Raw genomic sequence first — 144,179 nt, 5'->3', positions numbered from 1 at the left:
CTGCATAATGCTGTAGTGTGATATACAAGTTAGGTAGGAATTCTAATCCGAGATGTGGCAACTGTGTATGTCTGTGTATTTGTCTGTGTAGGGATCAATGATTTTTAGGCTAGTCACACTCACTACAATTAAGATGCCCTACTTAGGCAAGCCTGCTGATGTCATTCACTTTGAAATACACCTTTGGGAAAGGAGTAGCCCCATAATCTCTGTTGCTCATGCTATAAATGCATAATGCTGTAGAGTGATAAACTAGTTAGGTAGGAGCTCTATTCCCAGACATGGCAACTGTGTGTGTTTGTGTTTGTCTTTGTAGAGAGCAATGCTTTTTAGGCCAGTCACACCCACTACAATTCAAATGCCCTACTTTGCATAGCCCGCTGTCATTCACTTTGAAATACACCTTTGGGGAAGGACTAATCCAGTAATCTCTGTGGCGTGTCCTGTAACTGTGTAATGCTGTAGTGTGATAAACTAGTTAGGTAGGAGTTCTAGTCCCAGACATGGCAACTGTGTGTGTGTGTGTGTGTGTGTGTGTGTGTGTGTGTGTGTGTGTGTGTGTGTGTGTGTGTTTGTCTGTGTAGGTAGCAATGCTTTGTAGGCTAGTCATACCCACTACAATTCAAATTCCTTACTTTGGCAAGCCTGCTGATGTTATTCACTTTGAAAACACCTTTGGGGAAGGAGTAGCCCAGTAATCTCTGGGGTGTGTCCTATAACTGTGTAATGCTTTAGTTTAATAAACTAGTTAGGTAGGAGTTCTATTCCCAGACATGGCAAGTCTGGATGTTTGTGTGTTTGTCTGTGTAGGAAACAATGCTTTTGAGGCCATTCACAGTCAATACAATCTCTAGTGGCCTTCTTTGGCAAGCCTGCTGATGTCATTCCCAGTGAAATACACCTTTGGGGAAGGAGTAGTCCAGTAATCATTGTGGTGCATCTTATAACAGCATAATGCTGTAGTGTGATATAGTAGTTTGGTAGGGGTTCTATTCCCAGACATGGCAAGTGTGGATGTTTGTCTGTGTAGAGAGCAATGCTTTTGAGGCCATTCATAGCATACCACCCAACTGTCCTGAATTACTCAGTTTTTACCAAGTTTTTGGGTCCAAATAATGGGGTGCCATGATTCCTGAGTGGCACCCCTTCATTTCTGATTTTTTCTTTCTTTTTTTTTTTTTTCGCTTTTTTTTTTTTTTTCGTGCTGTGAGCTGAAGTCATCGCTCACACGATGATGTCAGCTCATCAGGGCTACCAGCCTGTGGGAATCAAGCTCACGGCTTATTTCCGAGTGGTTCAAATGGTTTGCAAGCAGGAAGGATTTATTTTATGGTGAAATGCTTTGAGAGCAGGGAAGGATTTATTTTATGGTGAAACGGTCGAACGGCATGGATTTATTTTATTTAGAAGGCTCCAAGGAATCACTCTAGTGGAACAGAATTATTTTATTTAGGCTGGACAAACGGCAAGGAATGGTAAGGATTTATCGTTCGAACTGCAATGGATTACATCTTCTACTACGTGTAGTATTATGGTCAAAATCAAAGGGTGTGCATGTGATACTTGATCGTATTTGGAATTGTAGCTTGTTCAGTGCAATCTTTTTTATCATTTGCTTGTAGGATTTAACTGCTGAGTTTATAGACTATAGTTGCAACAACAGCAGTGGTTTATAGAAAAGCATTTGTTGAAAAATAACTTGGCAATATTTCCAGCACTTGCTGCATTAGGATTTCTAGATTACAGGATTGCTTGTAGAGTAACATTTTGTTCTCTTACAGATAATTGCAGCTATATGCATGCTATGTGTACTTTCACGTGAATGCATTTTAGAATACTCTACTTTTTTTGGTTTTACAAACCATAATATATGAGTACCTACACGAATGCTCAAAATATACACCTGGGCACAACTTCTTAAGAGCTAAAATTGCTCTTATAAAAAACATCTTATGGTGCAGGATACTCTAGCTGAAAACGATGTTCATACTTTTTTCAAGTATAGGGAGGTGGAACGGTAAAGCAACAGCATGAGACAGTAAGTACAAAATGGAAATTTCTGGTTACACTCCTGCTTTCCCCTTGAACACAATGACGCTTTATATGTTACAAGATGACCAAAGAGGTTTTTATTTTTTAGATTGTTGAGTCCTTCATAGTTTTATCAAGACTTTATCATGGAAAATATTTACTTATTTATTTTATATTTTGGTATTATATGGTAGACATGCTTGGCAAAGTAAGTAGCTAAAATAAAAGTATTGTGGGAGGGGTGTAATAGCCAAAAATGCCTCATTGCTATGCAGTAGCTGGTTTGAGATGTATATTTAAAAGATTACCATATTTCATAAATGTCCGGGAAACTAAGCTCCACATTTCTACATAAGGATCTGAAGCATAAAGTAACATAGCTACTGATGTACCAAAACAGGTAATAATCACTGTCCTGTTAAAAAGGTGTGGCCACAACACTGATACGCCCAAAACCTGCATATCAGAAAGACTGATATGTACAAATGTGTGTGATGGCATACTTATTTTACACGTATAATTTCTGAAATGTTCACTTGCAGAACATAATTAAACTTCGTCAAACATAATTTGTGAGAGCTTTCTGTGAAACAATCATTGCTTTTGTTTCCTTTCTGTATTTGAATGATTGCCTTCCCAGTTATCAATCACTCGTATATAAGTACAATTACAGTTATAGATTTGTCCCTGATTCTGCTGAGATTTTGTGTGTGTGTGTGAATGCCCCCCATTTTAATACACCTGGTAGTTAGAGGTACTCAGGCTCAAACCCTGTACCATGGATACAGGATAAAAAGCACCTAAAGTCCCTAGCCACCACCATTCTGAGCTTTATCCAGGTTTTTATGCTAAGAGTTGAGAGCTATGGTGAGAAGTGAAAATTTAATTTGTATTCCCCCATTATTGGCTTTGTTTGTCCAGGTCTTTTTTGCTAAGAGGTTGAGAGCTATGGCAGAAGTGAGAGCTGAATTTGTATTCCCCCATTATTGGCTTTGTCCAGGTTTTTTGTGCTAAGAGGTTGAGAGCTATGTTAAGAAGTGAGAAATAAATTCACTAAATGATAGCCATTAAGTTTCAGTTTTTCTATTTTTCAGGAAGCTGCTGATTTGGTATAGTGGTATACCACTGACTGTAGTGCATAGGGTCCTAGGTTCAAACTTGCCAGTGAAAAGCATGGTAGTAACACAACATTTTATTCTAGCAACTTTACAAAATTGTGCAATGTTTAAAATGTGTCCCTGGTTTTTGACCTTTTGTCCACCCCGAAAAAAAAATGAAATTGAAAACAAGTGCGAGACACTGTGCAAGATGCCTATGGCTTATACTACTGTCATTGTATTTATAGTGTGGGTGTGGATGTAGACTTTTATGATGGAAATGTTCTGAATTGGGCAGTTTTGTCATTATTGGTTCATGTGCTTTGCTTCATTGCCTACAGAACAGCCTTCTGGAAAAATATTCAAACAATAAATTTAAAATGCGCACTGTCTAACAAGTCTGTTGTATTGCACAAGGAATATAATTTAATAAAGTCAGGAAGGTGTATCAAAGAAAAAAAAACACATGTATGTTTCTTGTTTTGTGTGGCCAATGATTTGAAAACAACGCAAAGGTAATCTTTATCCACCACTGGCCAGATGCATTTTCTTTGGATACGGTGTGAGTTTCGATGCTATTTCAATGAATGTGAGTTTCAAGGGCAGAGAAGTTTTACTGCCAAGCCTATTTTCATTGTGAGACAGTATTGCTTTGTTTACCAGATGTCTATTAGTGTTTCTGTATTGTTGTGCTGTAAAATGTAAAAATAAAATCCAAATAATCATTGTAGAAGTAAAGCAGTATGCACACATTAGTGTTTATGGTAAATGGGGTGAAATAACAAGGTAATGGGACATAGGGATGGCTGCAGGGGGACTCTGGTTATCTGCAGGCTGGGCAGTGTGTGCAGCCTTTTGTTTTTTGTGTTACTCACAGAACACCTATCTAAGAACTGCAGAAGCATAGTGTGAGGATTGCAGTCAGTATATGGTGACAGCCATGAGAGTTACTGACTTCATATCCCTCATAGGACATATGTCACAACAAACCCTGGTACCACAGTAAATGTATGAGGTTATCACAGAAACATGCCAATATTGGGCCAGTGTTTGTAGCTCCAGCCACAAGTTTGTAAACTTTTGTACATATGTCATGCAGTAAGAGGTGCATATGCTCTGTACACCATTATTTACTGACATCATACCTGATAACAAGACAGATATCAGACTGCTAGACATGTTATGTATAGAGGGGTTGTTTCTGAGGATATAACTTGGGAATTCTGCGGTTGTGTGTACAGTACTGGGGTCTGTGTACTTATGATGACTGTCAACAGTATGTGTATTGTGCATACATCAGTGGCCAGCATAGAGTACACCAAGCACTATTATGTGATAATTATGACATAAACACTTTATTCAGACCAGTTTCGGCTAACCAGCCTTCTTCAGTGAAAAAGCATTTTACAAATATTCCATTACATTTCAATATATACACTCCCACAACCAATAACAAACGTGGTCCAACCCAAATACTAGAAATAAATTAAATATTAATGAGACATTGTGAATCAAAAAAATGATATAAATAATAAATATAAATATAAGAATTACACAAAATACCAAAAAAACTTATATACAAAGGTTTATAAACATACTGTATATAAATATAATATATATATAATGAATATATAAAAAAGCAATGATCTGTGGTATACATCATAAATGGTCATTAAGTCCAAGAGAAAATAATGCTCCTAAATTGATAATCCAATATTTCTCTTTTTGATTTAAAATGGTATGCCAACCTTGCTGATTATTCCTATCACCAATGATTCTATTACCATGATTCTAAATTCGGCACTAGGATGTTTGATGGTATGTCTATATAGGGCATTAGTCTCCCTTTTGTTATGGACATCAGTTCTATGTTCTGACATCCGTATTCTCAATGATTGGGACGTTTGGCCCACTTAAAAGGCAGAACATTTACATGTGGCCAGATATATAATCCAGATACTAGCACAATTACCAAACACCTTTAAATCATACACCTGACTGGTGTTAGCACTGGTAAATTGTTTAAGTTTACTCACGAATTGACATGACCGACAATGTCCACAAGGAAACATTCCCAATAACTGATCCCCCAACATTGTCAATTATTTGTACACCGCTCCTCCACTCTCTTTATGTTTAAAGTGTGAAAAATGCTTTTTCACTGAAGAATGCTGGTTAGCCAAAACCGGTCTGAATAAAGTATTTATGTCATAATTATCATATAATAGTGCTTGGTGTACTCTATGCTGGCCACTGGTGTTTTTACTGTGTATGGTTTGGCCGTGCATTCTCCGTATGTGCAGAGCGTCAGTTTTTTTCATATTGTACATACATACCTTGGGCTGTGCACAGACTGTGGTAGATGCCATTGTTCTTCAACCTGTTCTAGCTGATGTTACATGCTGCTCCAAAGTATGGTACCCAATTGGCTCACATGTCTATAGGGCCAGACACACGTGTCCTATACCACAGGCAGGCATTGGACCACATTGTCATGACCCAGTGTATGTAGGGTTAGTGTATGAGTGGCACATATGAGGATGGTGTTAATCAGACAGTCCATATAGTGTCATATTAAGCTTGCATACCATATATGGCTGTGGCTGTGTTCACATTGGTTGTGGGTATGCACTTTCTCACAGGTGTCTTTTACTCTGTGCTGTCACATGCGTGTAGAGCCTGCTATAATTGCAGGTACATGTGTATTCCCCCATACAAAATGTAGTCCAGTGTTGTGGCAGTCTGCCTATAGTTTACACTGTGCTTTGTGACATGCCTAGCAGCCTAGTGTAATTGCCCAGTGTGCTGTTATGTCCAGTTATTTGTAAGACATACTGTTGCCAGGCCACCATAACTGTTGTGTATTTCTGACAAAGCAGTGGGATTCTGTACAGATGTGTGAAACTAACTACTGGGTAGTATGGGGTCATGTGACCTCTGCACCACCAGATATTATGTGTCAGGACAGACTGGCGTGTGTGAATGCATAAACGGTGTGGGCATATGTAGTCTAGTATTTACGTGATATACCCATGCACATGGCTAATAACATCCACATTATGAGGCGTGGTCCACATGTCTCGCATGAAAGGGATTTGTGTACACCTCTGGACTGACCACAGAGTGCCAGACTGTCCACATATATTGGTCATATCTCTGCTGTAGTCCACAGGATCATTACTGTGCTAGGAGTGGTACTGTACTATGATGTCCTTAGGATGTCTGTCAGTAGCCAATGGTGCACATGCCAAAAGCAGATGTGACCTCCCACACACTGTTAAGACAACCCCTGTTACAGTAGCAACAGTCTACATATATACCTGCAATACATACATGACATCCCCTTGCACTAAGAGTTTGGGACTATTGGTGCTGAGGTAGGACTCCACTCCATGTTCTGAACATATGGCAAACATATATGTGTATATAGATATACATACATATATATATATATATATATATATATGATATGTGTGTATATATATTATATGTGTGTATATATATATATATATATATATATATATATATATATATATATATACTGTGATGGCTTAGTGGTTTACTACTGTGACTATAGTGTACAGGGTCCTGAGTTAAGGTGCTTATCTTAGAAACACAACATGCAGGGTTTGATTCTCACAGTGGGTAACTGGCTAGGCTTAAAATGGCCACCGAGGACAGTTAGCCTAGTACTAATCTAGATATATATATATATATATATATATATATATATATATATATGTGTATGTGTGTGTGTGTGTGTGTGTATACATATATCTATACAGATATATACACATATACATATCTGCATACATATATGGATATATATATATATATATATATATATATATATATATATATATATATATATATATATATACACACACACACACACACACATATATATATATATATATATATATATATATATATATATATATATATATAAACACTCAAATATATACATATATTCAGCAATATATGTCTACACATATAAAGATATATAGATACATGTGCACATATAGTTATGGATATCTACATAAACAGATATATCTGATTAGGTAGTAATGTCTTTCGGCTTTTCCCAGTTAGGGGTCGCTACAGCAGAACTCTGGTCCGCTAATGATTAGCAGTGGATTGTTATGGTGCCGAGTTGCCAGCCTGACCTTCAAAGAAGGCACACCCATTCATGCACGCACCTACCTGCATGTCTTTATATGTCATTCAACCACGGGGAGGACATGCAGACTCCACACAGAAGACGCTCTAGCCGAGAATCGAATGGGAGAACCTCTTGCTGTGAGGTGACAATGCTAACCGCTGCACCACCCCGGCCATACATATATCTGATTTGATATGTATGCACATATAGTATATGTAGATATTTATAACTATATGTGCATATATATGTGATTAGATATGTATGCACATATAGGTATAGATATCTACATATATATCAACAAAATAGGTATATCTGTAAACATAGGATGTGCATACACACACACACACACACACACACACACACACACACACATATATATATAATTTTTTTTTTTTATATACAAAGAGATCAACAAATGGCAATATATATGATGCACTATACAGATGTGTAGATATACATATGTATGAATATATATGTGTATGTACATGTAGACATATATCAACATATGTATATGTATATATTCATATTCCTGTCATGTGTAAACATCATGGTTATGTATACCTTCCCGGATGTATCTCACTGTATCTATCTGATATGTGTATATTTAGATACAACAACATATGTGATGCAACAGTAATATCATTAACAAGTACTACACAATTGTGGAAGTCAAAGCAATTGTTCAATACCATTCAATATGTGTAGTAACAGATATATTGGAAAACAGCTGTCTTTACAGCTGTCATGACGTAGTGGTTAACTGTTGTGACTATAGTGTACATGGGTTCACTACTTGCAAGGGTTGTTTGTTTTGTTGCTGGGCAGAACAAGGGCTGCTGGATACATAGTAGTTAAGGCAGTTGTGAGCAGCTTTAAGCACATTTGCGCAGTTTTGTGCAAAGCTAAGCAATGCTAAGCTGTGGTTAAATGTACGGGCGGCTTCACAGTGTAGGCTTCGCTTACCAATGCACAAATCTGCTTAGCTGTTAAATTGCAGCAATGCAGACACCTGCTAAGCATGGTTCAGCCCTGGTAACCAGTGCTCACATCCCAGTCTGATAACATAGCAGGGTAATAACATCTGTAATAAGTGTATGTAGTGCCATGTACAATACATGTGTCTATGTGCTGTCATTACAGTACAAGGGTGTGAGAGTCATGTCTGGGACACACAAGTATATAGGACCTGTACAGCACTGTTATCCATGTGAATGTGTTACATGCAGGGGTAGTAACCAGGTAACGTGCTGTCACACTGGCATGCAGTGTATCATGGAGGTACTACTGTTGACAGTGCTTTCCCAGGCAAGAGTAGAGTGCTAAATGTAGAACTGACAACAAGCACACCTGCAGACATAGCTGGACTCTGCGGCCTCACTGTCATGTTCCTGGTGTGTAAGCTGTGTCACAGTATATATCCCCTACTGGATAATGATCTGACATGTGGAATGTAACTGTAGACTACCGTCTGTACAGCACATGTCAGTGAAGGCTTCCAACATGTAGTAATGGCATACATATTGTTGTCAAACATCTATCTGTTGACACATTCATCCTACTGCATAGCTATTTGCCAAGCTGATGTCTGTCAGTTCCTGTACAGATGTACAGATGGCGGGTATCCAGCTTGGATATGTACAGGCAACCTATGCTTGACTGACACTGACAATGACATGTCTGCCCAGCTGTGTTATAACTGGTACATATAGGAGACAACACCCTGTACGCACCTCATGCCATGGGTACCTCCATTACACTACCACAGTCAACAGAATGTGCTTGGGTACAGGACTCCATCACAGACACTAACCATGTGTTGTAATACATGTTGCATACATGTCAACTGGATCACCTCAGTAGCCATTTGCAGGAGGCACCTAGAGAATTGGCTGAAGCATGTCACTCTCACCCTGAGGATCACCACAGTGGTGTCTGTCGATAGATTGCCTGCTGGCACATGGCAGGTGGCATGATACAACTGCACACGCATCCCCTACACTACCCATCTCTCCTTGGACAATAGCCGAGTACACACCTATGACCACCTGCAGTGATGCATCCCAGTACTGACACATGTATACATGCGCATTACTGAGAATAGCAGTGTCTGTGTGTTAGTACACCTGTAGTTAGGAATACCATGAGGGCCTTCACAACCACTGCAACACCCATTGCCATAGTAAGATGTGGCTGCTGCTGTATCAGACATTACATGCACCCTGTTACGCTCGTCTTTTTAACCGCTACATAAGCCTTGCAGTACCAGCACAACAGTGTTGTACAAATGGGTGGATAGGCATGTGATACCCATTGAGTTCTGTCAAGTGTGTGTATGTGTGCATGTCTGTATATCTGTAGGGTACAGCATTCCGAGGCAACATACTCATATTATAATATGCATTGTCACACAGTAGTACGGATAGTGTTGTTGCTGCCCATAGGTGAGGCATGACAATGCAACACCCTACTATGCCTGGGGCATGTGCATTAGATGCATATCCCTGTAGTACCACTGTTGGGGTATACAATGGGTTGTGTCACAATCATGGGCAATGTGTGATGGTGGGTATGTCAGAGTGTCATCATGCGTTCCAGTGAGTAAAATATCCACTGCGGAATGTGGGTGCTGTGTACACTGTCATTACACCATGGTACATCCAGTATATGTCCCATGTACCACTGTATGGTGACCACTGTCACCATCAACCATAAAAGTAACTGATACCACAATCCAGCCCAGTTATGCATGTGTTGTGTGCAGCCTACCTGTAACACATTGGACACACTGACAAGTTAGTTAGCACCAATAGGCCCAGGTCTCTCGGATGTGTGTATGCCTGTTATGTGTCTGTTAATGTGTATATGATGGTATGTCACACTATGTATTGTCCATATACAACCATTACATCCCCATTACCATATTGTACATGTCTTGGGATGTTCTGCATGTAACATGTAACCTGGAACACACCTCAACCTAAACGCTGTGTGGTGTGTGCAATGAAAGCCACACAGTTCAGTAGCACTACATACCTAGGTAGGGGTCTAGTCCCAGTGTTGCTAAGTAAGAGTGTGCATGTATGTGAATGGATCTACATCAGGTTGCTGATTATAAATGTCCCAGCAGGTAACCTGTCCATGTGGCACAGGCAATAACTGTTATACAAACCTGTGACATGTGTTCAACTGTACCCAGGATATGTCACAGCCATGGTGTCACCACAGTGCCATACCCCTTGTGGAATATGACTGCATACCATCCTCCCGCTGACAAATGTACACCTACGACACAAATGGATAACATTATGGAGACCACAATCACCCAGTGTTACTAACAGCTATAACGCATCATTGTTGGACAGCTACACTACCTACATTTATGCATTAAACATTACTCCTGACAACATGTATATTGATACACTGTAGTACAGTCATCATGTGCATCAGAACCATATTAGACTGTCCCTGCATCAATGTTATGGATGACAGAGATGTAGCACAGGTATCATCATATGCACAGGGTGTGTTGTTGGTTTGCCAGAAACTGAGGGTGGGCCATACGTTTGACACCATGTGTGTGGGTGAGGTGTGTAATTAGTTGAAATGGGTGTGGTGATGTGGTGTGTGTAGGTATTGGGTTGCCCTAGGTGTGTTCATATAGTGTGTGGGTATGCATGCACACAGTTCTGCCATGTTGCTGCCCTATACAGGTGTTTCTTGGACAGCTGCAGACCATACCTGGCAGGGTGTGCAGTTCACCACCTCCGGCCATGGACACACGGACTGTGCCTGCCAGGGGTTGCATGGGCACGTCCAGATACAGGATTCGATGTGCTACTCTCCCCTGATGATGACATCTGTCCGCTGGAACCAGGTCCCTCCTGGGACTGGCAAGTGCCATGTGCACGTGGCCTGTTGTGGTGTGCTGTGGAAAGCACCACCCCTGCAGTGTTGGGGCTGGTACTGCCACTACTGGAGCACCTTGGTATCCTAGCACATCCACGTTGACCGTCAGCTGTTGGTGTTGCTGGCCTACATCCATGCGACCGTCGCCGCACTCCCACCACATGTTCAACCACAGACAAACCACAGTCGATGAGGCCTACCATCTCACCCAAGCATCTATCCATGACCTCTGTATAATCACAGAGGGCACAAGACAGTTCATGGAAGTTGTTGCTTGCAGATGTGAGAGTAGCCCTTTGCAGCCTCAGGCCATGTCTGGTGTACAGTTCCATATGTGCCTGCGCCCCCATGACAGCATGAAACATGCGCCTAGTGGTACCATTTGTGGTGCTTTTGCCAGTGGCATGATGACCAGTGGCCCTACCACGAGCACCCTGGTGCATCTGCCTATGTGGTGCCCTGTTGAACATCTGGCTATGCCTGCGGTGACCAGACACAGTAGGCATAGATACCATACTCTCCTGTGCACTACCACCAACCGCCAACTGTCCCTCTGCTATGGCCACTGGTGATGGGGTATGTATAGGCACTGTAACTGTGTGAGGGTTTGGGGTGGCTAAGAGGGGGATGTCAAATGATGGGGCAGTTTTGGCCTTGACAACCCCGCCTGTGCCTCAACAGTACTATCATCATCTTCAGTGTCTGTATGGAAACCAACATCAAATCGCATGCAGGAGGGACCCTGACCCACCTCGCCACCTGTGGGGGAAAACTAGAAATGCACTTTAAGACCTGTACAGCATTGCATAAGAGTATACACACACACACACACACACACACACACACACACACACACACACACACATTCCACCTTAATACTTACCTGTCCCTGATTTTACAGACAGTCCCAAGTTTATTCACATAAGTTCCCCATCCTGCATCACATTTGGTAACATACACTCATTAATACCACTCATTAACGTATCATTCCTCTAAATGCCTAGACAAGTGATCACAACATAAGACCTGTTAATCCATTACCTCCTTGACCTGCGTGGAGTTGGTTTTACATGGCCTCACTGCTGTCATCCAGCGTTCACTCTGTGTATGTCCAGACATCATGAGCATGGCCCCTATATGTTAGGGGCTACTATGTACACTCCATAATGTCACGCACTGGAGTGTCATGTGTATGTATTGCTCAGTACATGCCAGATCTGCTGCTCAATCAATCTATTATATGGACAACAGCAATATATGGATACACTCCCTGGTTTTGTCTAGTAATTCCCCAATGCATCTGTAGTGCTGTATACATGGGTAGTCATTCACCTCTCTGCTGATTGCAATATTAAGGGTATATCTGGTGTCTACTTTCCCTCCCAATGCATGTTACATGCTACAGACCTTATTATACCATCAGCTGTCCTGTGATTACATATCAGACAAGTATTCCTGGTGTCTCATGTTTCAGTCCATGTCCATGTACTGCACAATCCCAAAAGGAAGTACTGCCATATGAACAAACCCACAGTCACACATATGTATACATGGACACCTACACAAACACACACACATGCACACACACACCCTACATGCATCAACCCCCTCCACTCCACCAGACTGCACTTACAGACAAAATAACCCCCCACACACATACAGACATACACACACGCACACACACACACACACACACACACACACACACACACACACACACACACACACACAGGTGAGGTTGCACAAAGATAGTGCACACAGTCCTCTCATTACCCATCTGTCAACATGCATAACATAAGGTACTCAACAGCATGCAGTGCAGCTACAGTCAATCCATGCTAGCAACAGTATACATATGTGAGATGCATGGGCTGTGTTAGTAGGTGATGCCCCTTCTCCTGGAAAACACTGCACCCATGTAGACAGTATTACTGTGCACTTGTTCTGAAACCTGCTATGTACAGTGCACCAAACCTCACAGGTGTACAAACCATTGCTGAATGTGTATTACTGTGTCAGTTATGTCTGCTCTAATGCTCACAGCTCCTATGTTTTTCAGCGACACATACCTGGATGATATGTGGACAGATGTCATTTGTGAATGCCTGATATCTGGTTTACAGATCTCAACATCAGCGGTGCATGTATGACCAATCCATTACTATTACACTGGCAACCGTCAGACCATACCATGGCTATGAGGAGTGTACACACCCTTATTGATATGACGCACTCTTCCTTGATCTGCCATGGGACCACATCACCACATATATTAACAGTACATGAGCCTGATATGTGACATATGTCCTGTACATTCACATGCAGTGTCTAAGAAATGTGTTAGGTGTACAGATGCTGACCGTGATGCATACACTCCTTGGGTGCATATGTGTGCATGCCCTAATCATGATGGTTTGTTGCACCTATTGTTATGTGTACTACAGCAGTCACTATTCCTGGCAGGGTTATGCTAGCATGGGCCATCTGTATTTGCCAGTATATGGTCAGTCTGCCCTACACATGTCCCCCAACTCTGCATGATTGCAAGGTCTACTCATGTGCACATACATTGGTGTTCACACACTGCCGTCACTATAGCTGTGGGGGTAGGGTTACATCTGCCACTATTCCTGAACCTGACTGTGTGCAGATACAGCCATTCATAGCATCCTTAGGAAACCTGCTGCAGTGCACTGGTGTGTCATGCTGACACACCCTCCCCACCTTCAGCCTTTTTGCAGATGCTTGACAAGTATGGCCTACACATGTGTCAGTTTGCAGTGTCCCATACACTGAACACCAAGTATTACAGCCTAGTCTCACCTAATATTGTGGATGACAGTATTATGTTATGCCATAGTGTAGATCTGTAACAGTTGCCATTGTAATACTGGTATATACACTGTGTTGTTGCATGTGTTCACACATGTCCCTACTGTAGGCCATTTGTCCCACTATTATGTTCAGCCCTGTGGACAGATTTTGCAATGACAGGATATTAGTTATCTTGCAGGTGTCTGACATATTCTTCAGATACCCCATCATGGTCACCACTGTGATGCAGTGCATTTAACAGCATATTATGTTATGCCATTGTGTAGATCTGTAACAGTTGCCATTGTAATACTGGTATATACACTGTGTTGTTGCATGTGTTCACACATGTCCCTACTGTAGGCCATGTGTCCCACTATTATGTTCAGCCCTGTGGACAGATTTTGCAATGACAGGATATTAGTTATCTTGCAGGTGTCTGACATACCCTTCAGATACCCCATCATGGTCACCACTGTGATGCAGTGCATTTAACAGCAACAATATGTGAACATGTACGGCATGCATTACGGGTAGGTGCATTAGATGTGTGCATGGAATATACCATAGCCATTACATGCCCAGTGTATTGGCAAGCATCAATATAAACCATACTCACCAGCTACAGGCTGCTGCATTGGTGGTATACCAGAGGGACCTACATAAGAGTGTGAGAGATGCGATGTCAGTGGCCACAGCTGTGGCATTGCTACAGGGTGGGTGCAGCATTACAGGACATCAACAGTACAACTCCACAATACTACCGCTTATGCACTTCTGTTTAGTACTACTACACAGCAACAGACTATATATATGACATCTCACATATGCATGATCTACCTGTACAGATGCATACACAACAGTGGTCTACTGATGTGCCCTGTGGCCTTACCTGTATGCTCCTCAGCCATTGTGTGGGTAGCACCCACCTCCACAATGGTCTCTGCCAGTTGTTGGGTGTGCAGGCGGGCAGGTGCCATGAGGCTAGCGAGGAGCTCATAAATAACGTGTCGGGGAAGGATGGCATGGCCCCCCCTGTTGTGCTGTGATCCCCCTGGACTGCAGTAGCATGCTGAAGGGCATTGCAAAGCAGGTCAGAACAATGATGCTGGACCTGCTCATAACTGCGGTTATGCAGGCCGACATCATTGACCCCGTGGACTAGATCGTTCCACAGGGCAGTCAGCTCCTGCTGCTCATAGGCGGCCTTGCTGAACAGAAGCGGATGGTGTTGTATTAGGTGGTTCAACACAACCCCATTTTCCGCCGCTGAATATGGGACTAGACGGCCATGGGACATCTTACCTGAAAGACATAAAGATGGAAACAGGTCTGAGCAACTTATACAGCAAGGTTACCATAGTTCTTAATACACATCTCTGTCACACCACACCCCCCACCATATCAGCGACAACAAACTGTTCGCACAGCTTACCTACCATTGGGACATATATTGTATTATACCACACTTTGTGCTATGTGTTTGTAACCATGTTCCCTATGTGGACACTATCATTGCTGGCCTGTTACGGACTATTTCACCTGCATGCCATTGTCAGGGCCACTATGGTTTCATATATATGCATGTGGTATGCTCACTATGTGATTGCTGCACATCTGTCATTTTGTGTTTTTGGAGATATCTATGCATGCTGCTGGACATGTTCCGGGATTGTGTGGACTATTACTACCCACATATGTTCTATAACAGTGACACTATAGCATGTTTACAGAATAGTTGCCAGCAAAACCACCTCTCCCACCTCATCTGGCCATGTTACCAGGCCACATCACACATGGGACCCACCCTGGGTCCTCCTTATCTACTGGTCCAGCACTACCTTTAGGTGGAACCACCTCAGGGGATGGTGTCCCCCCCCCGGGGCACACACAGACATGATCCTGTCACCCAAGGTCAGGTCCAGGGTCTGTTCCATAGGGGGCTCCACAGACACTTGTGGGATGTGCTACAGCACCTGGAGGCACCCATTACATATTCACAGGGTCCACATGCTCCTCCTGCTCAGCTTCCAGGCCAGGAACCTTCAGGGCTGTGGACTGCTGTTATGAGTAGCAATGGGTGGGGGTCTTGTTCCCATTGCTTCCATATGGGGGCTCATAGGGCTTCCACATCGCAGACCACACACACCATCCAGCGTGTTTACCCACCAAATGTGTCATATACCACCCCTGTAGGCTGTCCTCTATATCTACCAACCTGAACCACTTCCACAAATATACCTGCTATCCTTCCCCATATTCCCATTCCCTACTTCACAGACAAGGGCAATGTGGTCCCAACAAGGGGTTCACATGTAACATACCCATCCATGTTGCACACACTTACAGCTGTATATATCTGTGTGTATTGCTATGTGTGCTGTTCCCTTACACATAGCATGCAGCACTGTGGTATAGGGGACATGTATTTACATACATATATGTGTGTGTGTGTTTGTATATATGTAGACATACGTATACATATATATATATATATATATATATATATATGTATATATATATATATATATATATGTATCTATATAGGTCTACCTGATAACACTGACACACCAAAACACCAACGAAATAACCAACACCACAAAACCGAAAGTTCAAAAACATGAAACTTCACATGCCTGACAAACCACAATTCGGACAATCAACAAAACAAATAACTTTTCCGAAAAACACACACACACAACACAAGAACACCAACAACCTTACAAACCTACACTAAACCCTACATACACAACTATCAATGCACTAACCTTAACCCAAATCCTAACCCTAAGCTCCATCACTATCGCACACTTACCTTACCCGCACCCTAACCCTAACTCACTTAATCCGCCCCTAACCCTTAAGTCTGTCACTATTGCACACTTACCTTACCTGCACCCTAACCCTAACTCACTTAATCTGCCCCTAACCCTGAAGTCTGCTACTATCACACACTTACCTTACCTGCACCCTGACCCTAATGTCCGAGCCCTATTTCCCACTTACCTTAACATGTCGGTGTTCTCAGCATCTGGATTTCCAACTTTTGGTCTTCTCCATTGTCAGTTTCTGGTGTCGATTATCTCATTGTCGTTCTTCTCAGCTTTCAGCATTATCAGGTAGACCCATATATATATATATATATATATATATATATATATATATATATACATATATATATATATATATATATATATATATATATATATATATATATAATATATACACATATGCCTACATATGCGTATCTGTATATCTGTAGACATATGTTTAGACATAAATATATATATATATATATATATATATATATATATGTATATGTGTGTACATATATACGGACCTATATATGGGATACATTCGGACATCAAGTCCACAATCTCTAACTCTCCTTCCTGCACAGCTGCACTGTTCTGCCTTGCTGCAACACAGACAGGTGCCACATATGGACACAGCCTAACATTAGGGGGGTATATTTTGGGCCAGATTGCAGGTAAGCCTATTACATACCTATGGCATTTCAGCATGCTACAATTCATGTTAACCTGAGTGTCCTGCAAGTGGTGGGCTCTTTAACCCACGTGTCCATCATTATGGTATTACTTCCACCACAAGGTATTGGCTACAGTAATATACATCCTTTCCATTACACAACACACACTAGGTTAGCTTACATCTTGTCAGTCGGTGTTGCTCTGCACAATTGACGGGTATGGCCCTCTACCCATAGGGACAGACTCTCATGTCCATAGCAGTTGTTCAGCTGAATATCATTACAGCAGCAACACCTGATGGCACATGTATATCATTCTACATCATCTACCCCAGTATTATGGACCAAGTACTGCAGTCAGTTACATGCATATATACATCACATACCTGTACTGGGAATGAGGTCTGTTGTGGATGGTGTCCTTGTAGGAGTTTTTTTTTCTCCTTGGCTATGGTCTTAGTCTGCTTCCTTTGTTTCTGTTTTTGGTTTGGATTTGGTTCTGGTTTTGGTTGTGGATCTGCTTTCTCTCTCTCTCTCTCTCTCTCTCTCTCTCTGTCTCCTGTAAATGGATTGAGCTGCTTGGAATAGATTGCAGCATGGGTTTTGTAGGCAATGCACATGATCAGGTGATGGTCTCTGAACCAATCAGTGTCCTCCACTTGCTACCTGCATGCAGCATGCTGTGTAGTACTTCTAGTTACCACTGTCATGGCAAGCCACTACTATAAATCCCTGCATCATGTGGGTGTGGTCCCTTTACCTTTCCTGTATGGTGGCCATCCTTACTGTGTGTGGGCAGCAGTGTTACAGACAGCAGGTAGCAATACCTCTTACAAGAGAACTTGCACACTCAGGCCAGCTGCATATTTGTATGAGGTTCCAGTACTACAGACAGAGTGTGAGTAGTGTTGTTGTATGCATTGTATAGCACCAGTGTTACAGGGTTTGTGTGTACATACTAGTTTAACATGGACTGCAGTCTGTCTGCATAGCTCTCAACTGTGTGTCTAGCCAATTGATGGCCAGAGGTGTGTCTGTTACATTTTGTCTGTCCACCACACAGGTCTTGTGTCAGATATATCACTGGCAGTGTGAGTGTTGAGTGCTATCAGTACATGGATACATACATTTGTGTTTCTGACTTGATATTTCTGACTAAGGGTATGTTGCAGACTATCTTGTAACAGCAACTTGCTTAGTGTATGACAACACTATTTCACATATGGGCTTGTGTTCTGGCCTCTGGCCTCCACCTACATACCAGGCTTTGTCCATAAGACATGCTGTCAGGGGTTATGTAGTGGCCTGTGAGTATGTCATGCTGCCATTCCTGCCATCATTCCACTGCTGTTGTGGCCCCCGCACATATTTTGGGGTTGGTTCCATATATGTGTGGGCTTTATCTGCACAATACATGTGTTCCCTTGTGCAGTCCAGAGGTCAGTGTGTGTAACAGTGGTATATGGCCCTGTATGTCAGTCTATGGGGGGATGCACCATAACTAACCTAGGCTGTTACAACATGTGAGGAATATCAGGGGTAAGCTGCCTTAAGGTATATGGATGTACATTACCATACAATTCACCTTGGGTAAATGCAGGCCTACTGCTTCCTGCCATACAGACTGTTCTGTTTGTCAGTGTGATTGTGATGGTTTCAGTTATGCCTTGTTATGTAACAGATACATCCCATTGTGTCAACTGAAGTCTTTACCCCCTAGGGATTGTGTATAGCCTGTAGATAGAGGCTGCTGGACTATACATCTGCATTACTTATTGTTGATTGATTGTTATCCTGTGGCCAAGTCTGTCTTTACTGTTGTACTACTTGAAGACCTTAACCTGGACAGCAACATATGTTATGCTTTCTGGAATACTGCATTCATTGATCTGTTTGAGAGTTGCATTAGTCTGTATATATGTATTTCATAGTCTAAGCAGCTATATGGCATGGCATATACAACTACAATAGTACACAAATAAAGCTTTCTCATGTATGCAAACCAGTCTTCTTCTTTCGGCTGCTCCCGTTAGGGGTCGCCACAGCAGATCAACTATTTCCATTTCTTCCTGTCTGCTGCATCTTGCTCTGTCACACCAACCACCTGCATGTCCACTCTCACCACATCCATAAACCTTATCTTAGGCCTTCCTCTTTTCCTGTTACCTGGCAGCTTCATCCTTAGCATCTTTTTCCCAATATACTCTGCATCCCTCCTCAGCACATGTCCAAACCAACATAATCTTGCCTCTCTGGCTTTGTCTCCAGGCCTTCCAACCTGGGCTGACCCTCTAATATACTTATTCCTAATCCTGTCCATCCTTGTCACACCCAGTGCAAATCTTAACATCTTCATCTCTGCCACATCAAGCACTGACTCCTGCCTTTTTGTCAGTGCCACTGTCTCCAACCCATATAACATAGCTGGTCTCACTACCCTCTTGTAGACCTTCCCTTTCACTCTTACTGGTACTCATCTGTCACAAATCACTCCTGACACTCTTCTCCACCCACGCCATCCTGCCTGTACTCTGTTCTTCACCTCTCTTCCACACTCACCATTACTCTGAACTGTTGATCCCAAGTATTTAAACTCATCCACCTTCACCACCTCTACTCCCTGCATCCTCACCATTCATCTATCCTCCCTCTCATTCAAACATATATATTCTGTCTTAGTCCTGCTGACCTTCATTCCTCTTCTCTCTAGAGCATATCTCCACCTCTCCAGGGTCTCCTCCACCTGTTCCCTACTCTCACTACAGATCACAATGTCATCTGCAAACATCATAGTCCATGGGGACTGCTGTCTGATCTTGTCTGTCAACCTGTCCATCACCATTGCAAATAAGAAAGGGCTCAGAGCTGATCCTTGATGTAATCCCACCTCCACCTTAAACACATCCATTATTCCCACCGCAGACCTCACCGCTGTCACACTACCCTCGTACATATCCTGGACCACTCTTATATACTTCTCTGACACTCCCGAAGTCCTAATACAATACCACAACACCTCTCTAGGCACCCTGTCATATGCTTTCTCTAAATCCACAAGGACACAATGCAACTCCTTCTGACCTTCTCTGTACGTCTCCATCAACACTCTCAGAGCAAACATCACATCTGTAGTGCTCTTTCTTGGCATGAAACCATACTGCTGATCACTAATCATGTATGCAAACCTGTGTGTTGTGTTATATCCTTTGACCTCTCTGTGGATATATGTTTTAGGCAAGAATTGTCTTTTGTATGGGTGACTCATACAGTCTCCATTTGGTAAGGTGGCAACTGTAGGCATACTGGCTGTTCCGTATGGTGTGCACTCTCTAAATATGTATCTTCCTATACATATCTCTGTGTTTGTATGTGTAGTTACATATATATCTATATCTATATATATATATCTATATATATATATATATATATATATATATATATATATATATATATATAAATACATATCTACATATATGTGTGTATGTATATGAATGTATGTTAGGAATGTTTATTGCTTCCACTTTGTACATTCCCTATGGTAGCCAGACTGTACTGCATGATATGTTATTGATAACAGCCTGACATCATACAGGTGGGATGGATTATTGTTAACATCTTGTGATCATGTTGTGTTGGGTCCTGGTTAGGGGACTTGCAACATTTGGTACTGTATTGCAGAGCAGACCTGTTTGGCTTGGGGGGGTAATATCAATACGTACAAGACATATGTAGCTTGGGCCCCTCACCCCCATTAATGATGCCTGTGGTCATATATGTATTTATGTTCTCTTTTATATCTATAGATATATATCTGTATATACGTATATATAGGGTCTATATTAGGAAAGCGAAAAGACGTTTACATGAATACGTAAACATCAAACCGTATAGCGCAAAGTGGACTTATAGCAAACGTCGAAAACTGCGAAAATGGAAATATCGAATTTCCATGGTTGGCCCGTCTGTGGATTAGCTGCATAAGGTTAGTGCTGGATAGTTACGGAGTTTAGGATAGGGTGCGGGTTAAGGTAAGTGCTTATATAAGTAATGTATGTTAGATTTAGTGTAGGGTTAGAGGTAGGGTTTTGTTAAATGTATATATGTAGGTTATTTATTTTGTGTATATTTTCGTAGGGGAAGTGTGCCGTAGTTACGAACCTTAAGGTTAGGGAGGGGTAAAGGATAGTGCATAGATAGTTTTTGTCTGTGGGGTTTAGTAGTGTTGGAGGTAGGGTTTTGTTAAATGTATGTATGTGGATTATTTGTTTTGTTTGGGTGTATGTCTGTAGGGGACGTGTGCGGTAGTTACGGACCTTAGGGTTAGGGAGGGGTTAAGGATAGTGCATAGTTAGTTGTGTAAGGTTAGAAGTAGGGTTTGGTTAGTGTATGTATGTGGTTTATTTATTTTATTTTGGTAGGTTGCACATAGCTAGTGGTGGGGTTGGCTGACTATGACAGTTCGATTTTTTTTTTTGCTGTTTAGGGCGTTCGGGATTTTCACAGTTCACGGTATAGGGATCAATGTTTTGGTATTCGCGCATAGGGTTTTTCACTTTCGTAATATAGATGCATATATATATATATATATATATATATATATATATATATATATATATATATATTGCTCTATATATAGAGACATATATCTATGGGTCTACTTCATGTGATCGACAGCTCATATGATCGACACTCATTTCACCGACACCAAAACACCGAAAGCTCAAAACACCAAAAATTCATTTGATCAAAACTCATAACATCGACACATGAAATTCAAAGCATTATGCCCTTTCCCCACTGTAGTGCGACCCTGGAGTTAGAATAAATAGTTGGGGTGTGTGGGGGGAACAGCCCCCCACATTGGGGGGAGTGGGGGGCAGACCCCCCAACATACGTCATAAATTGTAAACATACACATGGATACTTATAACAGATATGACAATATTTATCTAAATAATGTGGGGGGCTCCGCCCCCACACCGCCCCTAACTATTTAATCTAACCCCAGGGTAGTGCTACAGTGGGGAAAGGGCATAATGCTTTGAATTTCATGTGGCAATGTTATGAATTTCAATCAAATGAGTTTTCGGTGTTTTGAGCTTTAGGTGTTTTGGTCTCTCTGAATAGTTTGTCAGTCATATGAGCTGTCGATCATATGAAGTAGTCCCATATATATAAATGTATGCATATGTGTGTGTGTGTGTGTGTGTGTGTGTGTGTGTGTATATATATATATATATATATATATATATATATATATATATATATATATATATATATATATATATAAATGTGTGTGTAGATATCTCTTTAGATATAAATACACACACACACACACACACACACACACACACACACACACACACACACACACACACACACATACATCTACATGTTTAAATACATTCCCTGTACTGTTGAATGCCTGTGCTGGATGATATGTTTGTAAAAACATCTAGGTTATGTATATCTGACATGGCTTATGGGTAAATCACTTTGGCTATGGTGTGTAGGGTCCTAGATTCGAGCCTTGCAGAGGTTGTTTATTTTGTTGCTGGGCAGAACAAGGGCCGTTGGATACAGAGTGATTAAGGCACTTTTAAGCAGTTGAAAGCAGGTTTGCGCAGAGGTAAGCACTGCTAACTTCTGGTTACAATTTCTTATACTCAGTCAGCTTCTAAATTGCTTAACCTGTCTAGGCATTGCTTACCCTTATGCAAACAGGCTTAAACCCACTTACTGCTGCTTAAAAGTGCTTACTCCTGCTTACCCCTGCACTACTTTCTTTAAAAGAAATGAAAAAGGGTTGATAGGAAAGTGGTGTAAAAGGGGCACAAAGAGGGAAAGACAGTAGGGAAAATAGCTAGGGATATGCAGGAAGGGTGTAGGGAAGGTCCATAGCTGCCCATTTCTTCTACAACAACAGCTGTGTATATGCACTGAATTTGGAGATAGAGTTGGACACTCATACCCCAGATAGAAGAGTGAGGACAACAATAATATGATATTAAGCCAATTAGACCAGATTGCATGTGTCCAGTGGACACTTGTGTGACATGGATAGCTATGTATGGGGTGATTTTTTTTTTTGCGAACAGATTGCCCTTTTTTTTCAGGTGAGAGTGGGATGTTGGGGAGGGATAGTAGCTATATTTGGGGAGGTAGGTTGGGTAGATTAACAGACAAGACAAACAAGATGCATACAGGGGTGGTATATGACACATGTGGGGGGGTGTTGGGAAATCGGAAGCCCATGAGCCCCCTAGTGAAAACAGTGGGACTGAGATCCCCACCCATGGGCAGTCACCACTGCTCCTTCACAGCCCCGAAGGTGGCTGTGCTGGGGGCTGAGTAGGAGAGCCAGGCCGACCCTCTAGTCATGATACATGGCCCTCAAGCTGGCGTAGCAGATCTACAACCTCCCTGCAGAGCTCGCTGCGCACCATGACCTAGACCTAGCGATGAGTGACAGGTTCCTATCCATGCCCGCTCCCCAGGGGGGCAAGCCCCATCCCTTGAGGTGGTTCCACCCAAAGGTGGTGCAGGACCAATGGACAAGGAGGTCCCGGGTTGGGCCCCAGACATACTGGTGCCTGGTGCCACGGTCAGCTGATGTGGGACAGGTGGGTCCTCCTGGACCCGCCTTTCCATATGTGCTATGGTGTTTAAGTTTTATCAGCATATGTGGGTTAGCAATAGTCAACACATTCTAGGATTAGGTATAACAGCATGCATAGATATTCTCATTAACCCAAACACCAGATATGGGACAGTTGCATAGCAAGCAGAACACATGCATATATGGTACCACAATGGTCATTACAACAGCATGCAGGTACATTGATGGCAGCATGCCACCAATGTGGGAGTATTTCAACATAGCACATGCATAAAAATAGATTTAAATAATTATCAAGCAATAGGACATATGTCCCATCAGTAGAGTTAAGTCAGCACATACTGAGTTGTGTATTTAGTTTATTGTTGCAGATATGGTTGGGGGGAGAAAGATGTCAATTAATAACTAGTATATTCTGGTAGTTTGCATTACTTTCCTAGTCAGTGCTGTGATCTGTACCTTATAAGTATTAGTACACTACCCTATTGCCTTAGTTTGGACAGTGGTATGACTGTCGACAACTATATACATGAACTGGTTTTACCTGCAGTATACACCTCTTACCTGATATTCCTGTGGAGGTATTGTTTGTTAACACTACCTAACTGTTTCTACACATACTTCCAGATTCCAGGTTGATGTTATGCACATACATGCCCATCTCTTTTTGCACACACTATGGGCATGTGTTCACCACATGCAGGTGAACCGGGACATATTTCTACTATTGCCCTCTTAAACCTTTAGTTACTTGTACAATGACAAGTTTGTTTTATTTGACATTTTCCAAATATGTACAGGTCTGACAGTCAGTTATATGACATGACATACTGCCTACATGTCAGAAAATGGCACACTGATATGGCAGGGGGCAGGATAACAGCCAGCAGATATGGGCCAAATAACTGGACATTCTGGACATTTCTGTACACTCGTGGGGTATGATTCTGCATACAGCTTACTACCACTCCCAGGATTCGAACCATGGCTGCGTCTGCTAAAAATAAGACACTGTCCATCACAGTTGAATGTGCTATATAGGTATTACTGTGTATCTCTTGTCTGATTTCTGTCTATAATTCCCCTGTGGTTTTACATGCTGACCTTGTAATTGCAACATTCTTATACAGGATTTCCTAGACAGTTGTATTATGTAGTACAGTGTGGGTGACAGTGATGAGTAATACCTTATTATTCTGAGCAACTGCAACACTAACAATGCCATACAATACCAGAGTAAGCAGTGCCAGTACAGGATATCAATCTTTTATTTATAGGCACAGTGTTCATATCTGACAGACCTGTGGGAGCAATGTTTGTTAGCATTACCTGCATGTTGCCACACAAATTACCAGTTTCCACATTAGTATTATGCATATACATTAGTAATCACAAAAAAAGCACCAGAATTCAGGAAAAGTGACACGAACAGTTTAATTCACTAACGCTGAAACTTCACAACACGTTTTTGTCCTTGACTTCATCAGATACCAACACTCTTGGTGCACTCATCTTAAATACATTAACTAATTAATGATAGCCAATGACAAACAAATTGATTAATTAGAATTAGTTAAAAACACATACACATATATATATATATATATATACACACACAGATTATACTTCGTAAAACCACCATAAAAATCATACCCTATAATAAAAAACATGCACAAAACTTGAATGTTTGTAAATATAAATGTAAATATGTATATAAAAATGAACCTTAATTAAAACTATGACATTATGTTCTAAAATTTTTGTAAAGACAATATTTGTTTAAAATAATATAAAAATCCTATAGTTTAGCAGATCTCAGTTTTAAAACTGGCTTGAGTGAAATCATGTCATTGAGACCTGGTTTTCTATTTGCTTCTAAAACAATTTGCCAAAATAGTTCTCTGTATTCCACCAGTGTTTCCCAATTCCCTCCTCTAGGGTCAACCGGCACACATTCTAACACAAAAAATCTAAATATAGCTAGTTTACATGTAATAGTATGCTTGTATAATGCATTGTTTTCTTTTTTAGTCCTGATGTCATATGTGTTCATAGATTCTTTGCTTTAACATTCTCTCACTCTTCCCTATGTAAAATGAATCACACTTTGTGCAGGTAGCTAAATATATTATACCCTTGGTGTTACAGTTAACATATGTTCCTAGAGTTAATGTCCTTTGTCTAATAGGTAAGTCTAATGTTTGTCCAACATTAAGATGTTTACAATAACTGCAACTTCCACATTTAAATAAACCTACTTTTTTCCTAGTAGCTTTCCCAAACAATTTTTCAGTTGTACCTCTCTCCAAAATATTCTTAATGTTAGTACCCCTCCTATAGGTGAATTTCAGTTCCTTATCAAAAATACAGTGCAAGTCAGATAGTCTAGCAAAGTTGTTCCATTCCCTATTAACAATTCTTTTTAGTAGTCCTGACTGACCATCATAGGTTATTGTGATACCAGATTCAAAATCCACACCATTGTTTAGGTTGTTTGAATCTTGTCTATCAAATACTCCTCTTATACCTAAAATAGGTGCAAATTTTCCTCCTCTTTCCCTAGTAACTTCACTGCATATTTGATCAAAAAGTTCACTCGGGTAACCCCTATTTAAAAATAACCTTTTCAAAAATCCACATTCATTAAAATAAGTAGTGTCTTCGTGTCACTTTTCCTGGATTCTGGTGCTTTTTTTGTGATTACTAGTGAACGTTGGGGCACCTGCCTTCTTCTGTGGTTATTATGCATATACATCTCACTCTGTTACTGTAAACACTCTGGTCACAGCTTGACAACATGGGGGTGGAGATGGGATATACTTGGCTACTTACTCTCATAATATTTTGGAGGGTTGCTAGAGTGACAGGTTTGTTGTTATAGATGTCTGACAATCAGTTTTATGTCTTGTTTGCTGCCTAAACATCTGGGATCATCCCACTAGTTTGCCAGCGGGACAGGGTGACAGGCAGCAGTTATGGGTCGATCTACTGGACATTCTGGACATTTCTGTACCCTTGTGGGGTATGATTCTGCATACAGCCTACTACCATTCCCAGGATTCGAACCATGGCTGTGTGTGCAAAAAATACATCAGTTCACATCACAGATGAGTGTGCTATTTGGATTTTGTTGTCTGTCTTTTTACTGTTTTCTGTCTAAGTCTCACTCAGTTGTAGTATTTGACCTCTTGGGATTACAACAATCATATGCAGACATTCCTATATAATTTACTTATGTAGCACAGTGTGGGTAACAGTGCTTACTACAACAGTACTATTAAGTGATTGCAACTCTATATTACCATATGATATCAAAGTGAACACATGCAGTCCAGCAGTTAGACCTTAAATGTCAGGCTACTATGCTTTTATTTACATACAACCTATATGAGACTCTTCCTGCTCTATTCTCTAGTGTATGCAGTACATGCCTTAAACAACACAGGTTTTATACAGGCAATTAACTTATACTACTTTTAAATTTATTTCCTCACAAGACATCTGCAACAGCTGGAAAGGCTGCAGAAATACCTCAGTAAAAGAATCACAGGCCTAAAGCAGATGCCATATACTAACCGTCTAAAAAACCTCCAGCTATACTCTGTGGCATATCATCTACTCAGAGGCGATCTCTGCTTAAAATACAAGGCCATGTCAAACCCTAAGCTGTTGGACATGTTCCACTTAAAGAAATCCCAATCCCTCAGAGCCACACACTCCAGGGATCGAAACCTTGTCATCACAATGAACAAAACATGCTGGAGGGATAGGTTCCTGACCCAGAGACTCTCCATACTGTGGAATAGACTACCCATACATGTCAAGCAGAGCGCCTCCTTGACCCTCTTCAAAAGGAACCTTGATGATTGGATGGGAGATAGGAAATTCAACCCGGGGATCATCTCAGTCACCCTGCCAGACAGGGGTCCAGGGAATTAAATATTGTGGGAAGAAATATCCAGGGAATTGTTGTGGCTAGGCTTGTATAGGCCCTAGGGCCAATAGCCTAGTACCAACCTATGAACCTATGAACCTATGACAGTACATGCAAGAGTATTACTAACCTGCCTTGTGTCACAACAACTCCAATCTACAGCCATGGGCCTCTTGGTTCATAGCCCACTCACTTGCCTCTGTGAAAGACATAAGAGGAATATTTAGCCATACCTATCCATAATTTACATGAGTTGGCAATTATTAAACAGGTAGTGGACTGATACTTACACACGGCTGGGACTTCCCCTGTCCTCCTAGCCTCTTGGATCCACTGATCCAAGAGATCCCCCTTTTGCTGCTTCAGGTAGGCATAGTGATGCCTGACCTGCTCACCAGTTTGGGGTATGCCAGTGGCACTGGTGAGATCATGGGCGAGACGGCCACAGGCTTCCACTTTGTATTTGAACCCTGGTACTGGTCCTGCAGCAATGGTCTTTCACAAGGGGTCCTGCCATGACTCTGGACTCCTTGATGCCCCAGCGCTGTGCCCGAAAGAGCTCACCCTCTCCCATTCCAGACATAGTGCCTACAAAGGGAAGCTACAACTGGTTATGAGATGTATTCCTGCCTGTTGGGTTTAAATAGGGCCGTTTTCCCACACTTTGCCATGATTGGATGGTTTTCAAAAGGCTAAGCTATGGGCAAACCTGCTTACCTAAGGTTAGCATTGCTTAAAGGGGTATACCAATGGGCAGACTGAGTTAGTTGGCCTGCACATTGCTTACACCTACTAAGCTGGGCTGTGCAATGCTTAACATTGCTTAATATTTAAGTTGCATTATATTTGCATTGTGGCATTGATTTATTACTCATTACATGTTATATATGTGTTTGGTATCCCTGATTCATGTGTACGTACACTGTATGGGGTCCTTGTGTTTATTAGGGGATTTCAACACTAGCGAGAACTGTGAGTATGATGTAACGGACTTGAAGAAGGAGCTACATAGACTAGAAAATGATTTGCGTAAGTTGAAAATACTTCAGGCTCAAAGGTTCCACCTAGAAGCCTGTCTTAAGTTGCATATTGTCCCTTGTGGGTTACGGGTGCTTAATATGCCTATATATGGCACCGTTTACAATGAGCTTTTATTACAATGGCAACTTACAGACTAGCAGGAATTATATGAAACTGTTAATTAATTTCTTTACACCAGGGGAAGAAGCTCTTATAACTGGCATTAACAATCTACAAGGAACTTTGTATGGCATCTACCCACACCATATTTTAGATATAAAACTTGAAGCTGTTTTGGAAACTGTTGCTGCGTATGAACAGCAGCTATTAAATTATAAAAGAAAGAAAATGCAAAGCGACACACAAGATTTCTCGGCCGGCAGGGTCTTTGCCTGGCCGAGAGAATGGACTTATGGTGATTCTAGTAGCAATAATTCTAAACCTCAGTCTGTTCAAAGAACTGACAGTGATAGAACTTTAAAACCTCATGTAACTAAATAAGTTGTAGCTGTGCCTTTAAATCCGATCATTTTGGTCGACACTAACAATGATGGAACGGCTTTTGAGATGCAGGACACCCCCCTCCTGCACAGCCATTGAAGGAAGTGAACCACTCTGCTGTTACAGAGATGAATGGTACTAGAGGGGCACGCAGAAAAGATACAGAGTCTACTGTTTCCCCTGATGGAAGTAATGGCAAAACTAATAACTTTGTGATGAACAAGACAATTCTAACAGTGCCTTACCCTATTCGAGCTAATTCTTTTTGAGAGCAGTCATGGAGCAGAGACTGCAGAAAACGCAAAGCATCTGTAGAAGAGGAGAAGTCCCTAACAATAAAAAAGATGTGGCAACAGAATGGGCCACACTGATTTGGAACATATCAAGTCGAGTATTAGAATTTGAAGCCAACGTTCTGCAGAAAGGTATGTCTTTTATACCAGCCAACAGAATGACTGTTACAGAGAACATAATTGAACTTAAAAATTATACTCGTAACATTATGTTGAAGGTTCATTTTGCTGGAATGGACAATAGTATAGATGCTGCTAGTAAATTTAAAAAGCCTAGTAGCTTTATTCCTATAAATAACTTGGCTAAAGAGACTTTTGAGAAGGCATGTATTAAAGAAATATATGAGTTGTATAATAGCGGCAATTCAAACAAGAAATATTTTTCTCATTTAAACATAAAAGAAAGGGAAGCATTGGAAGTCCAATGTCATGATGATTCTAGTTCAATTAGACTGGCCGACAAAGGTGGCCCATTGGTTATAATGGTTATAATGGACTCTGAATTTTACACACAAACTGTGAATGAAATGTTAAATGACGGAGTTTTATGAACAGGCAAGTGTTAATAGAGTCAGTATATGTGAAAGATGCATTTATAACTCTTTATTTGAATGCCTGCAGAATGGATTAATTAGTATGGAATTATTCAAGTACTTTATTGTAGAGAAACTGACAGTACCTGTTATATAAGGACTGCCTAAGGTTCACAAACATGCCACGTTACCCCCTATGAGGCCCATTGTGGCAGGGAGAGGGTGGTGCACTGAGCCATTGTCTGTTTTTGTGGAACAATGTTTAAAGGCTGTTTTATCAAAGAATAGGTTTATATTGAGAGACATCAAACAATTCCTAGGAGACTTGTATGAGTTTGTTGGCAATGTTAATCTTAACAGACAATGGTTAATGATTACCCTAGATATACAATCCCTTTTTACTATGATCCCCAATAGAACAGTGATTGAATTATTTAGACAATACCTGTTGAAAGATATTTATTGATTTCTTAGCCATGCTGATGGAACTCATTCTGGAAAATAATTTATTTGTGTTTGGTGACACTGTCTATAGACAAATGGATGGCATAGCTATGGGCACACCATGTGCCAATAGCTACTCCAACATTGTCATGGCAGCTTGGGAAGAACAGTTTGTGGTTACTGAGATGCAGGGCCGACTTGGCTTTTATCAAAGGTTTGTGGACAACCTATTTATGCTGTGGGATGGTGACAGTAATTCTTTCAACCCCTTTTTTGCTAAATTAGGTAACAGCACACAATTTTTGAAATTTACTATGAAGAGTTCCTTTTCCACAATTGACTTCTTGGATGTCAGAATTATACAGAAAATGAATAATCACTACTGAGATATATATATAGAAAGGAATGTTACAGAAATTCTTATTTGCACAAAGTATGCACCCCAAGCACATTTTTAGAAATGTGATCAGAGGGCAAGGAGTGAGAACCTCCAGGTTAATAACTAATGATATGAAATTTGATAGAGAGTTTATGGATATGAAAGATAGATTTATGGAGAGAGGCTATAGTGAGACTGAAATATCCCAAGCGATAATGGATATTAATAACAGAACAGAAGTAGATATCACTCCATACTTCTCTAAACAGGAACCCTCTTCCATAGTACCCAAGTATAGAAACAACACTTTGAGAATACCCATAACATATTCTAGTAATACACAGTTGTTACAAAGGATTTTTGATATGAACTGGAATATTTTATGTCCAGATGATAAGGTAAAAGGAATTGTGGGGGGAAGACCTAGTTATGCTATAAGAATAAGAAGTGTTTGTAAAGAATATTATGTGGGTCACGACTTAGTCGTGAACCAATGAGCTCAGAAGATGGAGTGGAATTTGGTACACACCCGTGTGGGAAGTGTAGGTTCTGTGACTTTCTTGACAGTACAGGGAGGTTTACAGACCCTGATACAGGGCGGGTATATACGTTCAGCTTGACAGCACATTGTAACACTATTAATTTAGTGTACTTAGCCACCTGTGTATTGTGTGGCTGTTTCTATGTAGGGATGACGACACATAGATTAAGTGATCATATCAGAGAACATCTCTATGACATCCCTAGGCAAATAGACACCAATGCCCTGATGAAGCATACCATGAATTGTGGCAATCAGCATCACTTTAAGTTTTTAGTGATAGATATGGTTAAATCCAGTATCAGAGGGGGTGGCATTAAGAATAAAGTTGAAGTCAAGGAACATGAATGGATAATTAGGCTGCAAGCCAATGTTGGTAAGGCTATTAATGATAAAATTAGCATTAAACCAGTACTAATGGATAGAGGCATTAGATAACAGTGGCTAGACAATTATGATTTTTTTAGATAATATATGCTTTTATAATATGTATATGCATTTTTAGATAGGCCCAGGTACTAGGTAAATGTTTTTGATATCTTCTTTGATATGTATTCATTATTTTTGTAGCCTATATGCACTACTAGATGAATGGATTATGTGTAAGATGCTTTCCATGCAGTTTTACATTTTGGGTCACTTAGTGTCAATGAATTTGGCTATGTGCCTTTAAGCTAATTAGTTTGTTAATTGATTGATTACTCAGCTTGAAGGTATATAAACTGCACATTATGATGTATGTTTTGTTTGATGAAGTAGCCTTGAGCTACGAAAATGCTCACTTTGGATTAAAACTTTTATGTGTTTTTAGTAGCCATGGTCTGGAGCCTCCTTTGTTGCTTCTGCATTGTATTTCTAATTTTGGAGGAACAGTCTGCCTGCACCACTTTATTAGTATTTGCTTAATTTCAACACTTTATTACAATGACACCTCACATCTGGGCTTAATGCAGTGCTCCAGTTCACATATCTATGTCCTGTAGTTGGTTATACAATATAAAACTGTATATAGATTCCTTTCACATGTTCAGTTTGTATTTCTTATGGTGAGGATCTGTTTGGTGATACCTCCGTCTTATGTACTGCTGTGATGGCTTACTGGTTAACTACTGTAACTATAATGTACAGGACCCTTGGTTCAAGACCTGCAAAGGCTGTTTATTTTGTTCCTGGGCAGAACAGCGACTGATGCATACAGAGTGATTAAGGTACTTTTAAGTAATTGTAAGCAGGTTTGCAATAAGGTAAGCAATGCTAAGCTCTGGTTAAGTATGCTTACAGTGAGTTAGCTTCAATATTGCTTAACCTGTGTGTGCATTGCTTACCCCCCATGCAAACAGGCTTAAACCCACTTACTACTGCTTAAATATGCTTACTCCTGTTTACTACTGCGTAACTATGCTTACTCTTGCTTACTAGTGCTTACACCTGCTTACCACCGCACTAATTTAGACAGTGATGTCTAATGGTTTTTGGGCAGGTGGTGGATTTGGCAACTGTATGGATATATCATTCATTACACGTTACCTTCCATTTGTATCCCTGATTCCTGTGTACCTATACTGTATGGGGCACTTGTGATTATGTGTGGTCTTTGCAACATTATGACAATGACACCTCACATCTGCATTTAATGCAGTACTCCAGTTCACTAATATATGTTATGTCGCAGGTTATTCAACAAAATAAATTCATCATAAAGTGATTTGACATGGAAAATGGATTGTACTGGAGTGGGACTCGGACCGGGAATGACTGTTCGTAAGAAGAATGCTTTGCCCACTACACTATTACTGTAGTTTCATTTGCATATATCTTACTTTTTATCCTCTTGTGCCATTTAAGCTGCATTAACCGTAGCTAAGCAATGGGCAAACCTGTGCACCTACGGTTAAATTTGATTTGTTTCATAACATGTAACTATTGCTCTTGTACACTTGGGGGGATGTTGCTGGGGGTATGCGAACACCTATGATCGGTCTCACTCATTCTTACTCCTATACTGCTGTTCTTGATTACAGGGGCATGTATATTCTGAGAGCTCTGCTCCCAGGCACACCCCCTGCACTTGTCCACGCTCCATGTCCGTTCAGGAGCTTAGGCAGTGCACCTTCATTATTATGCATGGTGCGCTGCCATCCTGCTCCTAAATGGTGCTTCTGTGCAGGGCTAAGCTAGTCCTGCATGAAGGATAGTGAATCCAGGAGCATGTCCATTATTATAAATGACCTTGAGGAAATTTGTTGCAATATTAATATGGGAATTGAATTCATTGATCCTGTAGCATTATCTGTCCAGGCTATAAAAATATCACCAAGAAAGTGTGTATACATAGCCCAAGATGCTTTGAAATGGCTACTAAATACATATCTTTCTTCCCACATTGTCATAACTATCTTAGCATATAATGACCCACATGCCGATCCCATAACGACACCTTTGTTTTGATAGAAATAATGCCTTTCAAAGTACACATAATTATTATAGAAAACAATTTCCATTAAAGTACACAGTGTATTATTTTTCTCTTGTGGGCTGTGCAAAAATTCTGTTAAATATTAAAAAAAAAACAATCTAAGCCAATATTATGGGATATACAGCTAAACAGATCTTGTATGTCTATTGTAATAAATATAATATCAAAACTTGGCATAAGCTGATTAATTGTCTTCAAAAATTCCCATGAATCCCTGCAGATGTGATGAACATTATATACTTCTCTATTGAGATACTTATCAATATACTGACCTATAAAACTAGTTTTTGAGGTGCCGGCATTCACAATGGGACAGAAAGAGGGACAATCAACATTCTTTTGGGTTTTCGGCACATGAAGTACCATGGGAATTTTTGGCTTCTTCACTGACAAATATTTATTTTCATCAGGGTCAATCTCACCTTGCATAAGCATAAAAGAGGTCCCGCAAAATACTGAGTGACACTTCTCATCCAGCGTATGGTTGGTTTGCTAAACTTGTTTCTGGTAGAAGGTTACGGAGTATCTGCCGCAGGACATCCAGATTCATGAACAGTTTTTATCCAACTGCAATAAGACTCATTAATGCAGACATAAATCTAGATGTACCAAAACTATAATAGATTGTTATGATCTTATTCTTGTCCTTTTTTTCCATACAGTAATTCTATTTATTTATTACATGCTAAAATTATATATTATCATTCAAGGGCAATTCCAATCACTTCCTTATGTGCAATATCACCCAATCTCACCTCTGTTTATAGTGTATTTTTTTATGTGTCAGTCATTTAGTAGTCAGTGTTGTCCAGGGTATATAAATAGTGTACAAGCATGTGCATCAGCTACCTAGATATTTACTTTTGTACTATAGTTATTGTTTATTCTTTAATACCTATCATGTCATGTCTTTTTATGCTTGTTTATGCTTGTTTTCTCCTGTAAAAGAGCTGACACTCAAAATTTCATTCAGGTAGCACTTGTGTTTCCTAAATGACAAAATTTCTTTGAACCTTTGAATCACTATGGTTCATAGCAGCAATTGCAGGCTCCCTATGAAATGTCTGCACTTGAAATGCCAAGTGCAGATAAAAAAAAAAAAAAAGACGGAAAACACAGAAGAAGAGTGAATTTCGAAAAGCGCTGTTCTTCAAGCTTCTTTTTGTAGGAGGGCAAGCATCCACTGCACCCCTCACCATGTGTGTGGGGGGGCAAGCCAGCCACATCTGATGAACTTATATATACCATCTCAGAGATCACCATACCTCAGATAAAATGGGATATTTTGACAAATGGCATTTCAGACTTAGTATATGTATTCTGATCTTTTGGCCATTTAATATCTATATTTCAGGACTCTTTCAACCTCAGACCACTACCCTCTTCAGCTTTACAAGATACTCCATCCCTCTCCACTGCAAGACATCAAAGCAGTTTCTTTCTCTCTCCTGTCCCAATACAGTACTATATATCTCACACCTAGCCACCTTAACACATCCAGTAATGTTCCATGTACATACACTAAAAGTGCCGTCCTTAACAATAATACACAACACACAACTTTGTATTGTCACCACCACCTTGACTACCACTGTCATACCCTCTACTAGCACATACTTTTACTGCCTCAATACAACTTATAGCCATAATGTCAGAGCTTCTAACTTGTAGAGCACACCTCCCATCCTTCTCTTTAAATACAAGTACCAAAACCCTCATCCAGTTGATAACAAACTATGCTTAAACCATCACAGAAAATAGAAATGGTTCTTTCACCTTTACCACAAAGGTGTAAACCTAGCCCTAAAAGGTGATATTCACCCAAGTCTAAGTCCTACAGATACTCTTATCAACTCTCACATATTCCCAAACTCAATCTCTTTCTCCAGTGCTGTCCCTTTTTCAAATCCATTAGATCTTCTCCTCAACATAAACCTCAGAAGTGTCTGTAAAAAAATATCAGACGTCCATGCACTGAAAGCCTATTATTCTCCTGAGAGTGGTTGTGACTAAAACCTGGCTAAAGAAGAAATAACTTATTCAACAAATGCCATTAATTTATTCGGTTTCACCTACCCAACTCATGACTGCACAGTTTTGATATCACAAAACTAGTGACATACATGCTATTCTTGACTGGATCCTCACCTCTGCCCATGATAATATTAGCTCTTCAGGTACTCTGCCAGACTCTTTAAGTAAGTATTGCCCCACATTTGCTACAAAACAATCACATTTATATTCAAAAGAAATTTTGCTATGGCCAAGTTCATACATTGACATCCTTCTAGAAAGATACATTTATAGATAACTGGAACATCTTAAAAACACAATCTCTAGAAGAAACTGTAAATATATTCAGTAGGATATTTTTATCTATATTAAATGAACTTGCCCCATTTTGAACAAAAAGAATCAATGTCAGCCCAACTCCCTGACCAGCAGGATATATCAAACAAATAATGCTTCAAATCAACAATTTATTAGAATAATGGACACAAGAAAAGACCAAAATGAATCTACAAAACTACAGGCACCTTAGAAATGCAGCAAAACATATGATCAAAACTGATAAAGGAAACTACTACTCAAAATTCAAAACACCTAATAAAACAACCTCAAAACCTTCTGCACATCAATAAATTAACTGATAATGCCCACAAAGGTTCCTTATCAGGAGAATCCAGGGTATAAACACATTGTCATATACATATTGCCTGAAAGCCCTATCTCTATGCTCTGTTTCATACAAGTTACTGAGGGTTGATCTATGCCTGGCATACAAAGCATCCTCAGATTCAGCTCTAATGTACCTTTTATACATCTGCAAAATGAACAGTATCAGAACCATTCAATCCAAGGATTTAAATTTTTCTTTTGACATAATTAAGACATCTTACTGAGACAGATATGTGTCTCAGAGGATCCCCATGCTTTAGAAAAGGCACCCCATCCATGTGAAGCATTTAAGTATAACCTTGACCAATGGATGGGACATCAGAAATTGAGGCAGACAGGAATATCCAAACTAACATACTCCCCACATAACCTCTAGAAACTTCCTCACTAATAAATGTCCATGATATATAGGGGCACAATTTGGTTGGATTGTATAACTAGGCTTATAAAGGCCCTGGTGGTCATTAGCCTACGTCGTAGTATATACCTATGTACCTGAACCTATGAACATATAAATCATGGCCATTTCTCAAAACCAGCCCTAGCCATAAAAACCTAAGCTAGTACCATAGCAAATCCACCTTATAACCACTTCATAGAAACTGTAGCCTCTCTAATCTGCTCACCCCTTCTAGTAACACAACCATACACCAGCAACTTCAACAGTCTCACCTTCCAGACTGCGCCTACATCCTTCAGCAAGGCATAATTCCTTAAATTAAAGGCAACAACTGCAGCCCAAGAAAATTCACCCATCCATCCACAATCACCTTTTCCCATTTTTGCACATGGGGTAGGGGTGTTACTTCAAGAGTGACAATCATCTAAAGCCAAGGTTTACACCTCCAGGTGGCTAACCCTGCCCTGGTAGATCTTCCACACCAGACACTTGCATGTACACTTATACCTATGGCCAGTTTAGAGTGCCCAATCCACCATCTGCATATGTTTGGAATGTGGGAGGAAAACAAGGCATCCAGAGGAAACCCAAGCAAACACAGGGAGGACATGCAGACTCCACAGAGAACACACTTGCAAAAATCTATAAATTGCTACTTAGGCACTAGCTTATCCAGTTTCTATTCTTATAAATAGATCTATCAATGAATGCTATGTGCCCAGCATGTGGAAAAAAATCTCATATCCTACCCTTCCACAAAGGCAGCATATCTACTGACATATCGCATTATATATCCAAAGCCATACTGTCTCCTCTGTCTGATATTTTCAAGAAATGTGTTACTCACAACTACTCAAGTTTGTCACAGAAAATAAACTATTACCTGAAACCCAATAGATTCTGCCCTTGGCATAGCACCACTACTGCCCTTTTCAACTTTACCAACATCATAAACCTACTCAGAAACGTGTGCAAGCTGGTATCTGCCCAATTCCTAAACATCTCAAAAGTATTTGACACAGTCACACCAAATATTCCTACATAACTGTCTTCTGTAGCTCTTGCAAGCTCATCTCTATCCTAGTTTAAAAGCAACATTAGGAGTAGCTCTCAAGCTGCTAAATGGCTAAATAACATCTCAGCCCATCTTACTGTATCTAATATTTAATGTATTTATCAATGACCTTCAAATAGTGACCCAACCATACCACTGTGGTCTGGTGTGCTGATGGCTCTAGCATGAACTGCCCAGGTCCCTCACTTAGACAAACTCCAACATTTTACCCTAACATCCTTCTCAAACATCAAAACCTAGCTATCCAGTAATCAATTGCTACAGGATCCCAAAAACAAAGTAATGTTATTTATTCCTAAACAACATTCTATACAAAAGCTTTCTTTTAATATTATATCCACAGATAAAACAAATGGAGAAATGATGAAATTCACAAAAAGCCTCATGAACAAATGTGAATTAGACCACACTAAAAACAAATAAAACATACCAATGGTCTTAATTTATTTATTTATTTATTTAACATTTGTTTACTGGGAAAGTCCGACTTGGAACAAAGCCACTTTTCAGCAGAGACCTGGGGAGAAACGCTCCGGACGCATGTCTTTGTGACATGGGAGGAAACCATAGAACCCAGAGGAAACCCACATGAATACAGGGAGTACATGCAGACTCTGCACAGAAGGCACTCCAGCTAAGAATCAAACCAGAGAACATCTTGCTGTAAGGCGACTATACTATCGCTGCACCACTGGCCTTAAAATAAAACTATTTCACTTTTATTGCTTGAATAAAAACAACAAAATACAACTGATAAGCACTTTTATCCCACTTATGTAATTTCTTTAGACCAAACTGTACTTACTCAAAACCTCAATAAATACATTTAATTAAAATCACATGACTTAACATAAATCAATGATTTAACCCTTTCCTTTTCGGGACATACCAGGAAAATTACATGCATTCAATCTTAGCTGCTAACAATATTCTTTCCAATTTAATTCATCTTCCACATCAACCTTACATTATAGTTTGATACCTGATCTATTACAGAAAAACAAAAATAAACCTTATTTATTTCCAAACTAATGCTTTGTATTACATGCTTAGCTAAGCCGTTATTGGCTTCTTTAACATCTACATCCCTTAGGTGTTCATACATTCTTTCATAACATTCTCTACACGTTCTGCAAATATAAAACACAGAACAAAGCCCCACATAAGGTAACATAAAATATAAATTTAGATTTACACTTATATTCATCTACTAACTTAATATTATAATTTCTTGCTGTTATCCTCACTTCGTTCCCTTCAAGAAAAAAATTGACAAAACTTGCAACTACCACATCTTAACATCCCTTTATTGTCCTCTAAATGTTCAGTAATTAAATTATTTTTATAAAAATATTCTTTTAAATCATTCCCCCTTCGGGAAACAAATACTGTATTATCTCCAATAATGTCCCTTATATCCGCAAAATTAGTAAGAAATGTCCAATTATTTCTAACTATCTGTTTAATACTGGCTTCATCTACTGACTTTTGTAATCCACAAGCTAACACATATTCTTTTGATTTCCTCTCATCGAAGGCTGATCTTTTGTTATTTAGGATACCAACTTCCCTTATATTTTTAACCTCATTTTTAACTTCTTGTATTATATTACTTGGGTATCCCCTATTCCAAAATCTTTTTTCCATCAATTCACATTCTACATTAACATATATGTGTCTTCTGTGAACTCATTTAATCTCAAAAAATTGCCCTTTAACTATATTAATTTTAAGGTTTTTCTTGTGCAGACTACTATAATGTAGGTAATTATTACTTTGTAACTCTTTTTCTAAAATCCTTACTTTTAGATTGTAGGCAGATTTATATACCACCAGGTCCAAAAAATTAATCTCATCCTTACTAATACTATACATAAATTTTAAATATCTAGAAATACTATTTAAATACATTAAAAATTCAGATAATCTTTCGATACTACTTTCCATAGCAAAACTAAATCATCAATAAAACTTTTATAAAATATAACATCATTAAAAAACACAGAACTGAACGCAAATTCCTTCTCCCAGCCAATCATAAATATATTGGCATAGCTGGGGGCCATTACAGCTCCCACAGCCATACCATGTATTTGCCTATATATTTTATTGCTTAAAGTAAAAAAAAAATTGCAACTGAGAAGAACATCTAAAACTTCAGTCAGCAGCCTGAGTTTTCCACATGTGAAAATGTTCAATGAAAGCATTTCTCTATTTACCATTTCAAGCCCTTCATCATTGGGAATTGTGGTGTATAAAGACACATCTGCTGTAGCCAGTATCGTAGAATCATCCACTACTAATTTTGTAATGATGTTTTTAAACTCAAAAGAATTTCTAATAAAAGAATCACTGTGACATACCAGTTTCTGCAAAGATTTATCTGAATAAATGGCCAAGGATTTTGTCTACCTTGCAGGCTACTATAGGTCTAAACATTTGCTTATCTAAACTTTTATGTACTTTGGGCAGACCAAAAACTCTCCCTAACTTGGATCTCCAAATTCTAAAACAATCTGCCATCTCTGTAGTAATCACTCTTTCCATGCACCACTCTTCAATACATGCTCGATGGTATTTGGATTTTCTGAGGTCCATTAATTCCGGGTTGGACATGACTTTATAAGTCAGGCACAGATCGCCTCTGAGCAGGCAGTATGCCACTGAGTAGAGCTGGAGTTTCTTTAACCAGGCAGCATATGGCATCTGTTTGAGCCCTTTGATCCTCTTGGTGAGGTACTTTTGGGGTCTTTCCAGTTGCTGCAGGTGTCTGGTAAGGTACATCCCAAAAGGGGCATTGTACTCAATTATGGGCCTGATGAGGGAAGAGTAAAGAGGCACAATGACCTCCCCTGATCTAGATGTGAATCCCTTCATGATTAGGTGGGCTATATAAAATTATTTTCTAACCACTTTGGCCACGTGGTTGTCGAATGAGAGATTGCTATCAACTTGGGTCCCCAGGTCCCTAATTACTTCTTCCATACTTAATGGATTACCATCAATGTGGTAATTTGTGGGCACGTTGTTTTTGCCGAAGGGGAGGACTATACACTTATTGGCGGTCAGCTTGAGGCCATGGCTCTGGCACCAGTTGTCTGTTTTTATGAGGCCCTTTTGTAGGATGCTTGTGTCGGCTGGAGAGTTGATTATGGCGCCCAGTTTGCAGTCATCTGCGAACTTGGTCAGCCACAGTCCTTCCGTGTTAGCCTGTACCTCCGAGAAATATATACCGAACAAGAGAGATCCCAGGACTGAGCCTTGTGGGATGCCACTTGTAACTGGTTTGGAGTCTGACATGGCGCCAGCAATTCTAACCATGTGGGTTCTGTCCTTGAGCCAGTTTGCAACCCATCTAGTGACATAGGAGTTTATATTTAAGCTGGTGAGCTTATCTATAATGCCCAAGTGGGGTATTGTATCAAAGGCTTTTGCGAGGTCCAGGTAGGCTGTGTGGACCACCTTCCCCTCGTCAATGGCCTTGGTGACTGTTTCAAAGAAATCGACCAGGTTTAAGAGGCAGGATCTGCCCTTAACAAAGCCGAACTGGGTAGGATCCAATGTCTCTAGGTCCCCAACATCTTTGTTTATGAGGTCCATGATGATCCTTTCCATAGCTTTGCAGACCAAGCTAGTCAGGCTTATGGGGCGATAGTTTCCAGGATCCGTTGAGGCACCACCTTTATGGAGAGGGACCACTGTTGCTGTAAGCCACTCTTTGGGTACATATCCTGTAGTAAGGCTGAGATTGAACAGTAGTTTTATGTTTGGGTTTAGTTCTTCTTGGAGTTCATGTAGGACGCAGCCCGGGACAATGTCTGGTCCCATTGATGCTGTTTTTTGCTTTGGAGAGGGCGGCTCTTACCTGAGCATCTGAGATGTCAGGGGGGCAGCACTCTGCTAGGAGAGATATTTGCCCTTTTGGTGGGGAAGGGGGGGGGAGAAGTTTGCGCTGAACCTGTCAGCTAGGATGTTGGTAATGTCTGTGGGTTCGGTGTATTTTTTGTCATTTTGGACTAATTCTGAGCATATCTGGGAATTTCCACCCAGGTTTCTAACATAACTAGAGAAAGCCTTGTGATTATCCTTAGTGTCCTGTGCAATTTTTCTCTTGAAGCTGGCCTTAGATGATTTTATGAGTGCCCGTAGTTTTTTGCTAATCCATCTCTGATAGGCTTGCCTTCCCTTTTTGGGATTTTGCTCTATAATGTAGTAGCTTCCTCCTTCTATTGTATAGTTTGTTTACGGCTGGGGTCCACCAGACAGAACGCCTGCCTTTGGAGGATTGGGTCTTGGTTTTGTTTGGGATTGCATGATCCATGCATTCCTGAAGGTGTTCATAGAATGCGTTTATAAAGGATTCTGTGGTCTGGGCCGTATTTTCCACAGGCCCGGGGGCTTTGAAGGTTTCCACCTCAGTTTTGAGTAGTGTGAAATTTGCTTTAGAGAAGTTTTTCACTGTGGTTTTCTGGGCAGGGGCTGGGATCAGGATGTGAATATCTAGTGAGATTAGTTTATGGTCTGATCTTACCAGTGAGGGATACACTTCTGGTCTGGAGCATAGAGTCCCCATGTTGGTGATGATCAGGTCCAGTATGTTTTCCCCTCTTGTGGGAGTGGTAACAAGCTGTTCCATAGCATTTGAGTTTATAAATTCTAGGAACCTTTGGGCTAGGGTGTTGGAGCTAGAGTAATGCTCCCAGTCTATGTTTGGGTAGTTGAAGTCGCCCAATGTAATGGTGTTTGGAGAGACCTTCATATTTTCCAGTGTTCTCAGGAAGGCCAAGTGGGGTTCCTGGGTTTGGGAGGGTGGTCTGTAGCAGGCTATAAACTGGAAGGCACATGGATAGTCTCTGATGCTTCATGCTGTGCCACCAACCTGGAGGTGTGGGTATCTTTGACAAATATTGATACTCCCCCTCCTTTTGTGGTTCGGTCCAAGTTTTGGGGTCGAAGAACATGGTATGAGGTATAACCTGGTAGTGCTGGAGTGCTCTCGGGAGCCAGGTATAACCTGGTAGTGCTGGAGTGCTCTCGGGAGCCTTGAACCAGGTTTCTGTTACTGCACAGATATCGATGTTCTCCATGCTAAGGAGAGTTTCAAGTGCATGCATCTTGAGGTTTAGACTTCTGGCATTGAGTAGCATTACTATTAGTTTCTTATCCCTTGTGATACCTATGGATGTGGGTTTGTCTTTTGAGCCTTGCCTAAAAAAGGCACTATGGGGGTGGCAAGAGACTTTGCCAATATCCGAAAGCCCAGGGGTGACAGGTGCAAGCCGTCCCTAGCGAAGCATCATGGCTTGTCAAGCATGTCATCCCAGGCTGACAGGCATTGGATCCCTTTTGAATGACACCAATACGTAAGCCAGTTGTTGAAATTGATCATCTTGTCCTCATATTGTGGCATCATTCTTGGTGAGGGTAAGATGTTACTCAAGGTCAGGGTCATACCGGCCTGGGCTACCTGCTCAGAGAGCTCCTCTATGTCTCTTTTCATGTAGTCCAGGGAGGTACATTTCAGGTCATTCACACCAGCATGGACAATGACTGAGTCATATTTGTACTTGCCTTGGAGTGACCTGAGTGCTTGTGTTATGTGGCGGATCCTAGCACCCGACAGGCAGCTCACCGTGACCTTCTCCTTGTTCAGCCTGGTGAGCGGGACGTCAGTGTGCCTGACGATAGAGTCACCTATTACAAGTGTATCAGGTGTGTTGTTTAGCCTTAAGGGCTGTGACTGTTTGGCACACTGGCTTTGTGAGCTATGTCTTGCATGTGTTTTGTTTTGGGGTAGCGGTTGCTTGGGTGTCTGCTTTGGAGGTCTAGAGCCTCCGAGTATGTTTTTGTGTGTTTATGTGTTTGGTTTGCTGTCGTGGTAGGTCTATGTGAGACTGGAATTGTAGTGAGTGTGGTTTCCTTCTCCTCCTGACTGGTTACGCCAGTACTGAGTTGAGAGAGCTTAGCCTCCAGTTTGGCTATATGGTTGCATCTCTCACATGTGTTGGAATTTGTTGGGAGGAGGAGAGGGTTGTCTGTGTACATGAGACAGTTGTAACATTGCCTCAAGATTCCCAGATTCACCAGCTGGACCAGAGAGGAGATTGACAACTGACCTTTGGACATGCTAGAACAGTATTGGGAATTCCTTTATAATTGAAAAAAGGGCCAATGGGGAACAAGGTACTCAAGGGGAGTTTGTGAGGGTGTAGTGCTTTTAATTTTTTAGTGCTGACTTATATAATTGCTTTCGTGAGCAAGTGCCAGGCTTTAGAGTAGGAATAGGGTGTAAGGGAAAAAGTGAAGAGCAGACTTTGTGGAGCCGAGAATGGTTTAAACCCAATTAAGCGGCGTTGCCCGATGCTAATACATAAAATCCTTCAAAGCATAGCTAAAACTGGTCTCCTGGCTGTGTTCTAGTACCTCCCCTGTTTAATCCGGGTTTCACACTTTCCAATGAATTTATCAATGCTACAATGTATTTCTAATGCCAAGGAGCTCAGAAGAGACTATAGGCCTTGCATCAACCAGCTCTGCTATGGTATACTATATCACCAAGTCATAAGTCCATACTAATTTTAAAACTAAGATTTTGTTCCCACCTGATTTTTAAGGGCAGTTTATTCTATCAACTCCCCACTCTGTTGTGAAAAAAGCATTTGCTTTAGTTTTGAATTTTCCACCCCATAGAGTAACCAACTTAGTGTTATTCTGCTGTAAACATTGGTGTGGATTAATTTTTATGTATAACTTGGACTGTCAAGGTAGGATGTTGAAATTACTTAATGGCACCAATGTTTACAGCAGTGTATCCTTAAACGAAACAAAGATTGTGTATAGAGGCATTCAGGTTGTGCTTGATGAACTTTGGTTGTTCAACCATATTTCGATGGATTTGCACAACTTTGTAATGGTGAAAGAACCTAACATCCCAAGGATCTTTGGAATTCCTAAATTACACTCAAACGTGTGTGATCCACCGTTATGACTAATAGTGGCATCAGCGGGCTCCATTACAGAGCTCCTGGCAAAATTTATTGATGCCAAACTTAAGCATATATTTTTGCCCTTTGACCACACTATTCAAGATTCTTGGGACTTTTTAGATAAACTACACAGTTTTAATAGCACTGATTGTATTTTAATAACGTGATATCGAGACTTTGTTTTCAGTTATACCCCATGAACAAGGATTAACTTGGTTTGATGATATAGTAAAGAGACACAGTGGTTTATCTGAGAATGATGCTATGCTGATTCATGAATTCATGGACATTGTTTTAACCAATAACTTTTTATGTTTTTGCAGTGAATTTTACAAACAGCGTTCTGGGGTTGCGATGGGCGCAAACTGTGCACCAACATTTGCAAATGGAGTGCTTCTTAAATGGGAGTTGGATGTTGTCTTTTTGTTACCACTGTTTAAGGTATGTAAGGCATATTTCAGATACTTGCATGATTTGTTTATTTTATGGCATGGTAACATTGATGAATTCTATGTATTTCTTGGGCAGATGAAAGCTAGTACAGATTTCTTACAGTTCGCTCACCGAATTGAGCAGACCAATATTGATTATTTGGATATTTCAGTTACAAGACTCGATGAGGGGGGCTTTGCGACCAAGATTTATAGAAAACCTACACACTGTAACACCAATCTATTTTTTTCAAGCTGCCACCCCTATTATTAAAAGTGGGAAATAGTAAAAAGCCAATATATTAGAGCATCAAGATTAACATCTGATTACGCAAAGTGTGTAGATGAATTTGCCCTGATTAAGGACATGTTCTTAGAACGTGATTATCCTAGTGAGTTGCTGGACAATGCAGCGAGATCTGTGTTAAGTGAGCGATCCACTATTTATGGGCGCATTATTAAATTTGGGTTCACTAAGGTATTAAACAATGCCCAAGACGTGCAACCCAGTTTTTCTATGGCTACAAATATGGTGGTACACTACACACTGGATGTTCAAAATATTGAACGCATTATTTTCAAAAATTGGCACATATTAAATTGTGATGAGAACACCAAAAAACTGAGTAGTAGGACCCCCACATTTACATATAAAAAGAAAAGTAATCTTAAAACTATTCTAGAAAGAAACCCAGTGCAACATGATAGAGTGTTTCCTAAAACTAGAAAGTGTGGTAGATGCAATCAAAGTTGTTATATTAATTCTGATTACTAGGGGTATCTCAAAGACAGAATAGTTAGATATGCGAAAGATGGCAAATACAACTGCACTTCAGAAAGAATTATCTATTTTGCAGTATGCTCATCTTGTCAGGCTTTTTATATTGGAAAAACCAACAATGCACTGAACAAGAGGGTTTATCAGCACTTATATAGTATATCAAAAGGAGACAACAAAAGTGCACCTGCACAGCACTCGATGTCCTGTAGCAATTTTACTAAATTTACGTTTTTTGTTGTTGATCAAATATCACTACATGTGTTTCCAGGTGACTGGAAAAATAAACTGCTGCACCAAGAGATGTTGTGGCAGCTTAGGTTTGATGCAACAACCTTGCCAGGACTAAATGAAAACATCTCCATAGCTAGCAAATTAAAATTAAGATAGAATAAAATATAAAATGATTTAAATAGCATAAAGGTACACATAGGGCTGTGTTTTACAGAATATATATTAATGTAAGGAAATTGTGGTTTTTAATATAAAAGTTTGGTGTGATGTGTTTTTAATGTTCTAAGTTGTGGGGTCACATGATTGATCCTGAGAGATGTGTGACTGAGGGTGTGTTTTTTTTTACTTTGATTTGTAACAGTATTTGAACTCACATTGTTTTTGTAAAATCGGGTACTAAAGATGTCTTTTTTACAAGACGAAAGCGCTTAGCCTGTGGTTTATCAATAAATGTTTGTGGATTACTGGTTATCCTGGCTTTCTTTGGCTTCCAATTTTTACTTCATTTTTAAAACATTTATATACCCAATCTATTATCTCTTATAATACAGAGTATAAGTTCAGCTTTTTCAATCTCTCCTGATAACTGGTATCCTTCATGCCATGAATTCTCCTGGTGAACAATCCATGTACCTTTTCTAATTTATTTATTTGTCATTTAGAATATACTGTATACAAAACCTGTTGCCATACTCCATTATCTCTTCCTCTTCTTTTGGCTGCTCCCGTTAGGGTTTCCATTTCTTCCTGTCCTCTGCATCTTGCTCTGTCACACAAACCGCCTGCATGTCCTCTCTCACCACATCCATAAACCTTATCTTAGGCCTTCCTCTTTTCCTGTTACCTGGCAGCTTCATCCTTAGCATCTTTTTCCCAATATACTCTGCATCCCTCCTCAGCAAATGTCCAGACCAATGTAATCTTGCCTCTCTGGCTTTGTCTCCAAACCTTCCAACCTGGGCTGACCCTCTAATATACTTATTCCTAATCCTGTCCACCCTCGTCACACCTAGTGCAAATCTTAACATCTTTAACTCTGCCACGTTCAGCTCTGACTCCTGCCTTTTTGTCAATGCCACTGCCTCCAACACATATAACATAGCTGGTCTCACTACCCTCTTGTAGACCTTCCCTTTCACTCTTACTGGTACTCGTCTGTCACAAATCACCCCTGAAACTCTTCTCTTACCCAATCCATCCTGCCTGTACTCTTTTCTTCACCTCTCTTCCACACTCACCATTACTCTGAAATGTTGATCGTAAGTACTTAAACTCGTCCACCTTTGCCGCCTCTACTCCCTGCATCCTCACCATTCCACTATCCTCCCTCTCATTCACACACATATATTCTGTCTTAGTCCTGCTGACCTTCATTCCTCTTCTTGCTAGAGCATATCTCCACCTCACCAGGGTCTCCTCCACGTGTTCCCTACTCTCACTACAGATCACAATGTCATCTGCAAACATCATAGTCCACGGGGACTCCTGTCTGATCTCATCTGTCAACCTGTCCTTCACCATTGCAAATAAGAAAGGGCTCAGAGCTGATCCTTGATGTAATTCCACCTCCACCTTAAATGCATCCATCACTCCCACTGCAGACCTCACCGCTGTCACACTACCCTCGTACATATCCTGTACCACTCTTACATACTTCTCTGACACTCCCAACTTCCTCATACAATACCACAACTCCTCTCTAGGCACCCTGTCATATGCTTTCTCTAAGTCCACAAAGACACAATGCAACTTCTTCTGACCTTCTCTGTACTTCTCTATTAACACTCTCCGAGCAAACATTGTATCTGTAGTGCTCTTTCCTGGTATGAAACCATACTGATGATCACTAAGCATCACCTCCCTTCTTAACCTAGCTTCCAATACTCTTTCCCATAACTTAATGCTGTGACTGATCAATTTAATCCCTCTGTAGTTACTACAGCTCTGCACATCACACTTATTCTTAAAAATTGGTACCAAAACACTTTTTCTCCATTCCTCAGGCATCCTCTCACTTTCCAAGATTTCATTAAACAATCTAATTAAAAACTCCACTGCCATTTCACCTAAACACCTCCATGCTTCCACAGGTATGTCATCTGGACCAACAGCCTTTCCATTCTTCATCCTCTTCATAGCCATCCTTTCTTCCTCCTTACTAATCCACTGCACTTCATGATTCACTATCTGCACATCATTCAACCTTCTCTCCCTCTCATTCTCTTCATTCATCAGCCCCTCAAAGTACTCTTTCCATCTGCTCAACACACTCTCCTCGCTTGTGAGTATGTTTCCCTCATTATCCTTTATCACCCTTACCTGCTGCACATCTTTACTAGCTCGGTCCCTCTGTCTAGCCAATCGGTACAGGTCCTTTTCTCCCTATTTAGTGTCCAACCTTTCATACAACTCTTCATATGCCTTATCCTTAGCTTTCACCACCTCTCTCTTTGCCATGCACCTCATCTCCTTATACTCCTGTCTACGTTCTTCATCTCTCTGACAATCCCACTTCTTCTTCGCCAGCCTCTTTCTCTGTATACTCTCCTGTACTTCTTCATTCCACCACCAGGTCTCCTTGTCCTCCTTCCTCTTTCCAGATGTCAAACTAAGCACCTTTCTAGCTGTCTTCCATACTAGCTCTGTTGTAGTTACCCAGATATTTGGTAACTCTGCACTGCCACCGAGTACCTGTCTTAACTCTTCCCTGATCTCCACCTCACAATTACCCTTTTTCAGTTTCCACCATTTGATTCTTGGTGCTGCCCTCACACTCCTCCTCCTCTTCTTGATCACTAATGTCATCCTACAAACCACCATCCTATGCTGCCTAAGTACACTTTCCCCTGCCACCACTTTACAGTCTCCAATCTCCTTCAGACTGGCCCTTCTACATAAGATATAATCCACCTGTGTGCATCTCCCTCCACTCTTGTATGTTACCCTATGCTCCTCTCTTTTGTTAAAATACGTATTCACCACAGCCATGTCCATCCTCTTCACAAAATCCACTACCATCTGACCTTCTGCATTCCTTTGCTTAACACCATACCTACCCATCACTTCCTCATCCCCTCTGTTCCCTTCCTCAACATGCCCATTGAAATCTGCTCCAATCACCACTCTCTCACACTTGGGTACAGTCATCCCCACTTCATCCAACTCACTCCAAAATTTTTCTTTCTCATCCATCACACACCCAACTTGTGGAGCATATGCACTAACAACATTCATCATTACACCATCAATTTCCAGCTTCATGCTGCCATACTCCATTATAAGGATCAATTTTCATATTCTGCCAAAATGTGTCACTGTTATATTCAAGCAAGGGGATTTCCTAGATTTCTCATAATCAACTTTTTCATTGATAAAAAATTATGTAGTATTTTTAATCTTACTATAAAACACGTTCCACATTTCCTGAATATTCTTATGTAAGAACACTCCTCTCCAACTCCAGTTCTTTACATAATTTTCAACAGCTAAAAAGTTTGTATCATAAAAATTTCTTCTTAATATATTTTTATGTTTTCTTGAATTTCATAATACAAAGTACACTTACCAACATAATGATCAGAACTAGACAAAGACTCTGTAGCATTTACTTCAACTATTATTATTCCTCTTGGTGCCAAGACCACGTTTAGTATATTAAACCTTCTAGCTTGACTTTGGACATATTGAATTGCATCTAACTTGCTGAGTTCAGATAGCACTATTCTTTCAATATTAGCTTTTCCATTCATTTATCACCAGTCAGTAGCAGTGGGATTTAAATTTCCTTCTATTGAAAATAATTATCTTTAATTGAGTTTTTAATCCTTATACATTACTTTACAAACTATTTCTAGTACTATTTCTGCTACTTTCTGAGTAAACTTCATTCTTACTAATCCTCTTTATCAGCTCAGTCTTACATTTCTCTCCACCAGCTCAGTCTTATTATTCTCAATATAAATTTACTGATCTCTCATTTATGCTCCCTTTCACTATAGTTGCTTAATCTACTGTGTTCTGTAAAATGTCTTCAGTTACAATTGTACTCTATGTAGTACTGTAGGTTATAAGATGCTGTACTTTTATAGTAAGTGGATATGTGTGTACAGTTTTTCTTTTGTTTCAAACAGCTGTTATGCTTAATATACTACTATGTTCTTCAGGAGTCCCTGTGTTCTTGTATCAATTTATATCAAATACTACTTTGTTTAGTTTTCAATATATAGTCTGCAGGAGTTTCTCTTCGTATTATAAAAGTGCTTTGTATCTTGTATTACTGTGTCTTCTGGAGTGTTTCTCCATGGGACTCTGCTGAAAATGGATTTTATCTCAATAGGACTTTCCTGGTAACCCAATGCATTAAATAAATATGTTGCAGTTTGCTTTATCACAGTATGTGGATTGCATGAGCTAATATTGTACCTCCAGTGTTTTCCCTTTTTTTCACTGTAGTGAAATCATGGAGCTGTTATATTAAAGTCAGAGGGATGTGGTGAGTTTTATTTATTTATTTATTTATTTTTTAGCTATATTGGGCTAGACAAAGTGTGTTTAGATTAGTTGTGTTACATCATTTGTGTTCAGACATTCTGTCTTTGAATGTAATGACATGCACTTAAATCATTACTGAAACTGAAGCTGTAATGGCTATCACAACTCTGTAGTGAAATGTTTAATGGAAAAAGTGGTCAGTGACTATGGAGGTGAAAGGAACATTGCAACATAAAAGTGGACATAAATGGTTCCAGTAAAGTATAAAGATTGAAGACAGCCCCTGTACTGTGGAAAACTGTGTAAAACTATATGAGGATATATGAGACTTGCAATATGAAAGAAACACCATATGACAAATGTATTTTAATATTCACGTTTGAAAAATGGGTTATACAGTACTTGTACCGTACTATAGAAATTCCACCACTGCAGGCAGTACTCAGGACATACCGTGAGAAGCGATCAGTGAATAATGGAAGCAGCTACCAACCACATAAGGGACCATACAGTGAGGACGCCACACTCCAAATGGCTTGAATAAACTGCATGAAGCTCAAAAAAACGTATTAAATTACTTTATTAAAATTAAAACCCAAGTTAAATGCTTTCATACCTTACATTAAAACAGAACTTCTTCAGAATCAGAACTAATACAAACTTGCTGACTAACTCATTAAATAGTCAAAGAACAAACATGTGACTGTAATTGGCTCATTACATTTTAAACCATTAATTTAATTAAAATCCTTCTCAAAATTTTCTACTAAAATATCTGAGGTCTGAGGAAGTTTTAACATTGTTTAAAACAAAAGCGCTAACTTTCTGTATCCTGAATTTTTATTTTAATCGTTTTTATTAATCTATTAAACATTTTGTTTCTACACCCTGTCACCTGCATTCCCTGTTGAGGTTCATAATCAAACAGTAGACTCCTCATACCCCTTCCCCAGTAATGTGTAGGAGACATGACGGTGGCCTCACTTTTGCGCTATCACTTTTCTAGGAGATGCATGAAACTGCATAACTGTACAGCTGGTATCAAATCAGCACTCTGAGCAACCAGCTTCATCTAATGCAAACACATTCACTCTTGCTTTTCATTGCACACTGAAAGTAGAACTGCAAAGTCATTTTATGTTACCAATTTATTTGTTCTGACAACCTTGCGACCACAGTATAACACAAACATTATTAGTAGGTACATGTACACCTTCCAAGAAGAAACCATTTCTAAACAAAAAGAAGTGAAAACATGTTAGCATGGATGACCTCAAACCTTCTTACAAAGAAGCTAAATAGACAGAACAACAACACTATGAGGTGAGTTACACCTAAAACAAGCTACATTCCTGCTTGCTTTTCACAGTAGCAAGCTTTCAGTTGCATAATGGATAGAACACCACAATCATTTTAAAAAGACGACACCAACTGACTTGTTTTGAGAAGCACCCTGATACAGAGAGACACAAATATGCACATGTGCATAAAACTTCAATTAGTAGTACAATCTCTTCAGGCAACGCCCCCGCCCCCCAGTTAATTCCCTACACAACATACCTATGTATATATAACTGTGTCTAGTTTCCCCTCATTCTGCTGTTTCAATGTCACCTCCCCAAAAAAAATCAACTTGTATAAATTCAGTGGTGGCAGTCAAAGTAACACCTAACTTAAAATAAGGTCACAATTCTTGTAACCTTTATAGTTTATTTTAAGATGGATGTTAATTTACCTGCCACCATTTCAACGTAATACAACTTTCTCCTTTCTTAACTGTAGTCAGGTATTATAGATAAAGGTTGTAGAGCAGAAGAATGGAAACAGCCTCTGTCCATAACATTTAACTAAAATCAGTTTATTTATATATTTCATGCAAAATGCTACTGCGTATATTTTTTACTTATTAACAATGAGTACTCCAATATCCACAAAACCAGCCGCTGAAACTAATGGTAATTTTAATCACCCCCCCCCCAAAAAAAAAAAATCCATAGCTAAAAAGGCACTGTATTTGAATCTAAAAATGCCCATTAACTTATTAGATGCAGTGTGAGTCCGATCTGGATTTGAACAAGTACAAGGGCAGGATAAACATCTAACAAACAACAGAAACTTTGAATTACAGTATTAATGACCCCTTTAAAGAAAAAGTAGTAATTTACTCATCAGCAGGAAGTACTACAGTTTCCACAAAAACACCCTGCAACAATCAAAGGTAATCTTAAATAGTGTTTTTTTAATCCACAAAAAAAGAAATCCACAGCCAAAAAAGGTCACTGTACCTGAGCGAAAAAAAAAACAAAAAACTCCTATTTGGACATAGAAAAAGTCCAAGGCTGGGCAAAGATGGATGGTAAATCTACCCCAGGACTCCCCCTATACCAATAATGGCCAGAGGCAACCCTTAAATGCTGTATGGGTCCCCTCACATTATCTATGATATGATCCCAGTTATTCTCATTAGGGGTAATATATAATTATCGACGACAGGATGGGTAAGGATGATCTACAAACAAACAAACTGGATAGGTTATTTTGAGTACAAAAAGGGAAACTGGCTAGGGTTAAAATATCCACAATGGTAGCTAACTTAGTACTTACCTATGAAACAACAACAGAGAGAAAATAATGGATGACATATCAATAGCACCATTACTAGTAATGTACTGATAAACACACAAGCTGTTGGTAATACTAAATGCAAAAGACAAACATTTGTAACTGCAGTTTCACTATTAAACAAGACTTTGTTTTTGTGGAACTGAATGCACTAACTAGGATAAGATTACAAGCCATATGTAGCCTGTAGGCCACAAGTTTGACACCCCTGGAATAAATAAATCTGATCTATTTTCATGTGATTTCAATCCTATAAACCTGCTGCACTTTCCTGAAGTTATCTGTAGTTTAACAGACTGTTTTACAGGAGGGGGGGGGGGGGGGATAACTACATTGTTTGAAAGTGAACTGTTTCAAAATAAACAGTTTATAAGGGAAAAAAATATTTCATTCAAAGTGAAAATTATTTCAAAGGAAGCGTATGTCACTCAGAACTCTAAAATGAAGCAATACTGAAAGACTGTTTTTAACAAAAGCTTGAATAAATGCATACATATAAAAGAAAACAGCAATGTACATAACTGCTGAATAACATAAATATTAATTGCTAGTTGTTGTGTCTTTCGGCTTTTCCCAGTTAGGGGTCACCACAGCAGAACTCCAGTCCGCTAATGATTGGTAGTTGATTTTTACGTGCCGAGTTACCAGCCATGATGCACAGCCTTCAACGAAGGTACGCCCATTCAAGCATGTCTCCACGCAGAAGATGCTCTAGCTGAGAATCGAACCAGACAGCGTCTTACTGTGAGGCAACAATGCTACCGCAGCACCACCACCACAGATTATAAATATTATTTGTTAGTATGAGTTAAAAATGATACTAATAATTATGATTACAGCAACATTCACCCATCTTTTCTAAGAAGATTTGGTAGATGCTAAGTACTTTTTCAACTAAGAATACAATAATTAAACAAAACTAGTGATCTTTCTACAGTTATATCTAGTAGTCTAATTAAAGGTATGGAAATTAACAGTCAGTGCATAACAGAGTGGTAGCATTATTACATGTTAGGATAATGCAAAAATAATGTAAAATCTTGGCTCAGCCACCACTTTAATTCTATGTGAATGACCAAAGTCAAATAGAAAGCCTACCCCTGACTGATGAGTTAGAAGGAAACAATCTATTCAGAGGAGAGATGAAGGAATCTGTACACATGACAGGGTCAAAATAAGTCATCTATCAAGATTAAATATGTGTTATCATAGGAATTTACTAGTTTGGATTGGGGTTCATAATGCGGAGGCTACATCTTGATGAGATGGTACTTTAAGTACTGTCAAAGGAGAAAGAGAAAGAGAGGATGGGTGCATGTAGATGATTTATAAAAGTGACATTCACACTGTATCTCAGTTCAACAAAGTAGGTTAAGGAAAGATGTCTTCTAGACTGGTCTAGTTTCGGAACTGGAGGAAAACTACTACTGAGTCTATGTTTGTATTTCTGCGTGTGTGTGTGTGTGTGTGTGTGTGTGTGTGTGTGTGTGTGTGTGTGTGTGTGTGTGTTTGTGTGCGTGCGTGTGCATTCATGCATCTGAACATGTTATCATGTTTGCGTGAGTGTGTATGAAACTGTCCCACCTCCTTGCACTCCACAGTGGATGAAATGTTCTGTTCCCCAGAGATTCAGTGCTTTTACAGTTATTTATATAAAATTGGGATCTATGAGGCATGGACCCCTGAGGTCTCTATTTTTCAGCAGTTTAATTTCTGTTAAGTGAGTAATGGTAAATGTCACTTCTACCAAGAGAAAGACAAGATAAACCAATCTCACCAGTGTCTATAACACACTATTAACAAATTTGCCCTCTACATGCTGTAGGCATTTTGCACAAGAGCCTTACCTTTCATACACCACTTATGTTCGTATGCTCTATAGTGGCATCATTTACCAATTAGTCAAAATGATGAGAATATAGTTTTGCTATAGATCAGGGCCCCCTGGTTGACATAGAACTGATTATTTTTTATTTATTTTGAGTTTGTTAACTGGGGTAGAACAGTGATCCCATTGGACCCATTTCAGTCTCAGCTCAAAGAAAATCATAATCAAAAATAAAGTCAGAAGAAGGCAACAAAGAGGCTAAGTTATGTGACCAGACTAGTTGGATTTTCCTACACCTTACATCCTTACACATAGTTTTCCTTATTTATTTCACTCACATTTCTCAGCATTTTGTTTCCTGACATCTTGAATATTTACCCCTCTACTATATGTTGATGTCTGCACAACAGAAATACAGCATACCTTTTTTTAACTGAACAAAGTCCACTCATTTAGACATATTACTGTTGTCTTAAGAAGAGTGAAACTTACAGGATTAGTGCTGTAACCCTTCATGCTAAGTATCTGCTACATCAGCTGTAATCTGTTTGTAACTTCGTGCTGTTTTGGTCTGGGTCATGGCTGAAAAGTGCTCTCGGACAAGCTCACATTAAAGTATATCCAAAACCACATGGAAAACTGAATACAGAAACTTTTGAAGTTTATATGGAAACTTGCATGAGGCTTTAAGGGACTGGTTAATGCCATGTGACTTAAACTGCAGGAAAATGTGTATGTGGGCTACAGAACAAAATGATGCGGAAGCATGAGGTGTGTATTACAAATTTAAACTACAACTGGCAGCACATGCAGGGAGAAGGAAGCCGAAAATCAAGAAAGTGAAATATTTCTGAACAAAGGGAAGCACTACAACTATAGATTGCTTGATAACAGAGACAACAAATGAATGGCAAATGTATTCAAAGAATATGAACCTCACATGGACTTGAGTCAACAACTCTACTGGGAAAAAGTCTTACATAAATTATGATAATAATGTCAGTGTTTCATATAATTAAAACTGAAAAGCAAAATTTAAGGGTGCAAGACAATGATATTTTAGACAACTTGGGCCTCCCATTTGTTTTCTGTCATTCTTTTTCCACTTTTCTCTTTTTCTGTCTGATCCATTGTGAATAAAACTGACGCAAAGTGAATATTATAGTACATGTGAAAAAATTAGTAATTTGAACTAAGTTTTCTGTAACACTTCACAAATTACATATCTATTAAGCAGGCTCCATTTTTCCTTCAGAGGTTAGCATGTACATTAAAGGTTTCTTTCCCTACCACAGCTGGTCCATGGAATGAGTGAAAAAACTTGGTTCACGCTTGTCAAAATCAATATGCTGCAGCAAGCATCAACCAGGTTTCACCTAAGGCAAGCCATAGTCAAATATTTCGAGTTTTCTTGTGTGTAAAGTACTCAATGAAAATACTGACAAAACGCCAATTGGTGATATATCTATGCAAATCTTTTGGGGAAAAATACAGTCATGTCTACTATCACTGTTTATTTCAGACATACACTTACAAAGCAAACATTGTGCAGCCATAAGTATTGCATAATCAAAGCAAAACATAAATTCAGATGTAAAACATGCACACCAGCAAACTACTACATTCTAAATGAAATCAGTTCAGTGCTACAAAGAATAATAGAAGGGCTCATCTACAACACAACACCATTTCCTTAAACAAAGTAACCAAGTGTAGTTGTACTACGGATATAATGCTGCTTAAGGAACCACTTTGAGGTTAGTGTCACAGTGTCTAGCAGAAAGCATATCATTCACACTCTGCACTTGATGTCTTCTGGCTCCTTCAGAAGTTTGATCCTCCAAAGTTTCCAATTCCACCTCCTTATCCAAGTCCCTTTCCATGCCAGGCTGGGAGAGGGCAGAGCTGTATATGGATTCTGCAAGTGGTCAGCTTGTATCAAAACAGCCTGGAAGGTCAACAATGTAATCTTCAGAAAAAGAAGAAGAATCTTGACCTGGACTTTATCACTTTCATCTGCATCTATTTCCTCAGGGACAGCAGAACTACAGATTTCATCTACAGTGAATACAGCGCTGTTTTTCTGTTCTTGAGCCAGTCCATTATATTTTCACAATGTCCACTTTTACTTCAGATTCACTGCCTGAAACCACTGGGGCCAAAACTGTTACTGTGCTCTGGACCTCTGTACTTTTTACATTAAAACTGAGTTTAATGCTCCAAAGAGCTTCTGAGTAAAGGTCTGTGGTCAGGTGCTTCATCCATTGTCAGAGACCGGATAACAATTTGACAGACTGAGTGCCACTGATTTTTTCTTCCTGTTCATCATGAGCTGAAGTGCTTTCAGACTGCTTTTTGTTAAGGCTAACATTATGTAACCCTCCATGTCCCACTCCATCACTCTCCCCTACTAGCTTACTAAAATCATCCCTCTCAATTAGGGGGCCAAGTTCCCCAACAGGCAAGGGCGACATAAAAGGAGTTAGATCGACTGGTGTGTTGTGTGGCCCCTGTTTAGTTAGCATCCATTAGTTCAAATAGCAGTAAACCATGTGCTGTAAGATCCACTGATGGAATATAAATATCATGTCCACACACCGTGGCATGCTGCATTTTTGCAGCGGCAGCCACCTTTGATGAGTCATCTCTTTTCATTTCAGACAGAGACTGTTTTTCTATCTCTTGTATACAAGAGGAAGAAATGAGGCAGTTTTTCTTGTGTCCACCTGTTGAATGATAAACATGAATATTAACTTAGTAAGAGCACAACATTCCACATTGTCAGTGTTCTTCATTTCCCAGTGCTTGGTAAATGTATTCTCAGGTGTCATGTGTGCTTACAAATAAAAATAAGCAGCTGTGGAACAAGGGAAATATAAGGAAGTGACATCACAGTTTAACAAATACAGCTGGTAGAATTGTGCTGTATGGAATGTATGCAAATGGAATTTCATAAGCAGCCTGCTTTGGACCGCTCACTGTGAGAATGGCTGGGTTGTTGATATAAAGAGCAGCTGTTCTCTGAAAAATGCACCATCTAATCATTTAATCATCAACAAAACATTTTTCACTCTACATCACCAGCAAGGTTACATGCAATAGCACCAGGAAGTACCTCATCATCCTGGCCCACAACATGCTGTTACAAGTGGACAAGCTTGCTGTCACTTCCCCACCTCCTCAAAAGACCTACACTCACAAACATTTATTATACACATCCTGTTAATTTGTCTATTTTTCTATTGTCGTACCATGTTCTTCAACTGGATTACGTAAGTAATCAGAACCTGAATGTGTCAATTAATGAATACCTCAGTTTGTTGACAAGTGTATTCTGTCACCATGATTTACATGTCCCTGTTACATGCTGGTTCTGCACTGATACCCATCTCCAGGAATGGTAACTTGCTCTTGCATGTTTTTCATGAGATTCTATGCATGGCTTGTTGCCCACTGAGTTATAGCCTCAGAATGATTTATAATATCCATAGAATTATGATGTGGGTATTTTCAGTTTTCTTGTGTAATGTAAAAGCTGACATAGGTTCATACTAAGCTAACTGCCCTTACGAGCCATTTTAAGCTTAGCCAATTATCCCTTGTGAGACTCAAACCCTGCACCTTGTGTTGGTAAGGCAAATACCGTAACCATTAGGCCACCCTCCCATCCCTGAAAGCTAATGTTTTATACATTTCTAATAAATGAACTTCAGAAGCAAGTCTCCAGCTCAGAACTCCTACAGAAACAGGATTCTTGTGCAGCTCAAAGGGCTACAGGCTACACTCAAGTTCAAAGGATATCAGCAAGGATTTAAATGTGATATTAATAATTAAGTGAGGGTGTATCAGTTCATTTGCATTGTCAGCTTTCAACAAATCCCGTCCTATTATGCCCATTTCTTCCCAGTAACCATGTATTTTATTCCTTCTTCCTTACCCTCCTATCTCATCCTAATGGTCCCCTTTATACCTTCAGTGGCTGATGTATAGGGACCACATGTAACTGCAAAGGCTAAGTTCACTACAGGTCCTATCATATTACTATTCCTCAGCTAGTAATACTGTAATGATGCCTACATAAATAACAAGGGAAGTCAGCAGTGTAAGGCAGTAAATATTGTGTACACTCATGGGTGATAATGCCAGTCTTGTCTCCTAATATTATCTTTAGTGGAGAAACATATATATATATATATATATATATATATATATATATATATATATATATATATATATAATGTGTGTCTAAGGTGCATGATTTAGAGATAATTATTGATGGTAGGCTGGCATTAAGAGATAAGATATTGGCTGTCACAACTTTAGCCGTTTTCATTGTTCCGATACATTCTTTCAATTTCCATAAGGTGGGCATGCTGTAGTTTCATCCAGGCTTCATCCTGCTAACACCCTGTATCTGGGGTTTCCAAATACAGTGCTCTATCACCTGCAGATGGTTCAAAATGTTGCAGCTTGGCTACTTACAGGGATCTCAAAGAATGATTACAGTGTACCAGTTTTGACAGAACCCCACTGGCTAGCAATTAAATAAAATACCGCCCATAAGGTTCTTATTTTCTTAGCCCTATATGGCCTGGGTTGTATATTTTACACTGCAGGTAATTCCAGTTGATTGCTGCAGTTTGTTCCATTTCTGTATTTTAATTCACATTTTTGTATTTTATCTATTCATCTATTTTATCTACTTAAATGCTTTAATATCTTGGGTTCAGTTTCTTACATAAAGTTGAAGTTAATCCTATCAGAGTACCAGTGTCATGTTTGTTTCAAGGACATCATGATGTCCAGTTGTGCCATTTCTTTAGAATGGACATACTGCAGTTGTTTAAGTTAAACTTACCATAACAGTAGATGTTCAAATCATCACTGCTGCAGTAGCCTATGCTATACAGGTTGTATCCTGCCAAGGATATAACATCCAGCCAGCTTCAGGGCACCTTCCACATGCCCAAACTGTCAAGCAGCTTGAGCTGAGCTGATTAAAAGACAATTTTGGGAATGAACCCCTTTAGACCTTTCCTGCCTGCAGAGAGAGGGAGTCTGAACCCTGAAAGAACAATGCTAGGAATAAAAAATAAATGTCCACACCTAGACATAAAAGACAAGGCAAAAAAACAAGGAGGATGGATGGAAAGAGTGGCTACTGCTGCAGTGATCACTTTTCTTACACCTACTGTAATGCAACTGTAGCACATTCTTCATATTGCTCACTGCTGCAATAGCCTTACCTTTATGGATAAATCACCTTAGTTCACTACTTTTGGGAGGTGGAAAGAGAACAGTCCAGGAGCTCATACAGAATGGACCTAGAGAAGGAATTAAGCTTATAGTGCTTTGTAAAACTGTGTATAGATGAACAAGAAGCAGCTTCTAGAATACTTCTAAAATCCAACCCTTTCCAAAAAGCCAAAGATGAAGTCAAGGCCCTGGTAGAATGGGCCTAGACCCCCCCCCCCCACCCATCAATTTTGTTATGTGAGCATAACAGAAAGTAACAGCCTTAGACAGCCATTTGGAAATGGTCTGTTTTGACACAGGTTGTCCTCGATTGAGCTAAAGATCTGAAAGATTTAGTTTTGTCAAGATAATACCTGAGCTGTCTGTGGACATCCAAGATATGGAGTATTGTTTCTCCCTCACTTTTAGGTTCACTTTAGAAATAAGGGAAGGATCGGTTCTCATAGAAACCCTGTCCCTATGGAAAATGAGACTGCTGACTCACTGTAACAGCTTGTAACTCAGATTTCCTTCTTTCAGAGGTCAGAGCTGGTTCAAATGGAGTGTCAGCTTCTCTAGCACAAATGAAGATCCCAAGCAGGGGACACAGGTTTACTTGGCCGTCTCTTATGCAAAACCCCTTTCAAGAACATTTTGACATGAGACTGCTTTGAAGAAGGAGAATCAATGGGCAGACATGCAGACAAATGAACCATGATAGTGGAATAAGAAAGGCCATAGGATATTAAATCATACAAATTTTGCAGAACCAGAGAACAACTAGCCCAGACTGGGTGGTGGTTATAGTGTTGGCATCAACTAGAAAACCTTTTCCATTTGCTAATACATAATTTTCTAGTAACAGGCTTTCTTGCCTCCATTAGTACCTGCTGCACATCCTCAGTAAACCGTGCCTAAAAGGAATTAAGACCCTATCATCCAGGCAGACAGTTTAAGCTGACTGTGTATCAAACACCCATGTCCTTGTGTGAGTAGATACAGTCTGTGAGGATGCTTGGGGTAATTGCCCTTGACTATTTCCAAAAGAAGGGAGAACCATGGCTACCTGAACCTGATGGGAGTCACCACAATGATTTTTGGGATTCCTTCTGCATCTTCAGAAGTATCCTGGATATTAGTGGAAAGGGTGGACAACTATATTTGAAACATTCCTGCCCAAGGAAAAGAAAAGTCATCTGTTTTTCAGGCTTTCTTGCTAGGAGTCCTGGAACAGAATCTTGCATGTTGATTGTTCATAGAGGAGACAAAGAGGTTTACTTGAAGGACATCCCACAGATGGATCAAATCTTGGAAGAACCCCTGACTTAGTTTTCATTTGTGAGGGTCTGCCTTGGTTCTGCTCAGCTGGTCTGACACACAGTTTTGCTCTGACAGAATGTAGGATGCTTGTATTTTGAAACTGTGCTGTGAAACTATATTGGCAGCTAACAAAGCAAAGAGAGTAAAACCTGGTTCCCCCTTCCTTGCTGACTACATGACTGTAACCATTTGAAGGGGTCTAGGGAACAATTCATGGTTCAGAGAGTTGAGTGCCTTGATCAGGTCTATATTATGTGATCAAAAAACATGTTCATCAAACACGTTTTCATCGACACATAAACAGCGAAAACACCAATCAGCGAACGGCTGTGCCCCCCACCACCCAACTAAATATACCAACTGCGAGATCGCACTACAATGGGGAAAGGGCAAATCCCCAACAACGGCAAGCATTTTTTTCCCTGGGGAAAAATTTGCTGAAGTGACCATTTGGAGATTAGTGTGTTCACTGTTTATGTGTCGATGAAAACGTGTTCGATGAACACGTTTTTTGATCACATAATATAGACCCCCTTGATCATGGGAAGCATCTCCTTGATATTTATTTGCTTGTATAGGTCCTGGGTGTCCCACATCCCCCTGCACTTATATCCCTCCTGAAACTGCTCCCCAATCAAAGTCCAAAGCATTTGTGGTGACTGACTGCTTTGGACTAGGGAGGGAGAAGGGGAGACCTGGATTTAAAATTATCTGTCGTCTCCACCAAATTATTTCTCTTCTGACAAATCCCAGCATTAGAATTTGAAAAGGTAAACGGTGTTGATGCTGGGACCAAAGATATTTCAGATATCACTGTATACTTTACATGGGGAGTCTTGTCAAGGGTATCATGAGAATCATAGATACCATGAGACCTAAAATCCTGAGGTATTCCCTCGCAGTGACTGAAGTCAGAGTGGAAAACCTTAGAAATAGTTCTAGATAAAGATCTATTTTTCCTGTGGAAGAAAAGCTCTTTCAAATGGGGTGTCTAGTTTATAGCCCAGTAACACAATGAAGGAGTCTAGAAAGACTTTTGAATGTTCTCTTAGAATCCCAGCTATGTAAAAGATTTTTCACCCAAGAGTGTGAATCCTGAGACTTTGAAAAAGACTCTGAAAAGATATGGAAGTCATCTAAATATGGAAGATTGTCTATACCCTGTAGCCTGCAATGAGCTATAACTGGAGCTAGACACATTGTGAATGTTCTTGGTGCAGTGGCTAGTCCAAAGGGTAAGGCAGAGAACTGATAATGTGATCCAGACACACAACTTAAGAAACATCTGAAGTCTGGATTTATAGGGATGTGATGATAAAAGTGTTTTAAGTCTAGTATTGCCATGAAACTTGAAAGAGGAAGAAGAGGTAACAAGTTGTGAAGTGACATCATTTTGAATTTGGGTACTAATGCAAACAGGTTTAGGAAAGAAAGATCTAGAACCGATATCCAAGCATTTTCTTTATTGGGCAATAGGATCATCCTTGAATAAAAACCCTTCCCCACTTGGGAAGGAGGAAATGGTTCTATCACTGCTTGGAACAGATTATAATAAAAAAACTAGTGGAAACAAATTAGTCTATTCTACAGGATGAGTAATGACTCCCTGGAAAGGAGGAGTTTCTTCTCAATGCTATCAATAGCCTTGATGAATGATTTTCAAAACTCATTTGTCTGAAATCTGTTGCCAGTGAGAAAAATGGAAATTCAGACTTTATGGAAGAAAAAGGGGGGCTGGTTGGGAGGGAATCACAATGTCTCTTGATGTTGGATTGACCTATGCTTTTGGATGGTTGAGGGTTCTTTTTGCAACTCCTTGCCATTTCTTCTTGAATGTCTGTTCATCTGTATTTTGTTGAAACTGCTTATTCTCTTGTTTGCCAAAATTGGATAAGGAAATAAAAAATTCATTGAAAAATATGGAAAAGGAGGGCTGAAAAACCTTAGGTATTCCACAGATCAGCTTGTTGCTCCTTTCATCATACCTTTTGATCACCTCTGCAGTTGAGGGGACAAAGACTAAATAACTATCCAACGGAGAATTTGAAATCTTATTTTTAACATCATTAGGGGGATTCTGAGAAGACAGCCAAGCAAACCTCCTTAAAACCATACTAGTAGCCATAGCCCTGGAAGAAGTATCAACAGAGTCATACACACACTGCAAACAATGAGTAGTGACCTGTGCAGTAGAAGAAACTAAGTTATTTAAAGCAGATTTTCCTCTCAAGAAGAAACTACAGATAAAAAAATCCTCCTGCTTTCACAATTTGTCAGAACAAACTTTAACATATGCGCCTCACAATTCAAAATTCTGAAGATCAAAGTTGTAGAAGTATAAACTATTTTTCCACACCTATCAATAGTTTTCCCATCCTTATCAGAAAAAAGTAGGATTGGAATTAACTAAGTGCTTAGCAGCCATGGGATCAACTTAAGCTATAGCTACCGGGTCAGGTTTGGGAAGAGTGTATAAAAACATAAAAGGCTAAGGAACTTTATGCATCTTATCTGCCTTTTCAGGGGCAGCTGGCAGACTGTCAAGAAAATTGCAGACAGGAACACACATCCTTCAAAGCTGGTGGAACTGGAGAAATGGGTACAGGCACTTCTGTAACAACTCATAGTATCTTCTGAGGGATTTAGAAACCTCATTGTTCATCCACTGAAAACGTTGGCATACTAGTCTCAGAGATAGAGAAAACCCCAAAGGGAGAATCAGAAACTGAGCTCTCCTCTGAGGTTGAATCAGAAATCTGAAGAAAAAGAACCTTTATCTATTCCTGCACCTTCCTGTTCAGATTCAGAACCTTGAATTTTTACAGGAAAAGAGGAATCCCTCTTTCTTTTACCACAAACAATTTTACAAAAAAGGATCAATATGCTGAATTAAACCCCGAGCCAGACCCAGTAAACTACTACCATCCAAAGAAAATTGAGGAGGAGTAGATAAATGCTTAGTTTTCTGCTGCTTTTTGAAAGGAAAATGGGGTCAACCTTGTTACTCTTGTCAGCAGCAGCTTCTGCAGGGATGGGCACAGCATTCTGATACAACAGGAAAGCCTCTGTTCCCTCTCCCAAGACTGACAACAGTGGCTCAGGGGACCTCAATGGCTACAGTGGACATGGCTTACTCATAGTGGTTGTAGGGCTACAACAGAGGAATCCTGGGCAAAGGATGAGTGGTCTGAAGTACAACAAATAGCCAAAGTAGAGTCATCCACCTGTGGCTAAGGCAAATAGCTGGTCTGCTGTGGTGGCAAAGACTGCTTAATTTTTTTTTCTTTTTCTGGCTGGAAGCAGGACCTGTGGGACGGTTAGTCTGTTCTATGATCAAGCCAAAAATGGTGCTTATTTCCTGGGAAAGACAAAAAGCAATTGCTAGTAAACACTTCCAGTCCACTAAAGTTATTTTTTGACAGAAAACACAGTAAAATGTACTTTAATACATTATGGCAGCCCCACTAAACTAAATAAAACATAATTTTTCCACAGAAAAAAATGTTTTCAATTATGTTACAACAGTTTTAAACTAACAGAAACAAATGAGGGATCTCTTTAAAAGTACATTACAGTCTTCCGACATCTCATTAAAATACAACACTCCTATCTTTAAAATAACTTTTCTGAAGAAGAAAGTAATAGAACATCAACAAAATTAAGAAAACAGAAGAGGCAAAATCCTGTAGACGTCACCACAGCAGGAAATAAGCAAGTTCCACTTGACTAACAAGAAAATTAGCTTTTATTGATAAAACAAATAAACTACGATGAGCGTTTTCAGCATAAACTGTCTTCTTCAGATCATGTAATGTAAAGACCAACAATGGTTTAAATAACATGGAAAAAACAATCATAATGAGGCTTTAGTCACTTCCTTTTTCCTTTGGTTTTTACTTACAATCACAATGTAGCATCAGTGAACTTATTTGCATGAGCTAAGGAGAACAAGATCTTGTAATTGGTGGTTTGATGTTAGCCAATCATTTGTCTAACCAATGGTATTATATCCAATCAAGATGCTTCTATGTTCTACTAAGAGTTCTCCTTAGTTTCTACTGCAAATATCAATAGATCTGAAACACTAAAGGTGGAGGAGTGTCAATATTCACCAAGGATATTCACACCACCAGGCTAGTTGGCCAACACAATGTGTCTGAAATTCTCCAAGTGCAACTAACACTAGGTAAGACTGCAATCCAAATTGTAGCTTGCTACAGATCCCCCACCATACCCCAATATTCTCACTACACCTTTCTAAACATACTGGAAAATATTAAGATAGAACCAAACACCCTAATACTGGGTGATTTTAACTACCCTGCCATTAACTGGGAAAACTACTCATGTCCCAACACCTTTGTGCAACGGTTCTTGGAATTCATAAATTCCAATGCCTTGGATCAACTAATCCATAGTCCCACCAGGGGCTCCAATATCCTAGACCTGGTCATTACCAACATGGGAAATCAATGCTCCATACCTATGGTCACCCACTCGTTAGTCAGGTCTGACCATAAGCTAATCACCCTTAACATCCACATCCCTCCCCACCCCCAGTAAAGAAACCACCATAAAAAGCCTCTCCAAAGCCAACTTCATGCTACTCAAGTCAGAAGTGACAAACTTCATGACACCCATGCAGACGGGAACTGAAAGTTCAACTGCTGAATCCTACACTAAGGCACTGTATGAGCACATCCACTCATGCATGAATCGTGCCATCCCAAATAGAACCAAAATGCTGTCATCCAAAAAAGGAAGCCAATCTGGTGGTCCCCTGCCATAAACAAACTTTACAACAAAAGGAAGAAACTTTTGCAGAAAAGAGGAAAATCCCAGGATGCAAAAACTCCCTTACTAGCCTCAGTAAGAAACTGAGATGCCTCATAAAATCCTCCAAAGCTAGTTATGAAAATAAAATTGCCAAAGATTCCAAAGACAACCACAAAGCATTCTATAACTATGTCAAGAATCTAAATGGCAATGCTCAGATCTGCTCTGAGCTAAAACAGAATGGCATTAAATATACTGATCCGAAGGATATTGCCAATATCCTGGCAGATCGATTCAGTGCCAACTTCACCCCTCTCACCCCTAAATGGCCCATCTCAATCACGGAAGATTGCCAAATTCCAGTAATAACGGCCACACAGGTACAAAACGCACTCTCTAAAGCCAAGAATACAGCATCCATGGGACCAGATGACATCCCGGGCTGTGTACTACATGAACTACAATATGAACTGGCACCTCACCTAAGTGTCATGTTTAATCATAGCCTCACCTCAGGTTTCGTGCCCACTGAGTGGCGCAGAGCTACAGTTATCCCAATCTACAAGGGGGGATCCACCTTCGATCCCGGAAACTACCGTCCCATCAGTCTGACAAGCCTTATCTGCAAGGCCATGGAGTGTATTATCATGGAACTTATAAACAAAGACATTGGCAACCTTCAAACACTGGACCCCACCCAGTTTGGGTTTGTGAAGGGCCGATCTTGTCTCTTGAACCTGATTGACTTCTTTGAATCAGTCTCCAGAGCCATGGACAAGGGTAAGGTGGTCCACACAGCCTATCTAGACCTTGCCAAGGCCTTTGATACCATCCCCCACTCTGGAATCATAGATAAACTTACTAAGTTGGGCATTAATCCCTATGTCACCCAATGGGTTGCTAAATGGCTTACTGATAGAACCCACACTGTAAAAGTAGCCGACTCCAAATCCAGCTCCAGACAAGTGACAAGTGGAGTACCTCAGGGTTCAGTCCTGAGGCCGCTCTTGTTTGGCATCTACTTCTCTGAAGTATAGGTCAACACTAAGGGACTCTGGCTAACAAAGTTTACAGATGACTGCAAACTGGGAGCCATTATTGAATCCCCAAATGATGTGGATACTCTACAAAACCGCCTTACAGAAACAGATGCTTGGTGCCAGAGCCATGGGCTCAAGCTCAATGCCAGGAAATGTATTGTTATCCCCTTTGGGAAAAAACATGTATCCATGAATTACCATATAGGTGGCAGTACACTAAACACAGAAAGTGTGATAAGAGACTTAGGGACACAGGTGGACAGTGGTCTCACCTTCGATAACCACATCGCCACAACACTCAGGAAATCCTTCTATGTGGCACACCTCATCACGAAGGGCTTTTCATCCAGAAAAATGGAGGTCATTGTCCCACTGTACTCATCCCTCATTAGACCCATTATAGAATACAACGCCCCATTTGGTATGTACCTCTCAAGACATCTGCAACAACTGGAAAGGCCTCAGAAATACCTCACTAAAAGAATCACAGGCCTAAAGCAGATGCCCTATGCTGACCGCCTTAAAAAAACTCCAGCTATACTCTGTCGCATATCGTCTACTCAGAGGCGATCTCTGCTTAACATACAAGGCCATGTCAAACCCAGAGCTGTTGGACATGCTACACTTAAAGAAATCCCAATCCCTCAGAGCTACACGCTCCAGGGATCTAAACCTTGTCATCACAATAAACAAAACATGCTGGAGGGATAGGTTCCTGACCCAGAGACTCCCCAGACTCTGGAATAAATTGCCCATACATGTCAAGCAGAGTGCCTCTTTGGACCTCTTCAAGAAGAACCTTGACGATTGGATGGGAGAAAGGAAATTCACCCCAGGGATCACGTCAGTCGCCCTGCTAGACAGGGGTCCAGGAAAGTAAATAATGTGGGAAGAAATAGCCAGGGAATTGTTATGGCTAGGCTTGTATAGGCCCTAGGGCTGATAGCCTAGTACCAACCTATGAACCTATGAACCTATAAACTTTCCAGGATTTCATAAAAGCAAGCTTTACACCTTAAAATATTAAGTTACATTCTTACCTTGCATAACTAAACACTTAGTTAGTTAGCAAGTACTACTAGCACAATGTTTTCTAAACTGCATAGAAAATTGGTATAAACTTACTGGAAGCTTTGCTTCAGATCTATTGATATTTGCAGTAGAAACTAAGGAGAACAGGATGAAACTATATTTATCAAGTACTTATTAAGTCTTGACATGGGTATTAACTTTACTGACATACAAGGATTCTTAGTGATTCTGACTATAGTATCAAATAGCATTTCTAGTTTATGCAAATAAGTTTACTGATGCTACATTGTGGTTGGAAGTAAGAAACAAAGTGGGACATATGATTGGCTGGTCTTGGCTATAGTGACAAATAGCAGTTTCAATCTATGCATATAAGCTTACTAAGGCTGTATTGCAATTGGAAATAACAACCAATGTGAAGTATATGATTGGTTGTCAACAGAACAATAATTCTGAACCCTTAGTAGAATATAGAAGCATCTTGATTGGATATAATACCATTACTTAGACAAATGACTGGCTAACATCACAGCACCAATTGCAAGATCTTGTTCTCCTTAGCTCATGCAAATAAGTTCATTGATGCTACATTGTGATTGGAAGTAAAAACCAAAAGAAAAAGGAAGTGACTAAAGCCTCATTATGATTGTTTTTTCAATGTTATTTAAACCATTGCTGGTCTTTACATTACATGATCTGAAGAAGGCAGTTTATGCCGAAAGCGCTCATTGTATTTTATTTGTTTTATCAATAAAAGCTCATGTTCTTCTTAATCAATTAGAACTTGCTCATTCTCTGCTGTGGTGATGTCTACAGGATTTTGCTTCTTCTGTTTTTCCAGCCTGAGACGCATCAGTGTGAGTGGGATATATATTCTCAAATTAAGAAAACATTTTTTTTTTCCCCACAGCTGGAACCTTTTCTGCCCAGCAAAGGAAAGTGCAAGCTGACTGTTGATCCTTGAAAGTCTCAGAGGAGCATGGTCTTCAGCAGCAGTAAAAACACTGAAGGACTTCATGCCAAAACTTGTCTTTTAGTCAGCTCACCTTGAGCTGCCTAATAGTTTAGGAGCACAGAAGGTGCCCTGAAGCTTTGGAAGCTGGCTGGCTGTTATATTCTTGGCAGGATATAACCCATATAGCTAAGGTTACTGCAGCAGTAATGAATATGATTAACATTTCATAGTTCCAACACTGTGTTTGAAAAAAAAAATCTTTGACTGCTTTTGTATTACTTTTCTCTAATGCAAAGAAACACAAAACAAATAGTTTGTCAGTAAATGAGAACAGCTTAGCCTATAGTCTTCTGCTCATTCAACAGACAAAATATCCTGCAATTTAGTGTTAATTAATATCATATTTATTCTGCATTTCACTAGAACTGGTTTATGCTTACTCCATGTATTCTTAAATTCCTACAGTTTTTAATTCCAAAATTTGCAAAGGAAGATTACTTCTTGCATTTGCAGCCATTTCTGTTAAAAACTCCTTCTTTGTGTCACTTCTGATTGATCATGTTTCTTCAACTTGTGTCCTACTGTTGTTGTACATCTCCTCTTCTGGAAGATGTTATCCTCTTTTGGCTAATTATAAGTAAGCATTCTGACTTCCCTCCCTTTAGGTCTTCCTTCCAGCCAAGTCCTAAGCAGCACTAAGTTCATCTACACTCTTGCTCCTTGTTGCTTCTGGTGTAAATACCATTTTTGTCACTGCCTTTGTCCAAGTAGGATAATCAGAAATTACTCAGTATTCAGAATTCCAAATGTGATCTCATCAACTATCTGTCAGTGTTCATAGGTTCATAGGTAGGTACTAGGCTATCGGCCCAACCAAGGGCCTAAGTAAGCCTAGCCAGCAATGTTCCCTGGCTTATGCCACCCAAGAAAGTTAATTTCCTGTGCCCCTGTCGAGCAGAGCCACAGAAGTAATCCCTGGGGTGTATTTCCTATTTCCCATCCACTCATCAAGTTTTTTCTTGAAGAGTGCTAATGAGGAACTTTGCTTAACATAGATGGGTAGTTTGTTCTAGAGTATAGGAAGTCTCTGGGACAGGAATCTATCCATCCAGCATGTCCTGTTTATTGTGGTGACAAGGTTTAGGTCTCTAGAGCGTGTAGCTTGGAGGGATTGGGATTTCTTTAGGTGTAGCATGGCCAACAGCTCTGGGTTTAACATATGATAGGCAGAGATCTCCTCGGAGTAGGCGATATGCTACAGAGTAAAGCTGGAGTATTTTGAGATGGTCAGTGTGAGACATCTGTTTGAGGCCAATAATCCTCTTTGTGAGGTACTTCTGTGGCCTTTCCAGCTGCTGCAGATATCTTGTGAGGTACACTCCAAAAGGGGCATTGTACTCTATAATGGGTCTAATGAGTGATGAGTAGAGGGAAACAATGACCTCTTTTTTCCTAGATGAAAACCCTTTTGTGATGAGGTGTGCCACGTAGAAGGATTTCCTGACTACTGTGGCAATGTGATTATCAAAGGAGAGACTACTGTCCACCTGGGTCCCGAGGTCTCTTATCACACATTCGGCAATAAGTAGACTGCAGTTTATGTGGTAGTTCATGGGTACAGAGTTTTTACCAATGGGGGTGACGATGCACTTTTCTGAAATGAGCTTGAGGCCATGCCTCTAACACCAGGCATCTGTCTCAGTGAGGCTCTTCTGCAGGATGTCCACATCATTTGGGGATTTGACTATGGCTCCTAGTTTGCAGTTATCTGCGAACTTTGCTAGCCAGAGGCCTTCTGTGTTAGCCTGTACTTCAGAGAAGTAGATACCAAACAGGAGAGGGCCCAGGACTGAACCCTGTGGTACTCCACTTGTCTATGGATTGAAGTCAGATTTGGAGTTTGCAATATTTACAGTGTGGGTTCTGTCAGTGGGCCAGTTGGTAACCCCTCTTATGACATAGGGATTTATACCAAGCTTAGTGAGTTTAGCTATAATTCCAGAATGGGGGATGGTGTTGAAAGCCTTGGCGAGGTCAAGATAGGCTGTGTGAACCACCTTACCCTTGTCTATGGCTTTGGTGATTGCCTCAAAGAAGTCGATCAGGTTCAGAAGGCACGATCTGCCTTTCATAAACTTGAACTGGGTGGGGGTCGAGAGTTTGGAGGTTACCAATGTCTTTATTTATGAGTTCCATGATGATACGTTCCATGGCCTTGCAGACCAGGCTCGTCAGGTTAATAGAGTGATAGTTCCCAGGATCAGTGGTGGCTCCCCCTTTGTGGAGTGGGATAACTGTTGCTGTGCGCCATTCAGTGGGCTTAAAGCCTGACATGAGACTATGATTGAACATGGTGCTTAGGTGGGGATCCAGTTTGTTCTACAGCCTGGGATGTTGTCCGGTCCCATGGATACTGTGTTTTTGGTTTTAGACAGTGCAGCTTTTACCTGCATGGATGTGATTACAGGGACTCTGCATTCTTCCTGTATAGATATGGGCCCTTTAGGGGGTGAGAGGGAAGTAAAGTTAGCACTGAACCTATCTGCCAGGATGTTGGCAATATCAGTTGGTTCTGTAATTTTCATGCTGTTGTGCTGTAACTCAGAGCAGATCTGGGTGTTGCCATTGAGATTCTTGACATAGCTATAGAATGTTTTGTGGTTGCCCTTAGAATCAGTGATGATTTTGTTTTCATAGCTAGTTTTGGAGGATCTTATAAGGGATCTCAGCTTCTTACTGAGGCTGACCAGGGCGCTCCTCCACTCATGGGATTTTACTCTCTTTTGAAACAGTTTCTTTCTTCTGTTGTAGAGTTTGTTTATGGCAGGGGACCACCAGATTGGTTTCCTTTTTTTGGAGGATAGCATCTTGGTTCTGTTTGGGATAGCACGATCCATGCTTCTAGAGTGCATTTGTGTAGTATTTAGCAGTCGTAACTGTATTTTCCATCTGCATGGGTGTCAGGAAGTTCGCCACTTCTGTCTTAAGAAGCAATGGAGAAATGTTTTACTGTGGCTTCCTTAATGGTGGGTGGGGGCGGGATGTGGATATTTAGGGTGATTAGCTTATGGTCAGATCTGACCAACGAGGAGTTGACTTCAGGTGTGGAACACTGGTCACTCATGTTGGTAATGACTAGGTCTAGGATATTGTTGCCCTTGGTAGGGGTGTGAATAAGTTGATCCAGGGCATTGGAATTTATGAATTCCAGAAAGCGTTGAGCAAAGGAATTGTACATGAGTAGTTTTCCGAGTTAATGGTGGGGTAGTTGAAATCGCCCATTATTAGGGTGTTTGGTTGAACCCTTATTTTTCAGTATATCAAGAAAAGAGGAGTGGGAATCCTGGGACATGGTGGGGGATCTGTAGCAAGCTACAATTTGGAATGTAGTTTTTCCCAGAGTTAGTTGCACTTGGATAACCTTGGATGCATTATGCTGCGAAACTAGCCTGGAGGTGTGGATATCCTTAATGAATATGGACACACCTCTGCCTTTGGTGTTCTGGTCCAGGTTAGATGGCCGAAAAGTGTGGTATGAGTTATAGCCTGGTAATTCACGGCTATTCTCTTGAGCCTTGAACCAGGTCTCAGTCACTGCACAGATATCGATGTTTCCATTTTAAAGAGTGCCTTAAGTGAGTGCATTTTGAGATTTAGACTTCTAGCATTGAGTAGCATTACTCTCAGTTTTTGCTTGCCTGTTCCTGTTAGGGTGGTGAATTTGTCATTTGAACCTTGCCTAAAAAATGCACTATAGCGGCAGCAAGACCCTTAGCCAGTATCAGGAATCCCAGGGGTGACAGGTGCAGGCCATCTCTAGCAAAGCAGCGTGGTCTATCGACCATGTCATCCCAGGCAGACAGATACTGGATCCCCTTAGAATGACACCAGAAGCTTATCCAATTGTTGAAGTCAATCATTTTGTCCTTCTACTGCAGTATCATTCTGGGTGATGGCATGATGCTACTCAGGGCTAGGTTCATACTTGCCTGGGCTACAAGATCGAAGAGCTCTTCCATGTCTCTTTTCATGTTGTCCAGGGAGGTACATCTCAGGTCGTTCAGACCAACATGGACAATTACAGAGTCATATTTGTACTTGTTGTGGAGTGACCTGAGTGAGTGGGTTAGGTGGCAGATCCTGGCACCCGACAGGCAGCTGACAGTAACCTTCTCCTTGTTTAGCCTGGTGAGTGGGACATCAGTGTGCCTGACTATAGAGTCATCTATAGGTTCATAGGTTCATAGGTTCATACTAGGCTATCTGCCCTAGGGCATTTATAAGCCTAGCCAGAGTATGTTTGGCTTTCGCCACCCATTTTAAATTAATTTTGCTATGCCCTTTTTCGAGGTTAGTATACTGTGCCTCTGTCTAACAGTGACACAGAAGTGATACCCGGGGTAAACCTATGATCTCCCATCCACTCATCAAGATTCCTCTTGAAGAGAGTCAATGAGGGACTCTGCCTAACCTGGACTGGGATTTTATTCCATAGTGAAGGGAGCCTCTGGGTTATGAATCTGTCCCTCCAGCATGTCCTATTTATTTCAGTGCTGAGGTTCAAGTCTCTCGAGCGTGTAGCTCGATGGGATTTGGAGTTTTTGAGGTGCAGCATGTCCCTTAATTCCGGGTTGGACATGGCCTTATACGTCAGGCACAGGTCACCTCTGAGCAGGCGGTATGCCACTGAGTAGAGCTGGAGTTTCTTTAACCGGGCAGCATATGGCATCTGTTTGAGCCCTTTGATCCTCTTGGTGAGGTACTTTTGGGGTCTTTCCAGTTGCTGCAGGTGTTTGGTAAGGTACATCCCAAAAGGGGCATTATACTCGATTATGGGCCTGATGAGGGATGAGTAAAGAGGCACGATGACCTCACCTAATCTAGATATGAATCCCTTCATGATTAGGTGGGCTATATAAAATGTTTTTCTAACCACTTTGGCCACGTGGTTGTCAAATGAGAGATTGCTATCAACTTGGGTCCCCAGGTCCCTAATGACTTCTTCTGTACTTAATGGATTACCACCTATGTGGTAATTTGTGGGCACTTTGTTTTTGCCAAAGGGGATGACTATACACTTTTTGGCGTTTAGCTTGAGGCCATGGCTCTGGCACCAGTTGTCTGTTTCTATGAGGCCCTTTTGTAGGATGCTTGTGTCGGCTGGAGAGTCGATTATGGCGCCCAGTTTGCAGTCATCTGCGAACTTGGTCAGCCACAGTCCTTCCGTGTTGGCCTGTACCTCCGATCAATATATACCAAACAAGAGAGGTCCCAGGACTGAGCCTTGTGGGACGCCACTTGTAACTGGTTTGGAGTCTGACATGGCTCCAGCAATTCTAACCATGTGGGTTCTGTCCTTGTGCCAGTTTGCAACCCATCTAGTGACATAGGGGTTTATATTTAAGCTGGTGAGCTTATCTATAATGCCTGAGTGGGGTATTGTATCGAAGGCTTTTGCGAGGTCCAGATAGGCTGTGTGGACCACCTTTCCTTCGTCAATGGCCTTGGTGACTGTTTCAAAGAAGTCAACCAGGTTTAAGAGGCAGGATCTGCCCTTAACAAAGCCAAACTGGGTAGGATCCAGTGTCTGTAGGTCCCCAATATATTTATTTATGAGGTCCATGATGATCCTTTCCATAGCTTTGCAGACCAAGCTAGTCAGGCTTATGGGGCGATAGTTTCCAGGGTCCGTTGAGGCACCACTTTTGTGGAGAGGGACCACTGTTGCTGTACGCCACTCTTTGGGTACATATCCTGTAGTAAGGCTGAGATTGAACAGTAGTTTTATGTTTGGGTTTAGCTCTTCTTGGAGTTCATGTAGGACGCAGCCTGGGACACCGTCTGGTCCCATTGATGCTGTGTTTTTTGCTTTGGAGAGGGCGGCTCCCACCTGAGCATCTGAGATGTCGGGGGGGTAGCACTCTGCTGGGATAGATATTTGCCCTTTTGGTGGGGAGGGGGGGAGAAGTTTGCGCTGAACCTGTCAGCTAGGATGTTGGCAATGTCTGTGGGATCAGTGTATTTTTTGTAATTTTGGACTAATTCTGAGCGTATCTGGGAATTCCCACCCAGGTTCCTAACATAACTAAAGAAAGCCTTGTGATTATCTTTAGTGTCCTGTGCAATTTTTCTCTCGAAGCTGGCCTTTGACGATTTTATGAGTGCCCTTAGTTTTTTGCTAATACTGATCAGAGATGCCTTCCCTTTTTGGGATTTTGCTCTATCATGTAGTAGCTTCCTCCTTCTATTGTATAGTTTGTTTATGGCTGGGGTCCACCAGACAGGTCGTCTGCCTTTGGAGGATTGGGTCTTGGTTTTATTTGGGATTGCATGATCCATGCATTCCTGAAGGTGTTCATAGAATGCATTTATAAAGGATTCTGTGGTCTGGGCCGTATTTTCCACAGGCCCGGGGCCTTTGAAGGATTCCACCTCGGTTTTGAGGAGTGTGAAATTTGCTTTAGAGAAGTTTTTCACTGTGGTTTTCTGGGCATGGGGTGGGGTCGTGATGTGAATATCCAGTGACATCAGTTTATGGTCTGATCTTACCAGTGAGGGATACACTTCTGGTCTGGAGCATAGAGTCCCCATGTTGGTGATGATCAGGTCCAGTATGTTTTCCCCTCTTGTGGGAGTGGTAACAAGTTGTTCCATAGCATTTGAGTTTATGAATTCTAGGAACCTTTGGGCAAGGGTGTTGGAGCTAGAGTAATGCTGCCAATCTATGTTTGGGTAGTTGAAGTCGCCCAATATAATGGTGTTCGGAGAGACCTTCATATTTTCCAGTGTTCTCAGGAAGGCCGAGTGGGGTTCCTGGGTTTGGGAGGGTGGTCTGTAGCAGGCTATAAACTGGAAGGCAGTTTTACCCACTGTTAGTTGCACATGGATAGTCTCTGATGCTTCGTGCTTTGCCACCAACCTGGAGGTGTGGGTATCTTTGATGAATATCGATACTCCCCTCCTTTTGTGGTTCGGTCCAAGTTTTGGGGCCGAAAAGCATGGTATGAGGTATAACCTGGTAGTGCTGGGGTGCTCTCGGGAGTCCTGAACCAGGTTTCTGTTACTGCACAGATATCGATGTTCTCCATGCTAAGGAGAGTTTCGAGTGCGTGCATCTTGAGGTTTAGACTTCTAGCGTTGAGTAGCATTACTCTTAGTTTCTTATCCCTTGTGATACCTATGGAGGTGGGTTTGTCTTTTGAGCCTTGCCTAAAAAAGGCACTATGGGGGTAGCAAGAGCCTTTGCCAATATCCGAAAGTCCAGAGGTGACAGGTGCAAGCCATCCCTAGCAAAGCATCGTGGCTTGTCATGCATATCATCCCAAGCTGACAGGCATTGGATCCCCTTTGAATGACACCAATACTTAAGCCAATTGTTGAAATTGATCATCTTGTCTTCATATTGTGGCATCATTCTTGGTGAGGGTAAGATGCTACTCAAGGTCAGGGTCATACCAGCCTGGGCTACATGCTCAAAGAGCTCCTCTATGTCTCTTTTCATGTAGTCCAGGGAGGTACGTCTCAGGTCATTCTCACCAGCATGGACAATGACTGAGTCATATTTGTACTTGCCTTGGAGTGACCTGAGTGCTTGTGTTATGTGGCGGATCCTAGTGCCAGACAGGCTGCTCACCGTGACCTTCTCCTTGTTCAGCCTGGTGAGCGGGACATCAGTGTGCCTGACGATAGAGTCACCTATTACAAGTGTATCAGGTGTGTTGTTTAGCCTTAAGGGCTGTGACTGTTCGGCACACTGGCTTTGTGAGATATGTGTTGCACATGTTTTGTTTTGGGGTAGCGGTTGCTTGGGTGTCTGCTTTGGAGGTCTCTGCTGCTTAGGCAGATCTTTATTTAGAGCCTCCAGTATGTTTTGTGTGATTATGTGTTTGGTTTGCTGTCGTGGTAGGTCTATGTGAGACTGGAATTGTAGTGAGTGTGGTTTCCTTCTCCTCCTGACTTGTTATGCCAGTACTGAGTTGAGAGAGCTTAGCCTCCAGTTTGGCTATATGGTTGCATCTCTCACATGTGTTGGAATTTGTTGGGAGGAGGAGAGGGTTGTCTGTGTACATGAGGCAGTTGTAACATTGCCTCAAGATTCCCATATTCACCAGCTGGACCTGAGAGGAGATTGACAACTGACCTTTGGACATGCTAGAATAATATTGGGAATTCCTTTATAATTGAAAACAAGGGCCAATGGGGAGCGAGGGTGTAGTGCTTTTAATTTTTAGTGCTGACTTATAACTGCTTTAGTGAGCAAGTGCCAGGTAACAAGTGCAATGTGTTACAGGTAACTTAAATGCAAAAACGACAAACAGTAACTTTCTTTCAAGCAAGGAAATAAGTATAGTAAGCAATGCAGATATCACTAGGGATCCACAGAAGCGCTGAGAAGCCACGTTTTAGGTGGAATTAGCCTTCCAGGGAAATAACAAGCATACAAACAAAGCTAGATTCAGCAGGCCTGGATCTAGTCTATGCTACAGCAAACAAGGTGTACCAATTTCAGTAAGATACAGTTCAAATATTCAGGCACTATAAACCTCTAACCAGAAATTCCCAGCTCAGAAGGGCAGAGTCCAGCCTCTCCTCCCACAAGAGTGCAGACCACGAACCTTCTTAATGTAAAATAACTGGCCTGAAGCCCAAGTGCTTAAACCAGAGCTAATACACTTTAAGAATAACAGACACTGAGCTCTCAATCAGCAGTTCCCAACTTAGAAGGATGAAAGCTACCTGTCCTGCCACCACAGTGCATGCCACAAACCTTCCTAATGTAGAACAACTGGTCTGAAGCCCAAGTGCTTAATCCAAAAGACTTAGAATGATAGCTACACTTTAACCAAGTTACTACCAAGCAGTAATAAATACAACTGAATACTTTAAATAATGCCTTGATTAGTGCTCAAGTTATACAAACAAAGCTAGATTCAGCAGGCCTGGATCTAGTCTATGCTACAGCAAACAAGGTGTACCAATTTCAGTAAGAAGAAATTCAGATATGCATGCACTATAAGCCTTCAACCAGAAATTCCCAGCTCAGATGGGCAGAGTCCAGCCTCTCCTCCCACAAGAGTGCAGACCACGAAACCCTCTTAATGTAAAATAACTGGCCTGAAAGCCCAAGTGCTTAAACCAGAATTAATATACTTTCAGAATAACAGACACTGAGCCCTCAATCAGCAGTTCCCAACTTAGAGGGATGTAAGCTACCTGTTCTGCCACTACAGTGCAGACCACAAACCCTTTCAATGTAAAACAACTGGTCTGAAGCCCAAGTGTTTAAACTAAAAGGCTTAGAATGAGTTACACCAAGCAGTAATAAATACAATTGAGAACGTTTAAGATGACGCAAAAGCAAAATAAAGTAGGAAGAAACACAAGTACAGTAAAAGCAGAAGATTTTTTTTTTTTTTAGAAAAGTAGCAAAAGCAGTAGTAAATGCAATTCTCATGCAGTGCAAGCTGGCACACTTGAATATGTAGCAATATTAGTCCACACACAGTTTGACAAAATGTAATTAAATTAAAAAGGACTAAAAGCAAGTGCAGAAAGGGTTTATTAGGTAGAATGCGGTAAAGAGATGTCCTGGGGGAGTGTCTTAGATCAAATCTACAGTGGGGCGGGCACTGCAAAAGCCACCAAATTTAAACTACAACCAAGAATAGGGAGAGAGGGAGGGAGGGGGGGTGGGGAGCAGTTTCAACACAGATGTAAGGAATGTGCAAATTATAAAAAAATATATATACTGTTTTCTATAGATTTGCAGAGCAGTAAGACACAGATATCAAGCAGACAATTTAGCTCTATAATACAGAATAACACAGAAAATATACTCAGCTCTATAACTTGAAGATAGTTCTGTAAGGCTGTCTCTCAAACTAAGGTTCCAGTTTGAATACAGGTTGTTAATTAAAAGGAGACACAGCACTAGCTAAATTATATCAGCTGAAAGACAAGGCAGGAAATGAGGGGGGGGGGAGCAGTTTCAACACAGATGTAAGGAATGTGCAAATTATAAAAAAATATATATACTGTTTTCTATAGATTTGCAGAGCAGTAAGACACAGATATCAAGCAGACAATTTAGCTCTATAATACAGAATAACACAGAAAATATACTCATCTCTATAACTTGAAGATAGTTCTGTAAGGCTGTCTCTCAAACTAAGGTTCCAGTTTGAATACAGGTTGTTAATTAAAAGGAGACACAGCACTAGCTAAATTATATCAGCTGAAAGACAAGGCAGGAAATGAGGGGGTGGGGAGCAGTTTCAACACAGATGTAAGGAATGTGCAAATTATAAAAAATATATATACTGTTTTCTATAGATTTGCAGAGCAGTAAGACACAGATATCAAGCAGACAATTTAGCTCTATAATACAGAATAACACAGAAAATATACTCAGCTCTATAACTTGAAGATAGTTCTGTAAGGCTGTCTCTCAAACTAAGGTTCCAGTTTGAATACAGGTTGTTAATTAAAAGGAGACACAGCACTAGCTAAATTATATCAGCTGAAAGACAAGGCAGGAAATGAGGGGTGGGGAGCAGTTTCAACACAGATGTAAGGAATGTGCAAATTATAAAAAATATATATACTGTTTTCTATAGATTTGCAGAGCAGTAAGACACAGATATCAAGCAGACAATTTAGCTCTATAATACAGAATAACACAGAAAATATACTCATCTCTATAACTTGAAGATAGTTCTGTAAGGCTGTCTCTCAAACTAAGGTTCCAGTTTGAATACAGGTTGTTAATTAAAAGGAGACACAGCACTAGCTAAATTATATCAGCTGAAAGACAAGGCAGGAAATGAGGGGGTGTGGGGGAGCAGTTTCAACACAGATGTAAGGAATGTGCAAATTATAAAAAATATATATACTGTTTTCTATAGATTTGCAGAGCAGTAAGACACAGATATCAAGCAGACAATGTAGCTCTATAATACAGAATAACACAGAAAATATACTCAGCTCTATAACTTGAAGATAGTTCTGTAAGGCTGTCTCTCAAACTAAGGTTCCAGTTTGAATACAGGTTGTTAATTAAAAGGAGACACAACACTAGCTAAATTATATCAGCTGAAAGACAAGGCAGGAAGTGAGGGGGTGGGGGAGCAGTTTCAACACACATGTAAGGAATGTGCAAATTATAAAAAAATACATATACTGTTTTCTATAGATTTGCAGAGCAGTAAGACACAGATATCAAGCAGACAATTTAGCTCTATAATACAGAATAACACAGAAAATATACTCAGCTCTATAACTTGAAGATAGTTCTGTAAGTCTGTCTCTCAAACTAAGGTTCCAGTTTGAATACAGGTTGTTAATTAAAAGGAGACACAGCACTAGCTAAATTATATCAGCTGAAAGACAAGGCAGGAAATGAGGGGGTGGGGAAGCAGTTTCAACACAGATGTAAGGAATGTGCAAATTATAAAAAATATATATACTGTTTTCTATAGATTTGCAGAGCAGTAAGACACAGATATCAAGCAGACAATGTAGCTCTATAATACAGAATAACACAGAAAATATACTCAGCTCTATAACTTGAAGATAGTTCTGTAAGGCTGTCTCTCAAACTAAGGTTCCAGTTTGAATACAGGTTGTTAATTAAAAGGAGACACAACACTAGCTAAATTATATCAGCTGAAAGACAAGGCAGGAAGTGAGGGGGTGGGGGAGCAGTTTCAACACACATGTAAGGAATGTGCAAATTATAAAAAAATATATATACTGTTTTCTATAGATTTGCAGAGCAGTAAGACACAGATATCAAGCAGACAATTTAGCTCTATAATACAGAATAACACAGAAAATATACTCAGCTCTATAACTTGAAGATAGTTCTGTAAGGCTGTCTCTCAAACTAAGGTTCCAGTTTGAATACAGGTTGTTAATTAAAAGGAGACACAGCACTAGCTAAATTATATCAGCTGAAAGACAAGGCAGGAAATGAGGGGGGGTGGGGGAGCAGTTTCAACACAGATGTAAGGAATGTGCAAATTATAAAAAAATATATATACTGTTTTCTATAGATAGTGTATTGGGTACGGTGTTTTGCCTTATGGGTTGTGGTTTATTGGCACACTGAGTCTGTAAGCTATGTGTCATTTGGGTTGTGTTGGGGGGATGGAGGTTGCTTGCGTTTCTGCTTTGGAGGTTTCTGTTGCTTGAGCAGATTATTACTGAGAGCCTCCACAAATGTTTTTGGCTTTCTATGTGTGGATTTTGGCAGATACCTTTTATAAATGAATTTCTGGCTTAAAACTTTGTTAAAATACTGACTGGAGTATAATACTTTTTATTGGTCCAGATTAATTTTACAGTACAGGTAGCTGAACATCCTGATTACATCAGTCCTTCAGCATCAGCTAATAGGTTACTGATGGTGACGAGAGTACTTTAATATGTTTGTGCCTAGCAAGGAATGGAATACATCATTTCTCATTAAGTAAAGTACATATTTAAAAAAATACCAGTTTTAATCAATTAAATGAACCCTTCTCTTAAAGAGACAGCCATTCTTATATGCATAAACACAAGATGTATAGAACTTATTGGTCTATTTATTTATCTATCTTGCCTTGTTTATGAGCATTATTTAAATATTTTTGTTTTTAGGCATGTTTTTAAAGTTTTGTTTGTAAACCACGCAGGAGATTTCCTCTACACCACCCTCAATTCACAGTACTGAATATTATTTAGAATCTTGCTCTTTGTGTAGGTATCTTGTCACTTAATACCTTCTGATAATTAGAACTGCAGTAACATACCAGACTTACAGAAAGAACACCAGGTCTTCTGAAGCAGAGCTTTATAACAAATGTCTAAACAATGTACCAGACAAACTATATATGCCAAACTTGCACTATGAACAGTAGGTTTTATGAGTACCAAATTGAAGGCAGAGTTAACAATGTGCATCATACCTTATGAAGTATACTCAGGGGATTTACCATGCACATAACTTACACACAGAGGTGACGCAGAAAGGAAGTTTGGAAGGAAGTTTGGTACATCGTGCGCAAACCTCGTAGATAATGAGTAATCTAGAAACACTACGAAAAGTTGTGTTCTGTTATTTATCAGGCACCATTGTAGAAGTCACTGAATTTCCAAAGTTCAGTGCTGGAAGCTGGCAAAACACACAAGACTGAAAACACAGTGTTTGTAATCAAGGCTACATTTATGGTATGATTTTATTGAATCAATAAGGACTTTTATATCATCGGCTAAAAAGTTTTTTAACAGCAACACCAAACCGTTTAAAAGCAAAAATAGTTTGCTTCAATGGAGTTGATTTATCCGAGTTAGTAACTGTGGTGTTGACACCATCTGTACCATCCTTTTGTTGATTATGGAGGACTACCAAGTTTACAGTGCTGGTCTCATTGTGTGTGAGCTCCTTGTGCTGATTGTGACAAATTGTAACATTCACTTCCTGAGAAAATGTAGCCTAAAAAGAAAGAAATTAATATTTGTAAGATCCAACTATGGAAAGACATATCAACTGTAGCAGGAAAAAATATATGATCCTAGTCCTATACCCTAATTTCCAAATTAAAGTATATTTTAAAGCAAATGCATACACTGAAACAGATATATTTCTCAAACACTCTTCAGACACCAAATTCTAAACTGTTTCAGTAATCATTCAATTTCATCACAGGATTTATCCGATTTTTTTGTGAAAAAATTGGTTGGACCAAGTAGTTTTTGACCCTTAAATGACAAAATAAAATAAAAATACATTTTTTACTCAACCTCTTAGGACAAAAAATCTGGACAAAGCCTAAAATAATGGGGGGGGCTAGGGCCCAAAAATAGGGACAGACTTTAAATACTGCTCTTATTAAGTTATTATAATAACAGGTTGTGTGTTAATATGCGTTTTCTGAAGGATATATGTTGAAAACTCAAATGTATGTCATTATTTGGTGATATGCCGGAAAACCCCAAATTGTATGTGAAACGGGATAAAAATATGAGGCAAAAATCTGGACATTCTGCAAAAATCTAAATAGTTGAGAGTTTTAACCCTGCACCCATTTTAAACTGAACATAATTCACTCTAACCATTTTCTAATTGGATAAAATGGGCTGGTCTAAGAATTATTTTTAGTCACAACCCAAGGCAACATATACAAACATTGCAGAAAGCAATAAATTACAAAAATAGGGTCATTAATGAGATTTAACTGGCAATAAGGAGGGTCCACAAGGAACACAAGGTGAGATGTCTGACAAGTGAACCTTAGCAAAGACATATACTGACCCTTTATAAAAAAAAAACTGTGTCAAGAATCTTAGAATTGATGGAGCTGAGACAGCTGTTGGTTTAATTTGCAGAGAGGAGCACCAGATCCAGGACCTCTTCCTTGTAACCAGATAACACTCTCTAATGCCAGGTTTCTAAGCCTCTTGTAGTAAGCATTCCACCTCTGGAGAGGACTACTCTGTAAGGGGCTGACAATCATCCATATGGTGAGTCTTAGACTATTGTGGTTTTAGATGCATCACAAACCACCTTCATGAGTTAGGCAGAGTGCACTGGAATGGAAAGAATAAGGGGCATTCAAGTGTAATTTTCACTAGCGAAGAGGACCACAACTGCTCTGGGCAGACAGGGCAACATTAGCATAAGCCTTGCCTTTTCCATCTTGCTTTTAGCAACATTTTTTGAAGAAGGATGGAAGGGAAAGTATATAGGTCTTGATTCCAAGAAATGGAGTCTGTATTCACTGCACATGCTCCCTGCATGGCAGTTTGTATCAGGATTTCTTTACTTAATACTCATCCTATGAGGTGAACACATCATTCTTCACAGTCTCCTACTTCTGCACTACAGACTGACTTTCCTGTGCAACTACAGTCCTGCAAGCTATTCAAGTGCCTACTCAGGCGATCTGTCACTGTACTTTTGTCACAATGGGTGTGTAGATGGATCAGAAGCACACACCTTGACTATGGACCAGATGCCATGTTATCATGTGCAGTCTGCAGAAGTGGTAAGACTAGGTGTTCCTTTACTTGTTGATATACCATATCACCATGGTATCATTTGTCATGACTTCGTGTGAAAGACAGAAGGACTGATTTGAAATCAGTATTGCATAAATTATGACCACCATCTCTGTCTTGTATATAAGCCTGAATTTCAACTTGCTAGATCAGATTTCCTAAACCTAGTGTATATCCCCATGTGTAATCTAACAAATCTAGAAAAAGTTGCAAGTGGCATGGGGGCAGTAACTCCCTTCCATCAAGCAATCTTCTTAAAAAGCTTCCAACAACCATGCTCTGAGTCTCCAAAGTTCAAAGGAATGGGGCAAAACGTGTCAGATTAGTCCAACAGTATTTAAGTACTGCTTAAGGTTTGCAATAATGGGTATAAGACAGTATTTAGGATAAATTTAATGGCGTTTTGCAGAGGAGAACACAGGCCATGAAACCTGTCATCCAGTCCTCCTTTACAAGATTGTAAGCTGGTCAGTTAAATGAACAAGAAATAAGGGAACTCTGGCAGCGTACAGAATGACTTGCTTCTAAAAGGTGAAACCTATGTATTATTCTATCATATCACAGGGATGGTTTAAATTTCCTTCCTTGTATAACTTTTACACACCTGTATAACTTGTGCAAAACAAGATTAAATAAAATAACTAAATTAATAGAGATTTGTGAATATTTAAGTCGTCTTTCTACAGTCTGTTTGGCTTAAGTAATAGTGCTATGACCGATACATGAGGAACAGATGGTTCATGTAAATAAGCAGTAAATTAATGCAAACAGCACTGCTCTGCCCTAAACAACGAGGCTTACAGTAAAGTGCAGGCTCCTCCTAAACCACCTGTAGATTTGTATCTGATGTGTTCCTGAAGAAATAAGGAGTACATCCAGATGGCCCTGGACAGGTGGGGTAGGATAAAGAAGGAGTGGCCGTGTAGGAGAACTTTAAGCATGCAGCTGTTGAGGCTGTTGAAGAGAGCCAAAATAAAACTCCTTTGTCCCACTGGTCCATGAAGGGTAACTACTAAAAATTAGATGACATGCTTCTTACCTTTTGTGTAGCTGTGCTCCCCCAATGAAAAGGACTGTTTAAAGCAGGTGCTCATGCAGATCCTACACAGCAACCCATGATAACATTCAGTAATGTGACAACTGTGTATTATAATGGGTAGCAAGAGGCCTGTCAAAAGGGTCCTGCTTGTGAATTCTGAGGATTAACTCTGTATGGATTGGCCAATTGTGATTCAAAGAACTGACCAGTAACACTGGCTTTTATCAAAGTAATCAGGACAAACTTGACATGCCACCAGGCTGTTCTGATGACATCCCTATATGACCATCTCCAAAGGCAAGCGACCTAAAGACCCCTCAAACTACCAAAAATCTCAGCAGGACATTTCTACTCGGATGAGGTAGAGGGTCTCATGTCTAATCTAAGCAGCTACTTATTAGTCTCAGGGCAACTTCAAATAAGCTGCCATATGCAGGATAAGCAAATTTGCGGACTCACTATCCTTGTAAGTATTACAGTCCATGGCCTCAAGATCCTTTGAGTCTTCTAAAGACATGGAGAAATTGGGAGTACCATAACCTTAGAGAAGACAGCGTGATGGACTGACACTGGGGAACTGAAAACCAGTCCTGAAACACATACTAGCCAAAGGTACAGCAGGGTGGGGAATAGGTGTTCTCTAGGCTCAACAAGATAATGCTGAGCTGCGGTACACTGAGCTTGTTAGACTCCTGATATTCTAACTGGATTTTATTTGCATATTGTGCTTGCTCCATCTGTGTTTGAGCCTGTTGCACTAGATGCATTTTATTATTTGCTATTACTTCGTCTCTGTTTTTACCAGACATTATTGAGATTGAGTGCTGTTGATTTTGGACCTAGTAACTCTGGCTGTTATTTCTAGTGAGAGGAGGAATGGTCACAACTGTCTGACTTGGCTGCTGTTTGCCCTGAATTTGCTTATTAATGGCTGTCTGTTCTCTCACTGTTGACTGACCCTTTCCCTTTTAGATGGGTGTTTATGTAGTACATAAGACACTTTATCATATGGACCAGCAGTTTACAGTGCAGAACTCTGATGTACTGAGCTTCCTTGAGTCCTGCTGTGCTAAACAAATGTTGTATGCATGCTGCTCCTTTTTCACATGGATTTTCACCCATGTACCAAACCAGATTTGGAATATAGCACCGCAATAGCTAATTTCATACTCTTGAATTGGAATTATGATGTGTGGCAACATTTTTTTTTTTTTTTTGCATTTCTCATTGTTTTTCTCGAGTCCTTTCAGTTAAAACTGAATCTCATCATCTAGTTCATCCTCATGATTTTAGGATAGTTCAGGATTCATTCTACTTAATCTTTATGGTAGTTCACCCATTATGTACCCACTAAACTCTGATTATGTATTGGCCCCTGTACAACATGGGCTCAACAGCTTGCTCTGTCCCCTTCCATTGTGGGTATCCTTACTTTAGGAAATTTGAGGCAGGGTATGTAGCCATTGCTTCATGCTTACTGACAGTCATTAATTTTATCGCTACTGATGCTACTTGTCAGAGCTGTAAGTGCTTGTTAAATTTAGAGTCTAACCTCTCCCACACTTCATAAGTCAGTAAGCATAACAGATACACATTTGTTAATAATGCATCCACTTTTTTTGAGTTTGTTAAAAAATATCACTACTTTATCCACCAACACCTCATTGAACAAGTCTCCCCCACAGTAACACTACTCAGTCTAATACATCTTCACCTGCACCTTCACTCATGACTAAGTATTACCCTGGCTGTAGTCACACATGGCAATGTATTATGAACAAGTGAATCAATAGTGAGATACTATTATGTTCAAAAGGTGATTTTTATAGTACTGCTCTAAACTGCAGGCTGTACAGGGATGTCATGGTCATCTGTTTCTCCGGCACCAAGATTCAGGATATGACAAGTGCTTTTAGGTGCTTTCAAACCAAGTAAGTGTACACTCTCATTGTCACCCACATTGGAGTGAATACCCTTAGATGGTCTACCTTAAGGGACATGCAGAAAGATACAGTAGAGCTCTATATGCATTTGTCTGAGGCAAGCAAAACATTTTTCTCAAGTAGTGTGCTACCTTCCCCAAGAATGATGCCACAGTTTCAAACAAAACTAATTGATTTCAACAACTGATTTATAACTAGTGCCATTCCAGGGGAATCCAATGTGTGTCATCAAGGGATGTGATGAATGACAAGTCACACTGCTTTGCCACAGTGGCCTTAAACTCTCTCTCTCTCTCCTCACCCCTTCCCACAAGGCTTCCACATACTCTTATTAGCTAAGATCTTTTCTGCCTCCACAGTGCTTTATTTAGGCAAAGCTCATTTGTTAGACATTACAACTTACTTAACTCTAATCCAGCCTACATTAAAACTGCTCTCTTAAATGTTAGAAGTCTGACCAATAAACTGCCTGATTTGGAGGACTTCATGACACTTAAACAAACTTGTATGTACCATTACAGAAACTTGGTTTCAGTGTTCTGATAACACTCACTATAACATGGTATAGTGCCCATCACTACATACTGCACCGAGGTACAGCTGAGTATACGTTTTTATCCATTCAAATAGAAATTTGATACAAATTCATATCAACTGAGTGGAAAAGATACAAATGTCTGTTCTTTATAAATATATGGTCTTTATATTACAATAAGAATGGACATTGGATTGATATGGTTAAAGGTTAGCAGGGATAGGCGAGGAGTTCTCACTTTCGCTGAGAGCGTAATACGGTGTATATTATGTTTTCAATGTGTTACAATGCAGTACAGATTTCAGGGAATTTATATTAAAATAGTATACCTTACTTCGATGTCAGATAAATTAGAATCCACATGATATGCACATTATTTGCATAGATATATATCAAGTCTGTATTACTAACAAACCTGTATACTTGGATAAGAAGGAAAAATTATAGCCAGTGGTAGAATCACATTGTGCTCCCTTGGAGTCCCATTAGCAGGCAATGGTCAACCCACTCAAAGGTTCAAGATGTGGGGAAAAAAGTTTCAGGAAAAGACCTTACTTGGTATATGCACCACATATCTATTTTCACCAGGTATATTATTTCCACTCATCTAACAGCTCTAGGTATTTATGTTCTTTTAAATGGATTATTAGTCCCATACAGAGATGATCTCTGTCCAAGGACAGGGTTTGACTGTGACTGCAGATGTCTCTCTTAGCATTTGGAAAGATAAAATAATTCAGGACAGTGATCCTTTCTTTGGACAGTATGCATAAGTCTCCTGAAGCCTAAAGAGGTTCACAAGGATCTGTTTCATTCTGTGAAATTTTTCTCAGGGAAGTCTGTGCAGATCATGGCAAAATTCTATCACCACATGCTTAATCAACAAACATGGAAGGACAAAGCCTTGAATCTCCCTTCAGGACATCCTGGGAGGTGGCATGTCTTTTTGCTTAGTGCATAATGGTCTAATAACTAGGCAGGTGATCTTAGATGCTTCACAGCTTGAGACCACGATGAGAAAACTCCATCAGGATTTTGAAATAGAGCTTTGAGACTTCAAGATAAAACATAGACCTCACACGCTCCTGCTGAAAATAAGCTGTCCTCTAAAGCCAGATCTCCAGCACATGACAGAGTGTCCATGGAGAAACATATAAACAGTGCACTCTCTTATAAGTAAAAATAGGTCAACACAGAAAAAAACATTCTCGCAGCTAGTTAGAAAGGTCAATAACAAAGGCACAGAAATACAGATTAATGTAAGAAAGTACTCTTGCAAAAAAATCAAGCTGGGAAATCAATGAAACTAAACAGTGTAATAGCTGAGCACAAATCCTCAATGCCATGAAAAGGAACTGAGAGAAGGGTTTATGCCTTCCTTTATGGCTGCTCCCTCAACATCAGTGAGAACTCGGAAGAAAAGTAAGCCCTTTTGGCTGAAAGCTGCTATGTGGAATGAACTGGCCTCCTGAATTGAATCCTTTCACTTTTTAATCCACTGATATAAATGTTAAACCTATGCTTTCTTAGTGGAGTAGAAAACCCTCTTTCTTGTAATCACTGTATATAATTCAAGGTTATTCTTTATTTCTTCTCCTGTAACATCATTTTGCAGCTACTTTACAGTCAATCTGTCTTTATGTTTGTATTAAGAACAATCTGATTTGTTTCCAGTTGTTAATCATATACCTGGCTAAGCCTGAAAATGATCCAGATGGATCAGTGTCATTAGCCTAGTTAACAAAAATAAACAAAAAAAATCTCTTGAAAAAACAGGGCTTCCAAAGGGAGGTGATTTGCTGGTACATGACAGCAGCTGCAGAAAGCATTCTGCTAGATCTGCTGACTTCCCAACTGGCTACAGAATGATCTAAAAACAAATATAATGAAGTATTAAAACTACAATGAGTAAAAATGCAGTGTGTCAGGTATCCATTGAAATAAACCAAGCTGCAATAAAATATGTTCAGTGGTTCCTTAACTTCTGTTCTAAGAGAAGATATAGCTAGTTTTTGTCTGTGGGCTTCTCCAAATCTTTGGGAACTTCCAGTACTTTATGCTCACTGCTCAGTAAAGTGAAATAATCTAAATAAAAAATACAGTAACCTAGCTGTGCCTTCAAAGGCTGAGGACTGAGATGCAACAATGCTGAGTATTATGCTTAATGGACATTTTTTATACACATCACCTTAAAAGTGCTGTTTTTAAAGGTGAAGTTATTACACTATCTACAGTAACAACATCCCCAAAAAAGAAACATTTATCAGTACCACTCTCTTGCAGCTTAGGCTATTAAAATGTTCACCATAATGAGTTTCACTTTGTAGAATGAGCTCCCCAACATCTGATAACAATATATATCATCATCTGGTTCTACAGCTGATAGCCTACAGTAATTACAGATCCTTTTATGGCAAACTGGGTCACCAAGTAAACATATTAGACACGTCATGCTACAGCCACACAAAACTATGTATAAATATCTAAAATGACCAGTTATGTAACTGTACAGGTTTTTATATATACTTCTGGTCATATAAAACAAAACAGGTCTTCCACACTGATACAGCTATAACAACAGAAGGAAGTTTTTTTAAAAATTACCTCTGGCACTGCTTCTCTTGCTTCTGCTCTTCTTCCCACTGCAGGAGCCATTTTCTTTTTATCATCGTTAGCAGGTAGGTCATCATCATGTAGGAAAAGTGTCTCAAGTGCAGCTAGTGCAGCTTGTGCCTTCGCTGTTTTCTTATTTGGTCCTTCACCAGTGAACTTCTGCCCATCAATTTCAACCTGTTAAAATATCAAAGTAATATGTGGTGAACTTCAAAAATCATACATCATCTATTTATGTGGCCTATGTTTAGGGGAGAACCAAGGTGGTATGCATACTACCTAGATGTGCTTTAGCTAGAACAACAGTGACCTCTCTCAGTCTTCAGTTACAGACATTACTTGGATTCTACTCATGTACACCTAAGTGCAAAACCTTAATCTTTTCAGAGGATGCAGGACACTCCAACAGTTTATTGTAATCGCACAATTCATAGGTTCATAGGTAATTATTTGGCTAGCTGCCCTTGTGCGCCATTTTAAGCTTAGCCACTTTCTCTTTTTGTGCTTGAAATAATGTATCCCATTTAGTTACAGCCTAGCTTTACTCATCACATTATTGATAATGATATATTACCCCTAATGAGAATAACTGGGATCATACCATACATAGTTTGAGGGGACCCATGCATGGGATAAAGCATGTAGGAGCTGCATTAGTCTATTAGTAGTACTGGAGCAGCCCTGGAGTAAATTTTCTGTTTCCCATCCACAGATCTAAGTTACTCTTGAAATTGGATAGGGATGAGCTTTGTTTCATGTGGATGAGGAGTCTGTTCCACAGTAGCAGTATCCTCTGCAAGATATACCTGTCCCTCCAAAACTCTTCTATTCATGTTGCAGAAGAGGTGTAGATTCCTAGCCTGAGTATTTCTGATGCCATTTGACTTGTTAATGTGCAGTAAATCCATCTGTAATGGATCATAGGATGCCTTGTATGCCAGACACAGGTCACCTCTTAGCAGTCTATAGGATACACAGTATAGTGACAGGGCTATGAGTCAGTCCATGTAGGACATGTTATTTAGGCCTTGTATCCTTTTAGTACCATATCTCTGTAGACCTTCCAGTTGTTGCATGTGCCTGGACAGATACATGTCAAAGGCAGCATTATATTCAATGACTGGCCTAATTAGGGCTGAGTAAAGGGGGACAGTGACATCCCTAGGTCTAGACACACTCCCTTTGTTAATAAGCTGTGCAACATCGAAGGACTTTCTTACAACAATAGACACATGTTACTCAAATGTTAGGTCACTGTCCACATAAGTGCCCAAGTCCTGAATAACCAGGTCAACACTTAGGGGCATATTGTCAATGTGGTAGTTCCCTGGGGTAGATGACTCCCAAAAGGATACAATAAAGCATTTTTTGGCATGTACTTTCAGACCATGACTCTGACAAGAGATTTTCAAATGAGAAGTATTTCTGCAGGATGGTTAATTCACTCAAACAATGATTCAAATTAACCCACACAAATTATTCTGAATTCCCTGCCATATCTTATATTCCTGTAAACAGGTATATAAGGGAAGAAATGCATTCTGCTAGTCTGATCATAATCCTTACTTTAATTGATGTCTTAAAAATATATTTCTGAGTGTTCAATTATCATTTCAATCTGTGTTCAAGGTTTCCCTTTGCCTTCAACATATATATAATATGAATATGAAATACCACAATCCTGAACTTCATAATCTGGAACCCAAATTCCTGAAAATTCAAAATCCTGAAAACTCAGACATACAGAACACAAAGAATGACAATATTCCAGTACAAGGAATCACAGAAACACATACAAGACAAAAGATAGCACTTTTCGCCAAGTATAGGCAGGGGGCAAGCCTCCTGAACCCCACTATGTGGGGGGCTGTGCACCCACACCCCCTGATAATTAAATATATAAACTCCAAGACTGCACTCCACAGAAAAAAATGGCAAACATACCATCACATGTGTTCATGACTGCCTGTTGTAACCTTAGTAACATTCCCTTTTAACTTGCCATACTACAACATAACTCATGATAGTATAGTAAAGTGCAATCTTGGAGTTAATATATTTAAGTAGCAGGGGGTGTGGGGTGCAGGGGGTTATATTTGGTGGAATGTAATCTGGTTTGTGTTCTCTATAGTCAGTATATGTATCATGTCTGTTTTTAGTCTTATGGGATTCAGGATTTTGAGTTTTCAGGATTTTGGGATTCCAGATTATGAAGTTTTCTGAAATTCAGGATTGTGATATTTCAGGATTCTGAAGTGAAACTATATATATGTGTGTGTGTGTGTGTGTGTGTGTGTGTGTGTGTGTGTGTGTGTGTGTGTGTGTGTGTATATATATATATATATATATATATATGTGTGTGTGTGTGTGTGTGTGTGTGTGTGTGTGTGTGTGTGTGTGTGTGTGTGTGTGTGTGTGTGCTTAAATTTTATAATTAATTATGCAAGTCACTTTTCATACTCTTAAAAACAGAGCAGTTTATATGGCTAACTGTATTTTAGTGGAGTATTTATCCACAAGATACACCTGTCAAAAGGCCACACCAGTCAGAAATTTCCAGTAAACAAATACAAACAAGTAACTTAAATAGTCACATAGTTGAGTCTGTGGTTCAGCATATTCAGCTGTTTTACAATTAATTTCTTCTTATTCATTGCAAGAGAACTGAAGGAAGAATAAAGTCAGAGCTGACAAATATGTTCAGCATTTCCCCAATACTCCAGGAGTTAAACAAAACAATTACGCATTTTGCTCCAGATGGCTTAACTACAGCCCCACTCAGTAATGATGCATTTAAACTGGTCCTTAATTCATGAAAAACAATTTTCTACTTAAATTCTCTGCCAGGAAATCTAAGATCACAGGGGTAACACATTGCCAAAATCCTCTCCCAAAAGCAAATGACTTCATTGTAAGAAATGTTTAATTTATACAAGAATGTTTACATATTGTCAAAATGGTAAGAAGCTTCACATGTGCAAAAGATGGTGGGTAGCATGAAAATAAACGATGAAGGAATGGCAACCACGTAGAATAACCAGTCGAGAACTAGCCACTAAAGGTCAAAAGTGCAACCTTTGATACAAAACAGCAAAATACAGATTTTCCAAATATTAGATTCACAAGGCACAGGGGTTCCATTGGGGAATTTTCAAGTGTATCCTTGTATTTGGAGCTATGGGGACTGCTGCTGCCCTCATTCCAAGGAGCAAAAGGGAGCCCAGAGCTAGAGACATGGGGTCATAACACTCGTGCACCAATATGTAAATGCTGATGTTAGAAAGACAGGATGAAAAGATTTAAGATTTAGCTGTGCTGGAAAATGACAGACCCTTCTGTGGTCCGCAGCAATGTCTAGAAATCCACAAAGGAGTACAATCTTTCACCAGGATGAAGGCAGGAAACTACTTCAGTCTAAGCAAGAAGCTACAGACAAATCTGCACTTCGTGTACACTGGGAGACACTGCAGGCCGAAGACACTTCTGAAACTAAATGCAAGAATATTTTGTTGTAATTCCTAATGTTCACATGCAGAAAGATGCCTAAAGTTCCAGATAGCACAGCCAGTTCCCACTACTGAACAGCACCAGAGCAGGCTAAAAAATACACAAAGATGTTGACTGTAAACTTTCAGATGACAATATTCAAGTATGGTCGAAAATCCTATTCACTCTGGTAATAATTTGAAATCTCGGTATATACTGGTATGTGGAAGCATGTTAGCTTTGTTTTGCCAGAGGTATAATGCTTGCATTCTAGCAATATTATTGAATGGGATGGTGCTCAGGTTAGAGAATAAACTCAAACAATGAAAAGAAGAACAGAATTAGACGGTATAAGCTTTGGAGAACAGAATCACAGGGTTTAAGCTTTGCTTACATCCACTCATCCCCACGTGTTCTGTACAGGAGCTTGCAAACAGGAAGGCCTCCTGCTAGACAAGGTAGTCAGGCAAACAGTCAAGACTGCTTTGATGAAGCCCCCCACCTCCACCTCACCCAAAGATGGAGCTCCTCTGCCTCCCTAATGCTGGCACATAAAACATGTTGATGTGTTGCAGAGCCTTGTTACCATAAATGGTGTTGGAAGAAGAATTATGGGACCCTAGGAAGTAATCTCAAAGGAAAGGAATGTGTATCATGCAAGACAGGCTTTTTTTAACTGGTGAAAATCTTTATGAATCATAAGAAGGTACTGGAAGGGATCTCAGCTGAGATGGTCTTCATATCCTCAATGAAGTACCAGCCATGATGTTAACAACTAAAACTAAATGCCAAGATATGCATAATAGTATCCTTTGGGAAGTCATTCATCCCTGGTAACTATCATATTGATAACACACTCCTTAGAGATGACCCAGTAGTCAGGAACTTAGGCCCACACATAGATAGTAATCTATCACATTTCTATAGTAGTGAGGAAATCATTCTAGCTTATAAACAAAGGTATGACATCTAAGTCCAAAGTCATTGTTCCACTGTATTTGGCATTCATCAGATCTATCATTGACTACAATTCCCCTGTGGTATGTACCTAACCAGGCATATCCAACAACTGGAACATCCACAGAGACTCCTCACTAAAGGAATACAGGACTTAAGTAAAATGCCCTATCCAGGCCGCCTCAAGGCTCTCTCCCTTTATTCTGTCCCCTACAGGCTTTTGAGGGAAGATCTATGCCTGACATACAGGGCATTGTGAGACTCAACTTTGATGGACCTCCTGCATATCCACAAAACAAACAGCACCAGAATTACCCATTCTAAACACCTAAACCTTGCCTGTGACATAAATAGGAACTGCTGGATAGACAGGTAAGTATCCCAGAGGTTTCCCCATCTCTGGAACAGGCTCCCCATCCATGTGAAGCAGAGTTCCTCCATAACCCAATTCAAGTGCAAGTTGGACGACTGGATGGGGAACAGGAAATTCATCCCTAATTTGGCACCTATGTCTCTAATGGACACAGGAAACCTGTAAATGGTTCATCTCCCAGGCTCCAACTTGTAAATGTTTCATATCCCAAGCTCCTGCTTACCCTTATCAAGGATATCAGAACTTCTCATAAATTTGGGATACATGGCTAGACTTAAAAATGCCCTTGTAGTCATCAGCCAAGTAAACACCTATGAACCATATAAAACTGTATGGAGTATGACCAGATTTCCCAGTGTAGTAAGTCAAAGGGTCCATGATTAACTGCAAATATGCAATCATGAACGCTAATACAACCCCAAATGTTAACTTCTAATGAAAGAAAGCAAAAAAAAAAAAACAAGTGGCACACATTACCTGTATGATAAAGCTCTTATCATGGCAGATACCAAATTCAGATAGTACTTCGTATTTTAAACCTTTTCGCCAATCAGTAACTGCCCAGAACATCACAAGGTCTTTGGAGGATCACAAGGATACAGTGAATACCATGAATCTCTTCTGCATTAGCTAAGTGCATTGCAGAGAGATGGAGCACTCTACTCCCCCCAGGACAGGAGATTACACTGGTTGCTGACTCCCATCTCTCCAGCTCTTCCAGCACCTGACTCGGTAGTCAATCTTTATGAAAAACCTGAGCAATAGCTTCTTGACATCTATTTTAAAACAGGAGAGCTTTCTTATGGTTATACAGGATCCTCCAAAGTCCTTGTGATGTTTCAGTACTTTCTATTCACTGCTTGGCAGAGTGAGACATTCACAGAATTCATGACTCTCTAAGCAACATGAATAGAAAAGTTTTAGAGGGACGGGTATATCTTGCAGAGGATACTGCTCCTGTGGAACAGACTCCTCATCCACATGAAACAAAGATCATCCCTATACAATTTCATGTCTAGCTCCATGATGTGAAGGGATGAAGCCCTCATTATGATTCCCTTAACCTCAGATTGACTATTGAGTCAGGTGCTGGAAGAGCTGGAGAGATGGGAGTCAGCAACCAGTGTAATCTCCTGTCCTGGGGGTAGTGGATTGCTCCATCTCTCTGCAATGCACCTAGCTAATGCAGACGAGATTCATGGTATTCAGTGTATATTCCAGATACAACTGCGGCTGTGCATGTCCATGTCATGTCCATGTGGTAGCCTTCACAGGGCATGTTAGGGAAATAACCACATGGGAGGAGTAGTAGGTACTCACATACAAAAGCATGCAAGTCATACACTGCAGGAGGGGTTAGGGCCATAACAGCAAAAAAAAAAAAAAAAAAACTGTAAAAGAGGAACCAAAACACTGACTGCCTGAATGACATCATCCAGGCATCCGTCTTCACACATGTGTGAAGCAATGGGCTGAGCGTTGCCATGTAGGGGTGAAAATTAATACAAAAAAATTGCAGAAAGGCCTGTGCAATAGCTTCTTGACATCTATTTTAAAACAGGAGAGCTTTCTTATGGTTATACAGGATCCTCCAAAGTGTCCTTGTGATGTTCCAGTACTTTCTATTCCCTGCTTGGCAAAGTGAGACATTCACAGAATTCATGACTCTCTAAGCAAAAAATATGGTAAACCTGATAGACCATAAAAGTCTCCAGACTGCACAGAATTTAGGTTTAACATTGCAAAAACTGCTTGATGGAACACTAATCTCTTCTAAAAATTACATAATTTTTAAGTTACAATTTTGCATGTTGAATAACCCATTCAAAAAGAGGTACAATTATTAATACCACAACATAGCAGCTTATGCACTGAAAATATCCTGTATTAGAAATGGTGTCTTGCATCCCTAGCTCCCCAACTTCTGGGCCACTGGACACCCTCATGGTTGTGGAAGTGATACCCTACAACGTCCTGGAGATCAGTGATTAGTAATCAATACTAATATTTACATATATCCCATGTCCTTCATGTTACAGCCACAAAGTTGCATACAAATATAGAAAGTCCACTAGTCGAACAACTGCAGAAGACAATTTGATATACCATTTGGGTCATGTCATGTAATGAAGCAATCAGGTCTTCTACATTAATGAAACTGTAAAAATGGAAAGTTACAAAAAATAATTAGAATATCATCTCTGGCATGGTTTCTACTCCTCTGCAGCTTATCACTACCATGTATTCAGTTTCCCTGTAGCTCACCTTTGGCATGTTGTCGGTTTCTGTGCATCTCCCCACTGGGATGGATTCTGCTCTTCTGTCCACTGTGGCAGGCAATTCCTTTTCTGGCTCACTGAAAAATGTCTTCCCATTGATTTCAACCTGACAAAAATATAAAAGTGGTAAAAAGCATGCATCAATACATGTTATTATTTTAATTACAGTATTTCGGTGCAAAGCTTGGCTCTAGATGATTGTCACTGTTGTAGTGATACCCCAACTCCATGTGCAAAAATGGGAAAAGGGGTTGAGGATGGAAGGATTTCTTTAAGTATTAAAAGGCAAGAGTTTTAACCCTGCACCCACTAAACAATTGAACACAATGTGTCTACTCATGTGTTAACTGGATGGGTGGGCTGGTCAAAGAATTATGTTTTATTCACAACACAAAGCACAAGGTAGAATAATTACAGAAAACAATAAATTAAACAGAGATGTTTTTATGATTTAACTGGTAATAATTGGTGGGTGAGGGTCCAGAAGAGCACAGGGTGTGATGTCTGACAAGAGGACCTTAACAGAGATATATACAGACCCTTTTCAAAAAGCTCAGTCAGGAATCTTAGAATTGATGGAGTGGAGACAGCTGATGGCTCAGTTTGCTTAAAGGAGCATCAAATCCAGGACCTCTTCCTTGTAACCAGGTAACATTCCCTAATGTCAAGGTTTCTTAGCCTCTTGTAATACGCATACCACTTCTGGAAAGGACTATTCTGTAAGGTGGCTGCCAATCGCCCATGCAGTGAGTCTCAAACTATTGTGGTTTGGGTGATCCATAGACAAGTTTCTGAGTTAAGTAGAATGTACTGGAATGAAAAGGATAAGGGGCTTTATAGGTTCATCTTCACTACTGAAGAGAACTATGGCTGTTCTGGCCAGGCTGGACAATATTAGGATAAGCCTTGGCTTTTTCATCCTGCTATTTAGTAACATTTTTTAAAGAAGGATGAGAGGAAAAAGCATACAGAAAGTCCTGCTTCCAGGAAATGCAATTTGTATTCACTGTACATGCTCTCTGCATGGCAGTTTGTAGCAGGATTTCTTTACTTAATACTCATCCTGTAAGGTGAAGGCATTTTTCTTCAGAGTATCTTACGTTTGCACTACAGACCGACTTTCCTGTACAACTACTGTTCCTGCAAGCTACTCAGGTACCTTAGTTTGCTGTGTGTTATCTTGGTGCATTTTTTACTTTTTACCTTTCATTTGGATTTATTTCTGCACCAAGGTTTTACCCAACACAGTTTATTTGGTTTGCTGTGATTAAACATTTGCTGTGTGTTATCTTGGTGCATTTTTTACTTTTATTTTTTACTTTTTACCTTAGTACCTGGTCAGGTGATTTTGCACTGTAGATTCCTCTACAAGGGTGTGCAGATGGCTCAAAGGCACAGACCCTTAAACTATAGACCAGATGCTATGTGAACAGGCAACTTGCAGAGGAAGTAAAAAAAGAAGTTATGTACTTACCATAATGTTCCTTGTGAGTTGTTCTTCTCACCTTTATTATTACTGATGGGATCGGCTCCGAGTCAGCCAATTTGCAAAGCTCGAGGTCTCTAATAGCTCAAGGCCAAAGCCCTATCCCACAATGCACCACTACATTCCCCAGATCTTGTTTGCTGCCAACAAGCGTAAAACCTACCCCAGATGTCAAGGAAATCATACAGACCACTGTAAGAGGAAACTCCTCAGGAGAACCAAAACCAAGATAGAACCTCTCGAACTTCCAGACATTGGATGGGGGTGGGGGGGGTCATAATAATAAAGGCGAGAAGAACAACTCACATGGAACATTATGGTAAGTACATAACTTCTTTATGTGAAGTTGTTCAATCTTGCCTTCATTCTTACTGATGGGTAGCGTCCCCAGCACCACAATCTTGGGTGGCTCACGAGAGTACCTGCTTAAGGACAGCAGACCCAAATGAAGATCTGTCCCTAGAGGCCTTGTCCACTTTGTAGTGAGATATAAAGGTATGTGGATTTGACCAGGTGGCAGCTGCACAAATTGAATCAATAGGTAACCTGGTCAAGAAGGCTACAGAAGTAGAAACCGCTCTTGTAGAATGAGCCTTAACTTTGTTATGTAATGCAATACCTGCTTCATGGTAAATAAGGATATACAATCAGAGAGCCATTTAGACAAAGTAGATTTGGAGACCGGTGCACCTTTTTAGAGAAGGAGACAAACATCAGCCCTTCTATGGTCTTTTGTCTTGTCCAAATAGAAGCAAAGTTGTCTATGGACGTCAAGTTTGTGAAGCATATATTCCAACTGATTTGAGTGACTGAGAAAGAAAATAGGTAATTCAATCATCTGATTAAGTGTGAATTCTGAACACACTTTCGGTATGAACGACGGATTCGTTCTGAGGGAAACCCTATCTTTGTGAAATATATAGTACGGCTGCTTAATAGAAAGGGCTTGCAACTCTGAAATTCCTAGTGCTGATGTAATGGCCACCAAGAAAATGGTCTTCCAAGAAAGATATTTCAGCTCACAAGAGGAGGCAGGTTCAACGGGCGGGAGAATATTCTTGGACAGGACTAGGTTTAAGTTCCACGGAGTAGTATGAGATCTGATCAGTGGTTTTTAAGTGCATCTTACCTTTCAAAAATGCCTTAGCCAACTTATTAGACATAATACCATTTTCAGATGCACCTATATGAAAATTAGAAATAGCAGCCAGTTGGACACGAATGGTTGCTGCTGCAGCTCCTTCACTGAACAGTTTTGTTAGAAATTCCAAAATATCCAAAATGGACGCCAGGAAAGGGTCAATGTTATTTTGCTGTGCCCAGATGGAAAACCTTTTCCACTTACTGAGATAAAGTTTTCTGGTTGAAGATTTGTGTGATGACAAGATAATATGTTGAGCCTCTTCTGATAAATTCTGGAACCTGGCTATTCTGGGAATTGGAGCAGACAAGCTGTCAGTTTGATGGACTGAAGAGAAGGGTGAAGAGCTCCTGACAAGTGGATCAACAGATCCGGCACTGGGTCCAGGATCCAAGTCTCCTCCAGTAGATGGGGCTTCAGGAAGGGGAACAAAATTTGATGAGGCCAATATGGGGCTATCAGGATAAGTGCCCTGCCCAGAAAACAGGCTTTCTGTAAGACTTTGGGAATCAGGGGAAAGGAGGGAAAGCATAAAGGAGTCCGGGGGCCAATCGTGGACGGGTGCGTCCCTCAAGGGTTGTCCCAGTTGAGGGATCAGGGCAAAGTAGTTGCTGCACTTGGTATTTGTGGAGGCGGCAAAAAGGTCGTATCAAGAATGGTCCCATCTGCGGAAAATCAGTTCCACTGTTTCGTTCTTGAGAGACCACTTGTGAGGCAACAGAATAGCTCGGCTGAGTCTGTCCGCTATTACGTTGGATTTCCCCGGGATGTGCATTGCTATCAGAAAGTGCTGGGTAGACTCTAACCATTTCCATAATCTTAGAGCCTCTCGACATAGGGGATAAGATTTGGTTCCTCCTTGTTTATGTACCAGACTACGGACATTTTGTCTGACTGGATTGCAATCGTGCCTAGGGGAAGAGAGTCTTGAAAGGACTGCAATGCTAAAAGAACCACTCTCATCTCCAGGATGTTTATGTGCAAATGAGCCTCGTGAGCCTGTCATGTACCTTGGGCTGCCCATCCCTGATAATGCCCCCCCACCCAATCAGGGAGGCATCCGTGGTTACTGTTGCAACTGGAGCCGGGTGGACAAATGGGTGTCCCATAGACACCATCTTGGATGATAGCCATTACCGAAGATCATCCTTACAAGAGTTGGTAACCAGAACTGGGTGATTCATCGGTAAGTCCAGAAATGTCCACTGTGTGAATAGCAGCCACTGAAGAATGTGCATGTGATATCTCGCAAGGGGTACTGCAATATTTGCTGCTGCCATAGTGCCGAGCAACTTGAGAATCTGTGATGCTGGTGCTTTTTGTCTTGATAGGAGATCCACAATTTGTTGTCGAAGGGTAATCACTCTTTCTGGAGGGAGCTTCAGGGACATGCTAACCGTGTCTAAGTCTGCTCCTATAAAGACTGTCTGCTGCAATGGCCATAAAGCAGACTTTTCTGAATTTATTGTAATACCCAGCTGGAAGCATAGATATAAGACAGTGTCTCTTACCCGAATAAGTTGATACCTGGTGGGAGCGGTAAGGAGTCAGTCATTCAAGTAAGGAAACACCCAGATTCCTAAATGCCTCAAGTGAGCCATGACCACTGCCATACATTTGGTGAACACTCTGGGGGCTGTAGTGAGACCAAAGGGCATGGCCAGAAACTGCAAGTGACTGGCTCCCAGCCTGAAGTGCAGATGATCCCTGGATGGCCAGGTCATTTTGATATGGTAGTACGCATCCTGGAGATCTACAGAGCACATCCAATTGTCCCTCCCTAAGAACGGGAGTATGGACTGAAGCGTGACCATCCAGAACTTCGTCTTTACCACATATTTGTTGAGTCTGCTGCGGTCCAAAATATGTCTCCAGTCCCCTGTCTTCTTTGGTACCAAAAAGAATCTTGAGTAAGTTCCGGATCCTTGCTGGTCTGCTGGGACTGGCTGGATGACTCTTTTCTGCAATAGTTTTTGGACCTCTACAGATGCCACATCCCGCAGACTGGGTGGAACTTCTGGGATTCCTTTTGTTGGTCTGGGTTATGACAGAAAGGGGATGGAATATCCTCTGGCTATAACGTTTCGTACCCATCAGTCTTCTGAGAATTTTAGCCAGGCGTCTACAAAAACAAACGTCCCCTGACTGCCTCCAGAGCAGGACAGTCGGGCCTCCTTTCAGGAGCACTGACAGGGCTTCCCAAGGAACTGATCCCTGTCACCCTGGTTCTCTGGACCCCCTCGGCAGCATGGGCGTCATCTTCCACCATTGCCTCCCCTTCTGCCCTTGGAGGAGGCTTCACCTTGTGAGTTCGGAAAGGCTCCTTTGGTCTTAAGGAAACACATTTTCCCTCTCCGTTGACCTTTGGGATAAGGTCTAGTAGGGGTAGAAAAATGGACTCCTACGGTAGATAGAGTCTTACCGTCTTGCTCACATCTAGTGAGGGTCTCTTTAACTTTTGGTCCAAACAAGGAAAACCATCGAAGGAGGCATTTACAAATGACGACTTGAAAGGTTTCGCAAAAGAACATAAGCTCATCCAGGAATGTCTTCACAAAGCAATTCCTGTACCCCCTGCCCTACTCATTCCATCAGCTGCATAAGACATGAGGCGCATGGAAGATTTTACAATGGAATTGAGGGTAGCAAGCTGAGATGTCACATTGTCTGCCAATGAATCGACTACTGCACCCTGTAGAGTATCTCCAAGCTCCTTCAAGAGATCTTTCTGAAGCCTTGTGAAGTGGGTTAGATGGTTAAATGACCAAAGGGCAAAGGTCGTAGAACTGAACAAGCACTTCCCATATCTGTCCATGATCCTAGACTCTCTATTAGGAGGATGGACATACGTAGAAGTCTCCAACATCTCTTTCTTAGTGACTGCCGCCACCACCATGGCATCCACAGGTATGGGTTTGGACAAGAAGGACTTATCTTGAGGCGCTGAAATGTATTTGTTGGGCCTCCTAGGAACAGGATCCATAGAATCTGGTGACTCTCACGCCCTTTGAGACAAAAGATCCATCAACTCATCGAAGGGCGGAGACACCCAAGAGGTGGTGGGTCGGGACCCGATAGCCTTCAGGAACACCGATTCGTCCTCGGTAAGGTTTAGGGGCTGCCAGTCACCCCTCTGCTTAAGGATCTCAAGGATATCCCAGAAGGAGATATCTTCAAAGGGGGACCTTGGGGACCCTTCCGATTCCTGCAAATCAGTGTCCGACGTGATGGATTCCTGGGAAGAATCTAAATGTTTCCTCTTACATAACCTCTTCCAAGAGACCTCCTCAGTGGGAATTTCTGGGGAGGTCTCGGAAGAGCAGGGTTCCCCCAAAGGAGTGTCCTGAGGCTCTGGGCCGCTACGCTTACAGTGAATCAGTGGTAGCGGAGAAGATTCAGGTGCCTTTTGGGAGGAGGGGGCCATATCAGAGGTTGTGGCAGTCTGGGGGAACAAAGCCCTCCTCATGGCATCGAAGGCACCACAGCTCCAATGCAAGGAAGCACCCGGGTCTGAAGATAACCAAAGACTCCTCCCACACCAGAACCTCCAGCTCCAGGTAGAAGCTGAACTCATCTGTGCCAAAGCCCCAAGAGGAAGAGTCGGAACCGATGTATCGGTTCGAATCCCCCATGGAACCGACAGGAGAGTGTCGGCTCCCAGATTTCGCCGCCAGAGCAGAGGACATCAGGGTTGTCTTTAGCAACAGATCAGAAGTGAGTGTCGGTACCAACAGTTCCACAAATGACTGAATAGCCTCCTCCGGCTCCGATGTCTCGATTCGAGTAGGAGGAGGAGCAGAAACAACAGGAGAGGATTTTGTCTGTTCCGAAGCTGCTTGAGTCGAAGCCGACAGAATTTTAGCTAGCACTGGATCTTGTAAAAGTCTCCATACCACTCAATCCACGTCCGAATCACAGAGTCTGGAAGCCTGAAAGGAAACCACCGACAGAGCCATTGAACCCAGAATTGAAGATCTCAAGGTAGGAGATACTGGTTCTAAGACTGGGGACCGGCTCCTACCAACTACCTGTATGGTCGGTTCTGATGACAATTGAGACGAGACAGGAGCTTTCTTAGAAGATTTCGGAACCGAAGAGCCCTTTGGACCCGAACTAGTGGAAGACGCTGGAGAAGAAGGTTTTGGTTGTCCCGGAGCAGAATCCAAGTCTGATTGGAAAGCAGACAATCAATCCATGCTCCACTAGCTTACGTTTCCTTTCTGCCAAAACTCTAGAGCTGAATCCATGACAAATGGAGCAAACCTCCTGTAAATGGAACTCTCCCAAGCAATACACACATGTAGAGTGGCCATCCGTTATCAACATCTTCTAATTACATTTAGGGCATCTTTTAAACCCTGATTTTGCCTTCTCAGACATTGTGACAAGAATACAGAAGTCAGCAAGGAAAACAACAATACCCTGTCAGCAAATGAAACTAAGCCTAACCGGCTACAAGTAATAAAAGGCAGCTTATTGTAGCTTCCTAAAGTCTGTTGCAAACAGAATAAGCCTAACAGGCCAAGATAAATAATGGAAAACAGCCAACAAAGGGCTAAGAGCCTAACCGGCTAACAAAAAATTGCAGAAAACAGCAAAAGCCTAACTCGGCTAAGGATAGGGCAAATAAGCCAAACGGCTAAACACAGAAAGATAAACAGGGGCCAACACCCAACAACTAGAGAGAGATTTAGGTCAAAAAAGGATATAAAATCTGAAAACGTATAAACCGTCCTTACTACAAGCCTATATAAACACTAACTAACAAGAAAAAATATAATTGTTCTGAAAATTATAGCATAAAATATTAGACTTATCTCTCCAACGGCCTGAGCTGTAGAGAAACGCATGCTCAATTGCAGCGGCAAACTAGATCTGGGGAATGTAGTGATGAATTGTAGGATAGGGCTTTGGCCTCGAGCTGTTAGAGACCTCGAGCTTTGCAAATTGGCCGACTCAGAGACGAGGATCGACTCCAAACCCTTCAGTAAGAATGAAGGTGAGATTGAACAACTTCACAATACATTTTCACAACTAGTTAGAAAGTTCAGCAACAGAGGCACAGAAATGCAGACTAATGTGAAAATATAATACTCTTTTGAAAAAATTATTCTGGAAAATCACTGAGACTCTAAACTGTGGGAAACTAGCGGAGCTCAAATCCTCAATATTGCCTTCTTATATGGCAGCTCCTTCAAAATCATTAATGAGAGTACAGAAAAAAAGCAGAACCTTTTCATCTGAAAGCTCCTATGTAGTACAAACTGCCTACTGAATGAGATTCTTTAATCTTTTAATCTACTGCAATGAATGCTAAACCTATGTTTTCCTAGCACAGTGCACTCACTATTGTAACCACTATATATAATTCAATCGATGTTCTAGTTTTTATCTAGTGTAACATCATTTTGCAGCTGATTTGCTATTACATTACAGCAGATGCAGAAAGCACTCTACTAGATCTACCAACATTCCAACTGGATACAGAATAAGCTAAAAGAACATAAACAGAATGAAGTACTAAGACTACAGTGAGAAAGAATGCACTGTTACAGCTGTCAAAGTTTTAAGTCAAGCTGCCATAACATCTGTGCAGAGATTCCTTGACATTTTGGAACAAGACAGAGTTATCTTACGTCTGTGGGATTCTCCAAGTCTTGGGGAACTTACAATACTTTCTACTTGCTGCTCAGTAAAGTGAAACATTCTAACAAAGAAGGGCAATAACGTAGATGAACCTTCAAAGGCTGAGAAATGCTGTGTACCAGTGCTGAGTATTAAACTTAACTTAATGCTTAGCACCACTTTTTTATAGACGTCACTTTAAAGGTGCATTTTTAAGGTTATGTTATCTAGAGTAAAAACCCACAAAAAATAAACATTTATTAGCACCACTAGTTTACAGCTTAGGTTAATAAAATGTTCATTATAACATGTTTCACCTTACAGAACGAGCACTCCGAGTGCCCCAAGTGTTACAACTTTTACTGATGATAATCCACAGCTTCACGCAGATCCATTTATGGTAAACAAGGTCAACATTTGCATGTACATAGGATCATAACAGGTTACTAAGCTTATGTCCCTACAACCTTTTTAAATCTTATCAATTCACGCCCCCATTTTCCCAATTATTAATGCCCAAGGACTAGAATGGCTTTGGTATATGCCTGTGCCTTAAGGCATCTACAAGCTGTCCCTGTCCATAAGGGACACAGGCAAAAAGTCAGGGGTGAATTTATGACTTCCCATTCATTGGTCCAAACTGTGTTTGAATAGGCTTAGGGAAGGGCTTTGCTTCACATGAATGGGGATTCTGTTCCAGAGAAAGGTAATCTCTGAGACACATACCTGTCCCTCCAACATATTTTATGTCACAGATGAGGTTTAAATCCTTAGATGAGGTAATTCTAGTGTTTGTTTTGTGAATGTGTAGCAGATCTACCAGGGCTAGATTGGAGAATGCCTTGTAGATTAAGCATAGATTGTCCCTCAGTGGTTTGTAGGAGAGTGAGCACACAGACAGGTCTTTGAGGTGGTAGGCATTGCACATGCTGTTTTCACCCTGTATTCTTTTAATGAGGAACCTCTGTAGTCATTCGATCTGTTGCAAATGACTGGTCAGGTATATGCTGACGGTGCATTGTACTCTGTTATTAGTCTAATGAGGACGGAGTATAGTGGTATTATGACCTCCTTACATATGGATACCATGCCCTTACTTATAAGCTGTACCACGTAGAAGTTTTCTCAACACCATGAACACATGGTGATCAAAGTTCAGATTACTGTCAACTTGAGTTCCCAAGTCCCTTAACACTGGGTTTACTCTTAGGCAAGTGTTATCAGCGTTGTAATCTGCAGAGCTGATAGTCTTCCTAGAAGGTATAATTATGCATTTTTTGCACTGAGCTTCAGGCCATGGCTCTAGCAGCAGTTATTTGTCTGTGTCAGATGCTCCTGCAGGATATCTACATCTCTGGGGGAAATTAGTGCTTGCAGTTGTCAGCAAATTTGGTCAGCCAAAGGCCCTCTACATTTGTCTTGACATCAGACAAGTATATTCCAAACAGGAGAGGTCCTAGTACTGAATCCTGTGAGACACCACTGGTAACAGGCCTCTGGTGGAAGTAGACTCCCCCACCCTAATTTCATGTGTCCTATCTGGGAGCCATTTGGCTATCCATTGGGTGACTTGGAGATTTATGCCTAAATTTGTGAGTTTGTCTATAATACCTGAGTGAGGTACTGGGTCAAATGCCTTTGCCAGGTTGAGATAGGCAGTATGCACCATTTTGCCCTTATCCATGGCTCTAGTGACCTTCTTGAAAAAGATTGTCGGGTTTAGAAGACATAACTTGCCTTTGACAAAACCAAACTGGGATGGGTACAGTGTTTGAAAATGTCCTATGTCTTTGTTTATCAGGTCTACAATAATTCTTTCCATGGCCTTGCATTTAAGACTAGTTAAACATATGGGTCTGTATTTCTCTGCGTCTCTTGATGGTCTCCCTTCATGTAGAAGGATGACCGTTGCAGTCCTCCATTCCCTAGGGATGAAGCCTGTGTGAAGGCTGTGGTTGAATAGAGATTTTAGTGGGCTTGACAGGTCATGTTTTAAGCTATTTAGGAGGCATCCTGGGATATTAACAGGACCCATTGCTGCAATGTTTGTTAGCTTTGTAGAGTGCAGTGAGATCTGTTCTTTAGTGATAGTTGGGGAACCATGGTAGAGGGTATTTCCTGAGAAGTAACTGGGGGTGGCAGGGGGTGAAATTAGATATAAGTTTATAGACCAATACATTTGTTATATGCTCTAGTTTGGTATAGGACGATCCATTTACTATTAGTCCAGCACACCGTTGAGTGTTCCCCTTAAGGCAGCATACATAACTGAAAAATGCCTTATGGTTATCCTTGGCCAGGAAGGCCATTTTTACCTCAAAGTTGGCTCTGGTGGACTTGATTAGTCCCCCGAGTTGCTTATTGAGAATGACAAGAGAAAATTTTGCCTGTTGAATATAGTTCTTCCTATTTTTGTACAGAGGATTTTTTTCTAATGTTGTACAACCTATTTATAGTGGGGTCCACCAAGCATATTATTTTATGAGTTTGTCCCAAGTTTATTTTAGTTTAGTACTGATGTTTCTTAGCAGTTATTTACATGCTTGTACAGGGTTTCTATAAACACGTCTGTGCAGGCCACAGTTTTCCCTGAGTTTGGGGAGACTTGTAATTTATCTGTGCCATCACGTAATAAGAAGTAGTTAGTCTTGCAAAAGTTCTAAGTGCAGAGTTTATGTCTATTTCAAGGCTGACTGCTTTCTGATCTAATGTGACCAGTGAGGACATTATATGGGGGGGGGGGGATGCAGCATTCCCTCATATTTGTGACTACCAGATCCAGGACATTTGCAACCCTAGTAGGTGTGTTGACTAGTTGTTTCAAGGGGTTTGCATTGACATAATCCAAGAATCGCTGAGCCTGCAAGTTAGTGGTTGTGTATATATCCCACCTTATGGTGGGATAGTTGAAATTACCCCCTGCCTGGTTTAAATGTGTTCTAGGGAGTCACAAACTAAGTAAATCAAAATGATCAGTAGTCCAGCCCTTTTGGCCATCATCTCAGTAGCCTCATGGCTCAGAACCACAAAAAAAAAAAAAAATACCAACTAAACTGAGTGGAATGGGCACTGATCAGACCTTTTGGGATAATGTCAGATAAGCTTGGAAACAAGTTGCTATTTTTTTCTTTTTTTTTTAAATTAAAGTAGCGACTGAGTAAGACCATAGGTAATACTAATAAACTCACATGCGTTCTTCTTCTTCTGGCTTTTTCCCGATTAGGGGTCGCCACAGCGGATCACCTTGTCCGCTCATGATTGGCAGTGGAGATTTACGGTGTCGAGTTGCCAGCCCGGCGCCCAACCTTCCACAGAAGGCACAAGCACGCACTCACACCTAGGGCCAGTTTAGAGTGTCCAATCCACCTGCAGCATGTCTTTGGGATGTGGGAGGAAACCGGAGCACCCGGAGGAAACCCACGCTACGATAGGGAGGACATGCAGACTCTGCACAGAAGGCACCCCAGCCGAGGATCAAACTGGAGAACCTCTTGCTGTGAGGCAGCAATGCTAACCACTGCACCACCGTGGCCACCCAATAAACTCTCATTCGTTAAAACCATAAAAAATAAATACAGGTAAGGATGAAAGTTGGTTACACGGAAAACTCTTAATGAAGTTTATTCAAACTTCATTAAGAGTTTTCCATGTTACAGTGTTTCATTCTTACTTGTATTTATTTTTTATGGTTTTAACGAATGTGAGTTTATTAGTATTACCTACAGTCTTACTCAGCCGCTACTTTAATTTAAAAAAAAATAGCAACTTGTTTCTGAGCTTATCTCACATTATCCCAAAAGGTCTGATTGGTACCCATTCCACTCAGTTTAGTTGGTATTTTTTGGTCTAAATGTGTGGAAAACACTATAGCTTTGTACTGCCTTCTGCAGCATTAAGCAATGCCTCAGTAACTTCCCAGATGTGAACATTAAGGGTGGAGAGCATTTCCAGGGAAAACTATGTACAGATATTTAAGCTGTTACTGATCATATAACTCTGTACAGGTTTTTATATACACTTCTGGTCATATAAAACAAAACAGATCTTCCACACTGATACAGCTATAACAACAGAAGGAAGTTTTTTTTAAATTACCTCTGGCACTGCTTCTCTTGCTTCTGCTCTTCTTCCCACTGCAGGAGCCATTTTCTTTTTATCATCGTTAGCAGGTAGGACATCATCATGTAGGAAAAGTGTCTCCAGTGCAGCTAGTGCAGCTTGTGCCTTCGCTGTTTTCTTATTTGGTCCTTCACCAGTGAACTTCTGCCCATCAATTTCAACCTGTTAAAATATTAAAGTAATATGTGGTGAACTTCAAAAATCATACATCATCTATTTATGTGGCCTATGTTTAGGGGAGAACCAAGGTGGCATGCATACTACCTAGATGTGCTTTAGCTAGAACAACAGTGACCTCTCTTGGTCTTCAGTTACAGACATTACTTGGATTCTACTCATGCACACCTAAGTGCAAAACCTTAATCTTTTCAGAGGATGCAGGACACTCCAACAGTTTATTGTAATCGCACAATTCATAGGTTCATAGGTAATTATTTGGCTAGCTGCCCTTGTGCGCCATTTTAAGCTTAGCCACTTTCTCTTTTTGTGCTTGAAATAATGTATCCCATTTAGTTACAGCCTAGCTTTATTCATCACATTATTGATAATGATATATTACCCCTAAAGAGAATAACTGGGATCATACCATACATAGTTTGAGGGGACCCATGCATGGGATAAAGCATGTAGGAGCTGCATTAGTCTATTAGTAGTACTGGAGCAGCCCTGGAGTAAATTTTCTGTTCCCCATCCACAGACCTACGTTACTCTTGAAATTGGATAGGGATGAGCTTTGTTTCATGTGGATGAGGAGTCTCTTCCACAGGAGCAGCATCCTCTGCAAGATATACATGTCCCTCTAAAACTCTTCTATTCATGTTGCAGAAGAGGTTTAGATCCCTAGCCTGTGTATTTCTGATGCCATTTGACTTGTTAATGTGCAGTAAATCCATCTGTAATGGATCAGAGGATGCCTTGTATGCCAGACACAGGTCACCTCTTAGCAGTCTATAGGATACACAGTATAGTGACAGGGCTATGAGTCAGTCCATGTAGGACATGTTATTTAGGCCTTGTATCCTTTAAGTACCATATCTCTGTAGACCTTCCAGTTGTTGCATGTGCCTGGACAGATACATGTCAAAGGCAGCATTATATTCAATGACTGGCCTAATGAGGGCTGAGTAAAGGGGGACAGTGACATCCCTAGGTCTAGACACACTCCCTTTGATAATAAGCTGTGCAATATAGAAGGACTTTCTTACAACAATAGACACATGTTAGCCAAAAGTTAGGTCACTGTCCACATAAGTTCCCAAGTCCTAAACAACCAATTCAACTCTTAGGGGTGCACTGTCAGTGTGGTAGTTCCCTGAGGTAGATGACTCCCAAAAGGATACAATAAAGCATTTTTTGGCATTTAGTTTCAGACCATGATTTTGACAACAGATTTTTACTTGAGACAAACATTTCTGCAGGATGCATAATTCACTCAAACAGTGATTCAAACTAACTTGCACAAATTATTCTGAATTCCCTGCCATATCTTATATTCCCATAAACAGGTATATAAGGGAAGAAATGCATTCTGCTAGTCTGATCATAATCCTTACTGTTATTTATAGACTACCTATTTCTTAAAAATATATTTCTGAGTGTTCAATTATCATTTCAGTCTGTGTTTGAGTTTCCCTTTGCCTTCAACATATATATATATATATATATATATATATATATATATATATATACACACACACACACACACACACATACATACATATATATATATATATATATATATATATATATATATATATATATAAATATATATATGTGTGTGTGTGTGTGCATATGCACTTAAATTTTATAATTAATTATGCAAGTCACTTTTCATACTGTATTAAAAACAAAGCTATGTATATGACTAAATGTCTTTTAATGGAGCATTTCTCCTCAAGATACACCTGTCAAATGACCACACCAGTCAGAATTTTCCAGTAAACAAATACAAACAAGTAACTAAATTAATTACATAGTTGAGTTTGTGGTTCAACATACTCAGGTGCTTTACAATAAATTTCTTCTTATTCATTGAAAGAGAACTAAAGGAAGAATAAAGTCAGAGCTGACAATTATGTTCAGCATTTCCCCAATACTCCAGGAGTTAACGAAAACAATTACTGCATTTTGCTCTGAATGGCTTAACTAAAGCCCCACTCAGGAATGATGCATTTAAACTGGTCCTTCATTCATGAAAAACAATTTTCTACTTAAATTCTCTACCAGGAAATCTACGATCACAGGGGTAACACATTGCCAAAATCCACTCCCAAAAGCAAATGACTTCATTGTAAGAAATGTTTAATTTATACAAGAATGTTTACATATTGTCAAAATGGTAAGAAGCTTCACATGTGCAAAAGATGGTGGGTAGCATGAAAATAAACGATGAAGGAATGGCAACCACGTAGAATAACCACTCAAGAACTAGCCACTAAAGGTCAAAAGTGCAACCTTTGATACAAAACAGCAAAATACAGATTTTCCAAATATTAGATTCACAAGGCACAGGGGTTCCATCGGGGAATTTTCAAGTGTATCCTTGTATTTGGAGCTATGGGGACTGCTGCTGCCCTCATTCCAAGGAGCAAAAGGGAACCCAGAGCTAGAGACATGGGGTCATAACACTCGTGCACCAATATGTAAATGCTGATGTTAGAAAGACAGGATGAAAAGATTTAAGATTTAGCTGTGCTGGAAAATGACAGACCCTTCTGTGGTCCGCAGCAATGTCTAGAAATCCACAAAGGAGTACAATCTTTCACCAGGATGAAGGCAGGAAACTACTTCAGTCTAAGCAAGAAGCTACAGACAAATCTGCACTTCGTGTACACTGGGAGACACTGCAGGCCGAAGACACTTCTGAAACTAAATGCAAGAATATTTTGTTGTAATAATGTTCACATGTAGGAAAGATGTCTAAAGTTCCAGATAGCACAGCCAGTTTCCACTACTGAACAGCACCAGGGCAGGCTAGAAACTATGCAAACCTGTTGACTTGTAACGTTTCAGATGACAACATTCATGTATGCTCCAAATCCTAGTCACTCTGGAATAACTTGAAATCCAAGTATATGCTAGTATGTGGAGGTATGTTAGCTCTGTTTTGCCACAGACATAATGCTTGCATTCTAGCAATATTATTTAAGGAGAGGTTACTCAGGTTATTAAACTGGAACAAACAAAAGGTGAACAGAATTAGAGGGTATAGGTTTTGGAGAACAGAATCACAGGGAATAAGCTTTGATTACATCCACAGATACCCACATGTGTTCTGTACAGGAGCTTGCAGACAAGAAGCCCTCTTGCTAGACAAGGTAGTCTAAACTGGAACAAACAAAAGGTGAACAGAATTAGAGGGTATAGGTTTTGGAGAACAGAATCACGGGAATAAGCTTTGATTACATCCACAGATACCCACATGTGTTCTGTACAGGAGCTTGCAGACAAGAAGCCCTCTTGCTAGACAAGGTAGTCAGGCAAACAGTCAAGACTGCTTTGCTGAAGCACCCCACCTCCATCCCACCCAAAGATGGAGCTCCTCTGCCTCCCTAATGCTGGCACACAAAACATGTTGATGGGTTGCAGAGCCTTGTCACCATAACTGGTGTTGGAAGAAGAATTATGGGACCCTAAGAAGTAATCTCAAAGGAAAGGAATGCGTCTCATGTAAGACGGGCTTTTTTTTTTTTAACTGGTGAAAATCTTTATGACTCATAAGAAGGCACTGGAAGGGACCTCAGCTGAGATGGTCTTCAGATCCTCAATGAAGTACCAGCCATGATGTTAACTGCTAAAAAAAATGCCAAGATATGCATAATAGTATCCTTTGGGAAGTCTTCCATCCCTGGTAACTATCATATTGATAACACACTCCTTAGAGTTGACCCAGTAGTCAGGGACATATGGCCACACATAGATAGTAATCTAGCTTTGACCATCATGTTTCTATAGTAATGAGGAAATCATTCTATCGTGCACAGCTTAAGTCCAAGGAAGTCATCGTTCCACTGTATTTGGCATTCATCAGATCTATCATTGAGTACAATTCCCCTGTGATATGTACCTAACCAGGCATATCCACCAATTGGAATGTCCACATAGGCTCTTCACTAAAAGAATACATGACTTAAATAAAATGCCCTAACCAGACTGCCTCAAGGCTCTATCCTTGTATTCTGTCTCCTACAGGCTTTTGAGGGAAGACCTATGCCTGACAAACAGGGCATTGTGAGATTCCACTTTGATGGACCTTCTGCATATCCACAAAACAAATAGCACCAGCATTACCTGTTCTAGATACCTAAACCTTGCTTGTGACATAAATAGGAACTGCTGGATAGACAGGTTGGGATGGTGGCCTAATGGTTAAGGTATTTGCCTTACAAACACAAGGTCCAGGGTTTGAGTCTCGCAAGGGATAACTGGCTAGGCTTAAAATGGCTCGCAAGGGCAGTTAGCTTAGTACTAATCTATGAACCTATAAAATATTAGCCTCACTTTGGGTTGGGAGGGTGGCCTAATGGTTAAGGTGTTTGCCTTACAAATACAAGGTGCAGGGTTTGTGTCTCACAAGGGATAATTGGCTAGGCTTAAAATGGCTCACAAGGGCAGTTAGCTTAGTACTAATCTATGAACCTATGAACCTATAATGGAAAAAGTCCAGGCGACCAGACCTTTTTCCATTACTATAACTCTGATTTACAACGTGCACGCTGACCAATCAGCGTGCACGTTTTTGAATATTAATGGAGGATCAGTGTATAATTGCAAATATGTAATCATGAAAACTCATACAACCCCAAATGTTAACTTGTAATGAAACAAAGCAAAAAAAAAAAGTGGTACACATTACCTGTATGATAAAGCTTTTATCATGGCAGACACCAGATTCAGATAGTACTTTGTATTTTAGACCTTTTCGCCAATCATTCAATTCCAACACAGGATTTTCTCCATTTTTTGTGAAAATTGGACCAAGTAGTTTTTGAGCCTTGCAAAAAAAAAAAAAAAATCTTGAGAAGCCAGTTTAAAGTTCAGCATTAGATGCCACATTTTCAGGACTCCTTAATCGTGCTGTAAGACATATATTCATTGTGCTTCACTTCACACATAGATTCCCAGTCACATCCTCAGAGTAGGAAGCAGACTTGTACCTCACATAGAGGCTGTTGTACAATTTTCTAATTATGGTGGGGACATTAGCAGAGCTACAACCACAATGGCATAGGAAAAACTAGAGAAGACGGTTCACACCTCCATTTAGATGAGATCCCATGACATTATCAATGAAAACCCTAAAGAATAGCACATCTTTTTTATCTACAGGCTTCTGTATAGGATAAATTCACCTTCTGAATGAGATCCCCTGAAGGAGTCAGGGGGTTTTGCAGGGAGATTACCTGATAGTACATAACAGAGGTTAGCAGAATGTACTATGCTAGATCTGCTGCCCTCCTGGCTGGCTACAGGGTGGAGTAGTTAGACTGTAGTCACAAAATATGAACTGCATCCATTAAAAGTCAAAAATAAGTCAACCTACGTGTCTAGCTCTATGATGTGGAGGGATGAATCCCTCATTATGATTCCCATCACCTCAGACTGACTACTGACTCAGGTGCTGGAAGAGCTGGACATATGGGAGCCAGCAACCAGTAATGCCCTGTCCTGAGGGGGAAGGGAGAGGTCCATCCCATTGCAATGCACCTATAATACAGAAGATGTTCCTGGTATTCAGTGTATATTCCGGATACAAGTTTGGCTCTACCAAGACATGTCCATGTGGTAGCCTTCACAGGGCATGTTAGGGAAAAATCCACAGAGGAGTAGTAGCAGTTCTCAGATACAAAAGCATGCAAGTCATACACTGCAGGAGGGGACAGGACCATAACAGCAAACAAAACTGTAAAAGAGGAACCAAAACACTGTCTGCCTGAATTAAATCATCCAGGCATCCATTTCACACATGGGTGAAGGGATGGACTGAGCAATGAAGGGAGGGATGAGGGTCGCCATGCAGTGGTGAAAATTAACAGAAAAAAATGCAAAAAGACCTGTGCAGTACCTTCCTGACATCTATGTTGGAGCAAGAGAGCTTTCTTATGGTTATACAGAATCCTCCAAAGTCCTTGTGATGTTCCAGTACTTTCTACTCCCTGCCTGACAGAGTGAGACATCCACAGAAGACATGACTGTCTAATCAAAAAAATATTGCAAACCTGATAGACCATAAAAGACTCTAGACTGCAGAGAATTTAGGTTTAACATTGCAAAACTGCTTGATGGAACACTAATCTCTTAAAACTGCAGCATTTTTAAGTTATAATTTTACATATTGAATAACCCTTCAAAAAGAAGTACAATTATTATTACCACAACACAGCAGCTTATGCATTGAAAATATCCTCTGTTACACATGATGTCTTGCAGCCCTAGCTCCCTGTCTTCTGGGCCACTGGACACCCTCATCGTGTGGCGCTGATACCTTACAACTTCCTGGAGATCAGTGATTAATAATCAATACTAATATTTACACATCCCATGTCCTTCATGTTGCAGCCACAAAGTTACATACAAATATAGAAAGTCCACTAGTCGAACAACTGCAAAAGACATTTTGATATACCATTTGGGTCATGTCATGTCATGGAACAATCAGGTCTTCTACATTAATGAAACTGTAAAAATGGAAGGTAACAAAAAATAAATAGAATATCATCTCTGGCATGGTTTCAACTCCTCTGCAGCTTATCATTACCATGGATTTGATTTCCCTGTAGCTCACCTTCGGCATGTTCTCGGTTTCTGTGTATCTCCCCACTGGGATGGATTCTGCTCTTCTGTCCACTGTGGCAGGCATTTCCTTTTCTGGCTCACTGAAAAATATCTTCCCATTGATTTCAACCTGACAAAAATAGAAAAGTGGTACTTAATGTTTAACAAGAATACATCAATACATGTTATTACTTTAATCACAGTATTTTGGTGCAAACCTTGGCTCTAGATGATTGTCACTGTTGTAGTGACACCCCAACTCCATGTGCAAAAATCGGAAAAGGGGTTGAGGATGGAAGGATTTCTTTAAGTATTAAAAGGCAAGAGTTTTAACCCTGCACCCACTAAACAATTGAACACAATGCATCTACTCATTTGTCAATTGGATGGGTGGGCTGGTCAAAGAATTATGTTTTATTCACAACACAAAGCACAAGGTAGAATAATTACAGAAAACAATAAATTAAACAAATAAAGATGTTTTTATGATTTAACTGGTAATAATTGGTGGGGGAGGGTCCAGAAGAGCACAAGGTGAGATGTCTGACAAGAGGACCTTAACAGAGATATATACAGACCCTTTTCAAAAAGCTCAGTCAGGAATCTTAGAATTGATGGAGTGGAGACAGCTGATGGCTCAGTTTGCTTAAAGGAGCATCAAATCCAGGACCTCTTCCTTGTAACCAGGTAACATTCCCTAATGTCAAGGTTTCTTAGCCTCTTGTAATAAGCATACCACTTCAGGAAAGGACTATCCTGTAAGGTGGCTGCCAATCGCCATGCATGGTTTGGGTGATCCATAGACAAGTTTCTGAGTTAAGTAGAATGTACTGGAATGAAAAGGATAAGGGGTTTTATAGGTTCATCTTCACTACTGAATAGAACTATGGCTGTTCTGGCCAGGCTGGAAAATATTAGGATAAGCCTTGGCTTTTTCATCCTGCTATTTAGTAACATTTTTTAAAGAAGGATGAGAGGAAAAGCATACAGAAAGTCCTGCTTCCAGGAAATGCAATCTGTATTCACTGCACATGCTCACTGCATGGCAGTTTGTAGCAGGATTTCTTTACTTAATACTCATCCTGTAAGGTGAAGGCATTTTTCTTCAGAGTATCTTATGTTTGCACTACAGACTGACTTTTCTGTACAACTACTGTTCCTGCAAGCTACTCATGTACCTTATTACCTGGTCAGGTAATTTTGTACTGTAGATTCCTCTGCATGGGTGTGCAGATGGCTCAAAGGCACAGACCCTTAAACTATAGACCAGATGCTATGTGAACAAGTAACTTGCAGATGAAGTAAAACAAAAGTTATGTACTCACCACAACTTGGTATCTGTGTTATCCTATTTCTTTATTCCTCGCAAATAGGTCTTGGATCCAATATCGGATTCAGTCTGGCATACACAAGACACAGAGTCAGGGCTCGAGCTCCTCCCTCTTCCATAATCCCTTTCTGCACTCTAACCTTCAGATGAAGTTTGCTGCAGGCACCCTGGAGAATATATACCTAAAACCTTGAACAAGGGAAACGTAGCCCAGGAGCCCAAGACCCCAGTATCCTCAGATCCACATACAGCACAGATGGTGGAAGGTGGGAAGTGAGGAATAATGAAATAGGATAACACAGATGCCAACTTATTGTAAGTACATAATTGCTGATCTGATGTTATCTATTTCATTATTCCTCATGACTGGGTCCGAATCCCCAGCTACAAAAGTACCACGGGTGGCCATATGGAAGGAAATGCCTGAGCACTACGGAACCAAAGGATGCTCTGTTTCTGGAGACAATATCCAATTTGCAATGAGAAACAAAGGTGTGAGGAGTGGACCAAGTGGCCACAGCAACAATGTCATCTGATATCCTCACACAAAAGGCTGACAAGGTAGCAACAAACCTAAGAGAGAGAGTGAGCCCTAGGCGAACGAGGTAACTTCAAGCTTCTGAGAAAATAAATGGTGGAAATACAGTTTGAAATCCATTTGGAAATTGCAACCTTAGACACTGCCTGACCTGCTGAGAGAGAAGGCTACAAGCAACTGGTCAGATTTTCTGAAAGGTTTAGCCCTGTGTAAGTAAAATCTTAACTGTCTATGTACATCCAGTGTATGGAGGAGATATTCGCCTTTGTTGGAATGATTTTGAAGAAAGACAAGTTACTGAACAGACTGGTTGATATTATTTTCAATGGCTACCTTGGGCATGAAGGAAGGATTAGTTTTCAGTCCTCTTTGTGAAAATTGATATATCGCAGCTTGGTTGACAAAGCCTGTAATTTCAAGACACTCTTTGCTGAAGATATGGCCACAAGAAAGGATGTCTTCCAGGACAGGAATTTAATATCTCAGGATTGAGCGAACTCAAACGAGCATTGAGTGAGACACTGCAAAATCATAGTCAAATCCCAAGAGGGAGAAGGAACTGAAAGCACAACTGCAAGTAGTCAAAACTTTTTCAGATGATAAAAGAATATTATTTTGTCTTGATAAATGTGCAAAAGCAACCTTTAAAGGAGGAAAGCAAAACATCAGCTTGGGACAAGAATGTGATATAAAAGAACTTGCACAAGAGGGAGTGTATAAATATTTGGGAATTGATGAAGGATCAACAATAAAACATGAACAAATGCAAATAAAACTTAGTAAGGAATATTTTAGAAGACTTAATTTATGAAAACAAAAGAATATAAGGTGAAGGATCAGATGAGCAGGCAAGAAATGTGGAAAATGCATAAATGTAGTTACAAGTACAGAAAGCTCTTGGAACAACCTCCTGTTGATCAGGATCAAATGTAAGAATGGTTAAGGAGAGGCAGATTCAAACCAAAAGATGAAAGATCAATATTGTCAGCCAAAGATAGTGGGCTATGTACACATTTGTTTACAATATGTACACATTTGTTTATAAACTCCATTGAACATTTGGGAGAAACAGACAAATGTAGGTTTTGTAAAACAGAATTGGAAACCATCACACACCTTATTGCTGGTTGTGACATACTTTTATAGCAGGAGGACTGTATACTGAAAGGCATAACAATGTGACAAGACTGTTGCAATGGGGATTGTGCAAACATTATGGTACTGAACTGGCCGAAAAACACTGGAAACATGAGCCACAAAGCATCACAGAAAATGAAGTCTACATCACATGAGATCACTCATTACCAACAGTTCAAAAGACAGATGTGAGAAAACCAGATATAGTGGTCCATGAAAAGAAGACAAAAGTAACTGATTATTGAAATTGCTACGCCCAGTGACTACAATGTCTTGTGTACAGAGAGACACACAAAGTCATAAAATACCACGATTTGCAGACAGACACAAGAGTAATGTAGAAGACAGATGCTCAGACAGTTCCAATAGTAGTAGGACCAGCGGGTCTTATAAAAAAGACTCTACAATAATATTTAAATAAGTTACCAATACATATGACCCTGTACAAATTGCAGGAAACATTACTGGTTACATTGTGGGCGCTGTGTAGAGCACTGTTGGTTGACGTCAAAGATTGAAATTGAAACAATACTAATTTCATGAACTTTGATCATACTTTGATTTAGGAATGGGGTCCATGCCTGTCATGGTGTTAGAAACCCAAAAGATTTGGAGAAATTAAAAAAAGTAGCTGAAGTTACGGTATTCCCTCTTTCTTCATGACCTTCATAGGTTCAAAGCATCTTGGGGTTATGGTCTGTGATACTTACACAGATAGTGAGTCCATCCCATCTGCTTCTCCTCCATATGACAGCATCTTTGAAGATGCCCTGAGACTAAGAAGCTGTTTAGACTGGGCTTGAGCCCCGCTATCTCTTTCCCCTAGAAATGACCTGATGACAATTTTATCAGAGTGAGGGGTCTTAGGTTCTTTTGCCTATGGAGACGGTTATTAGTGTTGCTATCACAACAGCCTGGAGGCTTTGTGGCTCTGCCCTATTTGCTTTGATAAAGGCCAGTATTGTTACTGGTCACCAGAAGCATCCTATCAATGAATCTGGCATGAACTCTTTTGTGTACCATGTGCCGTAGACAGTACAGCATTTTACCATCAGGAATTGAGTCCAGAACATTGTACTTCAGATTCGTAGCAGAGCTGCATTAGTTCTTTGAATTTCAGCTGGCAACTCTTTCCTAAGTTAATCCTTTGACTTCAGGTGTAGGTCCCTTGAATGGACCTCTTGCTTGCCATTGGAATGGACAGTGTTCAAATTACTAAATGGCATCGCAGCTTGTGTAGGATCTACATTATCAAATGTTTTAAGCAGTTCCTCCATTTGGAGAGCACTGCTTCACACAAACTAAGAAGGTAGTCATTTAATTTTTAGTAGCTGTCCCTTCTTGACCAGTGGAGAAAGTTTTTTTTGCCTCTTTTTTAGTGCCAAGGATGGTAGACTTCTTCGAAAACTTAACAGACTCAGCATTTACATACTTAGAGCTTCTACGTGGACACTTTTCTGTCATTCTACCCCATTTATCAAGGGAAATTAGATGTACTCCTTGTACCTTCAGGAATCATATTCACATCACATCTAAATCTGCAGGTAGTATAGGGGGAGCCTGCACTTTACTGTAGGCCTTATTGTTTAGGAAAGAGCAGTGCTATTTGTATTACTTTACTACTGATTTACAGGACCCAACTGAACCATCTGTTTCTCATGTATCTGGTATAGCACTATTAGTCAGGCCAAATAGACTGCAGAAAGTCTCAGTTGAATATCCACAAATATCTCTTTATTTGGCTACTTCATTTAAGCCTGTTATTATGCACAAATCATAAAGCTGTGTGAAAAGCATGTAACGCAAGTTATTTAGACTGTCCCCGTGATATGATATAATACTGTTTATTTGCCTTTTACAAGCACATCATTACTCTATATCCTGCCACAGTTCCCTTATTTCTGGTTCATTTAACTGATCACCTTACAGTCTTCTAAAGTAGAACTGGCTGGCAGGTTTCATGGTCTGTGTTCTCCCCTGCAAAATGACATTAAATATATACAGAATAATGTCTTATATTTATTGTTGCAAACCTTATGTAATGAGTCATATTATATTTATCGTTGCAAAGCTTGAGTTGTACAACCACTTAAAATTAAATACTGTTGGACTAATTTGACAGCTTTTGCCCCTTTTTTTAGACTTCGGAGACTCAGAAAATGGTCAGTGGTAGCCTTTTAAGAAGATTGCTTGATGAAGGGGAGATACAACTTACTGCACGCAATGCAACTTGCACCTTTTTCAGATATATTACATTACTCTTAGAGACATTTACAAGGTTTAGGGAATATGGGCCAACAAGCTAAAATGCAGGCATATATATGAGATAGAGATGATGGTCATAATTTAAGCAGCACTGATTACAAGTCAGTGCGTCTTGCACACTGAAAATAGTGACAAACAATACTATGGTGATGTGGTATGTCAACAATTAAGGAAATACACAGATTTCATGTTATCCATTTCATGATTCCTCCTGACTGGGTCTTGGATCCAACATTGGATCTGATCCAGCACCTCACAGACATACATTCAAGATTGGAGCTCCTCCCTCTCTCATAATCCCCTTCTGCACTCTAACCCCTAGATCTTGTTTGCTGTATTTCAGCATGAATGCGATTCCTGGCTCAGAGCTGCCTATTTCAATTTGTGAAACTTCTTTTAAGATAAGAGGTTTTCCTTTTTGTTAAGTTCAGATAGCTCTCTTCTCTATTCTCCCCTCCCTTTTTCTAGCTGGTCGCTGGTGTTAGGGCTTAGTTGGAATTACCTTCTTTTCCTTAGTTGGCGCTTGTCATCTTTTTTGGTTTTTGATTTAACTGACAGGGTTAGTTGTATTCTTAAAATGGTTTAGACACATTTTTTCTGTTTGGTAGTTAGCTATTATCTGTGTTTTAAGTGTTTTGGTATGTGTGTGTCTTTGACTGTCAGGTATGTCTGAAAAAGACAAACCTACTGGTTTTAAAAAGTGCTTTTCTTACGGGTGTAAGGTGCCAAATTCTGACTGCCACAAAAAGTGTGTTTATTGTTTGGGTGCTGACCACCTCAAGGTTGATTGCTCTGTATGTGTGGTATTTAATCCTTGAGCGCTGGTGGACTGCCGAAAGAAATTGTTGCTTAAGAGCATCGCTCAAGGGGTCTCTATCTCTGGGTCCCTGTCTTCTTCAGGCCTTAAGGAGTACAAAAAGAAAGCCCCATCTGTTTCCCCGGGTACTTCTCCTTCTGTGTCTCAAAAACAACCTAGGCTTTTGGATCAGAGATCTCTGAATCTGAAAATGTCTGTGGCCATCTTAGATTTGGTGCCTCAGGATCTATTGTTAGGTTCCAAGGTCTCTTCAGATCACAGGCCCTCAGATCTGATTGCAGTTAGGCCCCTTTTGGATCCGTCTGCACCTTCAGATCCAAACAGTGTTGTTCAGCAGGTGTCAGATCCGACATGTTCATCAGATCCAGCATTACTTTTTGAGGGCTGTCCTTCAGAATCCACCTGGGATCCGAAGCACTAAGCTCCTAGGCATCGGAGCCAATCTTCAGATCGTGGGCATCACAGGCCTGCTTCGGGATTTAGTTTAGCTTCCCTGTTTAAATCCACCCATTCGTTGGCTTCCTCTGGATCCTCAAGGAGTCTTTTCCCCATGAATATGGGCATAATGATGAGGAGCTTTCTCAGGGCCCAAATAGAGATGTGTTTCTTGGCATCTCCTGCCTGCTCAGGCTCAGCAAGATCCCCAGCCCCAAGGTTGCCCTCTCCTATTCTGATTCTCCCTTTTTCAGAACTCCAGGACCAGGTTCACCTGAGGGAGGTGTGTACAGGCCTGGGAAAACATGCTTTTCTGACTCGGTCAGGGTCCCTGACCAGCTCAATTCCATTGCCATTGGATCAGAGTGGGTCTTGGCTCCGACAGGATGGCACCCAGTCTCTGGGAAGGGGATCAGGTATGGGTTTCTTGGATTGGTTCCTTCTTTTGGGGGCCTCAGCCCTTGACATCTCAGGGCTGGTACTGTCCAGAGGCCTGGGACCCAGCGTTAGCCCTGCTCCTTCATCTCAGATGGTTTCGACTACTGGGGATGGGGAGGGGACTTCCATGAGTCTATTGTCTTTTTGGTTGGTAGAGTGGACCTTCTCCAGGTCTAGAGCAGAGTCTTCTTCCCCTGTACTGGGTACATCCTAGCCCATCACAATTTTGAGCCCTGAGCCCATCCATCCTGTCCGGCATCAGTCCTCCCGAGATAGCGTCCAGGCGGCATAAAAACCCCAGGGGGTCCCTCTCTTTTCTGAGTCCTCCCCTGAGCCCCACACAGAGGAGGTGCCATGGAAGGGAAAGTGCAAGAGGAGGCACTTAGACTTGCCCATGGAGTCCCTCACAGAAGACACAGATTTTGATGAGGGGGATGGGTCCCCCGGGTCTCTGCCTGATGTCATCTCCTTTGGAGACATTCTGGAGCTGTTAAAACATAAACGCAGATGGTCTTCCCAACCCCTGTCTTTGGAGTAATCTTTGTTCCTGAAGGATTCTGGGACAGGCCCATCTACTTCCTGAACTCCCCCCCCCCCCCGTGGATTAGCTCATCGACCTTATTTTGCACAGGGCATGGAAGAAACCTGACACCATGGAACTGGTCCCTAAGAAGGCTGACAAGTTCTTGAGTCCTCCTTCAGTCAGGCTGTATTGGAGCAAACACATTCCAGTTGATACCATTGTGGTTGCCACGGCCACCAAAAAGGAGCTGGCTGAACAGAGTTCTACCGTCCATCCTCCAAGCAGGGAGTCTTTGGCATTAGACAGACATGGGAAGCACGTCTACACTTCAGGCATCTTTGGTTTGAGAGCTCTTAACTATTTGGTGCACTTTATCCACCTCCAAAGAGACCTGGTTACTAAACTAACCAACTCACCTTCAGAGTTGATATCTTCGGAGAACCGCAAGATCTCTCCCAAGCTCATCGCTATATAATTTCTTGCCAACTCCTCAATGAGGTTACTCTCTAATGCTGCTGAGGGTACTTGTTGAGTGGCAGATGCAGGCATTGCCTTGAGGCATCATGTGTGGATGCAGCTGTACAGGTTTGCAGAACCCTTCAAGGCATCTTTCAAGGGTGCCCTTTTTGATGGTTCCTTGCTTTTTGGACCATCAGCCAAGGAGACTTTGACCTGCAGTGAGCAAGAATGGAAAACACTGTCAGCAGTAGGGATCAAATTTTCTAACCTCCACCCCAAATTGTCCTTTTCCAAGAACTATCAAGGAGATAAGAACCTTTGGTTCAGAATGTTGCAGAGTTCCTTCTAGGATGTTCCAGAGGATTTTTCTTCCAGAGGCAGGGGAAGAGAGTTCAATGTTAGATGCTGCCCTAGTATCAGAGGGGGTCCGCAGAATGAGGGCTTCAGGGAGCCTTTCTCGGAGAAGCCTTTTCAGTACCCCTGAGGTGTTGCCCAATGGTCCTGTCCTGGAGACAGTTGGAGGTCGGCTCTGGTTGCACCCAAATGCCTGGACATCCATAAAAACAATCAGTGGGTGCTCAATGTCATCCCCAGGGTTTATTACATTCCCTTTTCCCAACCTCCTTGCAAGTCCCAAGAGAGTTCTGTCCAAAGTGCCACCCAGTCAGAGAGAACTAACCCAAAGAAAAGTTCTAAAACTTCTAGAAAAAAGAGCCATCCAAGCGGTCCCAAAAGGACAAAGAGGGTCTGGAACTTACTCTTACTTCTTTTTAGTGCCAAAAAGACTGGGGACCTGTGTCTAATTTTGGACCTCAGTAAGCTGAATCTGTTTGTCAAGAAGTCAAAATTCTGGATGATTATTGTTCAGTCCATCCTGCTGCTGTTGCGCAAGGATGAATGGATGTGCTCCATACACCTCCAGGACACCTACTATCACATTAAGATAGACAGGCACTCCAGGAGGCATCTGCACTTCTGGCTGGGAGCCAATCATTTTCAGTTCAGAGCCCTGCCCTTTGGACTCACCATGATCCCCAGGTGTTTACCAAATGCTTGGCAGTGGTAGTAGCTCACTCAAGACTGCAGGGATTCCAGGTCTTTCTGTACCTAGATGATTCTCCTCACAGCTGCCACAAGGCATTGACTGATGTTAGCAATCCAGTATCTTTTGCAGACCTTCAACAAGTTAGGCATTGTGGTCAATGTAGCCAAGTCAAAACTGACTCCTCTGCAAAGTTTGACATTTATAGGGATCCAGCTCAACACAGTGACAGAAAGTGCAGCTTTGCCTCCTCAGAGAGAGGATTTGCTCAGGCAGCAGGTCAAGGTAATCTTAGAGGTGAAAAGAAAAACAATCAGTCCTGGATAAAGTGCCTTTCAGAATAAAACGAACATTTAATCCAACAGGTTATAAAGACAGTGAGCGCTTTCACGTTATCACGTTTCATCAGACTTTAAGTCTGATGAAACGTTGTGATAACATGAAAGTGCTCACTGTCTTTATAACCTGTTGGATTAAAAGTTTGTATTAAAAGGATTATCTGCTTTGGTGTTGCCTTTTTCAGCTATTTTTTGAGTAAACTTAGAGGTCCCATTGCTGCAGGTGCATCTCATTCTCAAGGCTCTGTGGTCCATATTGGTGGCTATCCTCCTTGTACCACTGGTGAGGTATTACATGCAAGTATGCTAGTGAATGCTAGCAGTCCAGTGGTCAATTCTCTGTCATTCAATGTCTATGCCAATCCCACTGACACCCATTTGCAGGCAACATTTTCAGTGGTGGCTTCTTTCAAAGGATCTCTTCCAAGGCAGACCCTTTTCTCTACCCCCTCCCTCAGCCACAATAACCAAGGACTCTTCCCTGCTAGGGTGTGGGAAGCATTTTCAGGGTAGAATGGTCCAAGGCATGTGGTCCCCTACAGAGACCAAGTTAAATGTTCTAGACATGAGAGCAGTCCTCCTGACATTGCAAGCCTTTCAGGATTGCCTTCCACTGGAGATGATTCTAATTCATACAGACCAGTGGGCTAGTACATCAACAAGCAGGGGGAACACATTCTTATCCGCTGTGCAGAGAGGCCATGAGAGTGTGGGAATGGGCGATTTTTTCCAATTCCTTTCTTGTTGCAACACACATACTCATGGAGTCCAATGTGTTGGCAGACAGACTGAGTAGGTCCATCTTGAGCTTGCACAAGTGGTCCCCGAATCCATAACGGCGTCTCAAATATTTGGCCAATGGCACCCAGCCTTGCTGTGACCTCTTTGCATCCCCTGTGAACAACAAATGCAGCAGGTACTTTGCTCTGATCCTCCCAGACAGGCAGTCCCCGAGGATCACTCTAATCCATGATTGGCCTCCAGGTCACCTTTATGCAGATCCACCTTTCCCATTGATCCTCAAGGTACTGCAGAAAGCCCACACACTGAAGTATTCCTTGGTCCTCATTGCCTCTTTCTGACATTGTCTGGTGTGGTTTCCTTTCCTACAGTCTCATCTGAAGTATCCTCCACGGATACCAGATTCCATACTGCATCTCATCTCTCATCCCTCAGAAATGCAAACACCGAACCTTTGATCCTTTCGTCTAACCGCATGGTATCTCCACTGCCTGTGATACTACAAGAGTCCAGGCTGACTTCCCCTGTTAAAAAAATTAATCTGATGTTGTCAATCTTCATTCATTCTTGACTGTTGGGTCTCGGTTCCATCCTCGGAATTGACTCGTCCGTTATATCAAGCTCATCAAGCTCATATCAAGCTCAAGCCAGCCAGAAACTCTCAAGCTAAGGCTACCCACAGTGCCTATCTTCCCTTCCCCCTCAGATCTCATTTGCCACATAGAATTTAGGACGGGTAAGCCATGCTCTCAGCTAAGTGCTAACATATATATATATATGTATATACATATATATATATATAAATATATATATATATATATATATATATATATATGTATATATATATATATATATATATATATATATATATATATACATATATACATATGTATATACATATATATGTGTATATATATATATATATATATATATATATACTTCGAAAGAAAAATGGCCAAGGACTCCAAAGATAACCACAAGGCATTCTTTAGCTATGTCAAGAATCTAAGTGACAGTGCTCAGATCTGTTCGGAGTTAGTGCAGAATGGCACAAAATACACTGAACTGACCGATATTGCCAACATCCTGGCAGACAGGTTCAGCGCAAACTTCACCCCTCTCTCACCCCCAAAAGGGCCCATAACCATACCAGAAGAATGCAGAGCCCCTGAAATCACAGACACTCAGGTTAAAACAGCCCTCTCTAAAGCCAAAAACACATCAATGGGACCGGACGGTGTCCCAGGCTGCATCCTACACGAGCTCAAAGATGAACTAACCCCTCACCTAAACACACTGTTCAGACTCAGCCTCCCCACAGGTTACATACCCATAGAGAGGTGCACAGCAACGGTTATTCCGCTCCACAAAGGTGGAGCCACAACAGACCCCAGGAACTATTGCCTTATAAGCCTGACTAGCTTTGTCTGCAAGGCTATGGAGCACATCATCATGGAACTCATTAACAGAGACAATGGGAACCTCCAAACACTGGACCCTACCCAGTTCGGCTTTGTTAAGGGCAGATCATGCCTCCTAAACCTGGTGGACTTCTTTGAGACAGTTACCTAGGCTATAGATGAGGAAAAGGTGGTACACACAGCCTACCTAGACCTCACAAAGGCCTTCAATGCTATTTCCCATTCTGGTATTATAGACAAGCTCACCAGCCTGAACATAAATCCCTATGTCACAAGATGGGTTGCCAACTGGCTCATGGACAGAACCCACATGGTAAGAGTTGCAGGAGCTAGGTCTGACACTAAACCGGTTACAAGTGGTGTTCCCCAGGGCTGAGTCCTAGGACCCCTCCTGTTCATCATATACTTCTCAGAGGTACAGGCAAGCACATGAGGACTATGGCTGACCAAGTTCATAGACGACTGCAAACTAGGGGCTATAATTGACTCTCCGGCTGACACAGACATCTTCCACAAGGGTCTCACTGAGATGGATACCTGGTGTCAAAATCATGGCCTCAAGCTAAATGCCAAAAAGTGCATAGTCATCCCCTTTGGAAAAAACAAAGTACCCACACACTACCACATAGGTGGCAGTCCCCTAAATATGAAGATGTAATAAGGATCTGGGGACCCAAGTAGATAGTAATCTCTCCATTGACAATCACATTGCCAAAGTGGTTAGAAAATCCTTCTATGTGGCCCACCTTATAACAAAAGGGTTCGCATCCAGATCAAAAGAGGTCATTGTGCCACTCTACTCATCACTCATCAGACCCATCATAGAGTACAATGCCCCATTTGGGATGTACCTTATAAGACACCTGCAACAGCTGGAAAGACCACAGAAGTACCTCATCAAGAGGATCACCGGCCTCAAACAGATGCCCTATGCAGCTAGACTGAAGAAACTCCAGGTGTACTCAGTTGCATACCGCCTACTCAGAGGTGATCTCTGCCTGACATACAAGGCCATGTCCAATCCAGAATTGATGGACATGCTCCACCTAAAGAAAACCTTATCCCCTCGAGCCACATGCTCTAGGGGTCTAAACCTCACCACAACAATAAATAGGACATGCTGGAGGGATAGATTCCTGTACCAGAGATTTCCCATGCTTTGGAAAAAGATTCCGATCTACATTAGGCAGAGCTCCTCGCTAGCACTCTTCAAGAAAAACATTGACGAGTGGATGGGAAACGGAAAGTTTACCCCAGGGATCACTTCAGTGGCTCTGCTGGACAGAGGCACAGGTAACTAATCTAAGGGGGCGACAAAAGCCAACACATTCTGGCTAGGCTTATAAATGCCTTCGGGCAGATAGCCTAGTACCTACCTATGAACCTATATGCACTTTTTTGTCTCTTTAGCTCTAAACTTGTTACTTACCTAATATTTTTCTTGTTACTGCTCTAATTTTTTGAGTGTGAGTGCTATTTCTTTCCCTTTTAACTTATCGATAAATACTTGTTTTACCATCACTGGTATAGGCCCTTCCCTTCCCTCTTACCTCTGGTAATCCTTTAAATATCATCATTGGTATTCCGTCCTTTACCCTCCATGGGTATTTTCTTCTACCATTGTTGGTACGACCTTTCCTTAACAAAAAAAAAATGTTTCTTTACTCTTTCTCTCTTCGTGTGTGTGTGTGTGTGTGTGTGTGTGTGTGTGTGTGTGTGTGTGTGTGTGTGTGTGTTTGTGAGCAAGTTTGTTTCTGTGCATGTTTGGTAGATGACAGAAAAGCATAAAGGAACTCCTGGTTTCAAGCAGTGCGTGGAGTGTGGTAGAAAGATGCTCAATTTGGATGGGCATCTTTCTTGTGTGTATTGTTTGGGGATGCCACATTTAGAGATTCAACCAGCGTGTGAGCTCTGCAAGGGTTTCAGTGCTCAAACCCTTGCAGAGAAGCAAAACAAATTGATCCCCAGGGGGCTGTTAAAATGCCCTTTTGGTGAGGCTTTGTCTGAGGCGGAGATGTCGAAGTCTCCCAAAAAAAAGAGTATAAAAAGAGGAGCCACTCCATTCCGGTGTCTCCTAGATCTCAAGAATATAAATCTTCTAAGGTCCAGGTCTCGACTCATACCTCAGAACTGAGGCCTAAGATTCTGAAATCAACACCTGCTATAGTTTCAGCACAGAAGCCTGTAACTTTCCCTTCAGTGCCGACAAATACTGAACCTACAAAAGTCACCTCGCTACCAACCCCATCAACGGTACCTACAACCCACTCGGCACCAACAATAGTTTCCCCAGTGAAACTGGTCACTTCTTTCCCAGCAAAATAAATCATTTGTCAGCTGCTCATGGTGCTGAAGGTCGAGTCAATACCAAGGACTAGGTCCTCCCCATCTACTGACCCCTTCTTTGGTCAACAATTGAGTCCCTTCACTGAATGTTCAGAATCACCCTCGGGGATTTCTATCCATTCCACCAGGAGTCTTTCAGAGCTTGATGTATCAAATTAGTGGCTCAGCTCTTGGTGGCCAGATGTCTTCCTGCACCATCTAGGACCTCTCTCCCATCTAGAGCTGAGGTTTACTCTCCAAGGACTCCCAGTTATCTTCCTCCTTCAACCTCTCTGCAGATTTTGGAGCCCTCGACTTCGATGCTCCCGGTGCCAGCTACTTCGGTACTGATGGTGGACCTCACTTTGGTTCTGAAACCGACTCTGTTGTCAGCGGCTCTGTCAGAGCCGACCCATCTGCAGGACCATGACTTGGCTGGTGGCTTCAGGATCCCTAGTTCGGCTCCAATTTTTTCCACTGCACAGTCTACAGTTCCTGGTGCTTTGGCAGTTCTGAGTCCTCTAGTGGCTCCTACTATGGAGGTGGCTCATCAGAGTCGGGTGCATCCCCAGTTCTGAGGTTGTCTTTCTCAGTTCCAGGCTCCTATCCCTCTTCGGGCGGGCCTGCCTTCCAGATTATGAAGAGAGCTCTCGCCTTAGCAGGCTCGCAGTTGACATCATCCGCATCAGAGTGTCACATGTATGAATCCTCTGACTCACAGCTATCACAATCTGCTACATTGGGGCAGTGGGCAGAAGAGCAGCAAGACACCCTGCTGCAGGGTACCCTCTCTTCACAGTCCTCCTCAAACCTTCCCCCTGAGGAGCCACCCCATAAGAGATTGTGTAAACGAGGAAGCACATAGATTCCCTGGAAGAATTGTCGCTGAGGATACAGATTCCGATGAAGGGGAAGGGTCCCCAAGGTCATGCTCTGAAGATGTCTTCTTTGGAGACATCCTGGAAATCTTAAAACACAGGGGTGATTGGAAGTCCACAAACCCTTCCTGTGAGGAATCTGTTTTCTTGCAGGCTTTTCATGCCCAACCTTCTACTTCTTGGGTGACCCCACCTGCCGATGCATTGGTCAAACTCACTGTGCAGTATGTGTGGAAGACTCCTGACACTATAGAGCCAATTCCCCAGAAACCAGACAAAATTCTGTCCGCACCTGAACAGCAACCCCACTGGTCTAAAGCTTTAGCGGTAGATGCTATGGCTGTGGCGGCTGCAACAAAAAAGGAACTTGCCAAGAAAAGTCCTGCTGTCCATCCTCCAAACCGAGTCTCAGATGATGGACAGATTCGGAATGCAAGTCTATGCTTCAATGACCTTTTCCATATGGTCGTTGAATTTTTTGGCACATTTCACATGACTTTAAAGGGACCTGATAACTGAGCTTTCAGGGGCCTTGGCAGGAGCAGTGTCTGACGACGTACGCGATAAGATTGCCTCCCAGCTTGCCACCCTAGAATCACTCTCCAACTCGTCCATGCGGCTTATTGCACATACAGCCTAAGGGATGTTCAGGGCAGCGGGTACAGATGTTGCCTGGATACGCTTATGTGATTCCATGGACCCTTTCAAGTCTCCCATTGTTAATGCTTCTGTTGATGCTACTTCGTTGTTTGGCCCAAAAGTCAGAGACACATTAGCCAGATGTGAGAAGGACAGAAAGGCCCTTTCTGCTGTGGGCATGCATTTTTCCACTCCTCAACAACCTTACTCCAGGAATCAGAAGAGTGGAAAGATGTGGTTCAGAAAGTCCCAACGACTTTTTCGGGACACATGTGGCGAGTATTCTCCCCTGGGCAGAAGGGGAAATCATTAGGAAGATGCCACTCGTATGGTAGAGGGGGCCTGCTTAACCAGGGTTCCAGAGATTATTTCTCTGGACAACCCTATCAGTGCTCCTGAGCAGTGGCCCGATTGCTTACCTCTAGAGGCAGTCGGGGGAAGATTCTCTCTGCACCACTTAGCCTGGCAAACAATAACACTGGATTCCTGGGTGCAGACAATAATTACCAGAAGTTACCATATCCTCTTCACTCTTCATCACTGACCACAAAGGCAAATCCCTGATGCTCCACCCAGTCAGAGGGATACAGAAGCACTAGAAATTCAAAAGTTGCTTCAAAAAAGAGTCATCCAAACAGTCCCATCAGACCAAATAGGATCCGGATTTTACTCAAGATTCATTTTAGTGACAAAAAAGACAGGGGGCCAGTCCTAGACCTCAGTGTTCTGAACAAGTTTGTTCAACAAACAAAATTCCAGATGGTTACAATTCAGTCTATCCTTCTTTTTCTGGAGAAAGATGACTGAACATGCTCTGTAGATCTTCAGAATACGTATTACCACATAAAAATGGACAAGCACTCCAGAAGATACCTCCCATTCCGGCTGAGTGGCAGTCATTACCAGTGTTAAGCACTGCCCTTTGGTCTCACCACAACCCCCAGGGTGTTCACCAAATGCATGGCAGTGGTAGCAGCTCTCTTAAGGCTACAGAGATTCCATGTGTTTCCATATTTAGATGACTGGTTCCTCACTACCCCCGCCAAGCACCTACTGCTTTCTGCCTTGGACTCCATTCTAAGGCTTACAGAGTTCTGAGGCATCTCAGTAAACAAAGAAAAGTCAATACTATCCCCAAACACAAGACATAGAATTCATCAGAGCAACACTAAGTACAAATCCTGCATGACTGCTCTGCCTCTCCACAGACTGCTAAGGTTGAGGCCACAACTTCAAGCGATAATCTCTCAAGACAAAGTTCCAACGTGTCTAGTCTTACAACTTCTTGAGTCCATGGCAGCAACAATTACCCAAGTTCCTCTGACAAGGTACCACATGAGACTGCTTCAATGACTCCTGGAAACACAGTGGTCTCTGTTAATGCACCCAATGTCCCACCCAATCCACGTGACCAACCAATGCAAGCAGGATTTATACTGGTGGATGAAGCCGGAAAAGGAATTATGGAGCCGCCCTTTTACACCCTATTAGCCCAAGGCCATAGTGACTACAGATGCATTCCTGATGGAGTGTGGATGGGGGCATTTTCAGGAAAGAAAGTCCAAGGCACTTGAGCCCCTCAAGAGGGCAACTTGCATATCAACGTCCTAGAACTGAGGGTAGTGCTGTTAGCACTGCAAGCATTTCAGTCTGCCCTTCCTTTGGGGAAAATGATATTCAGTCAGACGACATGTCAGTGGTCTGGTACATCAACAAACAGGGGGAACTAAATCCTACCCTTTATGTTGGGAAGCCCTAAGAGTGGTCTGGTACATCAACAAACAGGGGGAACTAAATCCTACCCTTTATGTTGGGAAGCCCTAAAAGTTTGGCAATGGGGATCACCTCCAGCCACTTTCTGATAGCAATGCACATTCCAGGGAAATCCAACATGATTGCGGACAAACTGAGCAGATGCATACTCCTGCCTCATGAGTGGTCTCTCAATCCCAATGTAGTGATGAAGATCTTTCATCAATGGGGTCAGCCTTCCTGCGATCTGTTTCCATCTCCCATAAACCACAAATGCAGCAGCTACTTTGCCCTAATCCACCCTCGGGGGGAATCCCTGAAGAGATGCTCTCCTACACGTTTGGCCCCCAGGACTACTTTACGCCTTCCCACCAATCCCCCTAATTTCCCAATTTTTGAAGAAAGCTCAAAGGTTAAGAAGCAAAGTGATCCTCATTGTCCCTCATTGGCCCCATTAGGTCTGGTTCCCCTTTCTCTGGCCTCACTTAGTTCACTGTCCGAGGACTCTGGATCCAACTCCAGATCTGTTGTATCACCTGCAGGGACTAATCCACCTCAACCTACAGAGCCTCAAGCTGACAGCTTGGTTCCTCCACTTCCAGTAATTGCCAGGTAGAACAATCTATCTTCCCCAGTACAAAAGATACTTCTGGCTTCTCATAAACCATCCACCAGGAAACTTTACCTTAGTAAATAGAACAGATTTGTGTTTTTGTTTCAGGAAAAAGGAATTGACCCATTTTCAGCCTCGCTTGATAAGGTATTAGAATATTTATCAACCTTATTCCAATTGGAAGTCTCTGCTTCTACTATTAGAGTTCATTTAGCTCAAATCTCAAATTTTCATGATGGTTTTGATAACCTTTCTTTGATGTCTCATCGCCTTTGCAAAACCTTTCTAAAGGGCGTTCTACATTTGAAACCCCCCATTAGAGAGCCCATTGAGCCTAGGAATTTAAAGTTAGTCTTATAAAGTTTGGTCCATCAGTCCTTTGAGCCAGCAGCCACCTGTGATATCAGATATTTATCTTGGAAAACTCTATTGCTGATAGCCATCACATCAGCCAAAAGAATATCAGAATTGCAGGCTTTGTGTGTGAAACATCCATATATCATTTTTCACAAAGAGAGTGTATCACTTAGAATTAACCCCTCTTTTCTGCCTAAAGTATTATTAGACTCCAATATTAATCAGTCTATAGATCTACCAATTTTCTTCCCAAACTTTTCAAACAAGAGGGAATATTGTTTGCATTTGTTGGATGTATACAGACAATTATGATGTATACGTTTTTATCTGGATAGAACGAAATCATTTAGGAAATCAAACCAATTCTTCTTATCCTTTTCAGATATTCGACTGGGTAAACCAGTTTCCAAACTGACTCTATCGAAATGGTTGGGTGATTGCATCACCTTTATTTACGACCAAAATAAGGTGAACTTATCAACAAAAGTTAGGGCTCATTCTATCAGATCAGCCTTCTCTTCATCAGTAGCCTTTCATTGTAAAGCCTCTTTGGAAGACATTTGTGCAGCGGCAACTTGGGCTACTCACCATACCTTTATCACTCATCACAAACTGGATATGGTCTCCAGGGGAAGATTATCCTTTGGCTCTATGGTGTCAGGAATATCCTTCCTTAGGGCCTCCTGAGGCATAAAGTAGTGAGGGACTCTGTCCCAACAGTCGAGAATGAATGAAGATTGACATCAGATAAAGAAGTTATGTTCTTACCATAACGTTCCATCTGTGTTGTCGATCTTCATTCATTTTTGACATCCCCCCCCCTACCCCCCCCCCCAAAAAACTCTTGGAGGTTCAGAACTAGTCCTGGGTTTTTAGTAGGGCAGTTGCTCAGACAAAGCTTCCACATTTTTCTATTCTATGAGCAAAATTCGATCTGAGGGGAAGGGAAGAGAGGCACTATGGGTAGCCTTAGCTTGAAAGTTTCTGGCTGGCGCAAGGTTGATATAACAGTTGAGTCGGTTCCAAGGACTGAACTGATACCCAACAGTCAAGAATGAATGAAGATCAACAACACAGATGGAGCATTATGGTAAGAATATAACTTCTTTTTCTGGCATTTCAGAAACCGTCAACTCAAAAACTCTACAACAGTAAATGGAAACGTTTTTCCTTTTGGGCTGCTGAAAGAAATCTCAACCCCATCTCTGCTCCAGTTTTGGATATTCTTTTTTATCATCCCTTTATCAAGAACTGGACTACTATATCTGGTTTTCTCGCATCTATCTTTTGAACTGTTGGTAGTGGGTGATCTCATGTGATATAGACCATCATTTTCTATGATGCTTTGTGATTTGTTTCCAGTGTTTTTCAGCTACTTCAGTATTATAATGTTTGAACAATCCCTAGTGCAACAGTCTAGCTACATTATTATGCCTTTCAGTATACAGTCCTTCTGCCACTAGTATGTCAAAACTAGCAACAAGATGTGTGACTGTTTCCAATTCTGTTTTACAAAACCTACATTTGTCTGTTTCTCCCACATGTTCAATGGACTTTGTATACCAACGTGTCTGTAGCCAATATCTTGGGCCGCCAATATTAACCTTTCACCTTTTGGTTTGAATTTGCCTCTCCTTAACAACTCCTGCATTCAATCCTGATCTACATGAGGTTCTTCCAACAGTTTTCTGTACTTGCAACTATATTTATGCATTTTCCACATATTTTGCCTTCTCAACTGATCCTACACCTTATATTCTTTCTTTTGTTTTTTGGCACATTCAGTTGCTGCCTGATTTTTATCTGTTTTTGGTTTGATTTCCATTCCCACTTGATGCTGATATGCTTCTGCTAGATTAAGAAGGGAAGTCATCTTAAATTTTTTTCTCCTCATGTTTCAAAACTTTCACTATGTTTGGGTCTTGTGAGGTCAGCAGATATGTATGTAGCCCCACAATTGCAGATCTGTAGATGTAATCTATTTCAAGGAGGCCTATACCGCCTTCAGAACAGGGAATATATAATCTTAGTATGCACTGATTTTTATAAATACTTTAATTTGCATGAAACGTCCTTTTTTTCCAGTCAAATCTATCCAACACCTTTTGGGGCAAGTCAATCACTCCAATACTGCAAGTTAGGACAGGAAGATCAAATTGGTTTATAGCTTGAATTTTGTTCCTAGACATCAACACTGTTTTCAAGATTAATTTATCTACTTCTGGTTTGATTTCCATTACTGCTTGACGCCGGTATGCTTCTGCTAGACTAAGTAGGGAAGTCATCTTAGATTTATTCTCCTCAAGTTTCAAATCTTTCACTACATTTAGGTCTTATGAGGTAAGCAGATAAGTGTGGAATCAATGATTGCAGCTGTATACATGTAATCAGTTTTAAGGAGGACCATACCTCTTTCGGCACGGGAATATATAATCTTGGTATGCACTGATTTTTATAAATTATATGGTGAGCATGAAGCACCCTTCTTGTTTTCCTGTCCAATCTATCGAACACATTGTGGGAACAGTCAATCACTCCAAAACCGTAAGTTAGGACAGGAAGAGGAAATTAGTTTATAGCCTGAATTTTCTTCCTAGATGTCAACACTGTTTTCAGGATTAATTTAAGTCTTTCATGTTCATGTTTTATTGTTGATCCTTCATCAATTCCCAAATATGTATACACTCCCTCTTGCTCAAGTTCTTTTATATCACATTCTTATCCCAAACAGATGTTTTTTTTTTTTTGGTGCTGCAGTTTTCCTGTTTTAAAGGTTGCTTTGGCACATTTATCAAGATGAAATGGCATTCTTATATCATCTGAAAAATTTTTGACTACTTGCGGTTCTGCTTTCTGTTCATCTCATGAGCTATTCAATTTTAAATCATCAACAAAGAGAAGATGTGAGGTTTTTACACTTTGTTGTTTTCTAGGAGCCAAATTATAGCCATGGCCTAATCTGTTCAGTAGACAGCTTAAAGGGTTAAGGGCAAGACAGAATTGCAGTGGTGACAGGGAATCACTCTGGAATATCCCTCTTTGAATTTTTATCCCTGGAATAATAATTTGTCCTTTATCGTGGCTTAATTGCAAAGTGGTTTGCCACTGTTTCATTGTCACTGTAATGTAATTTATCAGCGTAGGGTGTATCTTATACATTTTTAATTACTCTTTTATCCATGAACATGGGATACTATCAAATGCTTTTTTGTAGTCAATCCATGACATACTTAGATTCTTCCCCTTTTTACAGTTCTCCGTTATGACTTTATTTAGCAACAGATGATCCTTTGTTCCATCTGACTTTCTTTTATTACACTTTTGTTCTATTCCCATGATTGAATTTTCGTCTAAATAACTATAAACTCTGTGGGTATCAATTCCAGTATACAGTTTACACGTTGTCAGAAGGCAAGTTATTAGTCTATAATTTTTAGGATAACTCTCAAGTAGGAGCATTGTTTTTCCTGTTGCTAATCAGGTTGATGTCTGTTCGGGGTATGCATATAAATAGTTCTTACTCATGGCTAAATCTTCAAGCAAAGAAGTTCAGTACTTCATCTGGGCCTGGGGTTTTCCAACTGGATGCTTTCCTTAACTTTATCTCAATCTCTCTGGCCGTTACCTCATCCCATTTTATATCTTGTACATTTGAGCTTCTTATTCTTTCTTTTACTTCTTCTATCCATTTAGCATCTTTGTTATGTTTCACAGCATCTTCATAGATAATTCTCCAAAATGTATCAATTTCTTTTTTTTTAGGTGGTCTTTTAATTCCTTTTGCCTTGTTTCCAGCTATTTTGTACTTTTCCTTTATATTCATCTATGTATGTTGTATGTTTTTCTGCCTGTGCTGAGATTTTTAGTTTATTATTTGTCATAGTGCAAGATAGATCCTGATCCGTTATAATACTGCGTATTGCTTTTATCACATCTGTCTAAGTATTTTTGTTGATCTGTTCACTCTTCAATCAGTGACACTTCTTGTCTTAATTGCTTTATAGTTTTCTCTGTTTGATACTTCCATGATGGTATTTGATTTCTCCACTTCCTTTCCCTTACTACCCTGCGTCTTGTGGTAGAATTTTATCTGTTATTAATTTAGCTGCATAGTAATATATCCTATTTACTTCTCTTATATCACATGGATCTCTATTGACAGTCCTAATTTTATTTATTTTATTATTTTATTTTACTTTATTTATTTCACATTTGTTGACCAGGCTAGTCTAACTGGATATATGTCCATTTTCAGTAGAGGCCCGGGGAGGTAAGCTCCGTGAGAACAAAATCAAAACATCTCATATAAACACAAGATTTATAAACAACTATTAATATGTACAATGTACTTTGTAGGAATAGTACACAGATTATCAAATAGGGTAGACAATCCAAACACAGTACAGAGAAATGCAGGTAAATACAAAAACTGCAAGTTAATACATAATATAAAAAATAAAGCAGAAAGCAAAAAGAAAACAATAATTATATAGTAAAAAAAAAAGGTTGTCACAATCATAAGTTTCAAGAAGATGCAAGTAAGAGTATATAGCAGGACAGGGGTAAGTTGTATTTAAGGAGAGTTGGACTTGATTAAAGAGAAGAAGAGGGTAGGCAGAGGCAAGATAGAAGAGCTAGTTGCTTAGTCAGGCTTCGTACTTGATTAAAGAGAAGAAGAGGGTAGGCAGAGGCAAGATAGAAGAGCTAGTTGCTTAGTCAGGCTTCGTACAGGGGCACAACCGGTGAGTTCTGAGGAAGAGTTGACTTTACTTTTGAAAGTGATATAGAGGGAAGTGAGGAAATTTCACTGGGAAGAAGGTTCCAGGATTTTCCAGCAGTATTAGAGAAGAGAGAGTCCCCAGCCCTGTTGTTTGATTTTGAAATATCTACAAGAAGTTTATGTGATGATCGTAGGGTCTTCAGATTGGTATTGGGGGTGATGAGGGTTGATAGCATAGGAGTACTGGTAGGTTGGTAAAGGGTCTTATGGGCAATGGTCATTTGGTGGAATTTAAGCTGATTTTGCAGTTCAAGCTACCCAGGCTGCTTTAGATTATAACAGTGGTGGGTTCTGAAATGGTTTCCTGTAGCAAATCTGGCTATGTTATTGTAGGAATGTTCCATTTTATTGAGGTTGTTTTTAGACAGATTTGTATATATGGGTGAGGCATAGAGGAGAGTAGAGATTAAATGAGTGTGAGCAATAGTTATTCTAGATGAAGGAGAAAGGAAGGGTTTGATCCTGTAGAGAGAGTCAAGTTTTCTGTTAACAGTTTTTAGAGTATTATTGATATAGGTATCAAAGTTGAGGTTGTCGTCTATAGTGATGCCTAGTAGTTAGGTTGTACGTTCTGGGGATATGAGAGTACCGTTGTTGGATGTTATAGTGAAATCTATTGGGGAGCACCTACATGTAGGAGTAAAAAGGAGGAGTTTAGTTTTTGGGGGTTCAGGAGGAGACAGCGCTGTGTAAACCTTTGTTCAACTGTGTTAGACACTGTTTGGGTTAGGGAGTGAAGTTCAGATGTGGTTGAGGATGAGCATATAAGAGCGGAGTCATCTGTGTATTGGATGCATGTAGCTTGGGGGATTGCTAGGTGAAGGCCATTGATAAATATAGAAAAAAGTAAGGGTCCTAATAAGGACCCTTGAGGGACACCAAGGCTAACAGGCAGGTGTGTAGATACAATATTATGCCAAAGAACAGCCTGTTGTCTGTTTTCTAAGTAGGACTTAAACCATTTTATAGCAAGTTCATCTAGTGACAGGGATGTAAGGATATTTAAAAGTATCTGGTGATTTGCCATATCGAATGCTTTGGACAGATCAATAAACAATGCAGAGGAAACCATATTGTGGTTACGTTTTTTGTTGATACAGTCAGTAACGGAGAGGAGTGCAGTAGTAGTAGTGCTGTGGGAAGGTCTGAAACCATGTTGACAGCTGGACAGTAAATTATTTTGGATTAGGTGGTCTAGCATTTGCTTGTGGATACATTTCTCCATGATCTTTGCCAAAGGAGAAAGTAGGGCTATGGGACGGTAGTTGGAGGATTCAGTAGAGCTTCTGCCTTTATGTAGGGGATAATATGGGAGACTTTCCAGATACCTGGGATGTGTCCTTCACTGATGGTTCTATTGATCAGGATGGAAATGGGATAGGCAATGGATTTGGCTGCCTTTTGTAGATATTCAGCAGGTAGTTGGTCTGCTGAAGGAGAGCATGGTTTTAGTTTTAGGAGAAGGGTAAGAATATATGTTGTTGGAACTGGTTGGAAGAGAAATGGAGGGGGTTGGGTACAGTTTGAGTTAGATATAGGAAAGCCTTAAGGTGATAACTGACTGGCAAGTGTTTGAATGGCTTCAATGAAAAAGGTATTAAAGGCATTGACAGTATGCTTGGGATTTTCCTGGTTTGTGCCTTGTGGGTTTGGAGTGATAGATTGACCTGGGTGTAATAGTTGGTTAATACTCACCCAGAACTTTTGAGGTTTATTATGGTAAGTTTGCTGGAATTGTAGGTAGTAGTTTCTTTTGTCAGAGAGTATCGATTTTTAGTGCCATTTCTCAGCTGTCTGAAATTTTGTTGGTCTACTGGGTTTTTAGTCATTCGCCATTTATTCCAGTATTTATTTCTAAGATGGATTTTTTTGATTGGTTTCTTTTGAAAGCCATGGGGCGGATTTAGTCCTGATTCTGATAGAGCGGGTTGGAGCATGGTGGTCAAGTATAGCTAGGAAGTTAGAGTTAAAGTATTTAACAGCATCTTCCAATGGAAGGTATTTTAAGGGAGACCAGTTACATGCTTTAGCTTGTTTTGGAAGAGATCAGGGTTAAAGTTTTTTTTTGTTCTTATTGTCCTACAAATGGCTGGAACGAGTAGATTGGTTTATGCCTGATGATGTAGGTGAGTGAGTGGTCACTTACATAATTAGGGAGGGTTCCAACTTCATAAGTCTGGGGATGATTATTTAAGAGAATCCAATCTAAGGTACTTTCTTTCTTATTAGGCTTGTTTATCCTGGTAGGAGAGGTAATGGTTTGAGAAAAAAACAAATAGGTTAATATGGGTGGTAGGGTGACTACCACTGCAACACTTCCAATCAATGTTAAAATCCCCGAGATTATGGCTTCCTGGGGTAAGTTTTGAGACAACCAGCAAAGGATATCTTCTATGGTGGCACTGTTATTGCCAGGAGGTAAATAGATACAGATAATATAAATGGATTTGTAAGTGTTGATTTGAAGTTTGGAAATAAGAATTTCAGTGTTAGAGGTGGTTTATAATCACAGGTAGTAATTTGTAGGCTTGATTTAAATAAGATAGCAATCCCATCACCCTTTTTAGCTACACAGTCAAGTCACAAGATGTTACAGCCAGGTGGGATGACTTCATTGTCTTTAGTAACAGGTTTTAACCAGGTTTCTGTTAAACATAGAATGTCAAAGGAGTAGACTTCTAAGAGAGAATGGAGCTGGGCAACTTTGTTATTAAGCAAAAAAGTTGAAACCGCTCCAATATAGGAACCACAATGAAGCAAAAAAGTCACGAACATCAATCACAGGTTAAAATGCTGACAATGAGGCACCGACCAGGAATGCAGTAAAACACCATTTAATCCACAGATAACAAAACAGACTGAGCGCTTTCTCCAGGTCTACTGGCTTCTTCAGAGTCAATTTGCTAACATCAACCAGGTTACCTTATATACACCCACTATTCATCAATTAATCAATCAATCAATTAAAATTTGAGTTAATTATAACCTATTAAACTCTTCACTGAAGAGAACCTTGTTGTAGCTGATCAGTAAACTTACAAAAATACAAAATATATATATATATATATATGTATATATATCTATATACACAAAAATATGTAGGTACAAAATGTATAGGTAAAAAATGTGTATATGTAATATATGTATAAATATACATTGATTTGTACTCAACATTCACATAGTCTAAGCATTAATATTTGTAAACATTTCATGAAAATTTTCTTTTGTAATAACAAATATAAATACTTATTCACCCAAGTTGAATTACATTTAGTCTAAGTGAGATAAAACATTGGAATACATTCAAATGCTAAATACTTCTCCCTTTCAAATAAATGAAGCACGATGCTTTAATACAGGTTTTAATGCAATACATTCATTTAACCCAGGATACCTTGTGGCATTCAACCTTATCTGCCACTCTGTTTCTCCACAATTCCCAGTGTCACCGTTACTGTTTGGTTTATTCTATCCACAATAAAAATAAGAATTTTTATATGCAGAACAAACTTTAGAGTGCATGTAAAGGGAGTTATGTTCATCCTTCCTTCTAATAGAGTTGGCATGCTCCTAATTCTCTCCTTGAGACATCTTGTTGTCATGCCCACATAAAATGCATCGCATGACATACAAGATGCCACATATACACAGTTTTTGTGGCACAATTACATGACCCTCACACTTAGATATGTTCCCACAGAAATATATCTACATGCTTTACATCTGCCACACTTTTTTCATATTAGTTAGTTAAAGTCATGACTAGTTTTCTCCAGTATTTCTTTTAAGTTATAACCCCTACCATATGTTATGGCTGGTT

The sequence above is a fragment of the Protopterus annectens genome, chromosome 2.part0, assembly GCF_019279795.1.
Source record: "Protopterus annectens isolate FY-2018-M chromosome 2.part0, PAN1.0, whole genome shotgun sequence".
Taxonomy (NCBI): domain Eukaryota; kingdom Metazoa; phylum Chordata; order Ceratodontiformes; family Protopteridae; genus Protopterus; species Protopterus annectens.
Note: the sequence above shows the minus strand (reverse complement) of the source record.